The sequence below is a fragment of the Channa argus genome, chromosome 15, assembly GCF_033026475.1.
Source record: "Channa argus isolate prfri chromosome 15, Channa argus male v1.0, whole genome shotgun sequence".
Classification (NCBI taxonomy): domain Eukaryota; kingdom Metazoa; phylum Chordata; class Actinopteri; order Anabantiformes; family Channidae; genus Channa; species Channa argus.
In genome coordinates, this window is record NC_090211.1 from 11,015,420 (window position 1) to 11,140,682 (window position 125,263).

General features: G+C 39.2%; 8 protein-coding genes across 19 annotated transcripts; 5 read left to right on the forward strand and 3 right to left on the reverse strand.

Moving 5' to 3' along the window:
• Positions 1-15,643: 15,643 nt before the first annotated feature.
• s1pr2 (sphingosine-1-phosphate receptor 2) lies at positions 15,644-32,554 on the forward strand. 2 transcript variants are annotated; one of them, XM_067477326.1, is made up of 3 exons: positions 15,644-15,760; positions 15,905-16,190; positions 29,356-32,554. In XM_067477326.1, the coding sequence occupies exon 3, from the start codon at positions 29,487-29,489 to the stop codon at positions 30,600-30,602; it is 1,116 nt and encodes a 371-aa protein (XP_067333427.1). In that variant the 5' UTR covers positions 15,644-15,760; positions 15,905-16,190; positions 29,356-29,486; the 3' UTR covers positions 30,603-32,554. The 2 variants fall into 2 exon arrangements, with proteins under 2 accessions (XP_067333427.1, XP_067333426.1); XM_067477325.1 differs by lacking the exons at positions 15,644-15,760; positions 15,905-16,190 and adding an exon at positions 16,591-17,387.
• Positions 32,555-34,829: 2,275 nt separating this feature from the next.
• On the forward strand, positions 34,830-46,259 carry dnmt1 (DNA (cytosine-5-)-methyltransferase 1). Of its 2 annotated transcripts, XM_067477327.1 has the most exons (35): positions 34,830-35,031; positions 35,489-35,525; positions 36,059-36,166; positions 36,255-36,495; positions 36,587-36,659; positions 36,764-36,848; positions 36,940-36,980; positions 37,055-37,109; positions 37,211-37,294; positions 37,429-37,538; positions 37,638-37,756; positions 37,843-37,935; positions 38,019-38,170; positions 38,383-38,570; positions 39,388-39,402; positions 40,213-40,393; positions 40,499-40,596; positions 40,772-40,919; positions 41,013-41,128; positions 41,209-41,410; positions 41,796-41,929; positions 42,025-42,204; positions 42,298-42,522; positions 42,611-42,803; positions 42,936-43,026; positions 43,106-43,246; positions 43,360-43,642; positions 43,754-43,895; positions 44,123-44,289; positions 44,418-44,595; positions 44,677-44,872; positions 44,971-45,134; positions 45,292-45,408; positions 45,799-45,892; positions 45,983-46,259. In XM_067477327.1, exons 1-35 carry the CDS (start codon positions 34,985-34,987, stop codon positions 46,018-46,020), a joined length of 4,536 nt encoding a protein of 1,511 aa, XP_067333428.1. In that variant the 5' UTR covers positions 34,830-34,984; the 3' UTR covers positions 46,021-46,259. The 2 variants fall into 2 exon arrangements, with proteins under 2 accessions (XP_067333428.1, XP_067333429.1); XM_067477328.1 differs by lacking the exon at positions 39,388-39,402.
• Positions 46,260-47,354: 1,095 nt separating this feature from the next.
• eif3g (eukaryotic translation initiation factor 3, subunit G) lies at positions 47,355-51,882 on the reverse strand. Its single transcript, XM_067477331.1, has 10 exons — positions 51,770-51,882; positions 51,644-51,690; positions 49,275-49,363; positions 48,772-48,831; positions 48,561-48,665; positions 48,208-48,403; positions 47,970-48,080; positions 47,738-47,874; positions 47,540-47,646; positions 47,355-47,456 (listed from the first exon to the last, which is right to left on the reverse strand). Exons 1-10 carry the CDS (start codon positions 51,790-51,792, stop codon positions 47,441-47,443), a joined length of 891 nt encoding a protein of 296 aa, XP_067333432.1. The 5' UTR covers positions 51,793-51,882; the 3' UTR covers positions 47,355-47,440.
• Positions 51,883-55,762: 3,880 nt separating this feature from the next.
• p2ry11 (purinergic receptor P2Y11) lies at positions 55,763-57,727 on the reverse strand. Its single transcript, XM_067477330.1, has 2 exons — positions 57,099-57,727; positions 55,763-56,897 (listed from the first exon to the last, which is right to left on the reverse strand). The coding sequence occupies exon 2, from the start codon at positions 56,842-56,844 to the stop codon at positions 55,921-55,923; it is 924 nt and encodes a 307-aa protein (XP_067333431.1). The 5' UTR covers positions 56,845-56,897; positions 57,099-57,727; the 3' UTR covers positions 55,763-55,920.
• A 353-nt stretch (positions 57,728-58,080) lies between these two features.
• Positions 58,081-61,905, reverse strand: ppan (peter pan homolog). Its single transcript, XM_067477329.1, has 12 exons — positions 61,699-61,905; positions 61,228-61,398; positions 60,898-60,999; positions 60,764-60,814; positions 60,395-60,565; positions 60,102-60,178; positions 59,758-59,865; positions 59,505-59,628; positions 59,335-59,413; positions 59,039-59,168; positions 58,800-58,957; positions 58,081-58,716 (listed from the first exon to the last, which is right to left on the reverse strand). The coding sequence occupies exons 1-12, from the start codon at positions 61,711-61,713 to the stop codon at positions 58,310-58,312; spliced, it is 1,593 nt and encodes a 530-aa protein (XP_067333430.1). The 5' UTR covers positions 61,714-61,905; the 3' UTR covers positions 58,081-58,309.
• Positions 61,906-62,577: 672 nt separating this feature from the next.
• angptl6 (angiopoietin-like 6) lies at positions 62,578-66,417 on the forward strand. 3 transcript variants are annotated; one of them, XM_067477335.1, is made up of 8 exons: positions 62,579-62,891; positions 63,532-63,575; positions 63,717-64,016; positions 64,129-64,269; positions 64,349-64,559; positions 65,365-65,558; positions 65,868-66,138; positions 66,230-66,417. In XM_067477335.1, the coding sequence occupies exons 2-8, from the start codon at positions 63,558-63,560 to the stop codon at positions 66,415-66,417; spliced, it is 1,323 nt and encodes a 440-aa protein (XP_067333436.1). In that variant the 5' UTR covers positions 62,579-62,891; positions 63,532-63,557. The 3 variants fall into 3 exon arrangements, with proteins under 3 accessions (XP_067333435.1, XP_067333436.1, XP_067333437.1); XM_067477336.1 differs by having other exon boundaries at positions 62,580-62,891; positions 63,532-63,579; XM_067477334.1 differs by having other exon boundaries at positions 62,578-62,891; positions 63,532-64,016.
• Positions 66,418-66,494: 77 nt separating this feature from the next.
• On the forward strand, positions 66,495-72,846 carry icam5 (intercellular adhesion molecule 5). Its single transcript, XM_067477333.1, has 10 exons — positions 66,495-66,820; positions 68,301-68,582; positions 68,668-68,982; positions 69,085-69,378; positions 69,528-69,782; positions 70,546-70,881; positions 70,977-71,213; positions 71,390-71,620; positions 71,749-72,021; positions 72,168-72,846. The coding sequence occupies exons 1-10, from the start codon at positions 66,784-66,786 to the stop codon at positions 72,353-72,355; spliced, it is 2,448 nt and encodes an 815-aa protein (XP_067333434.1). The 5' UTR covers positions 66,495-66,783; the 3' UTR covers positions 72,356-72,846.
• A 163-nt stretch (positions 72,847-73,009) lies between these two features.
• Positions 73,010-88,854, forward strand: trip10a (thyroid hormone receptor interactor 10a). Of its 8 annotated transcripts, XM_067477337.1 has the most exons (17): positions 73,010-73,156; positions 73,261-73,367; positions 77,890-78,005; positions 78,577-78,633; positions 79,491-79,638; positions 80,377-80,439; positions 80,902-81,006; positions 81,116-81,244; positions 81,425-81,571; positions 82,191-82,379; positions 84,764-84,928; positions 85,213-85,236; positions 85,822-85,931; positions 86,170-86,302; positions 86,771-86,859; positions 86,946-87,079; positions 87,271-88,854. In XM_067477337.1, exons 2-17 carry the CDS (start codon positions 73,344-73,346, stop codon positions 87,420-87,422), a joined length of 1,785 nt encoding a protein of 594 aa, XP_067333438.1. In that variant the 5' UTR covers positions 73,010-73,156; positions 73,261-73,343; the 3' UTR covers positions 87,423-88,854. The 8 variants fall into 8 exon arrangements, with proteins under 8 accessions (XP_067333438.1, XP_067333439.1, XP_067333441.1 ...); XM_067477338.1 differs by lacking the exon at positions 85,213-85,236; XM_067477340.1 differs by lacking the exon at positions 84,764-84,928.
• The last annotated feature ends 36,409 nt before the right edge of the window (positions 88,855-125,263 follow it).

The following is a 125,263-nucleotide window of genomic DNA, read 5'->3' on the forward strand; positions in this document are numbered from 1 at the left end:
CACAAACACCAACTCCCTAAAACCCATTGCATTAAATCCTCCAAACCAAGCAGATACATATGCTCATGATGTTAAATGTATCCGAAGGGAGAGAGAGAATGTTTTTATTGTTGAATGTTTTTTCTATTCGCTCTTTGTTTAAGCTCTATCTCGGGGCTGACTTCAGTGTTTCAGCTGCAGTAGCTACCACATTGATCTCTGGCTCCCTCATTTGTTGTATTCAACAAAATAATCCCCACATGTATCACAGAATACCATTGTTCTTCTCCCTCTAAAATGCATATCTCAGGTTTAAGATAGGTATTACAAAATAATGCGTATAATCATTTCATGCAGTGATATGTTTCGTTTCTTTTACAATCTGATTGTTTAGATTGGAGGACTTGTTGCAAAAGGAGCAGCTGAATAACTTTGTCAACACCAGATGGCAGCATGGTGTCAAATGAGAAGCCACAACTCTAACTTATATTTACTTATAGTTACAAACTAGGCAAAATGGTTAGAGTATCATACAGATAGTTGTTGTTATAGTGTTTTCATAGCAATTAGAAGTTAGACAAACTCTCTAAAGTTAACACATACATAGCGGGCAGAGCTTAACCATCAGACAAATTAGGTCTCTTTTGGCTGTGCAGAGGTTTGAAAAGCCAGCAAAGCTCTTGGTAAAGGTTAAAGGGGGGGGCTGCTGCAAACAGTTGGATATCATATGTATTAAATAAAACCTCAGCAACCACATACACTTACTCTGAGGCCATAACAGAACTGTGAGGAAACCCCAATTAGCAAGCTCAAAGCCAACTGGGTAAGAAATATGGGATTCCTTTTAGTCAGACTTAATTTGTATTAATCATTATTATTAAAAGATTTCAACATCGTACTATTAGGCCACGCTGCTTTTGTTCTAAATATTTTTCTTTGTCATAAAAAACAAGTGAAATATGGGCCCTACTGTAAATTTTGTAAGCCAGGCGTCTACTTTGCATTTGGCCGGAAATGTTTTTCAGAGGCTGGTTTCAGGACACATCATGCTCATGAAGGGAGTCAATATTATAATACAGGTCCATCTAAAAGTCATTAAGATCTGAAATGTATTTGTTAAAGACACTCAAAGGTGAATATTCAGACAACCCAAAACTTTATTACTTTTGTAAGTCATAATTTGACCATTACATCTACTAAATTGTGGGAATGAATAATCAAAAAAGACAGATGAAATGCTTTAACATCAAAACTTGCTTGATGACACAACTGCAAGAATTTCACAACATTATCGTTTGAATACGTTTGCAGTACGTACCTTCATTATGTTTCAGCCAGCTGTGTCTCTGTTAGCTGTGAAGCTGTTACAGAGATTATTGGTTGTATTGTGGTAGGATAAAACCACAAAACTGTCAGTTTCTCAGACCTTTGAAATGGTAACACGGTAATCCTCTGTTTGTAAGAACACTAAACACACGGATTGGCTGTCTTTCTGTGGTTTAATTTTAACTTGTTTGTTTTGGGCTCTCTCCAACATGGGCTGCAGATGGACACTTTCTCACAGAGCTCCTCAGCCTGGAACATTTTCCTGCCTTCTCCCGCTCACTCTCACTTCTTTAGGCTTGAACCTGGGGTTCACGCATGGCCTCAACGGACCCACTGGCTAGCAAAAATGTTACTGTGTCATGTCCCTTTGCTGTAGAAATGCTGGTGTAATGTCAAATGATTTGTCCTTGCTGTGCTGGAAGTTGCCAAAATAACAGAAATGCCCCAAAACCATCTGTGGAAACAGCCCCGTGTCAGTGTATTTCATCACCTAACCACCACAGAATTCCACATTAAATGAATAAAAATAAATGAAGAACAGTTTCTACAGCAGTCTGATGCGCTCCAGCACTGTTTTTAAAGAGGGGATTAGGATTTTAAAAAACATGACCCAAGGGACAGTCTCTGTCTACTACCTTCCAGGGCATTTTGATGTCCATGCTGAGAAACAGATAGAGCCCTAGTGACTGGCCTTGAACAGATTAAAGGAGCAAAGCTTGGAACATTGTACAGAACATAAATCTGATGCTGTGATACAAGATCATAAGGGTCACTGGGAGGGAAAGGGGGGTTGGTAACACTAGCGAGCATTCATTGATTTGTTACGCCAGAAGCTCATAGAACAAGAGTGAGAAAGGAAAAGTAGAGAAAGACTGTTAGTACAGTACAGTATAATTTGATGAGGTGCAGCTGACATAAGATACCCCAAGGCCCAACCCAAAGATGCAGACAAATGGAACCTAATAGCATTTACCACCACTTTACCCATCTGGATAAAAAACAGGTGCGAGACTTTGTTATGCTGTTTGTGAACACACCTTCTTTTCTCAAATGTTACCAGGACGTCTTTTAGACCACACCATGTTCATTACACAGCTTTTTGTTTGAAACCCCACCGATCGGTGCAAAGAGAAAACAGATGATCCATTACCCCGTGAAAAGGAAAAGGATGCTGAGGAGCTTTTTGTATTCTTAGTAGGAGCTTGAAAGGTTTTGTGACCCCTCTACACCCCCCCCCCCACCCCCCACCCCACCCCCCAAGATGCCTCTTGGGCACCATTAACACCATGAGAGAGTGGCACTGACTTCCAACGTTTGTTAGGGCTGGAGACTGCAGCATCCCAACATCTGGAAGGCATTATCTGTTGCTGCCTGAGGGTGAAACACAGGGAGATGATGACGGGGTAGTGAGTGTGTATGTTTTTTCCGAGCTGTGTGTGTTTTTCAGAGAATTACTTAATTGCATTGTTGTGTGAGACTTAGTATATGTAATGGTGACCTCTTGAAAAAAACGTGTAGTTGAATGCGGATGGGCCAGAAATAAAAAATTCTAAGAAAAAATTTGAGAAGTGCACAGTAAATTACCGTGCACTTTTTCTGTTTGTGGTGGAGGGGGAGTGTATGGGTGCACATGCACACAGCCTGTGTAGCTCTTTGTTCGTGCAACTTGTTTGAAGACTAGGTCTTTGACTGGGGGGCAGGATGTAGAGCATTGGACCCTTGGCAACAGAGCAGCTACATCTGAGCCTGGCCTAAAACAAGATGGCTTTGTATGTGGGATCACCATCCTGCCCCTCCCTTCCTTCCTCTAATCTCTACTACAGTAAGGGGCTGCAGCTTCATACAGTACTGATCAGGTGCTACCATTAGACTCACAGGAGTCCAGGTTGTGCTGTTTATAGGGAGCAGAAGTGACGGAGCAACCTGCCTTTCACTGGCCCAAGAGACAGCCCACTCATTAAATCAAGAGTGCAATGATATCTGCTGGGGGATGCGGACAAGCAGGTCAGCTGACAGGAAGCCACATGTGATACCACAAGTTAAACATTAACCCACCAGTTAATATATATCAGTGCACTGCCTCGGATAGCAGTTTATAACTAACAGGCAGTATACATGAGTTCTTTTATTAATCACATACACACGGAAACAGTCTCAGCCATTTTGTGAGATTCTCCTGGTTGTATAGCTTTGGAGGAGCCCTCTCCATAACATGAACAATTGCTTTGGTCTGCCAAATACTACAGGCGCACAGAGACAAGATACTGGACAGTCATTTTTCTCCTCCTCCTCCAGCATCATATCAACCTGTCATCCACTCCCTATTCCCCAGCTACACGTCCCACTCCTCCTTTTTTGTCCCTTCTCCCTCTCCCAGTCTTGCCCTGCCGTCAGCCGGCTGTTATTGAGCAGGCATTTCACAGACACTCCCTCTGAGACCAGTGACCTCATCAGCAAGCAGGAAGTCGGAGGGTTCAAGTTCCTCCTGTGAGAGTAATCCCACACATCTCTGCATATTTGATTCAGGAGAGGGGAGAGTTGGAAGGGGCCACGGGGGTGTGGAGTCCCCACGCTCACCAGTTTCTCACTATCAGACCATGCCACATCATCATTGTTGTCACATGACCATAGATGTTGGCTTACGCTACCCTGGAAGCAGTACAATCTCAGTGGAAAAGGAGCTAGATCCAGGTGTCTCTACTTCCCCAGTTCCAAACTGCTGCAACGTGGCAGTGAAACAATGTGGAGGAAGAGATCACTTTAGAAAAGAAAGAAAGAAGAGGAAGGTGCTTTTTTTAAATAACAAAAGACAGTGTATATATTTAACTGTTAATGGACAAAGATGTAGTGTGTGTATAACCTCGAAAGACAAAGATATTCTGTTCCCTTGTCAGTAGTCCTACTTCAGAGAATAGTCATTAGTTTAAAACATCATGGAAATAAACTGATTGATGGCTTTTTTCCCAAAGTGTGTCAGAGACCTTGACTGTCAGTCCCTTCCTGCTAGAGTTTAGTTGATTTCAACACATCACATCAGTGGGAATATAAACTATTAACAGTTCAACTCATGGCTTTATGCACCTACCTGGTCTTATTGGGGATAGCATAAACTGTAACATGCTTACTTTGTGGTTATTTTGCAATATGTTAGTATGCTTTATTGAGATTGTAAAAGCAGAAAAAAATGCATAACACCCTTTTATTAAAGTGGAACAACACTTGAAGAAATATAATCTAATGGCATTAAAACACACTAAAGCAAAAGAAGTAATTTATTATATGGTGTCATGGTCTCATGTCTCTGGTAAACAGCTAGAAGTCTTAACTTATTTTGCTACATTATTGATGAATTTCATCCCTCAAAACCTGCGGCTAGTGCATGTTCACAGGGGATCAAAGAAGTACCAATTAAATAAATCCTGGAGCTGTATTGTGCAAGCAAATGCAAAAAGCACACTACAAATGCATTATATACATTGCAGTTTAATCCAAACATTCACTTTAACCAAACACTCAAAGTTACATACACACTTTTAGACTAATGTTTTTACATGCCTCCCACTCCTACCTTCCTTCAGGGAGCCAGAAGTGGCTAAGTTGCAACATGTTTCACTTTGTGCTGACTGTGCAGAAAACAGTTCAGTTCCAAAGAGTTGCGTCTGGGCTTGGCCACTCCTAGCTGGCACGACACAAAGATACATGCCCTGCCAGAAAGCCCATAGTGATTCCTTGGAGAAAGTAGACTACAGAAAACCCTGGAGGAAGTCACAAGACCAGGCAAAAATCAAATGGGTGTGTGTGCTGGGAAGGTGTTGGGCAGCAGCTCAGTTTAGCTCATCACTGATATTTGGCTGTGAGAACATTGATGGGTTTGTGCCCAGATGTGTGGGAAGGAGATAGAGTTGAACTGTCGCATCCAGTGTTTGTGAATTTCATTCAAGCTCTTTAGACTTGGTCCATTGTACTATATAAATCTGTTGAACTTTCAGGCACTTGGCATCATTGACCTGATCATGAATTTTAGCACAAACAAAACTTTCTTGGACTGAAAACCGTACATCCACACGTGGTACGTGCAGTGAAAAAAGAAAACTTTAAAATCTCAGACAGATTGTTCAGAAAAAAGAGTGCAGTGATAAAGTTATGTAATTTAAACAACACCACATGTCTGTGAGGCCCACTGTCACCGGGCCATATCACATTTAGACATGCCATCAATGTGGAGGCCCAATGTGTTTTAAGAGACTTTTCTCCCCTCCCCATGACTCCGAGCCAATATTCATACTTTAGTGAACAGAACATTCACACAGAGACGGCAGTGAGACTGGGAGGACATTCACTGATAAACTCTGGACCCTTACAATGAGAACATTCAGACTTTGTAGACAGGGATGAGCTGCTCTCACTCAGCACCCAGCAGGTCACCATGGTGCCTACAGTCCTCAACTACAGATTATCAAAGTTTTTGTCATATAGTGAAGATCTAATTATGCAGCTATGTGTACTGCAGCTATGTTGCTGTCATACAGAGCTGGGTTTCTGTCATATGATCATCATAAGAGTTTGTTGAAAGAATAAGACGTAGATTGGATTGAACAAGAAAAGGATGTCAGTGTGCTGTGAATCAATTGAAAGCTTTGTGAGCAAATACTGTGTGTGATGTATAGATAGAGGGAAACGGGAGAAAGTAGGCATGATAGAGAAAGCATGCAAAAGTCAGATAAAGTGTGTCTGAAGATAAGGGCAGGTCACAGGAGTCTGGCAGCCTGAGGGTCAAGAAGGTCACGGCTGATGTAGAAACATGCAACGTCACTGAGCCACTGCTGTGTGGGAAAAGTGTGGAAAGGAACAGGGAATATTTTCAGGTCTGTTTGGCATAATTGAAGTGAGTCCTTCAGCTGGAGTGTGTATCGGTGGAACACTCGTCATACATAGAGAGGGAGGGAGAAGAACAGAAAGAGGCCAATTGGTCCTTGAATAGGTCTGGTTCCCATTAGACCCGAAGCCCAGGGTTGGTTTGTTTATACATGCAGAACATCCCAGAGGAGAACAGAGGCAGCCTGATTTTTCTCCTCCCAGCTGGGCCACCATAGAGGGAATATCAGCTGCAGGGCTTCACTCCCTCACCCCTCTTGTCCCCATCCCATTTCTGCATACTCTTCTTTCCACCCGCCCTTCTGGAACAGTCCAAGCGGGTTCTCTAAACTGTTTACGGATGTTCTCTGTTTATGTGCTATTCATGAGAGCTGTGTGGAGAGTTCCTGTCAGAGCCCTTAGACCTACTGTCCCAGAAACTGAGCCATGTGATGGGCATGTCATTCACACATAAACCTAACCCTTTGTATTAAACAGCTTGCCTGTGTCCAATGGGCATGCAAAGACAGGTCTATCACTCACATGGGTTGGGTTACAACACTGCAGTCACACACAGGCCAATCAATAAAAAAAGTTTTCCACTATTGCTGCAAAGAATAATTGTGTAACATTTTTTCCTTTCTATTAGTCGGTGTCATGCCATGGAACATTTTATCAACATACGTTTTACACATTTGTCCTTAAAGGTCATTTGCATATTATTCAACAGGCACTTCCCCTATAGCAATGTGAGAGTTTTCTGTTCATGTTGCTCATTGTTTTCCACTGCATGAAAACACTATTAGGAGATAACAGCCAGTCACATTTGAATGCCATAATTGTTGTGGATTGTGGGCAATAAAGACCTAACAACAACATGAACACATGCAGAAAAACAGGAAAACAAATGTTGGAACCAGCCTGACTTTGATGCCACAATGGTTTGACAAGCACTAGTGTCAGTTTCATAAAAATCTGAGCACACAGGGGGTTAAAAAGTAAAACAGGTTGTGGTAAAATGGTGAGGAAGTTCGGATTTACCTTTTGTGACTAGTGGAGGATGGTGAGGCTGGAGGGGTTTAGGGAAAGGGAAGGGGATGATGTTTCTCCCTCTGTGCTCTGTAGGGAGTGGCAGGGGAGTGGAACTGTGATTTGTGGAAGCTAAAACTTTGGTGCAACTACACTTGGAATTTGGGTTTGTTCTGAGGGGCGGAAGGTTAGCTAAGAAAGGGTTTAGGGGGCAAGAGAGGTTCAGGGCAAGTGTTAGAGCCATATTTCACTAAGGCTGTTAAATCGATTTATCTGAAGAAGAAGCAGAGCCAGAAAGCAAACGAACACGTTGACTTAATGTGTGTCCAGGTCACCAAAGGTTACAAGGCTGCTCCTTTAAGGTGAAGATCTACAGTTTAGATATGTTTTTCGAACGGGTTAAGATCAGCGGTGCAAATCATCAGGGGACTTTCATTCATCAAAGCTGAGGAAGAAAGCTGTAAAGCTCCATCAGGAGCAGTGAGATACATTTTTGGGCTCAGTCAGTGAGAAATAGCGCGATCATCATTTTAAAAACGACACATTACATGTTTTAATACCATATCACAGCATGATTAAAATGTATTTTACTTACTGTAATTCTGATTTTGTTGTTGATTTTATAATCTTCAAGACTCTGCACTGGCTTTTGTAGCTTCCTACATCAGGTTCAAAGCTCTGACTCTTGCCTACAGAGTGGTCAATTTAGCAGTGCCTGCCTACCTGAACTCCCTCATTCAGGTCTACAGTCCCTACCGCCCACTGCACTCTGCCTATAAACAGCGTCCCCAGAAAAATTCTTCAGCTCAGTGGCCTCGCGATGGTGGAATGAGCTACCAAACTCTGCATGCTCAGCAGCTTCACTCCCAATTTTCAAAAAAATTGCTGAAAACAGAACTGTTTTTCCTATGCACAAATAAAAATCCAGTCTGTTCTTTCTTGTGCTTGCAATGGAAACAAGTCTTCTCATAGCACTTTGTTTGTGTGTGTGTGTGTGTGGGTGTGTGTGTGTGTGTGTGTGTGTGTGTGTGTGTGTGTGTGTGTGTGCGCGCAACATGAGAGAACAATCATGGGTCTGGGTTAGTAACACTTTTCAAATTGAGTAAAAACTGTGGTTGTCTTGCTGTTTTACCATCAGGACCGATGTGTAATTCAATCTGTTTTAGGTTAGGTCAGTTAGATTACTACCAGTCACAGAGGAAATGGCGTGAGCTGGTAATTAAAGCCACGTTTCTTTTTTATTATTCAGCAGCAATATTTGTCAGTTTTATGGAGAATTCCCTGTGTTGACTGCAGCATTGCAAAATTCTACATTTAAGAGTTGAATGCTTTGGAATGGACAGCCAGTCATACACACACACACATGCATAAACATACGCACACCTCTGACTTTGTATTTCCCGTCATTCACCACAACTCCCCGCAGGGCTTATTATTAAGATGTTTTTCACTGCAGATGCAACACCTATCAGACCACTAGTCAGATTGGCTAATGATTCACTTGACATGACTCACAAATATTAAAGCAGGAAAAAACCTGCCCAACTTGCAAGCAGCAGCATGAGCTAACAGTCATGATCATGTAAAAACCTCAATCACAGATGAGTGTACCTGGGTTGACATATTCCCTGTCAGACTCTTTATGTCTCCTGTGAGAAATCTAGAGGGTGATGTGTTCTGTTCATTATGCCTCGTTGTGAACTTCAGCAGGGAAAAAGTGATGACTGAATATCATTAGCATGTGTAGTGATTATTTAGTGATGGGATATTGTGTGTGGATTAGGTTGCCAGTTCTTGAGCAAGTCTGTGGAATATGGAGCTGTAATTAATTATATATTTTAAGTTTACCCACATATTATGAATTTTACAATTGCTGTAAACAAAGTGACATGCCAACGTGTGTAACAAAGTGACGCTAAAATAAACTGAAGTACTTTGCATACAGGTCTGTTATTTGTTCTGCAACAAATGACAGCCAATAACAAAATGAAAGGGCTCACAGTTTGAAAGTTTAGATGACTCAGACAAAGTGACAAGAGAAGAACACTTCCTTATCAATGATCATACGCAAGAAAGAAGTGATCAAAGTGGCTGATGAACCATTTTGTGCTGTTGTTACCGCTAAGAACCTGCTTGTTTTAATAGTCTGAGTTCTGCAGTTCTTGGTTTGTGTCATTCTTATTCCACATTTATTTGCACTAGTCTGTGCATAAACCATATTTAAGTCATGCATGCTTACAAGCTTAAATGTTGTCATTTTTTTTACTCATTATTAGATTTCAATTGTAGAAGTAAAAACCAGCTATGGTTAAGGATTAGGTTTTATCACTTTCGCAGCGATCAGAGATATCGTAAACACGAAGATTGCAGCACAACAACTGCACCCATGAGAACATTTTGAAATCAGCTGTCATATGCAACATATTCACAGTGATCACTACAGGGATGTGATATCACACCTGATTGGAACCTGTACAGAGACTTTCCTTCATACTGCTCAGCAGCATATGGTAGCTTGGGTTAAAATCAAACAGAGGTGGGGTGTTCCAGCTTTGTGGAGTGGGATTTTGTCAGCACGACCTTGTTGGGGTGAGGTTTGAGTGAGTGGAGTTGTTCCAGCTGCAGCCAATAATAAACACTGGGGAGGGAAGTGAGATGATGATGAGAAGAATGTGTGCAGTGTGCTGATCAAAGCATTACTTTCTAAGTGGCGTGTGGCTCCTCACCACAGAAAAATGGCGTGCAGTGAATAAACCTGAGAGCCGTTTGCTTTGGTTCAAAGGTGAGTAAGACTGAGACGAGACAGAAACTAAACACATAAAAAACAAACGTCATTTCCAGGAAAGATGGTACTTTTTCAAAATTTATTAAAATCTATGATTTGTTAATTTGCTTGAAGTTGAATTTGTCTGACAAATATACATTCATCAGATAAATAAAACCGTTCAGTGAATTTTATGAATGTAAGCAAATTTAGAGTTTGACACACACTTTCAAAAAAGGTTTGGACGAGGTTTGTTTTACACTGTGTTATATCCCCTCTGCTCTCTGTTTTGCCTAAATAAAAGTGGATTCATCTGATGAAAGAAAACATTTCCATCATCTTTCATTCCATCTGACGAGCTCAGGCCCAGAGAACTGTGCAGCATTTATGCACTGAATACATGTACATGTATGGCTGATCATCACAGTAGCATGATGGTTTCCCCTGAGGGTTTGAAGACCACACATACTTAACGGTGGTTTCTGTCTTTGGTATACAGTATTATACACTGTATATAGTAAAGGGCTTACCTTCCTACCTTGCCATTTTATGTTGAGATATATTATTCTTTTTGACCGGATTGATTCTCTTACAAGACTGAGCTTTTGGTGCATGATAATCCATTTACCTGCTCACAATCATCAGCGCAGGCATCAAACTCAAAATGTAATCAGATTTAAAAAACAACATTTTCTTAATGAATGAAAACACTTATAGAAAGTTTGAGTTCAAATAAATGTTCAAGCCAATTGACAAACCAAAGATTTTGGTTTTTACTGAAATTTAGAAAAAGTCCCAAATACTCCAGATTTTTTTAAAAAAAAGGTTTTTAAAATAAAAATTCTTAGAACTTGTGGAAATATTTTGTTATTCTTTATAACATTAGTTATGAATGTTCAGTAATTACTTTGAAAAGTTAAGTTGCTTTCTATGACCAGTGGAAATTTAACGGAAATTTAATTAACTTCCTCTTCACGTCCCTGTGTAACAGATCCCCTGGTAACAAATAAATAAAAGAATTTCCATGTCATTGTCTGGGTCACATCCAGACTGAGTCTGGGTCATGCTCAGTGTGTGTTTGTGTGTGTGTTCAACTTTAAAGACAGAAGTGCTTCAGGCTATATCAGGAGAGTGTGAGATTTAGATCCTTGCTGCCTTCCTACCATTTGCCCTAACAGTCTTTGTCCTTTTTTATTATACATTTTACCACTTAACCTGGTTCTGTGAATAGTTAAATTAAGGCATGGAGAGGAGTTCAGGTCATGAGAGAGGTTGAACAGCTGGATTGGAGTAATGGTCTGAACCTGATCTGCCTTATCTGATGACCTCCAACATGGACCCCAGCAGTCAAGTGCCAGCTTCCCTTTGGGAAACAAGTTCTTCTTTTGACACATGTGTTAGCACAGGAGCTCTTCTGTAAACAAACTTTACAAACAAATGCTGAGCATTCTGCCTGGAGCAAAAATACTCGAAAATCAGCTCACTGAGTCTTTCCCCCTGTCTTAGCTGTAAAACACTTGAGCCTCTACGAAACAAGATTCCAATAGGTGCATGCTTGACCTGATTATCAAAAGCTTACCCATTGTTGACCAACTTTACTTCATTTCCTTTCCATGTTTACACACATTTATCCCTTTTCTATTTCCTTTTTTGACTTGATCCACTGGCTCCTTCTTTCCCTTTTCATCGTAAAAGCCTTCAGAAAAGTTCGGCATGAGTAGACAAAAAAAACACACATCTGTTTTTCCCATTGTGAGTAGTTTCTGTGCAACATCTGTGCACTAATTCTCTTTCATACCTTAGCAAGCATGTAGCACTCTGAAACTCTGCATCTTCTGCACTGAGGTCAAAGAGCGAGAGCGAATATTATAGAGCTGTTACAGATGTGACACAATTGCAAACAGCATTTTCAGGTTAGTTTGATGCTCTGAGTAAACAGTATTATAAACTGAGAAAACATGACTGATTAGTATGTTTTGGCTCCTGGACATTCCCTGAACTACCACGAAACACACACACACACACACACAAGGAAATCTATGACTAACCTTTTGAACTTGTTTCGGTTAATGAATTAGCAAGTAATGTCAGGGTCGGGGTTTCTTTGCCAGTGTAAGAGGAGGCACTGATGGCTGCCAGATGGTTCAGGTCAAACCAGCAGATTTTTAGCATGCCCTTTGCAATGCTCTACAGATGAAATGATCTGTCTCTGCTGAATGCTGAACTGAAAACTTTGCATTTATGCACCTCAGGAAAGATGCATCTCCAACCACCAAATGACTGTTTGACCACAGAACTGACAGTAGTTTCATCACTTCTCTTTGTTGGCTTCTGGTGCATCTTTTGAGGTAAAACGTTAATGATAAAGACTCTAATAATGGTTGTGTGGATTGGAATGTGTTTTGCTAAGGATACTTCACCAAGTCTCTGTAAACACTGCCCTAATCTGCAGGAAGCCACAAAAGTCATGTCTCACCTCCAGCCATGTGGGTCCTCTCACTTTACTATCCACTAACATGCCTCCCTTCAGTGCACAAGTGAACAGTGAATACAACAAATACCCAGACATGGCAGTGCAGATTATTGTAAGGTTGTAGCTGTTATGGGAAGTCTAGGGATTTGTGCCAAAAACACTGGATCTCTCAAAATCAATGTATTGCTCTAACCATCTGTTTTTTTTTCCAAGCACATAATCCTCCAGGCTGTGTGCTACTCTCTCTCTCTCTCTCTCTCTTTCTCTCTCTCGCTCTCTGTCTCTCATACAGTCTGTCCTTTTTCCAGGCCGTAATGATGGAGAGGAGGCCGTTTGGTCCACGTCCTATCTGGTTCTATCCTATCTGACGGTACCTGGAAGTTGCTCATCACTCTCCCTGATTAAATTGTTTGTTTGTTGTTTTTTGTTGCCCTTCTTTTTTTCCCCTCTCTCCACTTACCTCAACTGGTCGAGGCAGATGGCCGCCTATACTGAGCCTGGTTGTTTTGAAGGTTTCTGCCAGTAAAGGGAGTTTTTCCTCTTAGCTATCACCTAGTACTTGTTCAAGGGGGGTCTGTTAGGTTCTTTCTATACTTTTGTATGGTCTTGGCCTTATAATTTAAAGTGCCTTGAAATGATTTTTGTTGTGATTTAGTGCTATGTAAATAACATTTAGTAGAATTGAACTGATCCTGAGCTGACTGTGGAGATGGGAACCATTTTTAAAATAAGGTAATTCTGTACTTCTGTAGGTTTGGGGTGTTGTTATAGAATGATAGAGATTTATTTTGAGGAACTGAATATTAAATTACAAATCATCTATTTTTTTTTTTATTCTGCAAGGATCACAAAAACATTGGCTTTCATCTGTGATATATGAGGCTTGTATGTCCTTTGTGTGTGAGTAGATACAATAACCTAAATGCAATCAGTGATTCAGACTCTATCCCTGTACGGTGAGCAGATCAAATATTAAAAGAATGTGAGTTCTACTGTGCAGGAAGACACTGCTGTATGGTCTACAGATAAGAAGCAAGATAACAATGCAGGTCTCAGGAGAGTTAATGCAGGGTGAACAGATTTCCTTTAAACCTGTGAACAGCAGAGACAAGTGGCATGGCCTGCACTTAAGCCCACTGTTTGGAGAGTAAAAAGAGATAAGCTGGGCTGGCTCCAGGCAGCACTCGTGCTGTTCAGTGTTGAGTGAGGAAACTAAACTTCTATCCCAACAAGCGCTGTGTGTCACTTAGCTCAACATCTGGCCAGAGCCTAAGGTTAAAAAGTATATTTGAAGGATTGTTAGTTGTCAGCTTTTTTTAAGCTATTTTTACAAGGGTTAGCTAACCCTAACCCTAACCCTACAAAAAAGATGATTCTTTATTCTCCTGTTATGCAACAAAAGTGCAGATTTAAGTGTGACTAAAGCAAAATCATTACACCTAGTGTAAAACAGTGTTTGTCAGTCATCTGTGCGCATTTGGCCACGTTGCAAAGAACCGTTTCTGCAAAATTAGCTAATTTCCTTCTCCTTTCACACAAGCTTCAATCCGCTGATAATCATGTCACAAGGATCATGTCGATCAGGAATGACTGAGACAATGTTGATGCACATAACCTGCAGAACAAAGGTGCACAAAAAAAAACACATCTAACTTTGCACAGAGCATCTATGTAAAAGGGAAGGTTTCAACAAACACTTGACTTTTTCTTTCCTTAAAGAGGAACTGAATGAGGATCATTTCCTTACAGCTAGCTTTCTATGTGCATATAAAAATGTCTGTTATCTTTGTCTGAAAAGATGAGAGTACACAAAATACACAGCACTGACTCATCGCATGAAAAAAGTGGCAGGCTGAGGCTGGTTGCCCAAATTTCATGTTACATTTTTACTGCCATATATGTGGTTCAACTTTCCGGGTTATATACATGTGAATAAACAACTGATAGAAAGTCCCTGCATTTCAGACAACATAGAGCTTGAGAACTTTGGAGTTTTCTGTTACTGAAATCTCTAGTGTAATCCTGTGTCTAAAAGTAGGAAAGTAAATGTATCTGGCTTTATGACTGCTTTGCCTTTTATGGGGCTTAAGTTCTACAGAGATGAGTAAACTCCTAGATGATGAATTAATTATTTCCTTTGTAGGTAAGATAAGAACGGTAGCCTACTTTCACTTGCGGCGCCCCTCACAGTGTCTGACTTGCTTACCGTCTCACTTCGGATAAGTTCAAGCCCAGGTCAGGGGACCACAAACTTTCTGAATTCTCCTGGCAAATCAGATAGTTTTGTCTGTCTGGTGTCAAGGTGTAAGAGAGTAAAAATGACAGTTGGTCATTTTACATATATGCTGTTTGTGGGCTGGCAGCAGTTTCTGAGCAACTTCCTGGAAAATCCATGAATACTGACTCTAACCAAGAAAGAGGTCAGCATGTGACATTCACATTTATATCATGTGGTTTTTTGTGTAAAATGAACTAGCAACATATAATGTGTTGATTAGCTTAGCTAGATAGGCAGATTTTGTTGGACAGGCCAAGACTAACTTTTTGTGCTCTTTGTGTTTCATAGGAAACCTGAATCAGTTAAACAACTGGTGTCACTAATCTTTGCTTTTTAAACAACATCAGTTCAGCTACTCTGGATACTTAAATGTTACGTTGACAAACTGACTCCATAATACTGCAAGATGAATTTGGTTGCTTACATAAGACAACATGTAAGCAATCTAAAACTGATGCATGGGACAGTATCTAATAAAGAGACCATAAATTATTACAATTTGAGTCATTTTATTTAGCTTTTTTTTTTTCAAAACTGTAACTGTAACTGTAGAGACAATTTTCTAATGGTCATTGTGAGGACTGTCCAGGCATGAAGATAAAATGCAAATCAGTGAATACAGTAATAAAGCTGAGCTCTCTGTCTGATTCATTCCATTCAAGTTGTGGCAACAGTGTACAGTGGCTCATAAAACAATGCCATCCCCCAGAGTTTACCTTGAGGTGCATTTATGGGGTTCACGGGCAAATGTATGTAATGTGTTGGTTGCGGGGTTGCTAATAACAGCTGCCAGATGTGCAGATTCCCTTGGGTCCATGCACATTCTCAGAGACAATGGAATGCTTGTGAGGAGCCCCAACAGGAAGTGAGGTCAGGGCTCTTGATCCCTCCCCTAGAAGCCCAGCAACACAGCCGTGGGGCAGCTTTAGTAGAGCAACTTCTCAAAGTGTCCCATCATAAACCCGCTGACAGTGGACAGATAGTCTATAAAGTCTCTCCGCTATACATTCATTTCACACCGCTCATTCAAACTGCCAGCAATTTAATGGGGAACACAGTAAGTGAAAAAAAAAAGCTTGGTGTATGTAGTGTGAAGTGGCTGAGTTATCATCATTTCTTGTAAATGCAAATTGAAACATCTTGGCAATTCCAACAAAACTATGCCAAGAGTTTTTCACTACATGTTCTTCTTTCTCTTTAGATTGACTACTATTCACACACAGCTGCTGCGGGGGTGGCAGAAATGAGTGCAGCAGGAGAAGATTGCACAATCAGGATCTTTTCTACACCAGTAAACTATCACCAGTTTGACATTGAGTCAAAGTTGTTGAAACTGTTGGGTAAAGACCAGAAGCACAAAGATTCATTTGGGAACTGCTGGTGCATTTCCACTGGGGAAATTTGACTCACCCTGACAGACAGACTCTATGATGAGCAGTGAGGTGCTCTCCCTGTAATGGGTAATTTCTCTGATGTCATTCAGCCAGGTAGGACTCAGAGTAAAAAGCCTTTGTATTAGTGTATTAGTCTGTAGTAAAACCTATTCATTTGATAAGGGAACCTACCTGAAATTTATACTATAAAAGCATTATTCAGCTCCTTCTTATCACAGACACATGACATCATAGTCACTTGGGATGTTTTTGGCTTTGAGTCAAATGACTGGGAAGAGATTAATACCTCCTTTAGTGTTGGACAGAAGCTCTTTCACTAGAGCCAGCACCTGCTCCACTGTATTGGCACAGCCCCGGTGACTAACAAGCCTGACCTTCCTTTACCTCACCCTTATTACACCTATGCCACGACTTGAGGTATTCATGTAAAAATCACTGCCCATCGGAAACAACACATAAAACAATTTTACTTTGGAAAGATTCAGGGAAACGAGACAACATCAGTGCTGCCGTTTGTCATTTGCCATACTTAAACCTTTAATCGAAAAAAAAGACTATTGATTTCCTGACATTACCTTAGCGCTATATGCATGTTGCAGCTTAACTGGGACAGAATGAGTTGAAAACGGCGGCTTCTGGTTAATGCTAAGAGAGAGGAAGTGAGGAGGAGGAACATCTGGACTTCATTTGTGTGCACCGTAGTGAGGAAAAGGTCCAGAAATAGTGTTTAAAAAATTTTTTCATAAGAAATGTTCTGCAGAATCCTTCGCCGCCGTCATATTTCGACATTAGAAGTCGCGAAACTTCGTGGGCAAATTACGTTTTCGTGCTCTCGTCTCTTGTGTTGCGTGTGAGCGTGGGTGTGTGTTAGTGGGTGACCGCGTATTGTGTGCGTGCCTCCCTGGCGCTCCACAGCCCCGTGGAGCTGTTGTTACCATAGAGCAGAAGGACAATCATACGGACTGTAGGATTAGAGAGACAAAAGAGAAAGTGCGAGCCCCACTTTTAAAAGTCCATTTTGACTTTCCCCCGATATTTTAGAGCAGTCGTGCTTTCAGACAATCTCATTGGTTTCCGCGGTGGCGCACAGAGATGGTATGGATTACTACTGACTAGACAAGACATGCCGCCTAGTTGTGCAGTCAAGTTTTGATTGTCAGCGTTGGTCCTCGACCACGGAGTAAAACAACGCGCGAAACTTTTGTGGAACCCAGTCGCCACATGTGAGGACATTTGGACACAAATATTTGTTGGGACGTCTTTTCGCTGCTCCTCACTGTATCTCATGGGGTAAGTAAGCTCCTCGAACTATTGCTAGTGTGACCGTCTGCATGTGCTGCAGCAACCTAACAAAAGCATCTCACAAAGCTCTGGACTATTAGCTTACTGCTGCCCGTCTGTAAAAGCCTACACACTTTTACATAAAGGTGGTTCATATGTCTGGTGTTAAAAAGAAAAGCTCTCGTTCGCTCAGGCCACGCGGTTACTCATTACACCAACCATCAGCCAAGCGTGTTGTAATGAACTGAAAGTCTCCATTTACGCTCATCCCAAAAGGAGTTGTTGGCTCAGAAACACTAATGACAGCAGGGTGGGCCGTGCAGCAAAAGCAATAAGCAACTTTTGCACTTTTAGCAATAAGCACTTGAGCTGCTGCAGCCAAAGTGAGATATTTGAATTTCGGGTGACAGCTGCCATGGTGTGTTTTAATGAGTAACATTGCGTGGTGGCGCTTGCGTGTGTTTGTGTGTGTGTGTGTGTGTGGTGGGGGGTTCCTCCTGCATCCGATGTAACCTGCATAGCTGTTGTTGGAGTATGAGATGAGCTGTGCAGCCCCCCCATACACACACGCACACTGCTGTGTGACCCCCGACCCTCCGATGTTGTTGAGGCTTGTTCATCCGTCACTCTAAAGAAGGCATTGTATTGAAAGGATGCATTAATAAGACAAAAGCTCCCATTATCCCCATGTACAGCAGTTAATCCCGTGGGGTTAGAGATGTGCTCCCCAGAGAAAGCTGAAAGAGATTTAACATGGAAGCTCTGGACAAAATACAGTATACTGCAGTCACATATTTTCTAAAAACATAATGCAAGTGTTTCACAGACAAATTAACTCCAATATTCAGAGTTATTTTAACCATTAGCAAGAGTTGTGTTTGGGCCGCCTATCATAGGCCTATAGCAGTGACATTCTTTATCACTTCTCAAAATACCTACTGCCCAAACAGCACATGCTGCTTCCCTGGATTACTCTAAAGAGTAAATCCTGCAAAGCAGGATACATAGGTGTCAGCAATGCAGTCATGAGGCATCCTGTTGTGGCAGAATCCTAAAATCACAGTAAGATAAGATGATAAGGTGGGGGCTAATGTTTATTGCACAGATAAAAGCTCCCGTCCATCATTCTCTATCCTGTGGTTGGTCTGATTCTGCCTGCATGGTGCTCATTAGCAAGGTGTGTGCAACTGCAAAGTGTTGTGGTAGCAGTGTCTCACACCCTAGCTAAGGGTACAAGGCAAATAACCAAATGCACATCTGTGCTGCAATGTGCAGCAATTTCAGTGACGCTGGGTTTAATGAGAGCAGCTTGGTTTCGCTGGGGTAGGTACAGCTGCTTATGGACTCAGGTGTTTCTCCCAGCATGCCGTAGAATAGCTAGAGACAGGGCATGAGACACCACAGATACTTGTCCTTGAAAGGCATCAGTTTATTGGCCAGATACTGTGCAGGCCCCAGGCCCATGAAGCCACAGGCCCATGAAGCCACAGGCCCATGCAGCCCTTCACAGACAGGGCAACAATATTTCTAGTCAATATAAAGAAACCTCTTCTTTAATGATGGACTGCAGGGAGACTGGCTCAGTCCAGCAGTCAATGATATTATGAGCTCAGGATTTGAGGTGGGTAGCAAAACCCAGCTTACTGTACTCAGCGGTCATATTTTCTTCTGTAATCTAACTCTTCTCAATGGGGACTGCCAGGGATAGCGTGAGAAATGAAGACAAAAAGATGAGTTCAATAAATAAATAGATGTATAAGAACATGGAAGGATAAATAAATTAATCGTAATTTAGTGGTGGGAACTGGATTCTTGGGACTTTTTATTTAATGTAAAAGGTCACTTGGGGGTTGAAGGGTGGCGGGTGGGTGGTGTCGATCCCAGAAGGTTATTCTCGTTTCAGTTCAAGCCTGGGAGCAGTCTGCGAATAGGAAGCACTGAGAACGCTTTCCCTTGGGGAGACTGGTTTTTCTTTTGTTGTCTACACTCACTGCTTTATTCAAATAGATTGGAGAAGTAACAACACTTTAAAGATCAAAGGAGTGACCTGCCAAAGGCACCCTGGGTTATACCTGGTTAAATAAAAGCAGTCAGGGATCAGTATATAACTTTGAATAAAGAATATGGACTCTGACCGATCACAGAAGACAATGCATGTGCTTTTGGATTTTTTTTCTTTGTGCTTCTTGCAGTGATATTACCAGTGTTCGATAAGGTGATAGCCATCTGGTTTCTACATGCTCAGAGTTATAGCTGGTGCTCTCCCTTTGCCTGGAAAACACTTTCTTTGGGTGTGGCAACTGGAGCTAAATAAACGCCTTCTGTTCGTAAGCTCAAGCGCAAGTCACAACACACGGCTGACAGCATGTTGCTTTCTGATTTGCGGCCAAGAGCTGGGAGTGTCTCAGATCAGAGAAATAAATATGGCGTCCTCTGGTAGAGAAATACACGTGCACACTTGGCCTATCTAGGTTTCCTTCTAAAAACAGCCATCCTGCATTGCAAGGTGCAGGAAGCCTGTCAGTGTTGTTATGATTATCATATAAACATTTACATAAGCTGATATTTATAGGGGGACATTTTAATTTGATTATTTTAGGATAGTGTTGTACCCAGTGAAGGAACTCGTTAGCTTTAAAGTCTCCTATTACATTCCTTTTCCACTTGAGGGACCTGGACAAACTATAAGACCCCCCCCCACCCCAATGACCAGGCGCTGATGCTTGTAGCAGCACGCCAGGATTTTCTGATGCTTTCTGAGGTGAGGAAAAGGTTGTTCTTCTGTCAAATTTAAAGCCTGGACCAGCCCCTTGTTCCAAAAATCCTGTCATTTGGAAGTAATGCAGAAAAGGCTGTAGAGCCCTTAAGTGGCATTTTTCATTGTGCGGTTTTGCTCCACACAGAGAGGAACATTATACATCTTTCAAAGACTATGACAAGTAGCTTGCATAAAAGGTTTCTGGTTATTGTTGTGGCTTTGAATGTGTTGTGTAGCACTGAAAACTCACTTTAGGTTATACAGTTGGATTTATGAACTGCTTGGGAACAACTTCATACTGTCTGTGCTTGTGGCAGGCCTAATTAGTGTGGTCATGTTGTGGTTTCCTGATCTCTGGTCATTCTCAGCACTCGCTCTGGAGCATTCTTGGGGCAGGTACACATGAAGATGCTGAGGTTTTGTAGACCTCCAGCTCTTCATTCTTCTTCTCTCTTGGACGCCTTTGTTATCCGGTTTGCTTTGTTTGTGCAGCTGGAAAACTCATCAGGATTACTTCAACACCCCACGACCCCAGATCCAGAAGTAAGCAGGAGAAAGTATTCTTGGATTTTGAACTGCCCCGTGCAGGCAGTGCAAGCCTTTAAAGCCATTCCTTTTGCTTGGAACTCAAAGTTGGTCTCTGATGAGCTCTTGAAGATTTTCTAATGACTAGAAGTCTTTTTAAAAATAACGCAAAATAACAAACTGGGAGGGAACGTTTTGTTAGAAAGTGCTAATAAGATAGCGTATTCTGCAAACGCTTCCTTTTTTTTTCTCCAGGCATCAACTCATAATGGAATTAACTTCCAGCTAAACACAAACAGGGTCATGATGGAGGTCAGACTGCTCCATTGCAACAGACAGACAGAGTAAAACTGGATGGTCTTTAACACAAAACTTTGAACTATTATCTTCACACGTCTGTTTTAGATGAGCCTCATCTTGGTCAAAGTCAAGTAGCTGTTGTCTCATACCATTTGAAAAGTTATAGCACAGCAGCACTCTCTTTTTTGTTTTTGCAAAATGATAATTCAAGTTAAGTTCAAGCCCCCTCTGCCCAAATCTTACATAAGGCTTGGTAGAGCTGCACAAAAAGCCAAGTTATTTACTGTGGGGCCTTTTCCTTTTAAAAAAATAAGTATTTGTGTAATGTTGCCAGGACATAAAACAGACATTGCATCCCTCCAAGACTCTTGAGTATCTTTCCATGCACACATTTACTGCAGCGTACTGTATTGACACTGCACACACACGCATTTATACATATATATACATTATATATATGTTTTCATTCTTGAAAGCAAGAAATTCTTAAATTGTATTAAATGAAGAGGAACTACTGTTGACTGCATGAACAAAACAGTTTTCTCTCTCCAGGCAACCATGTTTTTCTCCAACAACAGAGCTGTGTTTAATGGATCTGGGTTTGCCAGAGGAGGATAAAGTTGCTTTCCTATGCTAGACCCTAAGAGGGATTGAGGGCCTCCATCAGTACATGATGTTATCAGTGGCAGAAGAAAATAAGGGCCTGTGGTATCATTTTCTTTGTGAACTTGTCTGCATTGACGCCAGCACCTTCCCTACTTTTCTGTCCCTGTGCCTGTCTGTGGTGATGCTTAGTGCACCGAAAATAGCAAACACACATTTGCAGCAACTCTTCACACTACTAATACGCAAGGTATATATAGTATATGTCATGTTTACTGACAATGCAATGCAATAAGCTCTCTCACGGTAACTTCACAGTTTCCCAACAAGAACATAAAGAACATAAGAAGAGGTGGAGTTCAAGGTCTGGCAATTGAGTAGAATAGGAGCAGGGAGCCAGGACAAAAGGGGCGTAAAAGAGGGTTCAGAGCCTTTCATTAGGGGAGACTTCATTACAAAGATAAGAACATTGGGAGGTATACGATGGACAAAATAGGTGAAACTTGAATCAAGCACACATCACCTCAGTTGTCAAGACTTTGGTTTCTCATATAAACCTGGCCAAACCTGACTTAACATCTTTTACTGCATTGTATCAGGCCATGTATGCACATTGTACTGTTATTTGAGAAGTCAGTGTGGTTAATGTGCACTTACACTTTGTGCATGCAAACCTTACAAATTCACAGCCAATGATTTTTGTGTGGTTCACCACTGCTCAATGTAAAGTTTAAATTCAGAGAAGCAAAATCTCATTGCAGTGTGCAGGTATACATGCTTTTGAAACAAATATGTCTTCAAGGTTTAATGATAAAAATAATAATAACACTATTTTGTTAGGTATTTATCAACAAAGATACACAGAATTTGTTTTACACTGAATAAAAAAACAGTCCTGAGAAAGTAGTCCTTCAAACTAAAGCTGCATTTCCTGAACTAAGAGTGGATGCCACAAAATGTGCCGTAATTAGGACTTTAATAGGGGGCTATAAGAATATGTTTGCTCCAGATGTGTGCTAAAGAAATCTTTTTTGGCGTGCATTTAATCACCTCTTTCTGGTTTTGTCTTTTGATCTCTGTGGTGATTTTAAAAATATATAAGGAGGAGGGGGTGTAGGAGTGAAAACGATGTGCTTCTGCAAATCAGGGAACCGCATTAACGGGAAATATGTAAAATAGAGCCATGTTAAAACATGAATAAGTAGGAAACTGGTGAATAATCTGAGGGCGAAGGTATTACAGAAATTGCCTCACTACCATCAGATTCCCCACCCTTCATTGGGGCAGACTTGAGGGGGACTCCGTCTGTTATGGCTCTTGAGGGTGTTTGATGCCCTTTTTTTCACAGCCCTTTGTCTCCACCGCCACTAAGAGCCCCACGACCCATGAACAGTCTCTTTAAATGTAACATTGTAAAGTTCTAGTAAAAAACTGAAATGGAACAGAAAACAAAAGGAGTCACTGTGTAACAACTCTTTTTGTTCCTGACTAACCTCTGTTGACAGACTGGACCCCCCCCTCCCCCCCCAGAAGAGGCTGTACCCAAACTGTCAAATTGTCTGAGGAGGGTAATCCCTAATTACATGATGAAACCCCATGTATTGGGGACACCCACTCCCCTAATATAATGCACCATATACCCAGCTTTAGAGAGGAAGGTTTTCTCCTAAAGCTAAAGTGAAACCTTGGTTTCACAGATCAAAAACACAAGAAGGAACTGTTAAATCTGTAACTAAAAAGGAACTGTTTTGTCCTTCACCTCTTATCGGATGCCAGCATGCTGGTATCATAACAGTGACGCAAACTTGAAATTAATACTTCTGTATTTCATATTAACAAAAAAGGATGTCATTTATCTATGTCTGTGACATGGATGGGCAAGACACAGACATTTATTTTGCAATTTTGTTTTTCTCTATTAAAATGGTTGTTCCCGCAGTTGAGTTCCTCTAAACTAGGTAGTGTGAGATATTGCAGGCCATTATTCTCATGTCTCGCAGCCTGTTCTGCTTCTCGACTGCAAGTTACAACGCGACACTGAAACAGCCTCTCTTCTTTTTACTTTTTCTTAAAAAATAAAAATAAAAAAAAGCCTTCATCTGGTGACTTTGTGAGCCACTGGTCTTTCATAACAGTTTCAGCAGAATTATTTGTCAGTATTTTACTCCTACACGCTCAACCCACGGCTTTGTCCCTTGAGAAGGAGGTTACAGTGTGTGAAATCACTGCCAGGATGTCTTTCTATTTTTTTACTTCTTGACTTTCGTTATTTAGAAAATATGAGTAAACATCTGTATATATCCAGTTGGTAGATAAAAAAGAACAAGTATCTACATGTTTAGCACTATTAACTTTGGTGTTGACTGAAATCTCCAAGTAGTGGCATTTAGTGTTGTGAATGTGATATAGGATATATTAGTTGAGTCTTGAAGTGAAATAATCTCTTCTTGGGTAACACAAATGTGACTTTGTACTATAGCAAGAAAATGAGCTTGCTTGTGCTTTGTTTGACCTCAAGTGTGAACCTCGTGTTCATGCCTGTTTTGCTATCAGCTTTATCAGTGAGCTTGTTGTCAGTGTGGCACGTAAAAGAGATAAGATTAAAAGAAGCTCAGGCAGTCAAGACTACGAATATTACAACAATTCTGGGATTATTTTGTCTGTATACAAGAAACACAAATAAATAAGAGACTAAACTGTGCATGAATATTTAGTCTGTGCATGATCAAGGTCATTTGAAGAACCAGGACACAAATAGTCATGTGACAGTAGCAACACAAAGCCTGATCCTCGCAGTTACAGTGATATTGGAATCATGAATGCTTTGTCCTGGAAATGGACTGTGGACAATCAATAGCACTGCTCTGCTGATGTAAAAAGATTTAACACAGAGCCCTGGGGATCAATGATGGATAGAACAGCAGAAAGTCATTGTAGCCACCTGCCAGCAGGCAGGGTCTATACCTGTGGTTTCACAGCTTGATGCTGCTGTTTAATGCAAAATAGGGCTTACTTTAGTAGGTCCATGGTGGTGGCGTAAAACAGCATTAACCTGTGACTGTGAGGATGTTCATACACTATGTCATCACCAATAAAGTTCAAAAAGCAGAACTTGCATCTTGAACTTTAGTCATTTCCTTTAAATTGTAGCTCCTATAGTAACAGTGAAAACATTCTGGTGATAATAGTTCTGTCTTTCACCTGCTTGTCTGACATGTTATCACTTGACTAGGGGAAGTTTTTGAATGTGTTGCTGTACTTTACATATGGAATTGTCTCACCTGGAAACTCAACTCCTCCACTGTACAGCCACTGCATGCACTTATATTCACACCTTTTACTAAAGTCACTCTAAATGAGTCGTAATATTCAGATGATATCCTGTCTGTATGCAGTAGGAGCATAAATGTAGAGAAGTTTTCGCTTGAAATGTGATGTTTACCACCACTCGTGTGCCTAACACACACTATATATGTATATGTAATCACCACAACGCTTAAATATTTTTTGTCTTTCTCATTAAAATATTGATTATTATGGTCTCCAGGTTAGTTAGAAGATGATTATAACTGAGAGAAGGTGAGAAGAAAGATGTAGACTGATTCGACTCACAGTTACAGCACAGAGCTCTTAGATTTGAGTGATTAAATGATATGGCCATTAAGGGCCTGAAACTGAAAAAGGAAAAAACATATTGCAATAGCAGATGTTTGCTGTACATCTATGATGGATAACCTATTCTTAAAACTTAGGGGAGATTAATTCTGTTCCTGGTGTCTTCTAGATGGCGCAGGAAGTCATTAAATCTCTGTAAAATGGAAAATGTTCTTGATGAATGTTCTGATATTTTATCTAACAACAAAGTGTTAGTCTCATTACACTAACTTTTCACAGCAGACTTTGTAGAGAAACATTCGGCGGGGGTGTGAAAAAAAAAAAGGAAAAAACAGAATTGTGAGAAGATGTGTTACAGGATGTTTCAGACCACAAGGGACTGTACTGTGAAACATGCTTAGTGAGTCTTCTAGCCAAACAAATAGTAAACGTGTCATTGGAAACAAGATTATATAAAATGTAAACCATAAACAAAAGTAAATCTCTAATAAACCAAAATGTTTGTTGGAGATTGTGAGATTTTGAATAAACGTGTGTGTGTGTGTGTGTGTGTACATGAAAATGTGGGCATGCTGTGGGTATGCTGTGTCAAGGTTTCAGAATGCTGTTTGTGTTGAGTTTCCCCCCTTGAGAAAATAGAGCAAGGTTTAAGTGGAGTGTGACAGGTGTAATGTGGCACCAATTTCTCTGTTTTTGGTGGGCAGACGCTCTGCTAATTGGAGCTTATCAGGTGTTTCTGGGAAAATCACCTGAGGCTTTTGTGTAGCTGTCAGTCCAGTGATGGAGAGGGGAATTCTGTCTCTTGTTTGGATTAGGAGAAGAAAGAGTCCATTTTCAGCAGTAGCCATCACTGACTTTAGAGTCTTATTTTGGATATTAGAAAAACTGTGCTACCAATGGAGCTGTTTGCACCTGCAGTTACATTATTAATGGAAGCATGGTTCATCTGTAGACCTATGCATGCAAAAGCTTGAAAGTCCTACACTTTGGTAGCACGTATTGTACTGCATGCAAACATGTCCTATAAGCATCTCTAATTTTTCAAATGATAAAAAAACCGATGAGTAAAAGTATAACATAAACTATTTTAGGATGTCCTGTCTCTATTGCCTCTTGTTTGACTTCCTTTGTCTGATTTGCACTTTGTTTACCCTGCTACCCGCTAATGTTTCTTTTATCACCTTCAGTCCAACCATGTCTCAGCATTGCTGTCAAATCCGGAAAGGATATTGTTGTTTGTATTTCTGCAACCTCTGTACAGTTTCACCTACTTAACAGTGCTTTGTTTATATATCTTATGACAATTTTAAATTTCTATCACCTCTTTTTTTAAATAACAAAATACTACACAAAAATACTGCACATTTCCCGCAACTTAAATGTATTTACAACGTGTTTAATGGAAGGAAACTAAATAATGTATATAGAAATATATTAATAATGTCTAGGTCAATCGCAGACACAATTTTGATTAGGAGGTCGGAGGAAGGCGTTTCATATCAGGAAGTCTACAGTACTGTCGATCAATCTGTGTTAAAACATTTGAATGGCTCATGGCAGGTGGAGGACAGGGCAGAACTCTGAGAGCTGCAGGCAAACCAGCCTGTCAGGTTTCCCACACACACTGAAATCACTCGATGACAGAAGTTAAGGACTCCTTGGTGACAGGGGGAGCTCATGCTGTCTACAGATTGAAAGGAGAACTGGTCTGAGAAATGTAGCAGAGCTAAGAGTGAATCCGAGATAATAATTTTAAATAAATAAATAAATAGATGCACAACCAGCGTGGTTTTCTTTTAACAACCCAGAAGATGTGGAGATACAGAGCTGGTATATATCTGCTGACTTTTCCATTCATGAAATCATTATGGGCTGCAATAACATAACCTAATGTGATTAAGCTGGTGCAGCTGGCACATGTGCTTAGCCTCAAATCTCCTATTTGTGTCTATTAATGTAGCTATAAAGGAAGAGCCAGAGACAAGCAATTGTGATACAGTGGTTTTGATAAAGGAGTGCTCAGCTCTAAATACATCTGTAATGATATGATTGCAGCAGCCAAATGGAAGTGCACTGTCCCATTATTAAGGCTGAAGGACCACACTGAAGACTATTGTTCTCTGTTCCTGCTTGAGGAAAGGTGTGTGGGTTATTACTGGCAACCAATAGAAGATGTGCTGACCCTGCCTGTATGCTGGGAAATTCTTTGCTCCACTTTCACAATTACCTGTGTGTGTGTGTTAAGAGAGATTTCTACACATATACAGAGTAACATTCTCTGGTGAAACACATCACATTGATAAAGTTGTGTGTGTGTATTTCATCCTAACAGTGATGTCTAAGATTCTTGGCTTTGTGTCCAGATGCTGTTCCACATGGATGCTCTTTGCCTGGCTTTGTCATGTTCTCTATCCATCTTTAATAGTGTCAGGTTTTAAGTTGAAATGCAGCAGAACAGATGAGATTTTTCAGCCCTAGATTCCATTAAAAGTTTCCAGTAAGAGCCGGTTTAGTTGTCCAGGCTAGTCTGCAGAGATGAGCAGTATAAGCATCAGTGTTGGGTTACTTCTGGAGCTTGCCTGCAGAAGGATCTTGTTACTTTCGACAGGTTTAAAACACGGAGTCCAACTCTAATTAGATTTCCAGAGCCTCCAACCTTCCTTTGTTTTCACTCCTGTAGCCTTTTTGAAAAAGATTTTTTTGAAAACTGAAATATGATGATTCTTTAAACCTAATCAGGTCAAAGGTATTCCTTATTGTATCGTCTTTATCCACTGTCTAGATTAAGAGAGCCGTGTGTTTACAGGGCAACTCCCAGAGAACACACACTGCACACTGCATGTCGTCCTAATGTGTAAGGTGAAAACTGAAATATGATGATTCTTTAAACCTAATCAGGTCAAAGGTATTCCTTATTGTTTTCACACTAATAAGCTTGTTTAGTTACTTTATCATTGAGAACAGTAGCATCATATGCCTATAAAGCACCATCACCCCACAAGACATTTTGGATTCTCTGACTAGGTTGTCCATCACAATGTTGGCCCTAATCAAAGTCATTCAGTTACCCTACTTTTTGCTCGCAAGACATCAACTTTCTGCCTAATATATCCAAGCCCTTGACAGGCGATCACAAGATAATACATTTTATTCACTTTACCTGTTAGTACTCATAGTTAGTACTGTTGTGTCTGATCTGTGTACATTTTTAGTATATTGAAAATTTTTATTTGTAGTATGCTTGGTTTAAATTTCTTTCAGGGAACTACATCTATTAAATGCTTATTCTCATAAAGTCACTGAAGCTACAACCTTTTCCTCACCTATTTGATCTGCCTTTTGCTTTTGTGAACACATTAAAAGGGGAGGGTCACAATGAAGAGCTCTGAGTGAGACACATTCTATGCTGAAGTTTTAAGAGGTAGCTCACTAGAGTGGAATGGTCTGCTCCCCGTAACAATGCCATGTGTTGACAGCGGAGTGCTTAGACAGAGTTAGTGGAATTCAAACTGCCAGCACAGCACTTCGTCTAGGCATTAGCACTCACAGAGGCTCAGAGATTTATTCTTCTACCTGAAAATGACCTCTCCCTATGCATCCAGAAGGAGAAGAGGTTTGAGTGTTAATAATTAAAGTAAAAAGTTACCCCCATGGTTATTTGTTAGGATATTGGTCCACTCACATGAGCAACTGCATTTTGTACTACCATATTAAGCCACATTTATGCCACGTTAAGCTCGACTCCCTGACTTCAGCATGTGTCTATTCAATTGTGTCATGTAATTTTTGGTCTTTATTGTAAATGCAAACTTCATGGTAATGTGATTAAGAAGGCGATCAAAATTTTGAAGCTTTGCTCTTTGGCTGTTTCTTCTCTTTAACTCTGGGTCACATTGGTGAAGGTGAAGAGAATGCAAGGAAATTCTTCGCTGTACAGGTTGAGGTTGTACTAAAAATGCGTGTCCTGGCTCAGTTTATTTAATTTCCACAGAAACCGGTGCAATACCGTGCACAGTCTTAATGATGTGTCGTGTATTGTTGTCGATGTTACAGAGTTAACTGTTATGCAAGCCTATCTTTGTGCCTGCAAAAGTAATCAGTAAAATTGTTAGAATTTGAATTAACATTTTACTTGTAAGTAACCCTGGCATGATCTTTCTTTTTGTGTTTCTGCAGGTGACCCACACAGAAACCCTGAGAAGTGACTGTGGGACAGGCAGTCTCCCTCCCAGCCAGGGTCCTCTTCATGTCCATTCCTTAAAGGCAATGATTATTGGCATAGACACTCCGCACAATCCATTGTGTGAATGACTCTTTGCAGTAAAGCCGCTCTGCTCGGCCACCCAGTCACCATGAAGAGCAAGTATTCCCAGTACTACAATAGCAGCCTTATACGCTCCTACTATGCCTTTGCTAAGAACATGACCACCCAGGATTTGGACAAGCACATTGAGCGTAAAAAACACCTCACCACCCTTAACATTGTTTTCGTGGTACTGTGCACCATCATCATCCTAGAGAATCTGCTGGTCCTTATTGCTGTCTGCCGCAATAAGAAGTTCCACTCTGCCATGTTTTTCTTCATCGGCAACTTGGCATTCTCTGACCTTCTGGCAGGCTCAGCCTACATAGCCAACATTTTTCTATCAGGTTCAAGGACCTTTGAACTGGTCCCTGTGCAGTGGTTTATCCGGGAGGGCACAGCATTTATTGCGCTGGCAGCTTCAGTCTTCAGCTTGCTAGCAATAGCTATTGAGCGCTATATTGCTATCACCAAGGTAAAGGTGTACGGCTCTACCAAAACATGCCGCATGTTCCTACTGATAGGAGCTTGTTGGGTAACCTCTATCCTGCTTGGAGGACTTCCCATCATCGGCTGGAACTGCATCAACAACCTCCTCGAATGCTCAGCTGTATTGCCACTCTACTCAAAGAAATACATTCTTTTTGTTGTCACCATTTTCAGCCTAATACTACTTTCTATTGTCATCCTTTATGTGAGGATCTATTTGATTGTACGGTCCAGTCGCCAAGAAGCAACCAACTCACAGGCCTATTCCCTTTTGAAAACAGTCACTATAGTATTGGGTGTCTTCATCATGTGCTGGCTGCCCACGTTTACCATCCTCCTCCTTGATTCATCCTGCAGGATACAGTTCTGCAATATACTCTCCAAAGCAGACATCTTCTTTGGCTTTGCCACTCTGAACTCAGCGCTTAACCCAGTGATTTACACTCTGCGCAGCAAGGACATGAGAAGGGAGTTCCTGCGTGTGTTGTGCTGCTGGGGGATTTTGCAAAGCGGACGGCCTGCTGACCGTTGTCTGGTCCCTCTGAAGAGTTCCAGCTCTCTAGAGCACTGCACCAACAAACACGAACACCAGACCACACCCATCATGCAAGATTGTACCACCTGTGTCTGATATGATGAAAACACATTAGTGCTTGTGTGTATTCTATGTATGTTAATGTGAGTGAGAGAGAACAAGAGATTGCATGTGAGTATAAGGTCTGAGATCAAGTGGATAGGATGTGATGAGATGTAGAGGTGTTACAAAAGAAGCGAGGACACCCTGGACTGACATTTCTGGCAAGGCAGTTGTCTGTATGATACGTTGTCATTTGCAGATATTTTCCTGTTACAATCAAATTATGTGAATTTACAATCAACATTCACCCTATTAATTACACATGCAATGGGTGTTAAAAAAAAAATATGTTTTTATCGAGGGAACTAGTTTAGTCGATGAGAACTTGAACGGAAATGTGAAAGTAGCTTTTTCATTGGTACTCTCATTAATATGGAGTTGCAAACCATTTTAATGTATAGCTGTTATCCTTTCTGCTTTTCTCTCTGAACAAGTAAAACCATATTAGAAACAAAAAACAGAAAGAAAAACAGTTGTTTTGGGCTTTTTCCAGATCTGCATTAATACAAAGCTTGCAGATTTGCACTTTGTAGATTACTTTAGACATTGTTGTCTCTTATGAGGATTAACCAGATCACTCTCCTTCACTGATATGTCTACTTCCAGATATATGACTTCTCAAAGGACCTGGCTCAGTTTTCACAGGGCCATAGGCAGTAATCGGCTTCACTTAGCACTACACTTCACCAAAGCGGCAACTATCATGAGTGCTTATTCAACTAAACCAGGTCTATATATCCCCTATATAACCTAGCTTAAACCATTTGATAAACTACAACAAACTTGCATAATCTGCTTACATGTAATGCATGAAATTCAAATGTATTTGTAAGTGTATGTGTATTGTATATTCCAGCTCCAGCTTCTATCACTAACACCCCTCCTTCATTTGTCCTTATAATTTGTTTCTTGCTTTACTGTTGTCTTTTGTTTCTTAACAGTTTCCTTTGAGGAAGGCCCAATCAGAAAGCACATTTCCTGAAGTGAGTTGGCACCAATAAATTTTAGTCTCTGCCAGTAGCTCTGACTAATAGGATTGATAACCCGACAGTGTAGTAAGATAGCAGCACTGTGCTAAACTCTGTTTGTGCCTTTCTCTTGGAGTAGCTGAATGTATGTATGAAGTGTTTGGGGCTAGTGCCCTATTGTTGACAGTATTACTGAACATTATTTTGAATTACCAAGTCATTGAAAACCAGATAGTGGGATGAACAGGGTAGGTCACTCTCACTGTGAAGTTGCAAAAAGCACCATGAACAAAACATGTATACAGTATGATATATTCAAACATCCAGGTTGAATTTTCTAGCCCTATACTGTGTGCAACTTGAGACGTCGACAGGTTCAGATTTTTCCAAAGACTATTACTAAATAAGAGGTCTGGTTCCAGACGCACAGAGATCTGCCTCCCTGGGAGGTCACCTTCATCCTTGTTCTATGACATCTTTCAACACACAACTTCCTTCAGCAATAGGAAGTCCTGTCTTAATTGTCCTGTTGTTCAGGGTTACACTAACGTTCTTCATGTAGACACGATTGAAACTCATCTCTCACTCAGTGTTGTTTATTTTGAGCTTTACATTTAGCCAAGTAGAAATGGTGAAAAGCACTTTGGCAGCTTTTATGATGTTTGATATCCCCCCGTTTTTCCAAATGGAGAGGTGTTTTAATCTGTGTACAAGTCACTTCATTGTGTTACCCGATTTTGTGATTTTTTTTTTTAATGATAAATATATGAATAACTATGTATGTATGTAAGAATGTATGTATCTTTGTACAGTATGCATGATCTGTGTTGTATGAAATGTCTTGTGTGCAATAGCCTTGTGTGTCCAATAGCACGCTGCCTGTGTTAAATCGGTACAATCTGGAACACTAATTTAGGTACATAAACATTTTTGTTAATTGCATTCCCTTTTTATAAAATAAATCAAAAACTGAAAGAATCTATTGTGTTTCTGAGTCTAATTCTGAGCTGCAAACAGATTTAATTGCAGGTGTAGCTTATCTGCAGGTCCTGAGATGCCTCCCTATTGTGCCTACATCTGAGAAGTATTTAAAATGGAGCATTTAATCCAAACGTGCTGTGACAAGGTCAGGAAAACACCAGCTTCAACATGAAAAAACAAAATCGCTCATGCAAATGCTGCTTGGCCATTAATCACGGCTCTTACCTAATAAAATTGTTCAATGGCTTAAAGGCTAAAACAAGAGATGACTATAACCCCTTTCAGATATGCAGTGGAATTCTGACATTATCCTGACTTTTTGGGGGAGTGGGTGTATGTATGAACGAAAGTGTCCGCATAAAATGCTGGCGACATTATTCAGATTATATCCTACGAGCCCCCCAGTGCAGTGTCCGTATTACGCGCGTGAGCTCATGCGTGCAGCACGCTGCTCTGCGATCGACTGGGCGTGTTAATGCTGATCGTATCTCTCAACTGCCGCTGTAGTCGAGTGAATCTTTTTTTTTTTTGTTTTGTTTTGTTTTGTTTTGTTAGTTGCACGGCTTCGATGCGCTGTAAACAAAACACTGTTTGCCAAATGTAAAACGCTATAATTGTGCCGCTTCTCACTAGGGCATCTCTCTTCCGCTGTGAGGTGCATGTCTAGAAGGCCACTTCAGATAATGTCCGAGGCTGAATTCAGAAAACATTATCCGGAGTTCATGTCTGAAACAGGCTTAAGATGGGAAGTTTGGCAGAGAGCAAGGAGAATGAAAGTGGGGTGTAGTGAAGAAGAATGTTTATTTGTAAGATAGTGTGTCTGAGAGAAGCATTAAAAAAAAATACCCTGGGATATGTTTTTGGATGAGGGGAGAGGCTAACTTTTAGTGGGCTTGGGAGAGTTGGGTCTGTTTCCTGTCAGACGTCCAGGATTCCTGGGTGGGAACATTGGCTGAATCAGCCCCAGGAGGATGCACTGCTGGGAACTCAGCCAGGTCTTTCCATTGCCCTGCAGGATGTGACAGCAAGTTTAGAAACCTGTAGGTAGAACTGTATACAAATTTAGGTTAGTACAAATGACTGAGTTTATTCCTGCAAAATAACTCAACAGTCTGAAATATTAAACCAATTAAAATAAATAAACATGAATAATAAAGCACTAATTTCTGATTCATGTCTATTACATTATGTATAGTACACACACACACACACACACACACAGAACTGCTTAACTAATTTGAAAAAATACTGCTGATTTAATTGTCCACAAGATAAAATTGACATTACATGTAACATAAAATTTGAACAAATATCGAGATTTAAGATTTAAACCTATTATCTTTTACCCTGAAAAAGGGAGGTCCCTATTTTTAGGTTCTTTATGAGATAGCGTCACCTTGTGGCGAATAGCTGGAAAAATGTTCTTGCACATTTACCAAATAAAATCCTAGATGTCGCACAAGTTTACATAATATATATTCGGGCTGCAGCTGATTATTTTACTAATTAATTTCCAATTTTTTTTTACCAATTAATCTCTTATTTTCATATTTGGTTGATTAAGGTTGTTATCTTCCCGAAACCCTAAATACCAAGTAGAGCTGCTCAGTTGGGACAAGTCAGAATGACAGTTATTCGTTGATCCTAACATGGGAAAAGCCTGCATATTGTTGCATATATATGACAAATGACAAAAACCATTACATGGATTATCAGAATAGTCGCCGATTTTATTATTGTTGTTTTTGTTGTTCTTGCTATTAGTTTAACGGGTAATGATTGGAGCAATAACCTTAAAAAATAAAAGAGAGAGATTCCCATTTGTATAATTCACATTCACAGTGAGTGCAACTGAAAAACAAGCCATCTACAGCTGTTATTCTGCATTAACACAGCTGTACTACATATTAAGTGTAAGCACATTTTTAATACAAAAGAACTATAATATTACCGCCACAAAAGCCGAAATGACTACATTGTTCATCGGCACACAACACTTCCGCTTGGTCTGTTGTTTACACATCTGGCAAACAGCAGGGGTTACTCAAGTTGGTTTAAAAATTTAAAACAATAATATTTTAAGATATAACAACGCAATAATCACAAATGTGTTTTACACCTTTTACAGTATAAGAAAAAATGTTTCGCATTAGAAAACATGAATCACCGGAGACAAATCTTGTCCCAAATTTATACAGCAGTACCCATGGATCTCGGTAGTGGTACAGTCCACAACACCCGGGTTTCCGCGCGAAAACACGGCCCGCGCGCCCGAATCGCTTATAGCATCCATTGCAAGAAACGGCACGCGCCAGGTAGTCGTTGTGGAACCGTCCTGTGCTTGAGAAGGGAGGGTTGACGTATTTTAAACGGATTTTAAAGCAGTTTTTACCTATTTGGTCTCACGCGTTTAGCCAACTGTTTACCATGCCTACGAGGACGTCCCTGTCTTTACCAGATGATGTCAAGAAAAGGTAATGTTATCAACCTGAATGCTAATAACGCCCCCGTAAGAGCAGCATGTATGCCGCTTGTTGTTTTACTTCAAAGGCGACAACAACTGCATTAAAACCCGAATACCTCTGTGCTCCTAGCGTGTCCTGCTTGTCATGACTGGGGCCACCAATTAACATTTTCCTTGTATTAGCAGCTGCAGCTAGCGTTAGCTTGTTGCCACTTGACAATTAGGTGCCGCATAGCTTTCTGTTACCGTTAGCTAGTTAGCATCTTAGCCTGTCAATGTATGGAACAGTATGTGGTTTGGCGCCACTGAGGAAGTTTTCCTACCTGGCGTTATGTTTATGCTAGCTGGCCGTCACACCGATTCTATTGCTGCAGGCTCGATAGCGAATGTGATGTCAGAAGATCTCCACTGTGTTGCGTGTAAATGAACTTACCGTAGTGTTGTTTTGATATGCTCTTCCTTCACAGGCTGCAGGTTCTGGATAAGGATGGCTTTTCTGACGAGGTAGGTTCTGTATGCACTTGCCGAAAAGCCTGCATGTTTTCTCTGAGTGTTTCTGAATGTTTTCACTGATATGAATCACTTTGACCCTCTAAAGACCATTGAGCATACTGTAATGTAACATCAGGTTCACGGGATTGTGTCACTTTAAAAGGGGAGTGACGCTATCGTCCACCGGTTAGGAAGTTTTTTGTGTTAAGTATGCACTGACAGGCATTATTAAAGCTAACTTTGCAATAGCTAGTTGATTTTGAATTGTACCGTCAAGGAGCTGTTGACTAGTAATAGACTGCACTTTATTTCTCCCCTGCCCCCGTTAGCATCTCAGATTCACCTGAGTGAAACATTTAGGCCAGTGATGTATGACAAACACACAAATCATGATTGTGTTGTAAGTTGACTTTAAAGAACATTATGAGTTTGCTTGACCTTATATTAAACATGTGTCTTTAGTTGACAACACTTTAAAAAGATAATTTAACTTAAGTTTAAAAAAAATGTTGCTTTTCATATATCTACTTCTCTTCCCTTTCAAGGATCATGTAAAAGAGAAACTCAGGTTGGTGCAAGACTTCCTGCATGTGGATGCTCAGTACCAGCTGACAAGCCTGGAGGAGAAAATGAAAAGTTCAGAGATCTCAATGGTTAGTCTTTCCATAATCCAAATAATTACACATTGTGGAACTTGACTGCTTATGATTTCTAATGTGATATGACATCTACTTATCCCAGGAGGACTACATCTCTAAAGTAAAGGCCTTGCTAGGAGAAGAGCTTAATCTTAAAAATGGCTCACACATTGATAGTGTGGAGGAGAATGGAAAGGGAAATGGCTTCACAAATGGTTCCCACAAAGATGAAAACTGTGAAGATGTAGCCATGGATGTACAGGAGGAAGAGGAGGCTGTCAAGTCACCATCAGCTCCTAAAGGAAAGGGTGGACGTAGAAGCAAAGCAAATTCTGACACTAAAAGTAAGTTGGAGATCTAACAGCAGCATTCAAAGTTAGAGATAACCCACAAAATAAAATAATTAGAAAACATAATCTTGAATTTACTTTGTAGAATCTCCAGCCAGTAACATGGTTACAAGAAACGGTGGGAAACAGCCAACCATCTTGTCCATGTTTTCTAAAGTGTACGTATACATTTTATCTTCCCCCCAAGTAAAAACGTAATTTTTTATTTATTTTTTACGTGAATGTGTCTGCATTCTATTAAAATGGATCTGTCTTGTTATAGACAAAAGCGCAAGTCTGAAGACTTGAATGGAGAAGCCACTAATGGACAAAGTGACGTAAAGAATGAGGGAGACGACGCTGAGGAGGTAAAGCATTTTTATTTACCAATAATGTATAAACATCAAGAGTTGGTTGCAAATCTTCATGTCCAATAACACAAACTCTGACATGTTTTAGTCTAGGGAGGAGAAGCGTCTCAAAGTGGACTCTCTTCCAGAGTAAGTCTTTTACCCTCTGAACATAAACGATTGAGCTTACACAAGTGAATGTACTGACACTTTTCTTTATGCAGTGCTGCTCTAGAAGAATCAAAGAGTGAGATTGTTAAGCCAGTTTCTACTGCAAAGGTAATAAATTGGCTCTTGTTTTTTGCTGAATATGACAGCTGTAAACATTTTTGTAATTATGGCACAGGCTGTATAATGTGTGTGTGGTCTTGTTTTTGAAGCCACCACCACCTAAATGCCAAGACTGCAGACAGTATTTAGATGACTCAGATCTCAAGTTCTTTCAAGGGGACCCTGACAATGCGGTGAGATTGTTTTGTCATGCACGTAGTGGAAAGTGTGCGTTTTTATTTTTTTTATAAATCAATTTGGATTTTGTTAATTACTTATATTGATTAGATGCGTATAGAAACAATAATTAATCTCTTTGCGTTTTCAGTTAGACGAGCCAGAAATGTTAACAGATGAGCGCCTCTCCCTGTTTGATTCAAATGAAGATGGATTTGAGAGCTATGACGATCTTCCACAGCACAAGATAACAAACTTCAGGTAAGTAATTCTCAATCATGCTTTGGTGTTTTTAAACTTTATTATTATTATTATTATTAGTGTGGTTAGCGTGTCACAGTTAACAATTATGTCTTGCAGTGTATATGACAAGCGCGGCCACCTTTGTCCTTTTGACTCTGGCTTGATTGAGAAGAATGTGGAGCTCTACTTCAGCTGTGTTGTCAAACCCATCTATGATGACAACCCTTGCTTGGATGGTCTGAAAAGACACATTTCATGAAGTTAATTTTGTTTGTACATAATATAATTAAAATCAACCAAGTGTTTGTTCTGTTCTCTTAAGGTGGTGTTCCTGCAAAGAAGCTGGGTCCCATTAATGCATGGTGGATTACTGGGTTTGATGGAGGAGAAAAGGCTTTAATTGGTTTTACTACAGGTAGCAAAGTGTTACCTATTTGAACCTATTTTTTTCTTCTTCCGGATGACCAACTGATGGTTGTCACCAATGTCTTTTCCTAGCTTTTGCTGATTACATCCTGATGCAACCCAGTGAGGAGTATGCACCCATTTTTGCACTGATGCAGGAGAAAATTTATATGAGCAAGATAGTGGTTGAATTCCTCCAGAAGAATCCTGATGCGACTTATGAAGACCTGCTCAATAAGATTGAGGTGAAATTTGATTTGAACAAACCAATCTTTATTTCTCAACTAAAAATTATTCTTAAATATTTCTGGTATTATGTATTGGGTGCTTTATTACTCTTTGCTTTTTTATTTTTAAAGAAAAAATTAAGTCCGAGAAATCACATTGCAGGGCGAATTATCTTGTCTTTCAAATCAGTGGCAAGATGTTCACTAGGTTATGTTCCTTTTTTCCTCAGACAACCGTGCCTCCTGCAGGGCTAAACTTCAACTGCTTTACTGAAGACACATTGCTGCGCCATGCCCAGTTTGTTGTGGAACAGGTGGAGAGCTATGATGAGGCTGGGGACTCGGATGAGCAGCCTATTATCGTTACACCCTGCATGAGAGACCTGATAAAACTTGCAGGTGTCACTCTGGGGAAGAGGTAAGAGATGACTAAATAATAAATGTTTTGTTTTATGTGTGGATTTTAATTTTTTGTTTTCTTTCTTTGGAGTCATCTTGAGGTAGTCAAACATCCTAAAGCACTGGCTTTGATTACTTGACATAGTCGGTTTATGCAATATATAAGATGGAGCTGTACAATATATGGATTTAGCATTGTCATCACAATCTGCGGTTTTTGTTGCTAGTGAGTGACCTGCATAGACAGCAAAGCACCAATCATAAAATTCTTGCCCATTTTATCAAATGTCATTTAATGCTATATGTAATTACTTTTACCCAATCACTTTAGAACTATAGTCACACTGTTGACCTGCCTTTGTGTTTGCTGTGCTGAAATCAGTTACATAGCCAATGTTGTGCATTACATTCAGTTTTCTTTTCTTTCTTTCTTTTTTTTTTTTTTTTTTTTTTTTTTTTTTTTTGAACAATCAATTGAACATTTATTTTAAATTAAGGAGTGTCGTTACCCTAAACATTCTGAAGCGATCAATCATTTCCAAATTAAGATATTTAAATCAAATACTGACAATTCCCTTTTATGTATAGATCTATCATAGTCAAAGGAGAAATTAAACATGACTGGTATACATTCTACATATCTAATTCAAGTCAAAGTTCCTTGTTTTTATCTGCACCCATTTTCTAGAATAGTAGCAGTTCCTTTACAACACACACACTTTAGAATTTGAGAGTTATCCATTTTATTTCATTTTATTTTTGCTTATACTCCTGTCTTTCTGCTTCTTGTTCCTCCTCCCTGATGTTTAACATACCTCTGACATTTCCTAACGCAGCAAGCTGCTGTACTGGTAGGTGGGCCTTGTTGTGAATGCATCCTTAGCTTGTATGGTGGCGTTATTGTGAGAAGCTAGTGTCTATGGACAAAATGAGCATCATAGTTCATGCTTAATTTTATTTTTATTTTTGTATTTAATTGTTTGGCTTTACATTATGGTTTATTTTATATGGCACATTTGAATTATGACCACATAACCTCTAGTGTGCCTTAAGTCATTGTTGGTGAACCTCTTCTGAAGTGTGTACACATAATGTTATTAAAAACTAACCCCAACATAAAAAAATTTCATGACTCAGTCATGACTTTCTGCCTTTTCCAAAATGTCTTTCCTTTATGTTCTGCCTTTCAGAAAAGGATACTCTCTTCCAGATATGTATATCTATAGGGTTTCAAGTATTAAGTCCACTTGGCTACAGTAATCCGTAAGAGGAAGTAGCCAGTGAAGTAGTGTTTTTGTTTTGTGTTTTAATATATATTTTTTATTTATTTTTTCTTTATGTAGAATACAAGGCCTTTAAATAGCCAATTGGCACGTTTCAAGGTGGGTATCCTTTAGAGAGGGGAAAACGCACAACAAAGTTGAAAGGTCAGTCTTTAGGTCAGGTCAAGAACTGTATTGTCCAGGTGCATCTGTTGGGAATTCTGCCTTTTACATCTTTACTGTGTCTTGTTTTCTTTGCTTGTTTCCTCTGTTGCATGGCCTGATGCTGTGGTGTGTTGACAGCCAGGGGCTTCATAATGCCATTGCTCCACATTCTATCAGGTATTTGTGCTAAGCCAACTGGATCTCTCCTGAACACAAACTTTGTTCTACTGACAGGAGAGCTGCAAGAAGGCAGGCTATTCGTCACCCAACGAAAATAGAGAAGGATAGTAAAGGACCGACTAAAGCAACAACTACAAAGCTGGTCTACCAGATCTTTGACACTTTCTTCTCTGATCAGATAGAGCAAAATGATAAAGAGAGTGGAGTCAAAAGACAGCGCTGTGGCGTCTGTGAGGTGAGTGAATGAATTTGAAAGAATTGGTAAAACATTTTAACAGTGTGCATTTTATTTGTGTCTTACTACTTCCAATCTTTTTTTTTTTTCACCTTTTATCTTAAGGTTTGCCAGTCTCCTGATTGTGGCAAGTGCACAGCTTGCAAGGACATGATTAAATTTGGAGGAAGTGGCAAAAGCAAGCAAGCTTGTAAACATAGAAGGTGAGAGAATGCAATGCTCCCAACAATTCCGGACAGTGCAGCATGCTGCAGTCAGGAGAATATCATAATTCCAGTGCATGTGTGGAAGGGGGCTTTATAAGCCGGAAATAACTTGCATACATTGGTGTGTCAAGTTTAGATCTAGTTATTCTTTTCTTTTTGTCCCTTGGATAAGATGCCCAAACCTTGCAGTGAAAGAGGCTGAAGATGATGAAAATATTGAAGAGGTGGACGTTCCAGTGGAAAAGGCCAAAAAGGTTTCTCATGCAAAGAGAAAGAAACAGACCCACTGCAACCTCACATGGATTGGAGAGCCTGTTCAGGTATTTCTCTGCCTCTTGTTAGAATTTAGTTTACCTGTCAACCATAAGGATGCATTACTCTATGTATACACATCTGTCTCCTAACTCATTCAGACGGAGGGGAAGAAGCAGTACTACAGGAAGGTCTCTGTAAACGATGAAATTCTAGAGTTGGGAGACTGTGTCTCAGTTTCATCAGAGGATCCAACCATTCCTCTGTATTTAGCAAGGTGCAAAATTTGACACATTTTGTGATTAAAATTTTTATTAAAAATGGTTTGTATACAGCTAACGATGTACTGCTTTTCAGGATCACATCACTATGGGAGGACATCAATGGAAAGATGTTCCATGCCCACTGGTTCCTTCGTGGGATTCACACGGTGCTTGGAGAGTCTTCTGATCCTCTGGAGCTCGTCATTGTGGATGAATGTGAAGACATGCTGCTCAATTATGTCCAAGGGAAAGTGAACGTCATGTATAAGGCCCCATCTAACAACTGGTTTATGGAGGCAAGTTCATTTGACAGCATTGTTACTTGCATTTTGTTTAATTTGTTCACCTGGGTTTAGAAGGTGAAATGACTACCTGTTCTCCTAATCTTATCAGATGCTCCATTCAAAAACGAAGTGCTGGCAGCAAGTTTTCTCTCTTTTAGTGCAAAAAAAATGCTTTATTACATATGTATACAAAGTCAATATACATATACACTATTGTATTATTACCAATTTTCACTCAACAAAACAAATGTATCTGGGAGTGACTGTGTGGTTAACTTATTCTACGTTCCGGTTGTCATACAGAAAAATCATGATTTGTGGTCATAAATATTGGTTTAAAGACCATAAAATCCATTGTCCAAAATTTGAGCTGTGTTTCTTGATATATGTATTTTAGGGTGGCATAGATGTTGACCTCAAGGTGATTGAAGATGATGGGAAGAGTTTCTTTTATCAGTTCTGGTATGACACAGAGTTTGCTCGCTTTGTTACACCTCCCAAGACCACTCCACTGGAAGACTGCAAGTTCAAGTAAGCACAAAGATTTGTGTTGCCAATGTAATTTGTAAAACTGTACAAATCTATAAAACTCATCCATGTTGTGTATATGACCCTTCTGCTTTCAGGTTCTGTGGTAGCTGTGCTAGGACTAAAGAGCGAGAGGAACAGGAAATACCTCGTGCATTTGATCCCCTGGAGAATGAAGACAACAACTCCAAGGTTCTGTATGCTCTAGCTTGCTTTAAGGGGGAACAGTTTAAGGTGGGAGATGGCATCTACCTGCCTCCTGAGTCTTTTAATTTCAGGTGAGTGGTATGATTCAACATTTGAAGTATACTCAAACTTGTACATCAGAAATTATTAAAAAAAACACTATGTTGCTCTGTCCTGACTCTTAGTGTGAAGCCAGCTAGTCCATTGAAGCGCTCCCATAGGAAAGAGGATGTGGATGAGGATTTGTATCCAGAATATTACAGGAAGTCCTCAGACTACATCAAAGGTTCAAACCTGGATGCTCCAGAGCCCTTCCGCATTGGACGAATCAAGGAGATTTTCTGTCACAGGCGTAGCAATGGGAAACCTGACATGTCAGAGGTCAAACTGCGACTCTACAAGTTCTACAGGTAAGAGTGACTTCAGTTAATAAGTGTAATTCAGGGTTTAGTGAGCAACTAGTGAATGAAACTGGCTGATTTTTGTCTTTTCTCCCAGGCCTGAGAACACTCACAAAGGTGTCAAAGCCAGTTACCACACAGACATCAATCAGCTGTACTGGAGTGATGAAGAAGTGACTGTCAGCATGAATGAGGTGCTTGGGCGCTGCCAAGTAGAATATGGAGAAGACCTGAACGAATCTGTCCAGGAATATTCCAGTGGTGGACCTGACCGCTTCTATTTCCTGGAGGTACAGTCAAGGCAATGTATCTGCAGTCATTTCAGAATCATTATAGTTCACTTGCAAAGAAAAATTCAAAAAAAATAAAATACTTTGCTTATGCTTAAAATATCGATGTTTATCCAAATGTCTTCCTTCCAGGCCTATAATGCAAAATCAAAAAGTTTTGAAGACCCTCCAAATCATGCTCGTTCTGCTGTTCATAAAGGCAAAGGAAAGGGCAAAGGAAAAGGTACAATTATTGTTTTTATCTTAAATTTTAGGTTAGGAATAACTAACATGGTAACGCATGTTTTAAATTCTCAAACAAGGTAAAGGCAAAGGAAAAGCATCTGTTGCACAGGAACCACAGGAGTCTCAGAATGAACCAGTAACAACTAAAGTGCCTAAATATCGCACATTGGATGTTTTCTCTGGCTGCGGTGGACTCTCTGAAGGCTTTCACCAAGCTGGTAATACTAATGTCTTTGTTGGCTATATTCTTTCAGCAGTTGTTGATGTAGTTAGCTGCAGCTTGATTACGTTGTGCTTTGGAGAAAACAAGACTAATTGCTGGTTATTTTAGGTATCTCTGAGACTTTGTGGGCCATAGAGATGTGGGAACCTGCAGCACAAGCCTTTAGGCTTAACAACCCCGGCACCACAGTTTTTACTGAGGACTGTAACGTCTTGCTGAAGTTGGTCATGTCTGGAGAGAAGACAAACTCTCTTGGCCAGAAGCTGCCTCAAAAGGGGGATGTGGAGATGCTGTGTGGAGGACCTCCTTGCCAAGGGTTCAGTGGGATGAACCGCTTCAACTCACGGACTTATTCCAAATTCAAGAACTCACTGGTAGTCTCCTATCTTAGGTCAGTGTTTGTAAAAGCAGATTCTCGTCTTGATGCAGACGTAATTTTATTTATTTTAAATAGTCCACTCAGTTCGTGGAAACAATTCACAATTTTTGTTTGTTTTTGCAGTTACTGTGATTACTACAGGCCAAAATTCTTCCTTCTTGAGAATGTGAGGAACTTTGTCTCATTCAAGAACTCCATGGTTCTGAAACTGACTTTACGTTGCCTTGTACGCATGGGTTACCAGTGTACTTTTGGAGTCCTTCAGGTGGGTCTGACTAAGCTTTTGTATTTCTATTTAGGGCAGGAACACTACTAAATTGCACTTCTCCCTAATTATATTAGCGTGAGGTTGCTAACTGAAAATAAGTTTGACTTCTCATTACCTTGTTATGTACATATCTAGTAGGCCCAAAATGTTTTACAAATGATCTGTCCTTGTATTTTCCTATATAAGGGTTAAATTATTTAACTCAATGTTGCCTTCCTCATCAGGCTGGTCAATACGGAGTTGCCCAGACCCGTCGCAGGGCAATCATTCTTGCTGCTGCTCCTGGAGAGAAGCTGCCTTGTTATCCTGAGCCTCTGCATGTGTTTGCTCCCCGAGCTTGCTCACTGAGTGTGGTGGTGGATGAAAAGAAATACGTCAGTAATGTCACACGGTAATAGAAACATCCTCTATAGTGTCCTATTCATTGTAATTATCATGAAGTTGGAGAGCTCCATAAATGGATAACAACAATTCCTTCGTGTGAGTCTAAGTTCTACAGAATTTATTGTCTTCAAACAGAGGTAATGGAGGAATCTACAGAACCATCACTGTTCGAGACACCATGTCCGATCTGCCAGAAATTCGCAATGGTGCAGCTGCATTGGAGATTTCCTACAATGGAGAGCCTCAGTCTTGGTTCCAGAGGCAGATCAGAGGCACACAATATCAACCTATTCTCAGAGATCATATCTGCAAGGTGAACTAATTTCTTTAATCTTCTAATGGGTCCTAAAGACAAAATTAAGACAAAGACAACATCTATTTTTTTTTTTCCCAGGACATGAGTGCTCTGGTTGAGGGTCGAATGCGTCACATACCCCTGGCTCCTGGCTCTGATTGGCGGGATCTGCCCAACATTGAGGTTCGTCTTAAAGATGGCACCATGACCAAGAAACTGCGTTACACGCACTCAGACAAAAAGAATGGACGAAGCAGCACAGGTGCCCTCAGAGGTGTTTGCACGTGTGCAGGAGGTTTGTTGGTTTAAATTCTACTTGACTAATGGAAATAAACAATATTTGCATTTCTAGAAAAAGGGCATCCCTAATGATTACAATTATGCTTTGTTTAGGAAAGCCATGCGATCCTGCTGACAGGCAATTTAACACCCTGATTCCCTGGTGTCTGCCCCACACTGGTAACCGCCACAACCATTGGGCTGGACTCTATGGGAGATTGGAGTGGGATGGCTTCTTCAGCACAACTGTCACCAACCCTGAACCCATGGGCAAGCAGGTAAAGCCACCTTTGTATACATTAAGTTAAAAACATTTTCAGCTGTCCTTGAAATCTGAAGAATTAAATCTGCCGCCTGGCTTGATTAAAAGAATTAAACTAGTGGCTTAAAGACCTGTGAAACATTTTGTTTAATGGATCTTGTGTTTATTTCCAGGGCAGGGTTTTGCATCCTGAGCAGCACAGAGTGGTCAGTGTAAGGGAGTGTGCACGTTCTCAGGGCTTCCCAGACACCTACCGCTTTTTTGGGAACATCCTTGACAAACACAGACAGGTAAAATCTGAGATTGTTTAAAGCTCACTCAAAAGGGATGGAAGTTTTTTGGTTCTGTCACTTTCAGTTTGATTAGCTAGCTGCAGAATCACTAACCATAGTGTGTTACAGACGTTGAAACAGTATTGGTGTCCGTTCTCTTCTTAGCAAGGGTTACAATCAATATTTCTGCAATGATTATTGATGCTACCTAGCATCAATGGCCCATAGTTAATGACTAGCTGTAGAACATAGTTGAACATATATTAGCCAAAGCAAACATCAGTCTCCAGGATTAGGGACTGACTGGTTTATTGTTGTCTTAAGTAAATTTTTTTTGGGTAAGCCTGGTATGGTATTTGAGTGACTCTTAACGTTTAAACTCATTAAGTAACTCTGTTGCTGCTCCAGGTTGGAAATGCGGTGCCCCCTCCACTTTCCAAGGCCATAGGGGTGGAGATTAAGAAGCGTGTCATAGAGAGAATGAAGGAAGAGCAAGCCTCTGGTAATACATTTTTCTCAAACTTTTGTTATTACTGAGTGACATTTAACACTTGTTGAAATCACTGTACAAATTGTGCACTTCTCTTTACAGAGAATATCCAAAAAGAAAAGATGGAGGGCTCTAATTAGTCCTTCTCCCCAGCAAGAGTATGTTTCACAAATCCTGATCTATCAGGCAATTATTATTTTTTTTTTTTTTAAATAAGCTGGCCTTCAACTGTGTCCCTAAGTGGCTACCATGGACATTCTGTGCAGTGCTGTTCATGTTGTTTTAAGTGTTTTTAATCATGTTGGGAAATGTTCATCTGGGGTAAATTTTATGTAGTTTTTATATGTAATATTTCAAATAAAGCTCTTATCAAATTGTTTGTAAATATCAACTTTTGCACCTAACACCCAGACAGAACAATTTGTCAGAATACACAGTCCAGGGCAGTTTTCAAAAATGGATAATAGGGTTTAAAAAATATCCTTTATTTATTAACATTAGCAAGGACTTTGCTGTATTTATCTATATGGAATTTAAAGTTGACACTTATAGGGTTTTAAGATGTGCATGTTGGACATCTATTTATGGACTCAACCCCATCTCTGAAATTAAACTTCCTAAAAACCCATCAGTAATGAGCACAAGCAACATGTTCATATTATTAAAGAAAAGCTTCAACGAATCAACTGTGCATAATGATCATTTTAGATTTACAGTTCTTTGGCTCGGCTCCTACTTTAGCATCTCGAGTCTAGACTTTTCTTTACAGCAAACAAGTCAGCTGTTGAACACAAACTAAAACTACATTAAAACAAACCTGTGTTCATGTGTCCAGCTCCATCAAAGTGGGCACTGTTGTTTTCAGCATATTTCCTCTGGAAAGTCACTTAAATCCATTGTGGTTGTTTTTTTTTTTTAATTTACAGCTGTCTTATTTTTGCAGCACAATTTCAAGAAACTAACTGGAATAGCTTAAGTTACTTTTACTCTAAGAATGCAAAAGAAAACATAGATTTAGCCTTCAATACAGTTTTACTTGCAAATTTTTAATGAATAAAACATTTTTCAAAATTGTAAATGCTCTGCATTCTCTCACACCTTGCACAACACAAAATTGCAATACAAGTATAACGAAAAGTGAGAATATCACCATCTTAAATCAGACTGAGACCATTGTTTTAGTACATTGGTTAACTGTTGCAATTGAATAAGCTTATTATATTGTGAGAATATGGTTAACTAAAGTCAATCTTGTTGAACATCTAGAATATGATCAAATCAGCGGGAGATCAAACTGTTGTTGCTTACGGTGTAGGATGTGAAAACGTGCATGCCTGACTAAAGGTAGTTTGAAATGAAAAGGCTCTTCTTGCAACTGTGTGGAAACTGTTTTTTAATCGATCAGTCAGTAACAGATTTTTAACTAAATGTGAAATTGCCTGAAGTTCGTGAGGGAAAAGAAAAAAACAAAACAAACTGACAACTCTTTATTTTGATAACAGCCATTTTTTTACCACAGTAATATTTAGCCTCCTCCAGGAATATGTTGGGTAGGATTCCTCAGTTGTTTGAAGGTCTGCAAAACAGTTAAAATACAATTGGCAGCAAGAAGGAAAAAATACAAATACACTTAGCTGACAACTTTGAGAATTAACTTACTTGGCCCATTCAACGTTGAGAATAAGATGATCATATCCAAATCCAGACACTCCTGCAATTGCTCTGGCTGCATCCTCCCGACGATGGAAACTGATAAAGGCAAAGCCCTGCAGGAAAGTAGTAGAAGTAGGGATCTGTGAGACAACTGGACAGTGTGGCATAGACATTAAAAGTGCAGGGCATAAGATGAACACTGACCTTTGACTGTCCAGTGTTCTTGTCCTTGGCCAGATAGATCCTTGAGATGGAGCCAAATGGTCTGAAAAGCTCCTGCAAGTCAGTTTCACGAGTGTCCTCAGACAGGTTGGTCACACGAATGGTGGCATTGTCATCCGCTGTCAAGTTCAAACATATATTGGGCAATATTGTTTCTGCTGTGAAAGTACAAAATGTGAATATAGAGCCAGGAGGTACACCAACTGACACCCACCTCTTCGGTTAGGCTGCATAGACTCTCCTCTTCGTGTGCCCCCATCCCTCAAACTTGGGGGCACATACTTCCCAGTCTTACTCTGCGCAGGCTGTACAGGTTCTGGTTCCGCTGGTGAAAGAGAGGAAAGACACAAATAAGTCATAACATTTAAGTACAACCAAACAACCACAAAATCTAACAGCACACCATGAAAACAAATTGGAATTTAATGATGTGAAAGGTTAAATAATGGTACCAGAGCCAGCGGGTTTATCCTTGTCTCCAGTCGAAAGCCCAAGCTGTTCAGCCAGCTCCTTCTGCATGGGGCCAAGAGTGTCCTTGTATGGACAGCGGGTGGTCCAATGATCACCTTTACAAATACGACAAGACACGATCTTCTGTCCTTTCAGTTTGTTCATAGGATCCTCATCCTGGTCTTGGGCATTCAAATCCTGCAAGAATTAAGGTAAGGTACTAAATCACAAGCTAACCTGAGTACATTCCAAATATAAACCACGGCTTGGGCATATAGTGATCTCAAATACACCAGTAAGTCAGTGACTGGTCACAAAACAACAAACAGTCATAATGCTCACAGCAGATCCTCACCTCTTTGCTGGAAATAAAAGTCATGAAGACATCATCACTAACTGTGGTGGTAGCAACATTTGGACCTGGTGCATCAAACTCGGAATTACCAAATTTCTTCCAGTTCTGAAATGAGTGAATAATACAAAATGTGACACTTGAATTTAGCCAGTCTCAATAATTTTTTAAATGAATGCAGTTTTAACAAAGTTTTATATATATATATGCAAACCTTTCTTCTGGCAACAGCTTTTGATGCTTTTCTCGTCTCAACCTTAAAGGTTCGCACTATCTAAAGAACAAAGGGAACATAAGATTTTTTTGATTATTAGACACAAAATAATAAATCATGAAACTTATATGATACTTAATAACATTTACAAATGTCATAAGGGATGTAATCTAAAGCTTTACTTGATGTTGACCGCAACCTTAAGAGTTTTTATTGTTTACTGTGGTTTGCAATCCAAATAATATGGCATACAGGTCAATACAGCTATTGCTTTATGATTTTACAAGTTAAATAGCAGATATATGCAATTTAAGATCTGACGAATAACAAAGAAAAACAACTTAAGACATTTGAGATTTCTACCATAGCTTAGTAGATAACTAATAAATGCCTCTTTAAAACAAGATAATTTCTAGTTGCAGTCAATAAATGCAGCTGTAAACAAACCGTACAGTAAAAACATTTGACAGATGAAACATAAACCTTAATAAAAGTCACAATACCTTAAACTTCTTTCCATCATCGTCAATTTTGAATTCTGTGATAGTTTTTATATTTCCTTTGATGGTTTCCTTGGGGGAAGGTAGTGTGCCTGTAAAGAAATAGTCAAATTAGACATAGAATAAAAAAAGTGAATTGCGTTTCCTAGTTCACTTTTGATTTTTTTGGTTTGATAAAATATACTAATAGAATACATTATTTATTTTATTTAGATATATTATATTTATAAATTATAATATTATTAACAAGTGTTCCCTCGGACATGATGATGTGGGATATTTGTCACACACTGCGACAACTTTCAATGAGCCTTTTCAACTAGGCTGAGTTTCACAATTCTCAACTATTTTTTAAATAATACTTTAGAGTCTCCTTATCTAAAGTGAATCTGAAATGCCTAAGCATTGTCATACTGGATCTAACCATGTCTAAAGTGGTCTACAAATGAGAACAGCAACAGCAAAACCTAAATGTTTAGATTTTAATATTAAAGCACAATTTCTACAAATTGGAACATTTTGCAGACAGCATTGAGGTTGTTTCTAGAACATATAAACACATTGGTAAAATAACAGGTAGAAATTGTCACTTTGTAACATAACTTTCCCTAACTGCTGTGTCAGAAGCTTCAAATCAAATACCAACAGCAGCCTTCATCTACAAACAACATTGTTTGCCGTTAGAAACTACAAAATACTAACGTAAGACGGTTAAGGTTAAAATTAGTGCCCTGGTGACTTAATTGGGAGGCTCTGAGAAAAAAATCCCAGACTAATCTAGTTGTGTCTTTCATTTTTATTTGCATTGTCCAAGAAAAAATCCCTTGCTCACACAGCGGCACATCAAAGGCAGACTGAAGTTTGCTCATTCAAGATCTGAAACACGAGAATGAGCTTAGTGTTCTTTGGTCTTATAAGACCAAGCTTGAGCTGTTCAGACCCTGGGTGCTGCTTTTTTCAGTGGATGAAGGGAAAGGCCTTTAACTATGAAAATAGTTCCCATAGTTAAACATGGTGGTAGGAGCATATTGTTGTGGAGTTGTTTTGCTGCTGCCAGGCCCAGAAAACCTTGTTTGGCTGCACATGATCATGAAGAAAGATTATGTTGACATTTTGAAGACTAGAAATCTTCTGATAGCTGCTGGGTTCTGCACCAATGACCAGAAGCTTTGATCCCTCAAGAGATATGAGCCAACCTAGTTAGTAATTACCATTATGAGGTTGTTGTCAGTTATGAGAATGTTCACACAATTTACTATCAAATGTCAGAGGATTTCACGGAGCTCCATGGAAAAATAATGGGGTTGTTTAATTTCCTAAAGGGTGCTAATTCGGGGGGGCAGACACACTCTCTACTTTTAAGACTAGGCTTAAAACCTTCATTTTTGATAAAGCTTCTAGTTAAAACTGCTCACTCAACCTGAACTAGCTCCTACTTAAGATACTATAGGTTTAGAGGGTTGGGAGACTCCCGCAAGTGCAATTAGCTCCCCTCCTCTTTATACATTTAATTGTCAACACTGTATGCTATTAATTTTGTGTCCTACCAACCTGTATAATGTTTTGTTGTCGTTTTGTTGTTGCTTTGTGTTGTTGTTTTGTTGCTCTTTTCTTTTCTCCCTTCACTTTCCACTCACCCCAACCGGTCAAGGCAGATGGCCGCCCACCCTGAGCCTGGTTCTGCTGGAGGTTTCTTCCATTAAAGGGAGTTTTTCCCTCTCCACTGTTGCCTAGAGCTTTCTCAAGGGGGATTTGTTGGGTTGCTTCTACATACTTGTGGAGTCTGGACTTTATTCTGTAAAGTTCCTTGAGATAACTTTGTTGTAAATTGGCGCTATATAAATAAAGTTGAATTGAAAATTGAATTGAATAATCATTTCGATCTTAACCGTAAGCTCACTTGGCCGTCACCCTAAACTGTCATGCTGGTTAGACTGTCAGTGTATTAAACCCAATACATAACATCTCCCTTTTAAATATAGACTAAAACAGACCTTTCACCCAGTCAACGTGAAAATATAATATATCGATTGCCGTTTGCGCACTTACAACTGCCATACATTAAGTTGGCTTACTAGCTGTCTTGCTAATGCTAAAACTGTAGTGGCTGCTACCGAATGACAATGTCTACGTCACCATTAACATGCAGAAGTTTCGAGAACATTCATCTGTAAATCATCAAGAAATGTAAGTCACTCAAATGTATGACTCGCATCTTTTAAAAATGCATATATTTTAGCTCAATTATTTCATTCGACCACCACGTGGGAGTGGGAGCCGCCTGGCCTCGGCCTCCTCCTGCGAGCTCCATACTACAAGAGATATGCTAGCGTTAGCTAACTAAGCTAAGCCTTTCTCTTTTTTTTTTTTACCTTCATCACCTTCTTCCTCGACTTGGTCTGCCCAGCTGGGCTTGGAGCTACAGGGGAGAAAATTATATACAATATTAGATGAATAGATTACATCTACATTGTACAATAAATCTTAATTATACCCACTCGTCGTATTCAATAGACGGCATCCTCTCAGCTAGCTTAGCTTTAGCAATGCATAGCGCACAAGAGCGCGAGCTGGACGGAACCGCCACTAAACAGTCTTCCTGGCCTTTATTTTCGCAATAAAAGTACCACTGTCGTTGTCTTTCGCAATAAGAGTCCTACTTTCTATCACTTAACATTTTCAAATATTTCACTCGGGATCAGACAATAATTTGTGAATGTCTCACTTATGGTAAATGTGTCATCATATTATCATCTTAATAGTTTGTTGGACATATCACAGAGGCTGAATTGGTAAGTAGGCAAACATGCAATAGAGGCACCAGACAACAGGCCCAACAAGCTCCAGGTTTACTCCATATAAATTGGTTGTACATAATGTGATTATTTATACATTTGTAAAATATTTGTACAACTAACTAAAGTACAATATCTATGTCAGGTGCTCTATTCTCTATTTTGCAACCCCTGATCTTGTTGAAGGATCCTTTCTCCATTCAACTTCTGAGATGCTCATATTCTTATACCAGTTCATGCTTTTTGCTTAAGGATTGCTGAATATTTACTGCTTAAGTCAGTCATATAAATCAGAAAATCTGAGCTGCTTGTAGCCATAGATAATTTTTGGTTAGGAGTCCAAAAGTTCCACATATTTTCATTACAAATGCTGGACACTGCATCAAAGATAACTTGATTAAATAGTTTTTATTAAAGTGATTTTTGTAAAATTACCTAATTAAAAAAAATATAATAACGCAAAATGCATGTGATTACACATTAACAACAAGCAAAGACAAGGCTTTGTAGAGGGTAAAATGATAATAATATATTAAAAAACGTATCCTGATGTAATTGATTGTGCTTCTTTATCAAATTTGGTCAGTTCAAACAATCCCCATTTGACTATATATTCTTTCTTCCAATGAAGGAATTTACAAAACTCCCACTGTTTAAGACATCATGTCTGATCTCCTGGAGAGTCCTAATGGTGCAGCTACATTGAAGATTTGCTACAACGGAGTGCTTAAGTCTTGGTTACAAGACAAACCTATATTGCAAAAGTGCCTCGTAAGGTGCCCTTACAGTAGAACAAATGCAAAAAAGACTGTTGAGTAGCTGTGACTAACACAGGGACAGTTGGAAAAAAAGCAAGGCAAGGAACCTTCAGGACTAGAATTGAGAAACACTGCTCAAAGAAAGCCTTACAGTGATTGAATGTATCTTTTAAGCATTTTGAGGCCAAAGTTTGTGCTTTATTGTGTACTGTTGCCATGGTTACTGCTTATATAGTGCTTTAATCCAAAGTTCATTAAAATGTTGCATCTTATTCACACACACACAAACACACACATGATGATGGCTACAATGCAAGGTGCTCAGCTGAACTACCAGCAGGGTTCAGTGTTCAGCTGGAGGTAACATATTGTTCTCCCTGTCAGATGCATGTTTTTCTCTTAAGACAATGAACATTTTCCCCTCTCCCATTTGCAATTTGTGCATGACGTTGATCTTATTCATCCATCTTGGTTTGTTTTCTACCTGCAAGATGTGTGCACATCGGGAGTTTTTCCCTCTCCACTGTTGCCTAGGGCTTGCTCAAGGGGGATTTGTTGCGTTGCCTCTACATACTTGTGTAGTCTGGACTTTATTATGTAAAGTACCTTGAGATGACTTTGTTGTAAATTGGCGCTATATAAATAAAGGTGAATTGAATTGAATTGAATTGAATTGAATTTTCATTATACACACTCTAATAAAAACAATGGATGCAGCAGTACTGGTGCACTCAAAGCTTTTTTCACATATTCAGGAGGTTTGTCTGTTTAATATTCCTTTTGAAAAATCTAATTAAACAAAATTTGCATTTCTAGAAGGAAGGCATCAGTAATGGTTGCCATTATGATTATAGTTGCCCTGCTTACTGTACAGACAGTTTAACACAATGAATCCCGGATGTTTGCCCCACAATGGTAACCATCCAAACACTGGGCTGGAGTCTTTGGGAGATTGGAGTGAGAGGGGTTCTTCAACACAACTGTCATCAAACCTGAAACCATAGGCAAAGCATGTAAAACCACCTTTTTATACATTAGGTTAATATTTGTTTTAGCTGTAAGTCCGTTCTTTGTATAATACAGTGAAACATAATTGAAATCAAATTAATTAAATCTGTTGAATCCTGGCTTTAGATTTACATTTAGTCATTTGGCAAATGCTTTTATCCAAAGGAACTTACAAGTGAGGTACAAGGCAAGCAAAAATCTAATTCAAGAAGAAAACATTTAAGCGGATTGCTATCAGAAGAATAGTTTCAGTTTCATGTGATATGAGTGCAAAAAAGAAGAGATAGGAAGGTGCAGAAGAGATCTGCTTTCAGCAGATTCTAACATTCTTTGGAAACAAAGGTAAAATCTGAAATTAATTTAAAGCTCACTCAAAAAAAAGACAGAAGGAGTGTGTTCTTAGCCTTTGGTCCTGTCAGTTTTTGTTTCACTGGCCAACTACAACCATGCTACTAAAATTGTTGAGTTCTCTTTTTTTAGCAAGAGGGTTAAAATCAATAGTTGGATCAAGTAAATGCAATATGGAAGGAGACACTGGATTTCTTTGAAGTCATTAATTTGGTGTGGCAGATGCAACTTTACTGCTCTGCTAATATACCACAACTCTTGTAGTTGTTTTTATTTTCAGTTGATGCTGCCTGGCAAAAAATGGTCAAGACAGCAGACGAGTAGCAAAATTCCAGCCGTAAAAAGACAGAAAATTGTCAGGCTTTCCACCTCTTTATTTAAAACCTTTGTGTTTTCTCAGATTATTAGACATTTAAAGTTAGTTTTTTGAGTGAATACATGTGCACATTATTTTACATTACATCAAATATTATTTACAGTTACAGATTTGTGTATAGACATACAAGTCTGAGTACAGACATACAAATCTGAGTACGCGCACACAAGTACAGATGCACAAATCCCAACAAAGACACACAAGTCCAAACACGCATGCACGAATCCCTGTACACATACAACTAATTTTGCTACTATTCTACTTCCAGACAAGACAAAATGAATGACTAGCTGTTAAACACAATGGAGAATATAGCAACCTAAGAAAACAGAAGTCTCCAGGATTTAAAAAAGTGTATTAAAAGTGTATTACATTCAATTAGCCAGAAACAAAAAGAAACAACAAAAGTAGTTAATTGTCAGGGAAACAATGTTTGTTTACAGCTATTGGAGCTGCAAGGTACAGCTAGAAGCCTGCCTCTACACTTAGCTTCACAGTAAGAGTCCTACATCACCCTCAGTTTCCAGAATTTTATTTGGGGACTATAATGTGTTAATGTGTTGCTTTCACTCATGGTGCATCATATTATCTTCATAGTTTGTTGGACATAGAATAGAAGCTGGATCACTAACCAGACAAAGCAGGCAACAGCCTTGAGGCACCAGGTTCCTTCCATATACTCTTCGATTTTATCAATTGCAAATTTGTGAGATATCTGTCTGTTCAATTAAAGTGCAATGTGGGGTCATCTTTCCTCTATTTTGCAACCCCTGGTCTCGATGAAGGATCCTGTGCCAATTCCAGATTTGAGATCCAAGATTTTTTATACTTTTTGGTTGTTGATTGCCGAATATTTTTACTTTTTAAATCTCTCATATAAAACTAGAAAATCTAAACTCCTTGTATGCACAGATCATTTTTGATTAGGAGTCCAAATGTTTCATTACATATGCAGGAAACTGCTGCCTCAAAGATAACTGGCTTGAATAATTTTTATTAACATAATTTTTGTGACTTACTGTATCTGAAGTGCTATTGAAATCATGTAAATAATGAAACAATATCATGAAACAAAAATCATGTGATTACACATGGTTCTGGTATGGATTTTAGATCATATGAAAAACTTTCTCCATCTATAACTCTGCAGTATCTCATATTATCACATATTGAGCCAAACAAGAAGAATTTCAAGCTGAGGAGCAATGATGTTAAAAGTAAAGTCTTTATTACATGTTTCCATGTTAACAAAATAAAATCAAACAATACAGAAACAAACAACAACGTTGGACAAGATGAGTATTAAAATTTGAATAAAAATAAAAACAGGAAAAATACTTCAGAGAAAAGTGGCTACGCAGCAGCTACTTCCTCATCTCTATATTGCTGTTGTCCTCTGGGCTCTTCCCACAACAAGCTACTCTTATACTGTCAAATAGAGCCATGTAAAGGACCGGGTGGATACACATGTTCAGAATTGCCAATCCTTTGCCCACTTGGTACATGTAATAAACCCAACAGATAGCACGATTTTGGAGTTTCAGATAAAAGTGGTAGATCTGAAAGAAATGGTAAGGCAAAAAGGACAAAGCATACAGCACTACTACTGACATGACTAATAGGGCTATCTTACGTTTCTCCAGTGTGGTGATGCTGACATTTTTCCATGCCACACGAATCACCACAAAGTAAGAAGTGAAAGTAACCAGAAAGGGAATAAAGCACCCAAACACTGCAAGAAAGATTCTATAAGCAAAGTGGGCCCTTTCAGATTTGTTTCCCAAATCGGACACACATATAGTGTTGTTGTTTCTATCATTGTGAGTTGTGGCAAATTTCAGCACAGGGTAGGAAATGACTCCTACAGTGATCCATATAATGACACTGATGAGTTTGACATGGATAGGCTCTACACGGGATCGGGTAAAGAAGGGACAAGTGAGGGCCACACATCGGTTCACACTTATCGCCATAATGAAGAAGATGCTCACATACAGGTTGCAGTTGAAAAGAAATCTCTCAACTTTACATGCAGTGTCACCAAAAATCCAGTGTTTCCCCATTGAGTAGTAGACAATGAGCAATGGCAGGGTCAGGACATACAGCAGGTCACTGATGGCAAGGTTACAGGACAGGACAACACCAGTGTGCCAGTTTCTCCTCTCCCTGACAACCAGCAGCCGAAGGGCAAACAGGTTTCCTGCCAGGGCCACAATGAACTCTACCCCAAACATTGGGGGTAGAATGGCTATTTGAATCCCCTCACATTCGGAGATATTGGAAGCCATTTTACTGTTATTTATACAGTAAAGTTGCTTTTAAAATGTGTGTGGTTCGAAATCTGTAAATGGATATAGATTTGTAAATTAAATACCATCTTAAAAAAGAAACTTGCCTTAAAATGTATTTTTCTTAAAAAATGCTGGTTAATTTTAAGCACAAATTGTTTGATTTGTTTTCTTTTTAGTAGGCTGCTATAAATGTTAACTGTTAGAAGTGTTCAAATTTAAATTCAAATTAGAAAATGTAAAGTGCAACTTACCAGCGGCTGAAATGCAGATGACTGTTAGGCGAAGTGCTTAAAGTGTCAGAATTGATTTTCCTTTTGATAAGGAAAGCGTGACGAACAGCTCAAGCATCGTTATGATGGCAGACGTGTTATTGAGAAATGCAGAGTCTATTGCCTACAAACCGGAAAGACGCTTCCTCTTGCCCTCTGTTAAAAAAATGTTATTTAAAGACGCAATCTACATCGCATTTGCACAGGAAAAAAAACGGGGTGGGTAATAACCGCAGCATGACAAAACAAATAAGTTGTTGGTATATTTTGTAGAACACATCAGGATGAAGTCTTAGCAGCTGCTATTTCAGAGGCACATTAGTTTTACACACAACTGACCATCACACCGCTACTGCCACCGAAATAGCTGCTTCTGGGATTTTCTTCCAAGACCTCAAAACCTGCACTTACTGGTAATTAATAGAAAATGTAGATATAATATAACGCAACTTCAGTGCATACTTGACATTAGGAAAATGTGTTCCCTTTCCTTTTAGACAGGTGTATCAGTTTGTTTATAATGTTACTCGCATTTCTAGTTTTGCATTGTACACACCTTCTTGGCAGTTCCCCAAAACCGAATTTCTTTTCAACCACACACACTCACCACGTTAATACAACCTGGTTTCATTGTTTGATGTTTACATAAAAAAAATATTAAATAAATACTGAAGTTTCATTGTTTTAACCACTTGCAGAAACATAGTGGTTAAAAATCAGGCCAACTTTCACCAACAGTGATGCTTGACCCTTATTTGTTATTGTACGCTTCTCATAATGATGCAGTTTTGATTACTTTTACTTAAAAAAGTAAAACGTTTAATTTGTTTTTACACCAATAGTTGCACTTTGAGTATTTGTGTAGTCCTACCACCTAGTCTGCACACTTTATCACACTGTGCTTCAAATGGGGCTATAATATATTGTCTTACACACAACCAAAAAATAAAAAAATAATTACAAAAACTGTTGAGACCATTTATTAGTACAACTACATTTTAAATATTAAGCAATGCACTGTGAACAAAAAGCCACTTTAATGTGTTTAGTTCATCTGAAGATTATTCTGCATGACACAGTCTCAAATACAACCATTGCTCATAGCTGAGGCACTAACAGGTAAATGGATTCTTGTACCTGGTGCCAGAGCACATCTGTACATTCAGTGTCCTAACCCCAAAGGAAATGTGTGTTCAGCCCTTCCCCTTCCTCTTTTTGTAGTCTTGCTTTGCTCCTGCACCTCTCTTCTTAAAGGCTGGCTTGCCTTTCTGACCTTTCAAATTGAAGCATTTGTCCTTGTTTTTATTTCCAAACATTTTCTTTCCTCCTTTTTTCTTCCCAAATTTGTTTTCCATATCCCCAGCCTTTGTGGATCTGAAAGTCTTTCCTCCAAACTTCATTTTCTTTCCCGGTGATTTCTCTCCATCCCTTGACATGTTTGATCCTTTTCTGTGTTTGTCTCCGAGTTGTCCCCCTTGACCGATTCTCTTTGGTGATTTAGCAAATTTGTCTTTTTTCAACGAGTTACAAGAAGACAACTTCCTCTTCTTTGCTGACCCATAAGGTTTTTCTCTCCTCTTTGTGGCACTAGGAAACATGTCTGCACAAAAAGACTCATGATTAATACATTATTCAAGACAACATCTCAGAGAAAACAATTTATAGTACACTAGTTATATTCACCTTCATCTGGCTCCTCTCCTACAGCCTGTCTGTAGTACTCCACCTCATCATCAGATTCAACAGCAGACACTCGATCATCCTGCATCCCAGGATCCTCGACCTCACTGTCCTCTTCCACTTCAGCATATTTCCGCTTAATACCTTCTAGACTGTTTTTCCTGTTAGCAATAGGGAAAAGGTTTTATAAATGAACAAAGTAAAAAAAAGTTATAAAAGAGAGATGTACAAGACCAACTTACTTAAGCTCTTCTCGTTGCTCTTTTTTCTTAGCCACATTCTGTTCTTGCTTCTTGCGCCTATCTTCCTTCTCCTTTAGCTGGGCCTCCTTCCTCCTTAGTATGTCCTGTATCTCTTCCTCTGTCTTGGAGACTGTCAATGTAGCAAACAAAATTCTAAATGGAGGAACAGTTTGTGTTCTAGAACTTCTAGATGTATCAATGTGTTTACTTTCAGTAAGAAATCAAAAGGTCACACTAATTTTTTTGTCATGTACACCTGAGCACTAAGAACAAGGGTGAATGAAGAAGTGACTTACTAACTGCATGATAAACAACATTCCCCTCTCCCATGCCTTCTTGAATCTTCATCAGCTGCAGAGTCATGCGAGGACCAATCTGATGACATCACAAAGCAAATTTCAGCTTCATTATAGGCACCAATTAAAAGTGATTAAATAAAAAAAAGTTGCAAGCTCTGTATACTTACCTCAGTCAAACGGACAGCACTCTGTTGGGAGGCCATGTTACCCCTTCCAGAGTACACCTGTGGTAGTTCAGTTATGTTGTGCTCCCCGTCTTGTTCTGCTTCACTTTCTGAAAGGTTTGCGCCCCTGAGAGTAGTTAGAAGGCACAAAGCTGTTACAAACCTACACCACCAATAATGCTGCAGATGTTAGAGCAGTTGGAGGAGCTGTTTTTGACTCAGGACTACAAAAATTGTACCTTCACAAAAACCTTACTTCATCAGCAGTTCACTGATATCCTCAAACTTGTTCATGTTGGGGAACTTCTCCTGCATCAGCTTCTTGACTCCACGGCTCATGCCGACAGGGACAACCTTGAGGCTGCTGCAAGTTGTGAACAAGATAGTTTGAGTCAGTCTGACATGTAACCAAAAAAAACAAAACATAAGTATGGTTGTTATATAGAGTGCAATTAGAGTGTTCACTTTGATCGTACATCATCACTGAACAATTGTTTTACAATATGTCATCATCCGAGCTCAACCATACTTACAAGTTTTTGTTTTTTTTTTTGGCAAAACAAGGAATCTAAATACTAAAGATTTAATATTTTTACTTACTAATGCCGAAATTCTATTTCCTGTGACATTGGGTTGTAATTCAGCAGCACACACCTCTTGATGTTGTTGAGATTCACCTGGGAAAAAAACAAAAACATTCACATTTACTGCTACTTTGTAGAGTATATACTGAACTTTGACACCTGCAAACTGTTTAAGCTTTAAAGAGTCAGAAAGCGTTTACTTTTGAAAAATCTTCATGTGAATTCCGAAGACTATACCATCATCATGCCAACAAAGCTTTAAACCTCTCAATATGACAGTATCACAACGGTTAAACTGGCAAAACGTACCTTGTGCACATTAATGGAAGGAAACATGTTTTGGAACATTGTGGCCATGAGTTTGACATGCATGCCATCAGACCCAAAATTATTTAGGATGAGCAGGGGATGATGTGTGAACTGCTGCTCATGCATCCTGTGCTTCTTCAGGGATGAAACTACATCTTTGATGAGAGAATACTGTAAAAGAAATAAAGTTACGTGAAGATGGAAAAAAAATAAAAATCACTGTAAAACACAAGACGTTGTCTGTTTGAGCACATCAGTGCGTTTACTTTGAAAAAAATCACTGTCAGTCAAACATTAAACTGTCATCACCTGTGCCCATCTATCTATGTGTTTTAGTGTTTGATTTACAACTCCATAGAGAGCATTTACCTTGAGCACTCTGAAATTAAGTGTGGGACCTTTGGGAAGGCGAGCAAGTCTCTGAAAGAAAAACAAGTCATAAGATGGGTAAAGATACAAACATAAAGGGCCCAAGAACGATTTCTGATCTGATGTGATCTCACCATGTTAACACTACTGGGTGTCTTGCTAAAGATCATGAAGTGTGTCACTCCCAGTGGTCCTGCGATGGCCACAAAGTCTTTCAAGACATTGTTTTTCCTAACCTGTTAAGAAAAAAAAGTAGACAGTTCAAGTATACTGAGTGTTTAACATCATAGGCCAAATGTACTTTCAATATGAAACATAGACAGATTTTAATATACAGTCAAACCCTAAAGCCCATATTAAGCAGCTTTTACAGCCCTGGCAATAGAAGTTCACAAATCAAAATACAACATTAGAGCATCTTTCAGAAGTTATATGAACTCATGTGCGGGTTGTAATGGACAAACCTTTAGGGACTCTGCAGTGTATGGCTCCATGACTCTCCGCATGTCCAGGATGAGCTCACCCACGTTTTTTCCGACCTGGCCCCGATGAAATACGAAGGAGTGTGGAACACTTCCGTAGGTCTCATCGGCCACATGGTGAGCTAATGTGCGAGACTTCTTTTGGTTCTTGGTCTTAAAGCACAACAAACACATAATAATTATCAAGAAAAAACGCTAAAGCGTCAGCGAGGGAAATTAGTTTGGTTAAAATTGTTTTAACTTAAACGCTTCACGGGAACTTAAAAGTAAGATACTCCCCAAAGGTTAACCCAGTAAAAACTCTCTCACCACCAAACACAAGTATGTAATTGTTTTCCTATTTTGTACAAAGTAGACAGTAAACTATTAACAGTTGCTAAATAGCTCAGTAAGTTCAAACCAAGCTAACACTTTTCTGCTAAGGCTAGCCAACTAGCACAGCCCGTTACATACCTTTGATTTCCCCATTGTTCAGCAAAATGTAGAAGTTGTGAATTTAGGCAAAAAGTAACGTTAATATTAACTGCTTAACGTCCGTGGTTATGCTGCAATGACAAATGACATTCATTATATTGACAAAATACTACAGCCAACTGCGGAACACCCTAAAAAACACGACGTCTTCCACATGGTTCTGTCACTGTGCTACACGCTAATATGTCCGTGGAACAAGGAACAAGTATGGTGGTAGTTCCTGCCTTATCCAAATACATTACGTACAAGGGGTCGAACTCATAACAACAATTTTGGTGACATACGTTAGTCTTATTTTAAATCATATGTTTTGTTACAACATAACCCACGTAATTTAAAAATACGCGTATTTAAGTGTGGGTATCAAACTTTACATTATAATTCCACGTCATAATTCACCTCACTGTACTGAACAACAGTATTAGCATATTTCTGAGCATATGTTAGTGACAAGTTACTACAATCCATTCCTTTAATAAACAACTTAAACTTCATGGGTTTTGTTTTGTTAACCTCAGTTTACCAGTTATTGATCGATTTTAAAAGATATGAGTGCGCTCTAGTGACCACAATGAAGACCTGCAACACAGTGCGAAACTGTAACAACACTATGTTGTGGCATTGTTTACTGTGGCTGCATTTTTTTAGATATGTTTACATTTTAGTCAAATTCAGTAAAAGTTTCCTGTGTCTGCAGCAAATGAACACGGCAACATTCACACCATAAGACAAAAGCTATGAATCTAACTAAAGATAGTTGAGTTGTTAACTGGAAGGATAGTAGGTTTCAGGCAGAGGGAGGAGACATCCTAAGATTCCTCCAATGACCATCAAGCTAATAACCAAGTACTGGGTCTTTCAGATACTGTACTTTGTAATTAGTTGTCTCCTTCTTCTGGGCCTCGGAGACAGAATCCCTAGAGGTACAAGGAGTAGTTTACCTACAGAAGAAACTTTGTTCTTCAGCATTTTTCTTGAACTTAGCTTTTAATTTCACATCAGCTTGATATTTTCTGTGCACCACAGCCAACTTTTAAGAAGCAGCTCAATGATGTGATGACTTTAAAAGGTACAATTTTTGAAATGTGTTTTTCTTGATTCTTCACCTGTGAGTTCTGGGAGCTGCTGCACACATTGGAACAAAAACACCAAAACACTTTTCAGCTGCCACAGTAAGTTATGAATAGTCTTTTTCATAATATTCTATTTCTAGGTAGACAAAATACTTCCATCTATTGTTACCAAATGTTGCACATACCCATATTAGTCATTAGATAGTTAAATGGTATGATACTGTGTTTTTGCAAATAAAATAATGGAGAAATACTGCTCCAGAAATAAATATTTCTTTGAAAATTCTACTACATCTACTACTCTTACTGGTGACGTGCCTCGATGAGAAAGTCAGACTTGATGATTATTGTGTAAGATGTAAATAGTGATCAATTTGGATTCATGTGTTCATGATGTTGGCCGTGGTTATTGGGGTTGCATAAGGGGCTGACCCATCAATTTCCCATGGGACTGAAATATTTTATATCTGGCTGGCTTGTATTGACTGTTGTCCCTTCTCTGTTGACCAGCATATAAACTCCAACCAGAGGGAATTGTGTATACTGTAACTTTGCAAGGAAAACTGTGTTATGACCAAAAACCCTCAAAACCCTCAAAACCCACAACACAGTTTTCCTTGATTATAAAATGTGTCAGAAAAGCTCTGAGTGATAAATGACGAGTTGAACATTATCAGCTGTTGTTTATGTGTTGTTATCACTGTGGTAATTCTTATCGTGTTCTCTCCTTTACTACTAGGGTGTCATTAGAAGTCCAAGAGATTCATGGAGAAGACACTGACAGTAGGTCTGACTCTTTTCCTAATAGTCTATCTAGATGCACTGGGAGCTCGAGGACTGAATGCAGAAAACACTCAGAAACGTTCATTAACATCTTCAGAAACCAAAGCAGCTCGTTATTCTTACACCTTCATCGTTCCACAGCAAAAACTGACAGAGGCGCTATGTTTGAACACACACACTGCTACTACCAACCACTCTGAGGTGGCAGCACTGTGGATGGAGCTTAGGCAGCAGCAAGAACAGCTGGAGAAGCTCCGGGGCCAACTGGAGCAGGAGGGGGCCCTTGCTATGGAGATAAGAACCCTGCACAAAGACATTAACAGCATGAATTTTCGCATTGCCCAGCTCTATACCCAGCTAATACATGAAGTCATACAAAAGAAAGACCAAGCTTTGGAGCAGCGAAGGGTGGAGAACCTCCTTCTAAATGCTACAACACAGGTGAACAGAAATCTGCAGTCTTTGTTGGGGTTTGTCTCACATCAGAGCAAACCTGCATCTCATCTCAATCTTTGTTTCCTTACTTATTTATTTATCTGTATGTACATCTCAGATGCTGCAGGTGTCCAGTAATTACAAGGAGCTGGAGAAGAAATATGGTGCCCTCACCTCCTTGATGAACTCCCAGAACCAGCTTATTGCTCATCTGGAGAAGCAGTGCCAGAGCAGGGGCTCCACTCATCAGTCCTCTCTGGTAGGGAACACACTGTGTTCTGCATGTTGTAAATTTACAAAGAGTTTGTGCTCAGCAACTGAGAATGTTGTCTGGACAGGTGACGACTGGACCAACAAAAAGAGAGTCTAATGTGAATTCCAATAACAGCTCTGAAGCCAATGGAATGACTAATAATGTTCAAAGGGACCAAAGTGCTCCACCACCACAACAAGGAGAAACAGCGGAAGGTCATTCCCTTCCCACCATCGCCACAACCAACACTCCCACGGATCCTCCTTTCATTAGTTTCACTGTCACAAAGACTCCAGGTACACCCTTGTCAAACATGCCTTTTAAGAGAAGTACTTGATTAGATCCCAACTGGTGTATATAAGTGCGTCAGTCATGTGTCAGAATTGCTAAATTGCTCAGATAAGCAGCAGAAGCTGATGGAGTCAGTGACCTGCTGGTAGGAGCCCTATCTCTCTGAGAATATGTAAGCAATGCCAAAAGCAGCTGACAGGTCTTATCAGAACAGAGAAAGTTAATAATAATAAACCACACACACAGGCACCACAACATCTCTTGAAACCCTATATATGAAATGAGTAAGTGGAGAAAAAAATGTATTCTTCCAACAAGTCAACACAACCAACATAAAACTTGATGTGTGTCAATGACCACTTCCAAAAAGATCTGATGAAAGACACTGCTAGATCCTAATTGTCCACTAAGTCTGGTCTACAAATGCTTGTCAGGATGGACCATTAGCCACTATCACTTGGGGATTTATTTATACATTGTTTTCTATGCAGATTCCTATGTCTGTCTTATCAGTGTGAACACGAGAGACTGAACATGTATTAGGAAAAAACATGTAATAAATTAATAAACTGAAGCTGGGTATCTGTGAGTTCCGTGATGCTAAAACAAACAGAATTCCAAAGCCCTCAATAACCAGTACTGTTCTGTTTAAAAATTTTCTTTATTATGTTGTCCAAAAACACATAATAATATAACTACAATGTAGTAAAGACTTTCAAACTATTGCATGTATGAAATAAGACATATCTGCATTTTGCTTTGCTTATTATGTTTCACACACTCTCACATCCATGTTGTGTCCTGACTCAGGGCCATGGCGGGACTGCCAGCATGCGCTCGATTCAGGTGAAACCACCAGTGGAATCTACCTTCTACGCCCGGAGGGTACGGACCGGCTTCTGCAGGCATGGTGTGAGCAGAGTTACGCTCATGGAGGATGGACAGTCATCCAGAGGCGACAGGATGGGTCTGTTAACTTCTTCAGGACTTGGGAACAGTATAAGGTGACTTCATGAGTTTTTAAAATCTGCTGTCACCCTGGGTACATCATTATTTGTATGTCAGAATTAGAGGAGTCTAGAGTCAGGCTAATGGGTTTGTGAGTCTACATGGTGGCACAGTGATGCTTCGAGCTAAATCCAATAGTTGTTGAGCTGCTTTGGTGGGGACCAAAGTAGTGGACCGCCTGACCCTGGAGCCACACACAGCCTGGAGTTTATCTAAAAATAAGAAAGAAATTATAGGAAATTCTAATTCACAAAACCAGATAGCTAATATTTTTCAGAATAATCTGGTTGGTTGATGTGTTACAGCAAGGATTTGGGAACCTAGATGGGGAGTACTGGCTTGGTTTGGAGCATCTCTACTGGCTAACAAAACAGGCCCACTACAAGTTACGGGTGGCACTGGAGGATTGGCAAGGCCGGCAGGTGTTTGCTGAGTATGACAACTTCCAGCTGGAACCGGAAAGTGACTGGTACCGACTGCGGTTAGGACAGTACGAGGGGAATGCGGGGGACTCCCTCTCATGGCACAGCAACAAGGCCTTCACCACTCTGGATCGTGACAAGGACAGCTATATAGGTTCGCCCTCCCTCTGCTTGTGTGTTGGCTGCGTCTTAGCACGCTGACTTTTTTAGTTAACAACTGTTTCTTCTTTTTACTGTGTTCTCAGGTAACTGTGCTCATTACCAAAAGGGAGGCTGGTGGTACCACATGTGTGCTCACTCCAACCTGAATGGTGTGTGGTATCGGGGTGGACACTACCGTAGCCGATACCAGGATGGGGTCTATTGGGCAGAGTTCCATGGGGGGGCCTACTCTTTGAAACGGGTTTCCATGATGATGAAACCCTTAAAGTGACACAGCTGCATTATGGATATGTCGAAGGTCTATGATGTGATTTTCAAAGGTTTTCTAATTTCTAATGCACCTTAATAAAAATATTCCAGAATAGTTACTTTATGAGAGTTTTTCAAAAAATATATAAACAATTGCACAACAGGAAAGAGGTGTGTCATTGTGCTCATATTTCCGTTTTTAAGTTTCCGTTTCACTGTGGCACTGAATTTCCTCTTTTATACTTTTATACGTGACTGTCAGAAGCAGGTCATCATTATCAGGCCTCGGTCTCATCCAGGATTTATCCTCTCCATTTTCTAAGGCAGCATCCTGTAGAACATTCACCAAATTCCTCCTGCATACTGATTTAGCATTCAACATCTGAAAATGTTGGGCCTTCTCATCCACGTGTTTTTACTGTCTGGTGAGTGACAATGATACTCAACAACAGCTCTCTGTGTGTCTTATGTATTCTTTTTTAAATATATATATATAAATATATATATATATATATATATATATATATATATATCAGGTATGTTGTGGCTAGAGGTGAAACCTATTAAAATGCTATGGCTGTTCCTTTTTTACTTACTATTTCGGTAGCTCCAGTGATGGCAACTACCTCAAAATTATGCAAGATAATTAGAGTTTGTAAATTAATACTTTTTTTCACTAGTAATGGTGATGTTTTATCAGGGATAATCTTAAATAGTTAACTTGTTTAGCAGTCACATTTTAAAAGAAATACAGTAAAAGCAATGACTTCTTTGAATATAACTTTTAAAGTGGGAGAGGTTAGTGTTAGTTTGTGGTAAAATTTCCGCTAGAAGATCTGTGACAGTTGACTCATGTTAACCACATCAGCTGCATAGATAAATGCAGCGGATGGATATTTTGAAGTATAAAGGCATATTACACTAACGATTTTATATACTCTTGATATATTAGACACTATACTTTCAGTAAACTAAAATAAAAAAACTTTTCTGTCTGGAAAAAAGCCTCTGTCTTCCTTTGTCGGCCTACCTTTTTTGAGCATGTTTAGGTAAATTATGCCACTACATTAATTATATGTTTATAATAGTTGCAATAGCAAGAACCAGTAATAAGAACCTACACTTAGAGTGTGTCAGCACTAATCTTGAACAGTGGTGAAGCATCCTGACAAAGATGAAAGGGTTGCGGCAGAAACAGCATCTGACTTAAAAAAAACAAACAAAAACAAAAAAAACATGCGCCAAATCAAAGTGTGGAACATGTTCCGCTATGGCGACCTCTGAAGTGTTGACCTGAAAGCTGTTGACTTGATTAAATGTACTTAGTTCCCCCATAATTATAATATTATGCGGGAGATGAGCTAGATATTGAATGGTGTGTGATATCTGTGTAAGAGTAAGTGACAATCATCTATACTTATAAAAATAAGTCTGATGAGTTACTTGTGTTATTTGAGTTTCCTGGGAGCAGTGGAGGTTGCGGTGTTTGATGGCAGCAGAGGACCCACACTACTTCACACACCATGGGTGGGGCAGCCTGAACATGCCGTTTAGGGCCCTCAGGATTTCCTGTGATGGTTGGAAGATGGTTGTCAGTCTTGACCAACAGTTAATTTTGCTCTTATAAAACTGGAGGGTGTTTGTGGTAATACCACTGAGCAAGTTGTTTGATTATAGATCGATATTCATTCTTCTTTCCATCCGTGATGGACTCCACAATAGCTGAGTCTTCAGAAAATGTCTGTAGGTGACGGTGTGCCAAGTTGTAGGTAAAGTGTTAAACTGCACAGCAGATCTGTCTGTCTTGACCATGACAGTGTGCTGCGAGGTAGAATTCAGCCTTGCACAGACATGCATCAGTGAAAAGAGTACCAATACAAACACAAGTATTTTGTCTATCAACAGATGTTGTCAGTGCATGCCCCGAAGACCTCAACCCACTCAGCCTGGATCCACCTATGGTTGTAGAACAATTTGGACGGGAGTATATGGTAAACTGCACCAGCAAAACGAATGACCATGAGGGGATGTACTGGTATGATGAAACTGGGAACTCTGACCTAGAGAATGAGAGAAATTTTCTTGCCAAGTCAGTTTCATTATCAAACTGGAATGTGACAGCCACATGCAAAATAAAGCTGAAGAGTTCTCTCGAATGCAGCAGAGATGTTGAAATCACTGTTTACAGTAAGTTGAATTTCAAACTATTATTATGAAACAAAAAAGATCATTAACAACAAAATAACTTCACTACGTAATTTTGTTTTTATAGAGAATCCTGATGTGGTCACCTTGCATCCTATAAACCCTGAAAATACCATGGTGGAAGGAAAACAATACGAGCTTCTGTGTGATATCGCCAGTGTGGCTCCTGTGCGGAATCTCAGTGTGACCTGGTACAAAGACGAGCAAATCGTCAAGACAAGTTATTTTACCAACACAACTAAAATACCATTAAACGTGTCTTCTATTCTGCCAGTTACCATGAGCAGGGGAAAAAATGAAGTTAAGTTTAGATGTGAGGCTCAGCTGGACTTTAAAGATCAATCTCCTGTTTCTTCTGACATAATCAAAGTTTTTATGCACTGTGAGTAAACATTGAGTATTAAAAAAACAACTTAGATAAAAATTTTGGTTATCTGTCATGTAAAGACTTGAATGATTAAAAATATATAATTTGCCTCCTCAGATGCTCCTGAGTTCAACAACAAAACTAGTGATGTTCTTAATGTGCAAGAGGGTGCTAATGTCACCTTGAACTGTGAAGCTGATGGTAACCCAGCTCCTGTCTATTATTGGAACAGTGGTGAGGGCATGGCCACTTATAATCTCACTATTGCTAAAGTACACGCTGATGTAACCTACAATTGCACAGCTGCCAATTCTCTGGGAATAATAACTAAAGAAATACACGTTAATGTGATGAAAACCTTGACCACACCTACTGCGGTCATGACCACACCCGACGCATCAGCACCAAAAGGTATACTGTACATTTTTGTGCCCTTAACATTAGTTTCGTTTCAGAATATGTATCACTAATATCTTTGTTTGTCAACTAGCAGATACAGCTGGTGAACATTATTTAATGTGCACCAACATGAGAACTGATTGAATATGTTTACATTTCAGAGGACCTCTGCCCCATAACACTTACCCCAGATACACTTGTTGTGAGATTTGGAGATTCAGCCAGAGTTAACTGCAGCACTTTGACCCCAGAGTTTGGAATGGGCTGGGAAGCCGTAATTGGAGGCACCCCAATAACAGACTCATCCTTTGTCACCTGGGAAGTAGAAAAACTGGAAATCTGGAAGCCAGAACCTTTATGTTTCATCAATCTAAATCACACGCAGTGTACAGTGAAACCAGCTATCATTGTTTATAGTGAGTATAAATGTTATCTTCTGAATTCATATTAAATGGTGTGTGTGTGTGTGTGTGTGTGTGTGTGTGTGTGTGTGTGTGTGTGTGTGTGTATGGGTGAATGGGAAGCAACATTGTAAAGTGCTTTGGATAAAAGCGCTATATAAGCAACTATTTACCGTTTACTTCTGTCTACTGCTGTGGTGCTACTGCTTCTGCCAACTACTGCACAAACAATGGCTGATGCTACCACGGAGTCAGGAAACTGTTTGAGGAGTGTTCTACACACTCTGTATGATCTCAGTCTCCTCAGCAGACAGAGTCAACTCAGTTCCTTTGGTACAGGGCAGTGGTATTGTCTGTCTACTCCAATTTACTATTTTGGTATACACCTAGGTATTTATATGCCCACTCTGTGAATGTTCATTGGTTTCATGTGGGGATGGTCCTTTCTGCAAAAATTTACCAGTAGGTTCTTTTTTTTACTGTAGTAATATTATTTTTGTACTTTAAGTAAAATGTAGATTATCTTCCAAGAATTGTTCCTTAAGTAAAAGTTAATTGGTACTTTAAGCTAATACTTGCACTTTTACTTGAGTATTGAGTATGTGTACTTCTACCATTTTGCTGTGTTTGGGGCTGATATTTGTCCTCCGTGAAATTATTAAGACCAGTATTAATGTTGTGGCTGATCGGTTTAAAACAACAAGTCTATTAACACATGTTTTTTTTATGATTGTGAAATTGTATGGATTCAGTTTTTATTTCCTTTGTTTTAATACAGAGCTTCCAGATTCTGTGTCAGTCTCCGCGGTAGTTCCTGGGCCGATGGTGGAGGGCAATGAGTACCAACTCAGATGTGACATTTTCAATGTCGCTCCTCGACAGAATGTCACTGTGAAGTGGTACCAAGGCAGTGAAAATGTGGCAATACATACGTTCAATGACACTATGAACAATTCAAGTCCCCTAGGAAATGTAAGCCATACCTGGAAACTGATGGCTGGGAGAGATAACCATGGAAAACATTTCACATGCAAAGCTGAGCTGTACCTAGGACCACAAGGACCAAAGCCTATTCCTACCGTAACATCAGATTCTTACACTGCTGTTGTTTACTGTGAGTTTTCCACTCATCACTACTGTATCTTTCTTTGTCACACACATACCCCTCAGCTAATATCAATTTTGATTTGTACCGGTGTTTATTTAAAGATAAGCCAGTGAGGGGAGCTTGCCAAAGCCACTTTGCTGGTGTGGAGCGTAACTTCAGTGTGAACATGTTGTCCTGTCAAGTCGATGGGAACCCTGCACCCACAATTTATTGGTCCTATCAGGGAAAGCAGATCAATGCCTCTGAGCCTCTAACCAGGTCTCAGTCAGGAATTTACACAGCTGAAATGAAAAATCATCTGGGCTCGATCAACACCTCTGTTGATATCACAGTCGAATGTGAGTGCATTAGACCTTCTCAAATGTATACAGTATAGTATATAGTACACAGTATATCTTTCAATACAGCATAGAAACAGTAAACACAAATATGTCCATGATTACCACATGCACTCTACAAAAGTTTTCCTTTTTCTATGATGTCTCTGAACACTACTTTGCTACATTGTTCACAGATGGCCCTATATTTACCTGTAATGATTACTATGAAGTAGAAGAGAATGATGAGCCCCAACGTGTGATGTGTGAGGCACAGGGAATACCTACACCCAACATAACCTGGTTTAAAGGTGGACAAAAGATGGGTTCCCTGGTGCACTGGACAAAGGGTGATAGTGGAAAATACTTGCTTGAAGCATCCAACAAACACGGAACGGTCAATCACACGCTACATCTTAATGTTTCGTGTAAGTTTTAATATTTGGAAATAAAAATGCAATCTTTGTATGTTTTTGTAGATTTGGACTTTTGAGGTTATGAATGAAACATGGAGAATGTTATTTCTTTTTTTCAAACTGGACACTTTTCTCCACAGATGCTCCTACATTCAAGCAGCAAAATGAGAAGATGGGAATGAAGGAGATTAGTATGGGTGGCAATGTGACTTTTGAGTGCCATGCAGAGGGAAACCCTGCCCCTGAGATCCACTGGCACTTCACCCATGCAGACAATGTGTTTGTGACCACTTGGGGGAGCCATATGACAATAACTATCAGAGAGGCCACGTCTACTAATGCTGGTGATTACATCTGTGTTGCCACGAATAAAGTTGGGAATGCGACCAGATCTTTCACATTGAAGATACAAGGTAGTATTATTAACTTTGTTAACTGTAGTATTAATTGATAAGTTTTCAATTCATAGACAGACAGGGACAAACATTCATGGCATTAAGAAGTGGGGGGATTCACTTACAGTTGATGTCATTTATCTTTGTTTGTATCTTTCTTACAGGTGAAATCAGTGAATGGTGGAAATTTCCATTAATTGTCCTTATCATCATCAGCATCCTGATCATCATCATTGTTATTATCATCGTCCTCTATAAAAAAAGTAAAAAATATGGACAATACAGTTTTATCAATGCCAACAATGGTCAACTTATACCTCTAAATGGAATGTCCACAGGTAATAAAGTGTAGGATATGTACTTGGCTACTTGCTGAATGTATAAAATTAATTCAGCCAGGGGACTGAACATGCAATCACCTGTATCATTTGTCTTGGATGGATGTAATGGTCATTATTTTGGTAAAATTTAGTATCTCTATTTTAAAATTTTTAGATTTCTCTCTCTCTCTCTCTCTCTCTCTTTCTCTATATATGTATATATACTTATTTTCCATGTAGTTGATTACATATAAAACTATAATTTTATCATTAATAGTTATCCTATAGCTATTTTTTAACTCTTCCATTCTGAGCATCTGTACTGCTGACTGTATAACTGTATACACATAAAATAACTGTAAAATTACGTTTTAATGGCTTACCTTATTTGCTTCATCTGGGTATGATCTTCTGAACTTGATTTTGAATTATCTTGGAAGTTAAGGTATGAAATAACAGAACAGACTGACAATGGACTTGTATAGTTTTGTACACACATTTCAAATAAATCATTCAGATTTCAGTCCGTTTCCCATGGATTGAGTAAAGAATTAATTGTGAGTAATGTGTGAGCACTTCTGCATGTGTTCAACAGTGACATTTTAACTAAAAAGAAGGGTAAAGAATAAGACAATGTAAACTTAAATATGTTTTGATACAAAGTATCAGGATGTGGCACTTTCCTCCTACTTTGCCTATGGTGTGTGGTTCAGTACACTGCCCCTTTAAGACTTAGGATTTGGGAGTGACGCGGATATGAAAGCTAGTTTATCCCTATTTCCTTCCCTATGAAACATATTTGGACAAAGTAGACTAACAACGGCCAGCCAAAGGTAATCAACTAATTATGATGCTAGTCGACATTGTTTGTTGAGTGAACCGTAGTGCCGAGTGGTTTCGACTGATTTATCAAGCTGGATTATAACCTCCTTGCCAGGGCCGTCCTCCGAGCTGCTGGGATAACTTTGGAGAAGTTCTTTGTATTCGGGAAAGTTGGGCAGCTTGGCCAACAAGCTGAACATGGACTGGGGCACAGAGCTTTGGGTGAGTTTGTTATCCGCTTTGCTTCGACAATAATGTTGTCAGAGTGGCAGCAGTGCAGTTTCTTAGACAGTGTTCGCTGTGGAATAAATGTCTGAAAAAGCGGCTCAACTTTGGCTGTAGCTGGTCGCTTGAGTGTGTGCGTAACGGTGCGTTCACGAACAGGGTTCCATTTTCGGACGGCTTCCTTGATGCTTGTTAAAACACAGGGAGGCTTCGTAGAAGCCCATTTATTAACATGTTGCGCCTGAGAAAATTGAAATTCTGTAACAGTTATTGTTAGATCAACGTTTTTTTTTAACGGTGTTACTTTAGTCTTTACAGGTATCTTTATGTAGACTAGTGGCATATGTGTTCAACTTCAATACTATAAAATAACAGAATACATATAGGCTACCTATGATTATTGATTGTGAGGAAAAAAGGTATTTCCTCCCCTGCTCACTAAATTTTTGACATTAATCGCATAGCCTACTGTTACTACGTCAATAGATTTTTATTTATTTATTTATTTATTGGTCAGGTTACAAATTGTGGCAGTTTGTCGTTTATCATACACATGGGCTTTAAGCATGCTGAGGTGGGTTGTATCCAGTGGGATGTTTCGCTGTTTACACTCTGGCTCCCCTTGCTTCCATAGAGATGAAATCAGATGCTGTCATTTGCCTTGACAACAAGCCTCATGCTAAAGTGCCTTATGGGCCACTAGAGATGATAAGATTATTTATTAAACATGATTTTATGAGTTACTTTTCTTTTTAATAAGGTGTGATGTGGATCAGATGTCAGATTGGTTGCTTGTGTAAATAATGTTTGTACAAGTTTTTTTTTGTTTCATTGACCAGAAGCCTGTTGTAATTAAAATTTAGCTAGCAACCTTTAGAGATGAGTGCTGTTTTCTAGGCTGAAACAAATCAAGGGATTGAAGTCTTGTAAGTGCTGAGGCTAAAACTACTTCTTGAATGCAAGGATAACAGTAGTAACACTGACCAGAATCTGAGCAAATACTGTTAAAAATTCCCAGCATGCAACACACTACCTCAATGATTGCTACAGTTTGTGCCAGTGCACTATACAAAGTGATGCCGCCACACGTGCATATTTTGAGGGAACTTTAATTTGTAAAATGGGAGCACTGCAAAGAGGTTGTGAGCTCATTACAGTGTATCCCCCTAGGCCTCTTCCTCTGTCCCTTTTCCATCGTACATGCTGGTGCAACAGCCTAATTAGTTTTGCCCTACTTTGACTGAGTCAGAGAAACACCCATAGCCCAGCATTAATCAGAGGCTCAGTCTTCTTTCCTGTTTATCACACTAAAATGTTTAGTGTTTTACAGTAAATTATTTAGTATTATGCTTTCTATCAATTTAAAATACAAATGATTATTGTATAGTAGGTATTTGTTGACCATAGCTTTACCTGTCTTGTTGAACAAAAAACAGGCATAGTTGATTCTGTCAATGTTTGGCTAGAGAGTCATCCAAGTAAATGCAATGGCATTTGTTGCCCGATTGCTCTTAATCCAAAGGCTATTTTAAGGCACAAGTTTGCAGATTGAAAGATCACTGTCTAGCATTAGCTGTGGTAGTGGGTGCCACCAGGCTGCCCTTGAGTACTGTGGCAGGTTTGCCTGGGCCAGACCCCTAATTTTCTAGAAGACGGGGTGACTCAAAGCTGAAACATTCACCGAAGCCTTGTGGATCAGTGGCTTTCAGGGTGACTGCTGTAGAAATTATTTGGCATTTGCCTGGTATTACTGGAAAAAATGCAAGCTGAATTGTAAAAGAGTTCATTGCTTTTAGATGGGGCCTTTGAAATCTCAGTTTTGAAGCATCATGTAGACTGTCTTTTTATTGGGCCCCTTTGCCAAAAGCTGTGCAGTAAAATGTAAGATACAGCTTTAGTTGTTTAGAAGTTGTATCTTCTTGTTTAGAAGTTATTCTAAAATGTCCAGGATACAAGCCACAGTTTTAGCCAAAATGGGAAATTTACTGTTTAAACAAAAGCATGTCTATGTAGAAGTTGTCAAAAGCAGTTTCATATGCAACCTTATATGATTAATGAAAATCACTTCAGTAGAAACCCCCTTCTGTTGTGACCTATAAATATATTTGTGGCTTCGGCTGTGGATAGTGATAGATTGCAGCAATTTGACGACTAGTATTTGATTGTGACACTGACTGTTTTTTCAAGCTGTGGTGATGTATTTTAATTTTCAATGAGGTTGACATTTCCTAAATTTGGACACTATTGAAATAAAATTCTCAACCAACTCATAGAGATTATGTTGCACAAAACCTGAAAAACTGTCTACATACATGCAGTTTTTTTGTCAGAAATAAAAAAATATAAAATCCAGTGTCAATAGCCTTTTTTCTTTTTTTTTGCCAAAACATTTTTATTTGCTGCAGTCCTACAGTATGAGAAACTTCATGTTTAACAAACTCAAGCTAATTTTATTCGTTAATGAAGGGGTTTTATTGTTAATTGTCATAGAGATGGTGTAAGTTATTAGTTTGACGCCATCTTAATCCATTCAGTGTGCTATCAAACAAAATCTTTTTACAAGAAATAGTTAAGACACTCACTCAGGCAAAAGCTGTGGATGGCAAAGGTTGGCATGACACTGTTTCTTACAACTTTAGTCCTTGGGTAGAGAATATGTCTTGTTATTTAGTGTTATGCTATAATTATTATTATTGCTGATGCCAATTCTTATTATATTGTTGTTGTTTAAAATTACATCTTAATTTAATTATACCGTATTACCCTGCACATCATCCTGTTGTGCAGGGTAATTTATCTTGATGCAGAAAGGCTCTGCTTTGTAGCATATTGCACTTGAATCTGTCGAATATGTATGCACTGTTAAGCTGTATATAGGGTACTGTATATACTAGGCTTCAGTGGGTCTCAGTATAGACACAGGGAAACAAAGAGTGGGATCATTTCAAGTGAAACATAGAGTATTGGAGCTTGGAGATCCACTGCCTGTCCAATAAGAGGGCTTACTTACTTCCTTTTCAATCTTCACATTAGTTGACCTTTTTTGCACACTGCCACAGCCTAATCACCAGTTCAGAACTAAAATAGGCAAATAATAGACTTATCTACACAATCCTTCCCAACTTTCCATATCTGCCATGATAGGCTTTCCATAATATGATACACAGGCTTATCTTAACAATTGACAACCTACCATGCGTTCAGCTCTATCATTTGATCAGGTATCTATAACTGTGATGCGGCTTTCAAGTTTTATTGTTTAATCTTGTCAACTCTTAATGAGTCTAAACCTCTTTTTGTCGCATTTGACTCCCTTTAACATGTTTCGTGTTACAGACAATCCACATCTGAGAATAACAGCCTTTAATATTCTGTTATGTCCATGTCCTGAGATTGTACTGAAGCTTGAATTTAAATAATTTTTAGTCAAATAATTTGTCACTATAACTTTTAAGTGGGCAAGATTTAATCATAGTATTTTTTACTTTAGTACTATTTTTCTCAAATGTTTTACCTTGCGAGTCAATTTGAAGTCAATTGTTTTCCACATTTAAAAACAAAAAGTCTCTAGGAAATTGGCAAAAACGTTTGTTGTAAGTTGCATTTATTGACTGCTTTTCCACAATTAGTGACACAAAATCCAACTTCTGACACTGCCTGCTGGTTTGGTGTTATTGAGGTGATGGATTGCAGGCCATCACCTCAATAACAACTGCAGGCACGATGGTAATTAGGCCAAAACACTGTCTCATTCATTTGGGTTTAGTCTCCTTTGTTTTAACGGAAAGGCAGGAAGGGTACAGGAGAACATGGCCCAACCTGTCAGCAGTCCTTTCAAATTACCTCCGTCCTCAGATATTAGGTGAAGTTTTTTGTGTGAGTGTAGAGTGAGAGAAAACTGGATTTTATTCTTCTTAGCAGACTTGTCTGAGCTTGAATGTTTTATAATGTGCTCTACTAAATGAGCAAAAGAAGAACACAATATATTTCCCTTATAACATACAATATGAGTTGAAAACGTCAGCAATTTCTTCAGTACTGTGGGAGAGATCTGTAAATTTTAAACCCGGCATGAACTTGGTCAAAAATCGTTTGACATACCTCACTATAGGTCATATTTGCCTAAAGATTGGTCTAAAACATTTCCACAAAGTACAGCAGGATATATATCAGAAGAGCAACTCCTTTTTCCTTTCTGAGAGCGATGATCTTTTAGACAGAGGGTGTCCTCTCTCTCTCAAGCATGGGTGCCCCATGATTTAAAACAAGGCGGAAAGTTTGAGACCATTGCCAAGAGTTTGTGCAAGGAGTAAGTAGAGAGAGAGCATTTGTGGAATCCAACGTGCAGGAACAAACCTTGATTTGTTTATAGCCATCCATTCAAGATACTTCCAAATGACCTCAAACTCAAGCAGGGGAACATCCCAGTGATAACCCAGATGTCAACACGTCTTCCACATCCCACAGTGTGTTAGCTCAATACCTTTTCCTTATTTGTGTCTCGTGCTCCTTCCTCCAGGACCAATGTGACATCATTGAGAGACACACACAGTCTGGCCTGGAGCTGGTGGAGAAGTATGTGAAATTTGTGAAGGAGAGGACAGAGATTGAGCTAAACTATGCCAAACAACTGAGGTAGGCCTCAGGCTCCTGCCGTTAGTCTCCTTTGTTATATGCTGTAGACGTGTGTGTGTGTGTGTGTGTGTGTGACTTGTGTCATTATTTGTGTGTGTGTGTGTTTGCATTTGTGCATGTTAAAAACCAATTTCTGAAATGTTTATGGGGTCTTATGACCACTTTGGGACAGAATCTAGCTTGTCTCTGAAACACTGGCCTCATTCTCCAGCTGCAGTGTGCTCGTTCCCTTGCTCTTTCTCTTCTTTCTCTCTTCACGTTTGTCGCTCCCTCTCTCAGTTGTTTCCAACCTCGCAGGCCCACATCTGTAGTGCTGAGCTTTGCTGGAGAGGAGAGGAAGTGGGAGCAGACTGGCACATGATAGACAGGATGTGGTCAAAGGGAGAGTAAAAGAAGGAAGAACAGCTATTCTATTAAGTTTATAGTGGACTGTTGCTTTTAACACTATGCTATAAAATAGCCAGTGATTACACAATACAAGTGAACATTATCTTAAAATGCACCATTTCACCCTTTTCCCAGAGAAAATATGTCAAAATTTTGTCTGCAAAATGATTTACTTTGTCCACAGAAACCTTTCAAAGAAATACAACCTAAAACGAATCAGCAAAGATGAACCAGAGTGCAGGTGAGCCGTTGTTGTTATTTTTTTTTATTTGTTTTCAATTTACATGATTGAAACCTGTTTAATGTTAAGTATTAATTTTTTTTTTACTTTGCAGCTTTAAGCAGTAATTTTAGGATAATAAAATCATATGATAGTGTAAAAATAATTAAACTACACTGAGTAACTCATTGGACGTGGTGAACCTACAAAATAATATCACCTGAATTTCGTTTTTTAGCTGTGCAATGATGCAGTAAAGTTTTGTTTTTTCCTCCCTGCTCTCATACTACTTCCCTGCGAGTTGGTAGAGGTCATATAATGGTGAGCTAAAAGAGAGTGAATATCGGTCTTGAAATTATCAGATGAACCCAGACACAACTCCAAATGAAGGATATTGTTGCTCAGTTGCCAGTAAGTTCATTATAGTAAACTTGAAAAATTCAGGATATGTCAATGCTGAATTCACAAGCAGTTTTTGCTGCCCTTACTTGACCAATTTAAAAAAAAAAAAAAAAGGATATATATTGAGCTGCAAAGCAGTGTCAGCCAAAATTATGCTTACTTAATCAATTTGGATTACCACTGGCACCTAGTAGCTTGTTAAGCACTTACTAAGGGAAATAACATGAAAATAAATAAATAATAAAACATTTTAGAGTGTTAGAAACCATTTGTGCAATTGGTGTTTTTTTTTTATGCTGCAGTGTGCAGCTGCTGCTGGACCTATTAAATGCCCCTAAAAGGAAACAAGAATATGAAAGTCACAAGCTCTTATTATAACACTGCTGACTACTCTTTGAGCCTGGGTATTTATTATCTTATCACTGTCCATATGTCTTTGGCTTTTTTCTTCACCCTTTCCTTGTTGTAATCGGTAGGTTGTCCAGCTACCAGTCATTTTTGGAGATCATGAATGAGATGAACGACTACGCCGGACAGAGAGAGCTCATTGCAGAGAACATGATGATGAACATTTGCATCGATCTTACCAAGTACCTGCAAGAGCTCAAGCAGGAGAGAAAGATGGTGAGCTTGATGTAGATAGGAGTTTGATTGTTCATCTCTGCAGCAATTAGTATATTTCAATATATTTTGCTTATATTAGGAGGTAAGGCTCCTTAAAGAAACCTGTCAGACATTCTCCACAACTATGTTGTTAAGCCTGTACTTGCCAGCTATGTTATGGTATAAACTTGGACCATTTTCCTCTAGTTTTATGCAGTTTTACGTGTTTAGTGCCTGGGTAAAATAAGAAAAACATGTAGGTTTGCATATACTTTAGTATACTGGTTTGTGACTGCAACACATATATACAGTGCACTCTGTTGAGGATTGTAAAAAGTGGGAGGAGAGAGGGGGGAGATTCATAGGAGAAGTGAAGACATGGAGATCCTACATTTGTGGCAGGAAGGAAGCCTTTAGTGTCTCCTATGGGAGGCATGGTCTTTTCGTGGTGTGCCATTTCTCTATGAGGAATGCTTGCAATCCTATGGGTATGCTCCCACTGGAGTGCATAACACTGCAGCTGTGTACAGGCTCGCACTGCAGACATGATGTCCCAAACAGACATGCTGGTATGTGTTTTCTTTTCAGTTGTGATGTGTGGTTTTAGGAGGATATTGTTTTTTTTTATATACATCTATGAAATATATGAGCCCCTACTCAGCTCTCACGCTTGCCGTCTCTCTCACTCTCTCTCTCTCTCTCTCTCTCTCGCTGTCATCTGACCTTCCTCTCACTGTCTATTTTTATGAATGCTTGCAGTATCTGATGGATGCCAAGAAGGCCCAGCAGAGTTTAGAGTGCACCTACAAGCTGCTTGACAGTGTAAGTCCAGCCTTTCTTATTAAGAATTAGGAAAAGATGTTCTCAAACACATTTCTCCTGAATAGGCCTGAATACCAAACATTTATTTTATGTCAAGCAATAAATGAATGAATGATAAAGAAAACACACACACACACATGTAATATACATAAATGTTCTTTTTTTTCTTATTGAATTCATTTGGAAAGACTGATTGAGGGAAAGGAAATGTTCTTTGTGTAACAATGGTTGCACATTCAGTCTTCATTTGTCTATAGTAAAAGCAGTTGGGCAGAATGGAAAGCAGCTTCTTATTTTACATGTATCCTCAATCCCTGTCATACTTGGTCACAATTAGAGATATTAGCCTCACAAAGCTCCAAGCACCCCTATATGTCTTTCTTAGAAACTGCCTCAAATAATGAAGTCTCTAGTTAGGTGACCTCATATTTTCATTTACTTGCTTTGCTTTCTGTACACCAGAGTAAAAAACGCTTTGAAAGGGAATGGAGAGAAGCAGAGCGTGCCGCACAGTACGCAGAGAAGACTGACCAAGACATCAATGCCACGAAAGCGGATGTGGAAAAGGTAAACTAGGGGAAATTAATCTACTTTTCAAGTGCTTTGATTACCCCAAATCAAAGTACAGTAGAATCACATATAACTGGTTAACTGTTTGATGTATGTGTGCTTGCAGGCCAAACAACAGGCACACACGAAAGCACGCGTAGCGGAGGAGTGTAAGAATGACTACGCGGCTCAGCTGCAAAAGTACAACAAGGAGCAGAATCAGTTCTATTTTAATGATATGCCACTCATTTTCAATGTAAGTCAAATGCATGACAATATTTGTGCTCTGTGTTGATTCGAGTTGGTAACAGATGGTATATTAGTAAGTGCCATTAATTTGTGAGAATATTGTAAAAGTGTAAAAATTTTGTCATAGCACTAACAAACACATTATATGACCATAAATAATCAACCTTGACTATTGTGTGTTTACTAGAAATTGCAGGACCTGGATGAGAGGCGAATACAAAAGTTGGCGCAAGGCTACATCTTGTTCTCAGACACAGAGAAACATGTGATGCCTATCATTGGCAAGTGCCTGGAAGGCATTACTAAAGCCGGCACTAATGTTAATGAGAGGAATGTGAGTTAGTCTCAAAACTGCTAAGTTGATTTTAATATGTTGCACAGCTTCATACAGTTATACAACTTTATTATTTATAACTATTTATTTATTTTTTTACAGTATTTCTGTTATAACCAGAAAGGTTTTGAGGATAGAAAAATCATCTTATTCTACCCTCTATTTGTACAATTTATTGTTTCACGGTATCATTTTTGTTCAGCTCTATGTTGAAGCTTTGCAGATCACAAAATGAGGCAACATATTTGGTATATTTGGAGACATTGCTATTTCCACTCTAATTGAAAACAAAGGTCTAGAGAAAGGTTAGCAAATTAATTTGGTGAGGTTTTTTCTTTATTCATATATCGTAATGCATCAAGTTAACTTTTTTTAAATGTACCCAGTAAATAAAAACACACATACCTTTTTTGTTTATCGGCTACTTATTTGCATTTTATTAAGGATATTTCATTCGATTAACCATTTATAATGTTTTATAATGTTTTTGCATTTCAGAAAAGAATGTTTCACACATGGGATATTTTATATTTCCAAATACTTGTTCTATAAGTATATACTATACTTAATTTCCTCATTCATATCTTTATCACTGTTCCTATTTGCCTTTTATATGCAGGACTCAATAGTTGTAATAGAGCAGAACAAGTCAGGCTTTGAGCGTCCTGGAGATCTGGAGTTTGAAGACTACAGTCAGGGCATCAACCGAGCGTCATCTGACAGTAGCCTGGGTACACCTAAAAGCCACGTGGATGTTCTAGGAAAGAACAGGAGCAAAAACTTTTGGCTTTTCAGCAAAAGGAGTAAGGTAGGACATTTTGCATAAGCAGAACTGGTTAATTTACTGTAATGTCATATACTCATATTGACAAAGAACTATTTTGTTTGCATTGTGGAGATATAAAGGGAATCTGTTAGTTACCCTCTCCACCTCTACCATGAGTTATGGCAGTTTTCAAAATTTGCACTTAGGCAGTCAAATTAGTGGGTGACTCTTTGCACGGCAATCTGAGAAGAGTATTTGAGAGCACTCATTATTGCCCGGGTAGTTCTGGCTACACATACACGCAGCACAAAAAAGCACAGAGATAACCTTCTGATCTCTTAAACCTCAGTATCATAATGCATGTTCTGTCACCATATTGTACATGTTTGTACACACACACACACACACACACACACACACACACACACACACACACACACACACACACCCTTCTAGAAAAGGTCCTTTGCATGACTTTGTCCTGGTTGTGAGTGAATAAACCTTGCCCCCATCAAACCCTCCCCATCTCTGCAGTGTGGTTTCCAGTAGGTCAACTGGCAGTCAGCATTCTGCTGTGCTTGTGCTTTCATCAGCATGGGGCCCAGACAACACTGAATTTTCCTCTGCAGGCATCCGCAACCACACTGCTTCTATTATACTGCCCAGAACCTAGCATTATGTCTTGCATCACAATAATGTCTTTCTACCAACATTTGGATGACACCAGGTTTCCCAGGTCAGAAAAAGTGAATCATCCAGGCTATAAATGTTAATGTTGACACTTAAGTGATTGCTCTTGGGTATCTATTTAGGTCAATAGAGCTTGATCACATTGTAAATCAAGCATCTTATCTCAAAGGAGCATATTTGGAGAGGTCCAAAATTAAAACGGTGATATGAGAGGCTGAACACTGACCAGCTAATGGTCACCCTCTTCCAGTCCCTGCGCTAAGTGATCCCTTCTTTCTCCCCTGCAGTGTTTGCTTGGTCCACGCTTCCCTCTGCATGTCTTACTGGCTCTGCTCTGCTGTGCACTCCTTCTCTCCTTTGTATGTGTGTGGCACACTGCTCTTTATCATCGGTCATGCTCTCACAATTATTCCTGTAGCAGTATGAATAGGAGATTCTATTGCCTTTAGTGAGGTTTTTGGTTTTTATCTGCCCCCTTAAACATTCCCATTCTTAACTGCTCTCCTACATTCAGTTTCCCATAACTCTCAAGAAAAGTATCACATACCCAGTAGATGTTCACATAATAACAGTGCTGTGTTTCCAGCTCTCTGTTTTACACAAGCGATCTTGTTGTAGGACTGTTGTTGGCATTCACTATTCACATTTACTAAGTCTGCAAGGTATCTTCCTGCTGTGTAATATAGCTTATAGACCTGACCCCTACCTTCCCACATACTGTAGATGTACAGATTTTAATATAGTTCATTCAAGACGTAATCGATCTTTTTAGTTCAGATAACAAAACGTTGATTCTTCACACTGATCCATATTAATTAGGTGGCACATGTGGCTTAGTGAAAGTTCTTTTCCAAAAAACATGGAAACACAATAAACACTTTACTGACAATTTTCACTGTAAATGCACAGCAGACATTAAAGACAATTAGACTATTTCTATAACATTTTTTATAATAAAAAAGCAATTTTTACCCATTTCCCAGGACCACAGATGACTGTATCCAAACATGATTATTATGTGCATTATAATCATCAATTTGCATACCGTTGTGCGTGCATTCTGACCTTAGAGTAGGTCTGCAAAGCAAAAAGTAATCCTTAAATGTGATTTTTATATTACAGTTCACAGTATACAGTTTGGGTAAAGTAAGTAGTAATGTCCTTTCAAACTAGTTATAACGTTTCCTCAGTTTTACCATAAATCTGCAATGAGGCTGGGTCAAATGTCATCATCGATGTGGGGTAAACCTAGAAAATAGGTGCCAGGCTGAAAAAAATTTGTATATATTTTTTTTTTTAACCAATTCAAAAAATTCATATCTGTTTTGGTTTAGTTGTTTTGCCCCAGTTCCTCAATGCAGCTCACTCTACACTTCAGCCTGGTGTGAGTTTGACTGTAGGTGTATCTTTGTCCCACTGGTGTGGGAGCTGTGGTTTGTTGCTTGCTTTGTTAATTTGTGTTCTTTGTGTGTGTGTTGAACACAGAGAAAGGGGTGTGTGTTTGTGTGTTGTACTTTCATGCTCTCTGGGCACAAGTGCGGGGTTTGCTCCAGTGTCTTCCTGGCTTTGTGGTGTGCTTTAAGGTGTTGACGGTGTCTTTTTCTTTCCCCTGTCACCTTGTTTGTTTTTTCCCTGTTTTCTTTCTTTTTATACCCCTCTCTCCCCCATCCTGTACACCACCCTACGCCTGCCTATATATGCTCGGGTGCTGGTACTGTGGTCTCATCACATGCCAGCTCTCTCCCTCCACCCTCCCACCGTACTCAACACCCCCCGCCCCCTCGCCCGCTAATGGACCCCCTTCCCCCAAGTTTGGCCGGGACCCCCTGTCGTATTGTTTGAAGGAGATCAATAAGACAGTCAAACCAAGAATTTCTTCCTTCAGGACACTCAGGAGATCGGTGAGTCACCAGGGAAGGTCTCAGTTCAGGAGCCAGTGCTCTACTCATGAGGGCTTTCACATCATCCTGTGTTCCTACATATGCGAGAGTGACTGAATTCTTCAGAAGAATAATACTCATATTTTCAAGACTTAACCATGTCTCACACCTCACACTGCTCATAATAGCCCTTCCTCTAATCATATTTATCTGTTGCAAACCTGTAATAAATACCTGTTTTAGCGTTGGAACCAATTTGGGGAACGTATGACATTTTGTATAGATGCTTTTCTTTTTTTCCTCAGAAGTTTACCCCCGAGAGGATCATGGTAATATGAACTACAAACCGGGTGTGGGGTCTTCAGTTATGTGACACAGAAAAATGGCCACCTTTCCATTACAATGCCTCATTCCAAGATCCCTTCACAAAACTCTGTTGGAGACTGTGTTTAGATGACTAAACATGCAGCATCCAACATCCTGTTTTGTGGCCAATGGTTTGTCTTCTTGAGTTTGTATTGAAGAGGTGGCCACCTGGTGGTGGAGCGAGGGAGAAATGCTTGGTTGCTCAAGAGGAAATGAAGAAATTCTCAAGTTTATTTTAAAATAGCCCTCATTTTTTCCATCCTTCTTCTTACATCCATGCCTTTTTTTTTATTGAACTTGTAAAATTAACATAATGTGTCGTATTTGTTGGTCCTTGAGTGGTGTCTTTGGGTTCAGGTCACTGTCTACCAAATGTGTAACTAACAGACTTTTTTTTTTATTTTTTAGTTAAATTGTTCTTTGAGTTCAGTTCAAGGGACTCATGGGCTTGGTGTTCCACCTGAGATGTTTTTTGTGTCTTTGTAATGTAATTATGGATCTAATGCTTAAATTTAATGTTAACCCACCCTTTCTGTGATCTCTTACAGCCAACAGTGACCGAGGACTTTGCCCATCTTCCTCCAGAGCAGCGTAGGAAGAGATTACAACAGAAATTAGAAGAAATTAGCAAAGAGTTGCAAAAGGAAGTAGATCAGAGGTGTGTGTTGGGGGGGTTTCTTTGCATTAATAACTATCTCTGTTAGAACCTCACTGGTGGTCGTGTGGATTGAATACTCATGTCGTGCATGTCAGTGTGTATAATTCTGTGGTGTCTGTTTGACTGATTTAATTGTTTGTCAAGCCCTGAGCTCTGCAAGGAACCAATTTCTACTGAAAGTCACTTTCTTGCTTCCTTCTTTTGTTCATTTCTCCCTGACTCTCTCTCCTCTCGTCAGTGAGGCCCTGGGGAAAATGAAAGATGTCTATGAAAAAAACCCTCAAATGGGAGACCCTGCTAGTCTGGCATCTCAAATCAGCCAGACATCCCAGAATATAGAGCGGCTTAGAGGAGAGCTCAACAAGTATGAGGTAATCATCACCTCTGTTGTTTATTCATATAACGAGATCATTGATTACAATTATTACACCATTGTTTATTGTATGATATTTTGAAAGGCTTTAGGCTCCCTACATTTTATTCTATACTGTATAAGGTTATTATGTACGAGCTCATGTAAGATATTGTGGGATAACCAGATGCTTGCTTTTTAGTAAACAAAATGATGTTATAAGGGCATGTGTTTAACATTATGAGCTAGTCAGAGCCAATGCTATTGATAAAAACTAATGGTTAAGAAGTCAGAAGTCCTCGTCCAAGATATATTTTTCTACTTGCGAGATTTGCTTTCTGAGTAAGTAAGTGTCAAACCTGTGATGTATGCAGTACAAATCACTGTAACTTGGTATATCTCTCTGTAAAGTCCTTATCAAATAGTAAACGGTATTTTTAACAGTTTAGCGTACTTTTAAACGTTCTGTCTCTTTTCACTTGTCTAGACTTGGCTGGCTGAAGCAGGAGGTCGAGGGCATGCAGTGCGCCATAAAACTCAGACATTCAACAATAATGGAGCTAATGATGTGCAGAGGTAACATTAAAATCTATTAATAGACATGTTTGATACCAGAGAGGTGTTAAACTGTGCAGACTGATCTGTTTGATTCCCCCAATTAGCCCTGATGGTGCGCACTCTGATGAAAGCACTCCTGATCCCTCCCAAGCCATCTATGCTGAGTTTGATGATGATTTTGAGGATGAGGAACTATCTGCGCCTATCGGAGAATGCACAGCCATGTACAGCTTCCCTGGTATGTCACAGGCCGGTTTAGCTTACTGCCCTACTCTCTATTTCTACAGAGTTTGTATGATGAGCATAGTGAGTGAAAATACTCTGGGTTTTCTGTTTATGGGAGTGTCCCCCCAGTGGTAGTGTACATAACACTACTACTTACAGACACAAAATTATGAGTTACTATTGAGTCTGTCCTTTCCTGTTCAGGTGCCAGTGAAGGGACAATCTCTATGCAGGAGGGGGAGGTGCTGGCCGTTGTAGAAGAGGATAAGGGGGATGGTTGGACCCGAGTCCGTAGGACCAATGGGGATGAAGGCTACATACCTACTTCTTATGTTACCATCACTCTGAACAAATGACAGACTCACAAGGAACCAGAGAAAAAGAAATGAACACTTTCAAAACTGTTTGCATTTATTCCCACAGGACCAATCACAAAGAAGCCACAGCAATCTAGGCCAGACCACTGGCATATCCAGTAGAGGATCTCTATAAGATGCTTTGATTTCTTGAGAGGTGCCTCTTATAGGCAGAGGAATGATGATAACAGTGTATTCCTTATGGGTCACATTATATGATTTTATTAGCAGTTACTTATGCCACCAATTTTTTTTTTTTTTTATGTGACAGGCATATTTTGGTTAAGTGTTGCGTGAATCTTAGGCACCAACATGCTACACATGCTAACCTCATTCGATGGCCTTCACCTTTGTGATTTGAGGAAGGATAGGAGGATGAAGATGAGTACTGCTTCCATCTTTACACTGAGTGTTAATACCAGTAATACCCACAAGGAAGTTACCTCACCTGTTTACTTCTTGCAGTTAAAAACTCACCTGCTTTGACCCATGGCAATCCACTCTGCTGCTGACCCTAGAATAAGACCTGTTGAAGTTCTTGTCTCAAGCGTGCCACTTTCTAGCTTTAATAGCACTTGCAAAGATATATGGCACTGTCACTTTGCTCATGGTTGGACTTGAGATTGAGATCTTGAGTGCCCCCAGGGGATCAATGAGATTCGTGGGAGGATGCATCACTTATGGTTTTCCGCAGTTTGCAAGACCAAAGGTGTTGGCAGCTCTCCTGTTAAGGTAAATCGCATGCACACTTTAAATAACTCAACTATTCAGACAATCACAGCCATATCACCATTGAAGTTCAGTTTCAATTTAAAGCAATAACAAGGTTATACAGCAATTGTTGTTTTGAAAGCGACATGAAAAAAATTCTAAAATAATTTATTTAAAATGTGTATGTTCTATGAATAATATTTTCAAGTGACAGAAGTTGTACTAGAAGTTTTATTAAGGATGTTCTCACATTTTCCCCTAGCACACAGTGGACTGTTTCTAGCCACAAAAGGGAGTAAATAATGCTTGTCTGAAATGTGCTAAGACTGTTGTATTTAATAAATAATATATATTTTAGCTATCACAACACCACTATTGTCTTATTAGCTTTTTAACCATTCAAATAAAGATAGTTACATTGTGAGAGAATACAGTGGTATGTCTGTAATTATCTTGCTTATTATATTTAGTTTTTGATTTAGTTTACACCTTTTTTAAGTTTATTTACATCATGTTTTTTATTTGTTATAGAGTTGGCAAGAAAAAGTAACTGTTTATTTGTTTTTGGTGCCTCCAGGTAAAAACATTGTATATAAAGCATTTTCAGTTTCATAAAAGATATTTCTTTTCTTTTTTTCACAACACAATTTTTAGCACATTCTAAAGTTAGAAGTGGTTACGTCATTTCTGGACCCATGAATAAATATATATTTGAAAGATAGTGTCTTTTGAATTCTTTGAGTTTGTGAATTTGCAGACTGACATAAATCAATACAGCTAGCCAATAAATGGTAAAGACACCTTTATTAATTTATGTTTTATTGCTCATCCCATTACAGAGGTAAACCCTATCTGTATTTCACCATACAAGATTTTAAGCGCAAGCTCTATTCTAAATGTCAATCCATATCCTTAAAGCATTCACAGCGCAATTTTGAAATATCAGTGACCCTTTTGGACACCACAACAAAAGCACTGCAGATGCTTCACAAAATGTAACAAAAAAAGTGGAACCGAGTGGACTTCTTTCATGAGCTCCTCACTACATTGCTAAGCATTGACATCAACTGATCAGTGTATATGCAGCTTATTCTCAATAGGTGGCACTGTTGCATAACTTTCTAAAGTGTTGGACTAGATGCGTCTTTTACTCCCCCCTCTGCATAATTATGTTTTCAATATAGGCCATGCATTTGCATACCTGATTTAATTGCCATGGCTTCAAAACCATACAGTTTATAATAACTAATTAAATAACCCCAAATTGGCATGCGCCCCAGTTTCATATTTATGTTATACACAACAGCAGACAACTGAAGCAAGGGACGATGAACGTGTTCTTGGTCAGAAAAAATGTTTGAAGTTATTTATTCTTTCACTTTTTAGGAAATTTAAAATAATTTTGGAGAAATGGTTGATCTCTGTTCAGATAAGGGAGCATCCTGCAGTGGCATGTTGTGGATTTGACTGACTGGTCGGATAACTGAGGAGTTTGATCATCATTTGTATGCAAAGCCTTAGTCTCAAGATGCGTTAAAGGTCAGCTTTCAATAAGCTGCTGGAAGCAGCCAACATCCTGCTCCTGCCTATAGCTGAGAGACAAGTTTGCATTCTGGCTCTTCAGCCCAGCCTGTTGTGAACAGAAGCCAATGCTGATCAACATGAAGCGCAGCTGTGGTGCTACTCTGTGGGTTCATGAACATGTTGTAACTCTGGCCACACCCCAGTGAGCTGCGACACCTATTGCTGTACCCTCTGGGAATCATTTAAGATTAACCTTTTTTAAACTAGACAACAAACAGACAACAAAATTTCCCCTCAGCTGTCAGAGTGTACCATACCTGCTAACAACACCCACCTTTTCTTGACTAATAACAGGGATTAGACTGGTGCTGCTCCAGTGATTTGGAACTGTATAAGACAGCGTTTAGAGATTAAATCACATCTCCTAGTGTATCTATAGTAAGAGTGCCTGAAGTTTAATGTTTATACCTTTGCTTCCTTATTAATCTTATTATGAGAATAGTTGGGTCAACTCGAGTAATGAATGTGGACATGTGGACACATACGTACAGCCATCACAATCAAATATTTCCATAATACAATAATGTGGCTGCTAAATGTCTTGGACATGTGCAGACCTGGACAGATTCAGGCCTTATCATATTCTATTTTCAAATTACTGTGAATGTGAATCTTTACTGAGACATATGTATGGCCAAATGAAAATCAGTAAAGCGTAGGCAGGGTTGACTTTATGTTTGTCTGCATGTGCTACCCGGAGGAGTAGCTAAAGTTTGGAGAATATTCCAATTTAAGGTGTAGCAGTAAACTAAACGTAGCAGCTGCACAACAACTTTTGCTTTATTGTCACTGGAACATGAGTTGGGAGACACACTGAATGCTATTGAAATCATCTCCATTTTCAATTCCATTGCACTCCTCCTGGGCCTGGGGATAGAACCTGGCAGCATCTTTCCTACTGACTCTCCAAGGTAAAAGAAAATGCTACTTTTTTGTGCTGCTGTGGCTGTTGAATTACACTAAATAGTGTGTTTATTATTAATAAAAAATATGGTCACTGGCATTTAAATTTTGAAACTAAGATAAACCTTGGAGCTTAAAAGTTGTGTGTGCTTCAGGACATATATGTTTTTATTTAACAGAATAAAAAAGTAGTGGTGCAAATCCCACTCACTTGTTGTCACCATAGTGATTATAAGCAAACACCTGATGATCATTACCTACTCTTATAGCAGCAGACAATGGTGATTTTGACATAAAAACTGCAGTGTTAAGGATTTTCCTTTAACAAGAATTCAGTATCTGTATTCTTTGTCTGTCCACATCGGAGTGTAAGTGATATATCATACCCCTTTTTATTATAGTGGGTGCTGTTGCAAAATAAGTGATTACTTCTCTGCCTGATGCACTACAGGTGATTAAAGATTTAAGCTTGATCTTCCAGCAGTTGCTAAAAAAGAAAAAAAAAAAAAAAGAAAGAGATGGAGGGAAACATTAAAGCTTTTCAGCTGCTTCATGTACTCTAATAGTTAAGCTTTATTTAATCAGAATTTCGGTGAGATCCAGAGTTTTTCTTTGCAAGAGGTGCTTGAGAAACAATTACAAATATACAGTATACATATATACAAATTAAGAAAAAACCAATGCAATTCATTTACGTATATTAATATGCCACAGTGGGTTTTACAACCTCAAAATTGATAAAGACTCTTCAAATAAAGTGTTTGCAGGAAACAAAAAAGATTAGTTAAGATTAGTTAATATTTCATGTTCATATCTGCTCAAATGCTTTGTGATTAAAAATCATAAAGTTTTGCAAATTTATTATAGATTTATAAATAAAAGTGCCTCAGATTCATTACTGCCACATGCTCATTCCTGTGGCACAGCTTGACGACAATACATTGTCTGTTTACTACTTCTGTCTTCTCACTGCTATGTAGCTGAAGCTTTTTCCTGACACACTAATGGTATTTTGCATATGTAAACCCAACCAGACTGTGAGAAGCTCCACCTGTCAAAAGTATTTGACTGCTACCAACAAGCCTGTGTTCAGCTGCAGTGCAAATAAGAGTAAGGCAACACTCATCCCTTTACATTTACAGTAGTACTCATTTGGAATAAACTTTTATCCAAGGCGACTTGTACATGAAGAACAAAACAAGCAAAATAGCAAAGTCACTTGTCAGCTTTAATATAACTTCCATCTCCAAACTGCTATTCAATAAAGGAAATAAGGCCAAACATTTGGGGTAGGCTCTTTGAGACAGCTGTCGTCCTCTGAGAGCACTAATAGACATCTTTCTTTTGGCAGTATTTTTGCTGATTGAAGTTTTGTGTTATCTATTTAGCAAATTCTGTATCTGATGAAAACGCTTTTTGATCCTTTTGACAACAAAGCTCAAAGTATTGAGCCTCTGATGGTGTGGTCACTTTAAGTCTGCTGATCATGCCATGGATAAAACTAATCTAATTTCAGCAAAGCCTAGTAGTGTTTTAAAAGCTGTTTTATCCAACTTTGCATTAAGGTGTTATGCACAACCCTCTTAGAAACCTTCACTTCAGCCATGAATATCAATTTGACTTCTGACATATTCACTTTCTTCTGATGACATGTTTGCCACCAACATGATGCTACATGGTTTTGTGTTTAAAATCCTAGATATTTATTCTTATATTTTACATGTTTTAGTTGTTGTAATTCCTCATACCTTCAAATTATTTCCATCTTTACATGAAAACATTGCAGGTTTTTGTTGTTTTTAGATACATTTTAATCATCTTTTGATGAATTCAGAACTAATGACTATGGCACCTGAAGAGAATTTGCTGTAAAAATCCATACAGCAACTTTGAACGTTTCATTATCTCTCTAGATCTTTAGTTGAAAGTTACATAGGATTTTTTTTGCTTTTAGTAATATTTCATAAATAGACAGATCACAAACAAATGCTGAAAATATGAAACCTTTCATATTGAAACAGTTCATTCACGTGAAATTCTTAATTCAGCCGTTCGGTGAAACACAAATCCTTCCCCATGCTTGTGCTGTATAAGAATAGAGCTGTGTAAAAGATAAATTCTAAACCAGAGCTATATCATATTTTTTCCTGAAGTCTTATGGCCAATATTTTTCAGCAGTTAGAAACCAATTGGCTGTAATCAATGCTATCATTACCAGATTACAAGTCTTATGCCACACATTCAGTTTCCTTCTTAACAGGGCCACATGCTGACAATGTAGGTTCAAAAATGAAAAGCTTTAGCTTTTTTTTCCAAACATGGTGACAGAGTTGCTTTTGTTACCGTTCTGATATGAAGAATACAACTTTTCCAGAAGCTTTGCTAATCAAATGAGCACAACTCCTAACAGGCAATATAAAAAGTTCTCTCCTCAAGCAGTTCTTACTGTGGTACTTGACATGGGAAAGTGAAAAGCCTTTAGTCATTGCTGTTATAATATATTATAAAAACGTTATAATTTCTGAAAAATGGAGCGGTATCTCTTCATATTCAACAAACTTTCAAGATTTAAACCCCAACCTGTCTCATTACTTACTGTTTTTATTAAATCACAAGACAGTAAAAGGGGTAATCTGAATTAACATTTTTGCGATGGAGGCGACTCCTTAGTCAAATTGCTTAATGGATAAGGATGTGCTGAATTCAGATTTTACATGCAAATAGCAGTGATTAACTAAGAGAAGAAATTTGGATGCCAAGACATTTGAATAAATACTTAGCATTTGTACAAATTTTTCATCTGAACGGACCAACTTTAGAAACACACAATTGACACGATCGAAAGCACAATTTAGGTCAAAATTTGGAGCTTGGATGAATAATATAAACAAATGTTTTCTCTGAATAGAGCCAAATATAAACTCATATTACCGTTTTTTACATTTTTTTAAAGATAGAAAGCTGCAAAGCCTTTATGTTCAACACTGACTGACTAGCAAAATGTAGTTGTTCCGCTGATTAAGTTGTCGCACAACTGAAAATCACTCCACACAAGGAACCTAAAACACAAGCAATAAAGGCAAAAAACTATGAATGGGAACATAAACCTAAATACAGGAGTGTAAAACCGTGGCAGAAAAACAGTGACCAATAAATAACGAAACCCTAAACCAAAATGCCAGAAACAGAGTCCAAAAGCAGGGAACAGGCAGAAAGGAGAAACAGAAGTCAAGGGAAAAGATCTAGAGGCATGCAACATAACAACTGAGATGAACTGGCAGGGAACTGTGGGGAAAGCCGAGCTACGTAGACAGGGGCACAGGTAAATAACAATCAGGACCGACGACAGGATTTCACATTTACTTGTGTAATAAAACATGCATTTTTGGCCGAGTTCCAAACAAATGAAAGGTAAATAAATATTGCAACAAAAATGTGCACCTATGTCAGCCAGGTCTTATTTTTTTATGTTATACTTATGTTATAATAGTGACAGCTGCTTCCCAGAGCTGTGGAAAGAAAGCAGCGGTGCCAAAGGGCAGCTTAGAGAAAAGGTAAATCAGAGCAAAGATGCGCAGTTTGTCTTTCGCTCGTCTGCGTGCTTCCCGCCATTGGGGATGAATGGGCTCCTTTAAATAGCTCTGATTAATTAGAGGTTTTAATTGGACGGGTGTTGGTGGCAGCCTCTCTCTTTCTTTGCTTAACCAGTCATTTTGGGGAGTGGTGCCTATGTCAAAAGAACACCTGGCAGTAGCTGACTCAACACCAGCAGCAACTATGCTCACACTCTGCTATCAACATGACAAAAGCTTTACCCACCACTATATCCCATTTGTGTGGGTGTCGGAGACAAGCAGCACTGGTTGCTACAGATGCCTGTGCCCCTTCCTTCATCACACTCTTTGCTTTCTTACTCTTTTCTTTTTACTCTTTCTAGTCGGTTGCATCACTACTTGTTTTCTCTGTAGTCTGAGTGATTAACACCCCCCACTACTCTCAGCTCGCTTGGGTCTGTCTTATTGTTCCTTGCATTGTTTTGCATCACTGTGAGCTCCGCGTACAGTACCTCATTCACACAATTTATCAATGGTTTCTTATTTCCCTCTTAATACAAGAAGCAATGGATGATGTGCAATTCACAGACTACTTGTACATCTGAATGACTTTCTGGTGAACTGTAAGAGATGCCAGTGTGCCTCTGTGGAAACTGTCCTCCTGTGAAATATGATCTAGTGAGCGAAAAACGATTTAGAGATACATCTCACTGCTTGGCAAGATCTAGTGGCTGTAGTCAACGTGACACCATAATGTACTACTGTATTTAGAGCCTTCAGAGTTTGTCAGGAGGAAGACTGGATTGGTGGATGGTTCACAAAAAAATAAGAATTCCTTAACATAACGTTATGTGTCATGACGTGATATCAAAGAAGTACGGATTTACATTTTTATTTAGTGCCTAACCCTACACTAAACTGTCCCTGATGTGTTTGTCCCACTTATTTGAGTGTTAAGAACCAAAAAAAGAGTTTAGCTCTATTGTAACGAACAGTATCTGCCATTTTAATGTCCAAACGGATACACTTTCAACATACAGTATATGCCAGTCTCACTATGTTATGGCCCTGTTTTGACAAACGGTTCATTGATCCATATCAGGGGGTAGGTACAGTACAAACGAGGATTTGTTTCTTTGTGAGAGTGCAGCTCTTGTTTCAGCTTTGTATCTTACCTGAGTCAACATACACCCTCTACCACAACCCTCTTCTGTGTTAAATCATGATTGGCGTCTTGCTAATTCTGTTAATTACTGACACAGATGCCGAAGACTAATAATAAACATTTTTCTGTTGACAATATTTGCTTACTGAGCATCCAACACACACTATAAAATCTGAGTTTTTCCTTTACTTAAGATTTTTTAAGCCAGGCACATGGGTGTGCTGATGCTACAGGTCATTTTCAAATAATTAGGCTTAATAAAGAAGCTAGAATAAATAATAGTACATAATTTTGTATTAATTTTATTTCAATTTTAGAAAATATATTCTAATTGATTTAAATAAAGGTTTAAATTGTTTCTTCATCAGTAAAAGTAACTTCTAAATGACTTCCTGCTTCTAGCCAGTGGATACTATTCTTGATAATTCATTATTGGTACAAGATATTTGCTGCCAGATAATAAATACACCTCTATTACTATGCTCTAGTGCTTCAAGACAAGCCTCCAAGTTGTGTAGCATTGTTTATTATGTTTAATGCTTTCAATTGTGTCTTGACAACTGTTGCATGACGACAGATGTGAGCGAAAGGTTCATAACTTTAAATGAAGTCATTCATTATTTTATAATTATTGTAACTTGGTCTTTGTTTAATCCTTTATTATTTTTTGTAGCAAAAATAAGTTACGTCAGAGATACCATATTTTAATAAATTCTTAATTATTGACAATTATTGACAGAATGAATACCAATTCTTATAAACATCCCCCTCTCTATTTGAATATACCCACTTGGCCTAATGAGTGACTTTGCGCGGCCTTTCCCACCTTCTGCAGCTGCTTGGGTATGCACAGTAGCCCTTGGTGATTGATGAGTGGGCGAAGAGAGAGGAAATCTATGCCCAGGTTACAGTGCAGCTCTGGTGATGGATGGCTCCTCAGAGGTCTTTGCAAAGCTGATGGTCATGGGCCACATAGAGCCCAGAGCTGGGACTAAGAAAACAGCTCAGGGAAGAAAGCAGGAGCAGGATGCAGAGACAGAAGTGGCAATGTGGGCACAGCATTGGCAATTTTAAATACACCAACATAAATTAGTTTTCCTCCTCTGCGATATAAGGTGCAGTAAACTTTAGGTTTATGTTTATGGTTTGCTGCAAATACTGTACACTCACTGGCTACTTCATTAGGTACACCCGTACAATCAAATGCAATCCAATTCAGAAGCTCTTCCATGAATTCTTCTTTTACAAAGTTATACTTTCTCAGTTTTTAAATTGAAAGTGCCACAAAGCTGATAATTCTATTATGTACTAGCAGTAAATTTATACTGAAGTGCATTATATTAATAGGTGGCTCTATCATTTTCTGCCCAGCAACCCCTAAAGTAGGGTGGCCACAACATAAGAAGCCCCTTTTATATAACCTTGACTGGTGCTAATCAGTGGTTGCAGTATACACATTGAAGAGAATGAATTCCTGCGAGGCTCAACTCAGGGCACAAATAGTACTAAAAGTATGCTACATTAAAAGATTATAGCAAAGTAAGAATTCAAATTAAGTTGCACATCAGCATGTGATGCGGCATACTGTATCGATTACTGCTCAAAGGATGGTGGATAGGTCGGCCTCCACTCTCGTTCCTCCTCATTGTTTGTGTTCTCTCCAGGTATCTTATCATCGAAAATAAGATCAGTGTGCTCTTTCAGTGCATGTCAACACAGCCTCAAACATAGTTTCGTATGTGAGACAAGACTTATTTTCTTGTAATCTGTTGGTGTACTACCTTTCTGGGACACATATTTGATTATCCTCCTACAGTGAAATTAAGTGAAAATCAATCAAGATGATTCACAAGGAGAGTGGAAAACCTGACAGATAATAATATAATCTGTGTTTTTGTTATCAGAGGCTATGCTCCTGAGGACTGGTGATGATTTTAGGAAAACATCAGGTCTGACAGGTTTAGCCCTCTGTACACAGACAGCTCATATTAGGCTTAGTTTCTTGATGTGGACCACTTTCGTAAACAAGTAATGAATACTTCTACACTGGCCTTATGCACTTAGAGCAAAAGTGATCATTAACTATTCTCCCAGTGCAGCAAATATGGTAATGAATCTCTTAAGAACCTTTGTAATGTGCTTTTCCTCCCTAGGTTATTGAAGAGATTCATTACTATATCTCTGCACAACAGCAAACTTGGCCAGCTTCCATGCCGCCATAAAATGTGTGAACAATGATTTCCTTTATGACCATCCTATGGTGGCCCTGAGAGCTCAGTGCACTGCAGCTGTTGACAACACATGTAAAAATGTGAGCAAATTACGAAATACTCATCACCTATTTGACAGGACAGGTCTAGAATTAACAAAATGCTCTGAAGTGAGAAAACCAAACCAAACACTGTAAAATAAGCTACAGAAAAACTGCCAGGTTAACAGCAGGTTTAGTTGTGTTTTCATTGTTATCAAATCTTTGAAAATTTTTTACAATTTGCTTGTGGTCTTGTGTATTGTATGTAACTTTTCTCGTGGAAATACTGTATGTTCCAAAACGTATTGTGGAGAGGTGCTGTCGACACCTCCTGTGATCTCAGACTCACACAACAACACTAGCAGCTGTGCTGTGATGTTTGCTTATAAATGTTATTGGACGAGACTCATCTAGTAACCAGAAAATTTAGAGATTTATGTTTATATATGAATTGAAATTATGAAATTATTTACTGAGCCTTGAGAATGATGTGGTAGAGCATAGCGGTATGTAGAGGAGCATTGTGGAGCAGGGAGAGGGAAGATTTTGAGTCTTATGCTAGCAGAGCACAGAGCTTTCTGGGCCACTGTACCCTCCTCCTCCTATTTTTATACTCATATAAACAAGGCCCTCTCCCCTACAATGCAGTACATGCAACCCTCTTCATGCACAAACACACACGCATTAAAATGAAAGCATAAACATCTGATATAAAAAAGAGAAACACCTGTCATTTGTTCTGTCTGCATCAATGGTCTACTCCAGCAACATGCCACCCGGTGGTATCCACTAGGGTGGGCTGCAAAGATAATAAATTGGCATGGATTAAATGTCAGCTCTAGTCCAGATTCATCCTCACTGGAGCTACAGTGTCATCTCTTCAAATGAGAACAGGTCAGACAAGTTAATGCAGGCTCCACCCTCTGCCCATAATCATTATGTGAGTAGTTCATGTAACAAATGGAATGAATGACAAAGACACAAGTCGCTCTGTCAGTTAAGACCAGCTCTGCTGTTGAGGTTAGAAACCATCTCAAGCCATTTTAGTACAGTGCATTGGGCAAAATATGACTGCATAATGAGAGCAGATTAAAATAGATGCATCATTATCTTTAAATGGTACTAAAGTTGCTGTTCCAGTTGGAAATGTTCCTATTTCTGCACAAAGAGGCGTGACGTTCCAAAGACTATAACAGCAGCCTGTATTCAAGCACAACAGTGTGATAAATATACTGTAGGCCACTGCTGTCAGCCCCCTTTTTTAACTTAATCTAAGCCTTTTCTTAAACTTGTGTGTACATTTGCTACATGTATTTTTTTGATTAAAATTACCCCAATCATGTCCTCACACTAGGATCTACACTGAAGTAGTGGCATTCAGGAAAAAGAGACAATTACATCAAACACTGTTTGGATTACAGGAATCTATTTCCTCTCAGGCTGTGTTTCAACCAAATCACAAAGCTCAGTGAGAGCTGGATAGTTCACCAGTATGAATGTGTCTTCGGAATATTGGGAGCACTGTTCCTGCTCATTCACCCATGGCTGAGTGAATTCCCATGTGAATGCCAATTAAACAAAAGTCTCTGGGTAGGAATCAGATCAAAACCCTTAATATGAGACCCTGACTCGTGCAATGTTTTTATGTTGTCTATCGACAGAGATTTGGCCCTTCCCTTCTCATCTTCTGTTTGATTGCCCATCGTAGCTATGATGTGATTTATAAGCACTTTATCCCCCTTTTGCCAAGTTCACATTTGTATTTTAATTTACCACAGACCTCTGCACTGTGCCGGTTCAACAAGCAACTGCTGAAAGAGCTAATTGGCTCCCTTATTGTATACACTATGTTCCCCCACCTCTGGTCAGACCCCCAGACATGCCGCTGTTCCATTATCATACTCATGCATGGGCATGCGGGATGCAGGAAACATACAGAAAGCACAAGATGTGTACTTGCCCTGCGGCCCAAAGAAACATTATGGTCCTCTTGAAAAGACATCGCAACCAACTAAACATAAATGTGTAAGCAGTGAGCCATCAATCATTTACCTCACTGCACAGTTCCAACTGCCTCATACAGTACAGATTTTTAATATCACCCTTTCTTTTTTGCTCGGTCTGGACTCGAGCTTATGGCAGTGACAAAGTTGCATAATGCAGATATAGCTTCTAGTGATGAAATGGAGTACTGGGTGCACCGACCTGACTTTCTTGATAGCTGAAAGGAGGGAAAGACCAACATGTGTCATGGGACTGTGGGTTTGCCAGCAGGAAGAAGCTGGGGGTTTGGTATGTAGCAAGCTGGACAAAATTCCTGTACTTGTGCTCCGTCTCTCTGTGCTTGAACTCTGATGGACATCTGCCCAGAACTAAATGGTTTGTGGGAGTGTGGGGTTTGAAATAAGAGCACCACACTTATTCAAATTAACGAGGTGGCGCTGATTTTATTTTCTCCATAATGAGCAGGGAGCAGTCATAAAACACAAGCTGCTTGGCAATCTAGGTGCTGAAAATTCCTCCAAACCTAATCATCACTTTTTGACAACAGAATGTGAAATCACTGAACTGTACACACTCTAGTGTGTAGACCTTTATGAGCATTCTCTCTCACTACTTGAGATGCCACCAGCACTTGTCAAGAGCTACTTAGTTCCTCTAGATGGGCAGATGATTTATAATACACCTGCCTTCTCAGTATTGCCTGCTTGACTTCTGTGGTATAAAGTATGCTCAGCACCCATTTAGAAGTAAACCAGAAAAGGTACTGCAGTAGCTGAAATGTTCCATTGAGGTGCCTGGTAATTGATGTATGGCTTCAGCCATGTTAGATCTGTGTAGTGGGGAAGAGGGAAGCAATTTGTGGCTTGGCTAGGGGCCCTTTTGGAGGATTCGGTAAGCAGACCAATTTCCCTTTTATTCTGCCTAGTATTTTTGTCTGAGGATAAACGACAAGCTGCGAATTTCCACTGATCACACGGGTTCTGTGTTATTCATACACACTCATGGATGGATTGGGCTTTCTGGCCTCTTCAAAAGAATGTTTTCAAGGCAGGGTGAATATGAATGGATTCCTTACTCGTCATGCATGAGCAGGACGCACGGCGTACACACAGCAAAAGGAGGAAACTAGTGTGTTAGGGTTTTTAGCAAGAATAGATAGATAGGAGCTGTTTGGGCTGACAGAAGAAGGGAGGAGAATGGAGTTGGTTGCATTTTTGGCTTTCAGCTGCGTAGTGAAGTGCTCCCAAGTGTGCCGCTGTATAAATATTCATCTTCCTCAGTGTTCTGCATCAACAGCTGAAACACTTTCATCTATCTACATTTGCTGTTTCAAAAAAAGTTGATCACTCCTGGGTTGTGAGCTGCATAACAGTGTTAGCAAAAGGATTAACTTTGTTAGGACAAACTCTGAAGTAGTTATTATTCATAAAGTAGTTAGGAGCATGCAACTACAATTGAAAGAAAATCCAGGGATGTGTGCAAACTGGATAACGAGTTAAACTTTGATATAATCGGTGCTGCTTCTGCTCTGTGACAATATAATCTTTATATTTATTATTCTTCAGTAACATTAAACTTGATATGCTCTATGGAAGGTCACAGGTTACATATGTAAGGTGAAGAAGGAATTTAGTTCTTCTTCTTCTTCTTCTTCTTTTCCTTTCGGCTGCTCCCTTTCAGGGGTCGCCACAGCGAATCATGTGCCTCCATCTAACTCTATCCTCTGCATCCTCTTCACTCACACCAACTAACTTCATGTCCTCCCTCACTACATCCATAAATCTCCTCTTTGGTCTTCCTCTAGACCTCCTGCCTGGCAGCTCCAACCTCAGCATCCTTCTACCGATATATTCACAGTTTCTCCTCTGAACATGTCCAAACCACCTCAATCTGGCCTCTCTGACTTTATCTCCAAAACATCTAACATGAGCTGTCCCTCTGATGTACTCATTCCTGATCCTGTCCATCCTCGTCACTCCCAAAGAGAACCTCAACATCTTAAGCTCTGCTACCTCCAGCTCTGCCTCCTGTCTTTTCTTCAGTGCCACTGTCTCTAAGCCGAACAACATCGCTGGTCTCACCACCGTCTTGAACACCTTTCCTTTCATTCTCGCTGATACTCTTTTATCACACAACACACCTGACACTTTTCTCCACCCGTTCCAACCTGCCTGCACTCGCCTCTTCACCTCTTTTCCACACTCACCGTTGCTCTGAACCGTTGACCCTAAGTACTTAAAGTCCTGCACCTTCTTCGCCTCTGCTCCCTGTAACCTCACCATTCCACCTGGGTCCCTCTCATTGACACACATGTATTCTGTCTTGCTGCAGCTAAGCTTCATTCCTCTGTTTTCCAGAGCAGACCTCCACCTCTCTAGATTTTCCTCCACCTGCTCCCTGCTCTCACTACAAATAACAATGTCATCTGCAAACATCATAGTCCAGGGAGATTCTTGTCTAACCTCATCTGTCAGTCTGTCCATCACCAGAGCAAACAAGAAGGGGCTCAAAGCCGATCCTTGATGCAGACCCACCTCCACCTTAAACTCCTCTGTCACACCTACAGCACACCTCACCACTGTCTTACAGCTCTCATACATGTCCTGCACCACTCTAACATACTTCTCTGCCACTCCAGACGTCCTCATACAATACCACAGCTCCTCTCTCGGCACCCTGTCATACGCTTTTTCTAAATCTACGAAGACACAATGCAACTCCCTATGACCCTCTCTGTACTTCTCCATCAGCGTCCTCAAAGCAAATACTGCATCTGTTGTACTCTTTCTAGGCATGAAACCATATTGCTGCTCACAAATGTTCACCTCTGCCCTTAGCCGAGCTTCCACTACTCTTTCCCACAACTTCATTGTGTGACTCATCAGCTTTATTCCTCTGTAGTTGCCACAGCTCTGCACATCTCCCTTGTTCTTAAAAATTGGTACCAGTACACTTTTCCTCCAGTCCTCTGGCATCCTCTCACTCTCCAAGATCTTGTTAAACAAACTAGTCAAAAACTCTACTGCCACCTCTCCTAAACACTTCCATACCTCCACAGGTATGTCATCAGGACCAACTGCTTTTCCGCTCTTCATCCTCTTCAATGTCCTCCTCACTTCACTCTTACTAATATTTGCTACTTCCTGCTCCACACCAGTCACCTCTTCTACTCTTCGTTCCCTTTCATTTTCCTCGTTCATCAACTCTTCAAAGTACTCCTTCCATCTTCCCATCACACTCCTGGCACCTGTCAATACATTTCCATCCTTATCTTTAATCACCCTAACCTGCTGCACATCCTTTCTATCTCTATCTCTTTGTCTTGCCAACCTGTACAAATCCACCTCTCCCTCTTTAGTGCCCAACCTAACATACAAGTCCTCATATGCTCTTTGTTTGGCCTTTGCCACCTCTATCTTCACCTTACGCTGTATCTCCCTGTACTCCTGTCTACTCTCTTCAGTCCTCTCAGTGTCCCACTTCTTCTTAGCTAACCTCTTTCTCTGTATACACTCCTGAACTTCCTCGTTCCACCACCAAGTCTCCTTGTCCGCTTTCCTCTTTCCAGATGACACACCGAGTACCCTCCTACCTGTCTCCCTGATCAAATTAGCTGTAGTAGTCCAGTCATCTGGAAGCACCTCCAAACCACCCAGAGTCTGTCTCAGCTCCTCCCTGAAAACTAAACGACATTCTTCCTTTTTCAACTTCCACCACTTCGTCCTCTGCTCTGCCTTAGTCCTCCTTATCTTCCTCACCACCAGCATCATTTTACACACCACCATCCTGTGTTGTCTGGCTACACTCTCCCCTACCAATGCTTTACAGTCACTGATCTCTTTCAGATTACAACGTCTACACAAGATGTAGTCTACCTGAGTGCTTCTCCCTCCGCTCTTGTACGTCACCCTATGTTCCTGCCTCTTCTGAAAGAAAGTGTTTACTACAGCCATTTCCATCCTCTTTGCAAAGTCAACCACCATCTGACCTTCTGCGTTCCTGTCCTGAACACCAAACCTGCCCATAACAGTCTCATCACCTCTGTTCCCTTCACCTACATGCCCATTGAAATCTGCACCAATGACAACTCTTTCACCTCTGGGGATGCTCTGCATCACTTCATCTAACTCACTCCAGAATTTCTCCTTCTCTTCTAACTCACATCCTACCTGTGGGGCATAACCACTCACAACATTGAACATCACCCCTTCAACTTCCAGCTTCAGACTCATCAACCTGTCTGATACTCTTTTCACCTCTAGAACATTCCTCACAAAATCCTCTTTCAATATAACTCCTACTCCATTTCTCTTCCTATCTGACCCATGGTAAAACAACTTAAACCCTGCTCCTAAGCTTCTAGCCTTGCTACCTTTCCACCTGGTCTCCTGGACACACAGTATGTCCACCTTCCTTCTCTGCATCATGTCGATCAACTCCCTAGCCTTCCCTGTCATAGTACCAACATTCAAAGTCCCTACTGTCAGTCCTAGATTCTTAGCTTTCCTCTTCTCTCTCTGCCTACGAACACACCTTCCTCCTCTTCTTCTTCGTCTTCGACCAACAGTAGTCCAATTTCCACCGGTACCCTGTAGGTCAACAGCACCGGTGGCGGTCGTTGTTAACCCGGGCCCCGACCGATCCGGTATGGAAGTCTTTGTCACGATTCGCATGTTTGATTTGGCATGTGTTTTACGTCGGATGCCCTTCCTGCCACAACCCTCTGCATTTATCCAGACTTGGGACTGGCACAAGAAGACACTGGCTTGTGCCCCCTTGCGGTTGCATTGAAGAAGGAATTTAGTTCAATATACTTTATATATGCATTATATATAATGTAGCATTGACATCTGAATTATTTGCTTCAGTATATTTTCATGTTTAAAAAAAATGAAACCAATTTCTTCTTATGCATTTAGCTGTTTATTTTGCAGCCAGGGACTCTGTTGGGGGTTCGCGCCACAAAACCTGTTTGCCCTGAGGTGACAGACTATTACAGTATAATGGATGTGGTGGGGTTGGTGGAGGAATGCTTTAAACTGCAGGGGCTCGGAGTGGCTTTTCCACATATTGGTGAACATATTGAAAAATGCTCAGTGGAAAGAAATGAAGAGAAAAATCATTATGCCAATAATGAACACACCATGACAAAATTGTAAAATTAAATAAATTATTTTATACATTTAATCATTATGTAATTGCATCATGACAATAATTAACGATTAAATATTGTTTACAGTGTTTATCTACTGCTTTCAATTTTCACTTATTGATGAACAAAGTTCATTTGTTCATTTTTACTTCTCTTATACAAATTAAGATAACATTCCACAGTCTGACTTGTTATGTTTTTATACATATTATGTTTTTTATTTTATATATTTTTTCATTGCCATATAATTGCAACTCAAAATAAAGCCTAAAACTTTCTGCAATTTCTTATATGTTTCTGTGATGCTGCTCTTGCCTGTGCTCACTCAAATGATTACAAGCTAAAGTTGAGCTTAATGAAGGTGTGGACGAGGGGTTGGGGGGTGTCGGGTGTAGTCCTGAAGCACTGGGGACTGGGACTGCTGTCTAAATGGTACAACTGAAATTCCATGAAATAATGTAGCACAACTGATAAACCTCTTGATATTAATTACACAAGCCTATGCTGAAAGTAACTAATTATTCCATAAATTAATCCGTAAACCCGTATGAATCTCTTTATGCTTCCAGTTTACTGTTACTGTTTTTGCAGAGGCTTTAGAGAGTCAGTCGCTTCCCTCACCATAATGTATAATACATGAGCCAGATCATATCAGTTGATCAGAATTGATAGTTTTTTACTCTGTTCCTTTAAGGTCCATACTATACCATATCTGACACAGAAATGTTATGATAATGTATGTTCAGGCAAATAATTGTGACAGGCATAGATTATTTTCTTATATATGATAGTTTCTGAAGTTTATTGAACGCCATCACCTATCACCATTTTCTTGTTTTAATCCAGTCAAATATACTGTACTTTGGGCAACGATAAAATGTACATTGCATGATATTATATGGAGACTTCAAATCAGTGTGTGCCTTTAAATGAATTGTCATGCAATAATAATTTATGTTTGGATGAACTAAATGAAGGTGGTACAAGAGGGTGGTTAAAATGAATTAGCTATCTCAAGCAACTTTCCTGTCCCTGGATTGGATTTTGACTTCATTCAGTAGTTAAATGAATACAGAGCACTGGCTTAATGGAAAGATAATAAACCACATGGAAGAATTAAAGAATGACCACCAGTTAAGTACAGGATATTTAGATCCAAATGCATGTAAAAAATGTAATATTTTCCTTTATTATTTATGATGTGTCTCATTTAACAGTTTTTACCCAGTCTATTTTTAGTCACAGACACTGCTTTTAACTGTAAGAGCTAATTTGAATCTTCTTTTTGTGTTGGTTTTCCCAAAGCTCTCACTGTGTCTGGAGTTCACGAGCAACTAAGTCGAGTGGAGGTGTTGATGTCAGATTTGCCAACCCACAGTCTCACTGCTCTTCCCTCTCCTTTATTATGGGTCTTATGGATATGCAGGAGCTGTTAAGCAGACTTGTACCTCTTGTGACCACATAGCCCAAGAATTGCTCAGGGAGTCATAAAGGACCAAACAGGAGGAGATGCTGAATAGCAATGGATGAGCAAGCGCAGCAAAAGGACTTCTAGCTAGTGAATGCTTGTGTACGTGTAAGTGTGTGTGTGTGTGTGTGTGTGTGTGTAGATTACTGTGATGTGAATAATAACTCTTTTCATTCACCAGTGGCCCTGAGTGTCTGAGAAGTCACTGCAAATCCCCATTTTTGCAGACAAATCACAATGCCAAGAGGGAAGAAATGAGTTTTATTTTAAAGCTTTGTCTCATTCAACAGATTACATTACTCTCCATCTTAGGTGACTGCACACAGCTTGGTTATCAAGCCACACTCACAGTATGTGGAGACTATCTCCCAGTTTTACAGCCTTACAATGCAGCATTGTTACAGTGGCAATTTACTGCAACTCAAGTTTGTACTCCTGGTTATTGTGTACCTATTGACTTGACCAAAGTGGCTGCATATTATATCCATATTTTTACCCAGTCAACCCCAAAATTTGAAATACTGATGCTGTGTCTCAATTTATTATTATTAAAACCCTTAATTCAAGAATTTTCTGTTCATGTCCTCTTCCAAGAGCCAATTATGTGTTACTTTGAGTTCAATTTCAAATAGGTCAGACTTTTATATATGTATAGTTCCCCCTGTAGTTATAGTACCTATTTGGAACAAAACTTGCATGCATCCCCTCCAGGGGCTGCCATTTGAATTTCATCTGTAGGGAATATTTCAGCCCTTCCTTTCTTACAAAAAAATGAATTCTTTCAGGTTTTATTATTGGTCTCTAAATTAATAGCTCTGTAAGAGGCAAGGAGGTCTTGCTGTATTTTCTGCAGCTGGTAAATGAAGGAAAAATTGTGCAAAAAAGGCAAGGGTGCAAACCCAAAAATGCACTCAAAGAAAATATAATGATATATTGGGTCAGTATGAAAAGAGGGCCTGGAGGTAGAGATTTGGGTTGGGATGCAGAAAGTAGCTCGAATCCCATCCCCACCAGGCATAGCCCCACCTAGCTACCAAGGTTCCAGTCCAGAACCCAAATAAAAAAAGCGAGGGTTGTGGCAGGAAGGGCATCGGGCGTAAAAACACATGCGAAATCTAAGTGCGGAACATGTCCGCTGTGGTGACCCCTGCAGGGACAAGTCAAAAGCTGGTAATCTTTGAATGGGTCAGTATGAAGAACAGCTTTCTTATTTGAAAAGTCTAATGAAAAAGTGAGGACATTAAAATCCTCAAAATAACAAATTGCAGTGAAAAGCCTAAACAGAAGCTCAATCACAAAGGGGTTGCCAAGCATTGCTGGGGTGTGGGTGCCGTACATGAGTCAGCAATTTAGCTGGCTCTCACCGTTAACAATTTACACCAGTCCTTCTCTGCTCATTTTCTCGCTCTCCTATCACATCTCTCTCTCCATCCCAGGGCTTATGCTGTATATGAACATCATAGCTGCTGCTGTCCAATGCACACACACACACACACACACACACACACACACTCCTATCTGGTTTTATGTCATTTGCTTACACAAACTCACCCACTGTAGCACACACTTACGACAGCTATTAGAAACTGCACTCGTTTATTGTTCTGTCACTAGCCTCACAATGGCATGACTCACTTCTGTAGAGAAATAAATAAAACCTTCCTTTTCTCCTCATCCCCTAGGACAAACCTTGTAGCAGCAGAGCTTTGCCAGCTCCAGGGAGCCTAAATCCTTTGTGATGCTTTTTCATCCTTTGTTTACCTGCCATTTGTTCCCATTATGTTCACTACAGATTGAAAGGACAGAAGCTGATTTTTCAGGCTTTGAATGACTTTGACGGCTTCTGGGTAAACCCTGAATCGGCCTGGTTGGTGTCTTTTTGACATGACCACTTGTCACACACTGTCATTTAAATGTGATGGAGTCACTGATGCAATCTTGGCTCGTTCAACAGAGTTGAACTGTTTGGGGCTTTGATAAGTCAACAGCAGAATATCTTTCGTGTTGTCTTACATTTGATTAAACCAGCTGGGTTTTAGACTAAAATTAGCCATTGAAGCAGAGATGAAACCATTTGTATTATAAAGATTAGTATAGTTCTATTTTTGCAGAGGCTTTAAGAAGAACATTTAATCCATTGTCCTCATCTATTTTCTTGATGTGGTGTAAAGAGAAATGAATCGATACTTGCTTTGCATCAAAGCAAACAGTTTAGGAATAATTGAATGAGTGCCCCTCCGACTGAAACAAATGACTCTCATTTATGAGTGATTGGACTTGTTGCTGCCTTGCCCATATGCTACCTTAGATTTCTGTCTCTCTCCTTCTTTCTTATTGCCTTCCTGCACTCCAAATTGAAATTCAAATGAGCCTCAGTGGCTCCACAACAAGCAGTGTTTATTTGCCAAATCATCTTGTAGATGCTTCTGAAACCAACATTATGAAAATTAAGATGAAGATAAAATGAAAGTTTGACTTCAGATATCCATATTAGTTGCCGGAGGTTTTTGTTTGAACATTCAGGTGTATTTCTACTTCATTTAAGTGCTATTCCCTGTTGACATCACAGCCGATCACGGCACAAATTGCTTCAGTGCAAGTCTGGCCGTCTAGCATTGTAGAACAGAGCGAGAAATGGATACAGCCCAATTATAAATATAGATATCTGCGTATATTTTTAACCAATATACCTTAAAAACTGGTTAACTGGTTCTTGCTCTGTACCTTTGCCAATGTTCCTATCTAGTCCTTATTTTGCAGTTGTAGAGACAGGCTACCATTATTTCTATTTTATTCCCGTATGACTTGGCTTTATAGCTAATGAAAGGATCACTGATATACAATGAGCATGTTCTGCATTGTCAGGTGTGAAGAGTGTTCTTTCTCAATTCTCTATCATATGGGTTCATTTTTGTTGCATTAAGTATCACACAAATGCAGAAATTCAGAAGTTCCATTCTTATGGTATTCATGAACCCATTACATTAAAATTCACCTGAGTGTTTTTGTGATGGTGTGACCTTGTACCTGCTGTCTTTTTTTCTTATTCTTTTTCATCTGTTGTACTTTCTTCTTCTTCTTCTTCCTCTTCTTCTTCTTCCCTTTCAGATCAAACACAAAGAAAAATTATTATGAAAAACTGTTTTAAAATAATTAGGGATATTACGGTGCAGTGTTTAAACTAATCTGATATGTACGAGGGAAATAGGACAGCTGTGAGGGTAGTTAAGATTTTGAAGCACAGATGCACAGATCACATTTACTCTGGACTATACTTCATTTGGATGTTTGTGTTCCTGCATATTTACATAAGTAATACTATGTATGCAGAGAAAGTAGGACAAAACCTTTTCAAAGAAGCCATGTTACTCAAAAGTGCAGTTTATAATTAGAGAATTGTGTTTTTACTGTTGCAGTCAAGTAGATTCTGTTGGATGGTATGGGGAATTGTTAAGCGAGAGGTATAGTGCAGCTTTTACCCCTTCGCAGGGAACATACATTAAACAAATTACCTCAAAAATGAAACGAAAATGTATTTACTTCAGCCATTTTGCTGTTCTTCTAGCACAAATGTGTTTCTAGCTGTGACTGAAACTTGGACCACCATAGAGGTGATATTATAATGATATTGAGAGGTCAAAATGTTTTTGTTTAACTCATTGCACCTAATAGGGCTACTCAAGAAATTCTTTGTTTTCCATTCTGTTTATGTCACTAATTTCACATAATAAAAAATACTTTATTTGTAGAAGATACAGTTATTGTATGGATAGCTTGAACTCATGAAGTGAAGCCCCTAGAAAGACTTTCACCTGTAACAGAGATAAGGATGCAGGATGACCTCAATCTGTCACTCACCATGACAGCTTTTTACATTTCACTTACCACATCACTCACATACAGCATGTTATGCATTCTGCAGCGCATACACAAAGGGCATATATAACAGTTTGATAGTCGTCATGCCTCATACGATTTTCATAACATGCTCACATACACACAAGCAGTCACAAGACACTTGTTTTTGTGAAACATTATAGTTTTAAATTCTATCAAACAAACTTTAATTTCCACATTTGATCTTAAAGACAACATCAGTTTTATTATACATTGCATTTGCAGACTGTTCTTGTCAGCAGCTGGAAACCCTGTTTCATGCATGGCTGTGCAGATGCGAGACATATGCATAGAAAACATGTGCTGTGCTCCTCTGCACTGCCTCCTGCTGTAGAACCTGTCAGTTGCTGTCAGGTAGAGCGTTGTAGCGCGATGGAACGTTGTAAATGCGTGGGGAACCCGCTGTGGTTGTATATGAGTATTATCCTACTGGCTGTCTTTCTATTCCCTTTGTGAAAAGCTCAGAATGGCAGGTCTTCTGTGAGACTCATGATTTCTCTCCCCCCTCCTCTGCCCCATGTTCTTTCTGTCTCTCTATCCTTCACTCCTGCTGGGCATGAATGAACCCTATTTCTTTCTCTACTTCCCGTTTAGACTCTCTTTCGCCTTCTGTCAGGCAGTGAAATACAAGTTCAGCTTCCAAGCAGTGACCCACAGAAAGGTTGCTATATTCTGGACAACATTAGAGAGCAAATAAGCCACTCAGTCAGAAGACTGGCCAAGAAATGCTGAAATAGGGTGTTTGGAGTGACATATACGGGAGAGCTAAAGATGACAAGGAAAACAAGGAGCGTGACAAAAATCTGTACAGCATGTTTGCTTCTGCATGGTTGAGTTGCTGCTGTTGAAGTCTGATAATAAAGCTCCAGAGATTCTCCTCAGTGACACTGTTAGTTTGTTGGCTGTCTCACATCTTCATCGCCTTTCTCTCTGTTCTTTTCCACTTGCAGCAACTAACTCATGCATAATCATAATCATTTGGTGTCCTACATACTTCAGAGTAGTGTTACTAGTGATGGGAGAAATTGTAGGCTAACATAAAAAAATACAAAAGCAAACCTCTGACCCATACACATGTCTATCTCTGTCTCTACCTAAAGTAGTTACCAGGTTTGTGCTTCCCACCGGTTTCTCTCTGACAGTGGCATTAGATGTTGCATAAACATATGACAAGAAAAATGTATGTTTTAAATACAGAAGCCGAATCCACACTGTAAAATCAGATGTGACACAGGTAGGTCAGATTAGTTTCCTCACAAGTTTTTACCACTAGAGGCCAAGTTTTCAGATTGGTTTAAAAAAGCAGGCCTGCTGTATCATAATGATTGCATTTGGCTCCATGGCCTGTCATTATGAGCCCATATCTTGTCGTTCTCTTCTTCTTAACGCTTTAATCATTTCATCAGCCTCTTTTCTTTTGCTCAGCTGCTCATCAAAACCTCTTCATCCCCTCTCAAATGTGGCTCTGCATTTTCAGGGCTGATGAATTTACTGCTGTAACAAAGGACTTGTTTACACGTATCTCAGCATCTGGTTTCTTTATTGCTACTTTTATTTCAGCCACCCACTTGTGTGAACTTCTTGCCTGTGCTGCCTGAGAAAGACCTACGAGCTATTGATTTGCCAACCACAGAATTAGCCCTCGCTGCCTGATTTATGAAATGGCAAATGACCAGGGGACAATCCCTTCAGGGGCTTTCATTTTCAGGGATTTGTTTGCATTATGAACAGTAACAGTTGGTGTGCTATTTACCAAGTAGATAGATTATCAAAATGGGCATGATCATTTATATGTATATATGTATTTATACATATATATAATATACATGTGGGTATGTATATGTATATATATATATATTTATATATATATATATAGGATATCTCTGTCTCTGTCTCTCTCTCTTTCTACATATATATAGAGAGAGAGAGCGAGAGAGAGAGAGAGATATTTCCAATTTATATAGCCAAAGACATAAGCAAGCAAGCTAAAATACGGCCGGCCTACTTTATGTACATAAAGGCACATTATAAAATGAATGCTGACAGTGAAAAGAAACATCCTGACAGTGAAAAGAAATCTTCACACCTTTCTCATTTTCCCTGACTAAATAATGACAATATACCTGTCTAGCAAATTCCAGCTCTGTCACATCATTTTTGTGTCATTCGTGAGAGACATTTAAATTTCAATTAACCTTTTGGTGTGTGTGTGTGTCTATGTGTGTGGGTTGGGTGGGGCTCAGCCTGTATACAACTTCTGGCTCCACCCCTGCTTTTAAATGCTAAAAAAAACCAATATGAGATCTTTATCAAACAACTATAACAGTAACTCCAGTGGTTAAACACTCAGGTCTCCTTGCAGTAAAAATCAATCAACTTGCACGAACGCAGACCAGCTTTTTACAAATAATGGTTATGAATAAATAAATCACTTGATAGTTTCTCCTTTTTGTAGCACAGGTTAAGCATTGCTCAAGCACTGTTTAACCTGCTTAGATGGATAAGCCCCACAGGCTTGAACTTTAAAGTAAAGCAAAAAGACAGATACTGTAAGTTAAGACTGATAAGCTTTTGTTCTAGATAGTATTTATTTTGCTGGGCAAGTACAGTCAAGTTGTAGTTACAATATTTTTGACTTTATCAAAGGTCTCTATATGATTGCCCCTATTTATTTCTCATAGGTACAGGGCTAATATTTACACTTTAGGAAAAATGTTTGGCATATTTATAAAAGGACTGTTTTCAGGAAAGGTGTGTCATGAGTGGCAATGTAATATAAGCAACTTCAAATGCAGCACTCAAAATTAAAAGGTTATGACAAGAGAAGTTGTGAGGGAGAGAGGGAGAGTGACAGAAAATGTTAAATTCAGGGTAGGTGAGAAGTGTGGTAGATCAGAGGCCTTATCTATTGAATGTGGACATCCACTCAGAAGATCAAAAGTGATGGGGGGGGGGGTCCCTGAAGAGAGAGCTCTTTCCTCATCTTCTGTCCTCCCTCTATTCTGTGACAAATGAAAAAGTTTTCAAACGAAAAAAAAGTGCTTTGTCAGACAACACCAGTGGCAACGGGAGTGGCAAAAGAAGCAAACCCATTTAGAAAGGCAGAAGTGCTATGTGACTAAAACACCTAGATCAAAGGGCCAATTCTCCAAGGACACCTTCAAATTACAGTCTAGCCCTGGTGGGGTGGACTTCACAGGTTTGGTACTGTGGATATTTAGTGTCACATTAAAACTGACTTACACTGTGTTACACCATTTCAAATACTTTGTGTTTTCCTTTATAGAACATACATACCAAGTATTACATCCAGAGGGAGACTACAGCTGCACTACAGTGGCAACTGTGCACACATATTCGTTAGGTACTATTCATTAGGAGACAACACCTGTCACTGAACTATCAACGGAACCTGCTGTGGCTAATTCACACCTGCCTTACCAGACAATTACAGATGACTTCACCTCAGATCAGCCTATCGAAGCAAAGAGGAAAGAAACACAATGATGCACATCTGGCATATGACAACACTATGTGCCACAGAAAATACATAAAAATTCAGTGTAGACTGCACAATATGCATCACAGTACTTTCGGACTTCAAACTCTTCAAACTCTCCTTTCAACTTAAAGCAGGAACATATTAATCAGGCAGCATGGTCACCTTGACAAAACATTTAAGACAACAAATCCAACCAACGCTTTTTGACAGAATTACTTCACATCCTAAAATTACAGTGACCATGAGAACTCACCAAATTACAACTTAATAACAGACATGCAAATAGACAAAACAAGCGCAAAATGTGTGACAATATCTTCCCCAACCTGACAACACAGGCTAGCAAATACTGACAGCACAATCAAATACAGAAAAACCACAAGCACAGACTAAGGCCAAAATGTTTCCAGGGGGCACCAAGAAGCGATGGACACAGCTGGGCACAGCAAAGCTGGTACACGCTTGTGGCCATGTTGACATGTTTTCCGACTGTTGAGCTTACTAATGGCATGATTCATACTGTATGTGCATTTGGTTGTTTTACTGCATTTATTATACAGTACACGTTATGTTTTATACAATGTTTCTTCAATGAAGGTATTCCTAATTACATTTCTTTCAAATGTATTCACTACTGCTGAATATCTTACATTTGCTGTTCCTGAAGTATGCATCTGCTTGTTTGCAACATCAGTGGTGCTATGTTCGAAAAAGAGATGTGGGATATAGTTAAATCAGTTGCTTTTTTTGAAATGTAATCATCAGTGTGGTCGAAGATTTACTTTCAATACAATATATGGTAAATTCATTGTAAATTCTTGGAAAATCTCAGACTTGAATTTCAATTGCCTTTATGGAGGCTTAGGTATCTTTTGAGACTTCTTCAAACATTGCAACCCTACCTCATTGTTTTTGTCTTTCTGTCTCACTTTGTGTGTGATGAATTTTGCTCTAGGCTGAAACATGTAAGTTAAAATTTCTCCTATAATGCTGCTGTATAATTCATGCCTATAGAATATATATATTTTATATTGTTGTAAACAACACATAAATCATTATCATGCCCACACATTTATAAAATTATGTCACAGTGCCTCCTACATGTATAAAAACATATTGAGGCTGGACATCTAATAAGAGTTTGAGTTTTCATTTATGTGGGAAAGCACAATCACCTCAAAGTAAAAGCACTTAAGAAACAAACCCAGAGGGGTTGATTTGTATTAGTGTGTGTGTGTGTGTGTTTTTCCACCTTGCATTAGAATAAAAAAATTGACAAATTCCACCACTACTCTTATGAGTTAGTGGGGACACCAAAATACTTTTTTAATATACAAAGCATTAGAATTTCCCCAAGGGAAATGCTGCCTTTTCTTGCCTCCACTGCAACGCGACAGTGGCCCACCAGTCCATAAATATTGCAGGCTACATGCACTATGCTACATTAATATGCAAATTGGAGCTAGGACTGTGATCACTGCGGTTTACTGATCCAGTTATTAAATTAATTTCCCCAAAACAAGCAGCAGGAGCTGCTGAGGTAGTCAAAGGGTTTCCCCTTTATCTGCACATATTAAAGAGCCTTTATCAATTTTACATTCATCGTAGTAGGGAAATGTAAGGAATGGTGTAGACAAGCACTGCCACCCTTGTGGCAGGCCACCTGGCTCCGCAGTCACAGGCCTTTGCAGTGTCGTCCATCAGCAGAATAACCCGAGGACACGGCGGAACCAGGATCTTGATCTTGCTGGCCTCTCTCACAAGCCCACCCTCATCTGTCAGGTGCTGCATAAACACCATACACTGGGATGGCATGATCAAGTTGTTGCAGTGACAGCAACAGGTGATGTCACACACTAGCCAAAATATTGCAGTCTCTAAGGAGCAACACTGTCAAGCTGCTGAACTCGCTGGCAAGAGTAGCAGACTGCACTTCAGGATAAATTACACACAAATCCACAATCACATAAGGAGAGTACGTTATCATCAACACAGTGGATGGACACACAAAGAAGTCCCACTGGTAGGGCTGTGGCACTTTGTTGTCACAGCCCTACCACATACCACTGTTATACTTTGTTGTTTTTTCTGGCAAAAATTGTGAATGACTAATTGTGAAGTCCGCACTCCTCAATATGAATGCAACTAACTTGCAATGGTCGAATCAACCAAGAGGAGAGGAGAGGGGGCAACATTTTCCTCAAGGGTGCTTTACAGTATGTAGAAATCAGTGGACTGTTTGTTTTACTTGCCTACTTTTATTTCTATCTGACTTGACCTTGAGCAAAGACTAGAGTAGGGGGACATTAGCAAACCAGCAAGCATCATAACAGCAATTACTTGGAAATCATAGGGCCACAGGGAGCAATTACGTGCTACGTGTTTACAATTGTGCATAGGAGAGCGATGTGAGAAAAGATGAAGAAAAGCAGACATTAAAGTGAGCTATAGGCAAGTAGGAAAAAGTGGAGTGAGAGTGCAGAATAGAAGAGACAAAGAAAGAGCAGGCTGGAATATCAGCAGAGGTTGCAGATGAGGGGGGTCAGGAGTCAGGTTTGTGAGAGGATAAGAGGAGGGCAGGAAAGAAGAGGAGTCTCAGTGGCAGAGAAGTGGACTCCTAAGTGTAATTGAGTGAACACTAGGGAGGAAAAAGTGTAGGAACAAAATAGCCAATAGCACTTCTAGAGTCTCTAGAGCGTACATTTTCTGCAGTGGTGATAACTTGTATTTCTAATACAGCATCTTAGTCCTCTGAGGCAAACATTTCAAATAGCTCTGTGCCCAAACTGTACCAGCCCACATTGACAGATGTGAGCATTGACAAGCCGGCCTGCCAACACGGCCGCCCTGAGTCTGGGGCTCAGCTGATAAGTGTGAGCTGGAAGAGGTCACTGAGCTCACTGTATTGAGACATAACTGCTGGTCAATTCAATTTCCTTAAGGACACAAGAGTCCAAACTGCAATCAGAACATTTCATATCAGAGCCAGACTCCTCTTGCCCTTTCCCCCAATCTCATCAGGAGAAAGGTAGCGAAACAAATGAGTGACAGAAAGGGAGAGAACATCATGCAACAGTTTTTGGCAGCAGTAGAAACTTAGTATGTTACTGACCAGAAAATGTTCATTTCCTGACAGGGGTAGGAGCTTAATCAAAAACCAGTGATTAAGCTCCAACTGATCTCAAGAGGGAATGAGGGGAGAAACATCAGAGAAGACATTCACAAACAGATTCAGCAAAGCTTTAGCACTCAGACAAACAGGCTAACACTGTGGGGATGTTGGGATCAGTAAAAGAGAAGAATCGGCCTCTCCCAAGCGCTTTAATTATTCAAATCAGTGTGTTCTTGACTTTCAGAAAAGAGTAGGAGCAGTACACATCCAGGGCACGCAGTGGATCAAACACACGCTGACTGCAACAGAGGATCCAGTGACAAAAATACCAAACCACCTACTGCTGCAGTCAAGGAAATAGTGGAGGATGAGTAGGAAAAGCCGAGAGAATGATGAGGAAAATTCAGCCGTCTAAAATTGACTGGAGACTGTAGGATGCCTGAGGACACCCACAGATCGGGATCAAAATAAACCATTTTAAGTTTGAATCCTCTGCATAGCTAGGTCAAAACAGTCAAGAGGATTTGGCAGCTACTAATTTTAGACCAACCCCCTTGAAATTTGGTCACACAAAGTTCAAACATTTCCCTTTGATTTGATCCCTCTAATGGGCTTTTAGTTGAGATATGGCACTCAGGTCTGCCATTTTGACTCAATTATTCCATAGCATCAGCAGCAGTGTTGCAAAGTAAGAGAATCATGATTAAATTGATGAAAACTGCAGCTGATTAGCCCTTGACCAAACTGTGCAGGTCCAGATCTTGTCAAATGGATGACTTTTTGCTTTGTTGAGATCAGCAAATTTCCACAACGTAAGTTGAATGGTCAGAGAGTGGCCTGTAATAGAAGTAGGTTCCTTTTTAATTTACTTCAGACAGTTGGTGGTTTTATATTTCAATGTGCCTACATAATGTGTATTAATTTACAAATGTTGATACATAATTCTACAGTTGTGTACAACTGAGTTGGTTTTGGGACAGAGAGCCCCTTGAAGCAAAATGGTGATTTTGGGCTGTGTAATAAAACCTGATTTTACTGAAAAGGACTTGGGCTGCATATTTACATAAATTAGCTCTGGTCTCATACACGTGTATAAAAAGACTGACAATGATTCACTATCTTGCTAATACATAACTCATAATAATATATAAAATGTTCATGTTTCATTACCTGGCATAATGTTAGATAGCTTAACTCAGTTTCAGGACAGTGACATTTTCTTAGCTCATATTAAGTTTAACTTATTGTAATATTTGAGACATCTCATATTCATAACAATAAAATATTATAAAATAACTTCATACCTATGAAATATTGTTCCTCGTTGCTTGATATGACGTTTCATTCATTAGAACATTATAAACCAGCTCAAAAGATTTTTTACTGTCGTAACAGAACAAAATTACGGAGCTCCCACAGCGACATCTGTGTTGGTAACATCACCTATTGGTGAAAATGAGCCGTAGCCCACATCCACTCTGCACATACACATCACACTCCACCAGAGCTCAACTCTGTGTCCTCATTCATATGCCACTGTCTTGAACATCACGGATTTCAGCTCGACCAAATTAATATAGGCTGCTTATTTTTTTAAATTAGTTTATTGAAAACTGTGACTGAGCTACGGTGATTTTGAGGACATCTTAAAAACCTGATTATTCTAAGGCAGGGTCTGAAATATTCTCATATTTATGAGACCCCTATTTGGTAATTACAAGATCCATTTTTCTGTTTACGACATTACGTCAGTTACATCATTACAACATATGTTCTCTAATTTATTTTTCTTTGGTGAATGCAATGCAGCAAAACCTACTGAGTTAAAGGATGATATTAATAAGCAATCTACAATGGTAACATAATTTTTTCATGTTAAGTCAATTATCGTGGTGAAATGTTACTTTTGCTGCATAAAAAAAGAGTGAGTGAGCGCAGGAAAGAGGAAGAGACATACTTTTAAGGCTTTATAATTGGAGTTAAAAATACTGGGGCATACTGGATAAGCAACTTCTGTACTGACTACGCTCTGAAGGCTTGTTGAATTTTGCTAATCTAAGTTCAAATCCATTAACAACAAACAACACAGGAAGGCAGCCCATTAGCTATGATGAAAAATTATCATTATTGACAGAAGATAGGCTATCCAACTTCAGCTTCAACGCAGCAAATCTACGAGCATCCCGTCTTAATTAGAACACAAATTATCTTGTACTTGTGCCTTATTAAGTCATGGCCAAGAGATATTTTTTCTCCTAGATGTCACTGTGAGGGTTCTGTAAGATGGTGATATTTCCACTGTAATACACTACTGAAACAAAATCCCAATAAATAATAATGAACACAGCCCAATCAATCTTAAGACCAGGGGAAAAGTACGAGTGTTCACATTTCGCACTCGTGGATCGTAACCAGTTTGTAAGTAGTGGTTCAAAATGCCAAAAGATGAAACAGGAACTAGAGAAATAAAATAGAGAGTAGGCAATTTATTGGAAACTGCATTTAAACTGAAGCAGGTTATTCATCAGCTGATCAAAAGGTTAAGATAGAATCTGTACAGAAACCTGGCTGTCTTGTCATTTTCCTTCAGACATTCACCCTGTTATGACCTCCTGATGGCAAAAAAGCTTTCTGTCTTTGAACATGGAAGGATTGTTGAACTGCACAAGCAAGGCTTCTTGCAATGCTCCATCACTGCTGAGGCTGGACGCAGTAAGACATTTATTTTAAATTTCTTAATAGATCCTGAGGGTTATAGGATAAAAAAATCAAGTGGTAGACCCCAAAAAGTTTTACCTGCACTGAGCTGGAGGATCCGATGGCCTTTCCGTGAGAACACAGGCCGATCCTCGACCCAAATTATAGACCTTACCGATGCTTCGTGCAGCCTGGTAACCATAAGACAGCTTCTGCAAGAGAACGGCTTAAAGAACAAAAAACATCTTCAAAGACCATCCTGCATGTTCCCCTCATCTAAATCCCATCGAGAACATTAGGGGATGAATAGCAAGGGAAGTTTATAAAACAGACGCCAGTTCCACACTGTAGATGCCCTTCATGAAGCCATCTTCACCACAAGGAGCAACGTTCGGACCAGCCTTCTAGAAACAGTTGAAATTAAGTGATCCACAAGAACGGTGGGGCTACTCATTAATCCTGTACTTTTTGTCACTTTTTGGTCTGTTTTGGGTTTTGATTTGATTATCTGCTGAACAGCCTGTTTTAGTTTGAATGCGGTTTACTTTGTATTTTTTTTCTCCTGTTCCTGTTTCTTCTTTTGGCATTTTGAAGCACTACTTAGAAATTGGTTACGATCCACCAGAACAGAAACCGAATAAATGTATATTCCCCCCCTTAAAATTTTTTTACTGTAAAACTGTTGCTCAACGGCTTTAACAGTCTGTTCAGAAAGACTGAGACATGATACACAGTTTAAGAGATCTGGAGAAAGATTTGAGGCTTTTGAGAAAACAATCCCAGAAGCCCCCCACTCTGCTGATGGTAACATATTCACACAACCCACGTCAACCATCACTCCTCAGTCTCTGTTATGCTGAGTCAAAGCCTAGATGATGAAGATCAACACTGTACACATTGCATTCTCTTAATACTAATCTGATCCATAGAAGTGGCCTGATTACCATGTTTAGGGTATTTATGATATAAAATAATGTTTTGTTTTTCAACAATATAGCTTTTTTTACTTTAAAACAGTTCTATGTGTTTATGTCATCCTGCTTCTGATTGGTAAACTATTTTATTAATAAATTTATTTCTAGGGGACCTAGTTGCCCAGTCACATTAGAAGTTGACAGGTTTTGATGATATATAACTTACTATTAGTTGTACAGTTTCAAAGGACTTCTGTAAGTCAACAAAAGCTCTTCTGTTGGCTGGGATTATATTGAATCCATCTAATTTAAACTTGACAAAACCATGTCACACACATCTACTGCTGCAAAATACTCACAATAACTTTTTGCAATGATTTTATTCAGGTAGTTTGAGCAAGGGAAATATTGCTTTCATAAGCACAGCTAAGCTGAGTGGAGTCTTTGAAGTTAAGTGTAATGCCTCACAAAGTTTGCCGTCATCATCATATCTGACTTGTACCATCAATTGAACAGCAATTTAATCATCACATAAAGCCAAATGCAGTCTATTTCACACGTGTTTTCTTATATTTGAATCTTTGGAGAAATGGAAAGATGGCCGTTGTCACACAAAGTAATTTATAATAGAGCTCATACATTTCAAATTATCCATCACAGATGATTGATCTAATTTTTTTGAACCAACAGCAACTTATCACTTCTCTCAGGTGAGTTAGTTTTCTCTCACATGTACAAAAAGCATTTGTGATCATGTAGGGGGTTAAATTTAATTTTCTATAAAGTTGTCATTTACCTGAAATTCAGTAAGACAAAGGCCAAAGGACAAATCATTAAACAGCAGGGATGGAAGAAATGTGACCGAGGCCAATTTAAACCTCGCTCTTCAAATTAATGCATGTGGTTTCAAAAAGGTGTGCATCATTAGAGCAGGAAGGGCTGATATGAGTCTGAAATCTGTCATCTGATATCATTTTTTGCATGGTCAAAGAAGAGTTTATTGGTGCACATTCTTACTTCTCTTAGGTATTGTGTTACTATCATTACTATCCATAGTACCAGAATTGTGGTAGTGGTTCTGATTGTATTGTAATTATTCACTTTTAATTTAGTTTATCTCCCTGAAATACTACTACTCATTCTCATAATACATAATAAAAACAAAGTTGTCGGATTTTATTTGATGTTTTTTTTTTTGTTCCTATTTATTTTAAGCTCATCTGCATATGTACATGCACACGGTCTACACATTGTCCATGCTTGTATGAGTCATAGCTAAAAGGTAAAGGCAGAAACCCTAAATAAACAGCCACTTAAATTACCTAACCACACCAATCAAACCCACTTTCAATTTCCATCCCATATCTTTATTTAATTTAATAATTACAATCCACTATAAATTGCGTCAGTGGAAATTTTAGTGACTGTAAGTTTAAACCACAGAAGTGCGAGTGTACATTTTAATAACTTGATTTTACCACGACATGAATCTGATATATTGGTAAACAAAATATGCATGATTTCTCAAGCTCGTTTGAAACTGGCCACGTAATGCAGCAGTACTTTCCCCAGATGCTGTTACATTCATTTTTTTTTCTACAATAAAACTCCTTTCTAAAATTTCAAGGCCCTATTTACATCAGACTCAGATGACCACACTAACTGTACACAGTGCTTAGGTATGCTGCAAGTGTCTTAACTTCTAGGTCATTCCAGAACTAATGAATTTAGCTTTTGGCTGTACTAAACCGGAAAAAAATATTTAAATGGTTTAGTTTATTACATCATAAATAATAATGATTCATAATAAATCCGTTTTTCATTGAAGTTTATATTCTGTGTTATTTTTGGCAAATTGCTGCGCATTATTGCAGCATTGTTTTTGGTGAAAAGTTTTTTATTCTCAATATTTGCTTAGTTATATTGACATATTGCAATTATTGGACTTACATCTTCTCAAGCCTGCCTGTGGCTATATTGTGATGTTAGTAGTTTTTCACCTTGATCCCTTCAGCACACCAGAGCTAAACCGTCTTTTCTCCAGCAGCATGTTACTGTAATTAAAGAAAAAGAACAGGGGTCCAACAGACACTGCAGTTTAGTTTTTCGTGGTAAATCTTTACTGCCTCAGCAAGGTGCACAATGTCATGACACTGAGGTTATAAAACAGAATTATCCGTGATTGTAGCTAGAATTATTCTACTTTACTGTCCTTAACAAAACAGAACCTAATGAGATTAGGGATGCAAGTGCCGAATCAATGAAACCTCAAAACACAATCAAAAAGCCAATTAATGAGCAAGGTTCTCTGAGGAGTTAAGTAGAGTAAAATTACCTCCTAACCCATTATACCGTCTTCACACCCTGGCACCTTTGCATATTTTCAAACATGAAAACGAAAAGTGGGGGGAAATAAGTAAAACTGAGTCCAACCCATGTCTAATCACTGGAGAAAAGAGCCTTGTTTATACTGCTTCTTTTTCACTTCCAGGGGCAGAGAGTTGAAGAAATGATTGTTTATTGTGAATCCTAGGGAGAGGGTGTGTTGTTCTGAGTGTGGCGGATGGGTGAGCTGATGAGGAATGATACAGTGAAACTGAAACTGTGAATTAGCAGGCATTTGAATTAAGGACGAGAGAGGCTCACTGTCAGGGGCTAAAAGCAAATAATATATGAATGGAAGGGACAGAAAGCAGATGTGCTCTGCATATGATTCTCCCTGATTAAATGTAATTCAATGAAATCCATGTAGCTCGGGACCAGCTGCACACTCAGAGATGATTTTGTTTCTACCAAAATATACCCTTCTACCCAAGAATGACTGCATGATTGAAGTGGAAACTGGGTTTGCTAGTTAATTATTGAGTTGCTATCTCACAGTATGTCTGGTCCTGCCTTTGAAACTCACCCCTGCGCACTCTATCAATCCTGTTCTTACGCTGCCATATACCTGCACTCTATCAGTTCAAGTGCATGTGGGAATGCATGCTTATAGGCACTTTAGGTTAATCAAACTGCTTGTGCCACTATGTGTTGTTAATTTTGGATTTCTGCTCTGCATTAATGCAGGTTGTTCATGCACAGTGATTTCTCTAGGTTAATACATCCTCCAAACACAAACTTTCAATTGGTTACTTATTATTCAGGACAACTTGAATTTTAAAGTTTTTCCTTTTTCCCTCTAGGGACTTGTGCCTTTCTACATTAAGGAAATTTTTCTCCAAAGTCAATGCTGACCCCTGCACCAATGACAAATTTAATAAAAACAAATAGCTGAGGGTCTTTCAAGGTAAACTAATTTTCCATGTTTGAACACACACAACAAACTGCTTAGCTCTAAACTATCAAACAGTATATCCTCCAGGAATAGATATGTTTTACTATTAACCACTACTATTATTAGCAACCATTTTCTGCAGTTGTGAAAGTTAAAAATATTTCTGGTGTCTTGGCAACAAGAGCTTGGATATGCATTGTAATTGCAGACAGAGTTACAGTATCTGCTTTACAGAATTTGGTGGTTTATTGTGTCAACTTTGCAAATCAGCTACATTTCTTGAGTAAATGTTCATTCACTTAGTGCAGCATACACATTATCATGAAAAATTTAAGCAACGTTTCTGCAGTTTTGTGTTGTCCTTGTGGAACTGAACATAAATCAGGTGCTAGGTGTCTATTCGACTAACATTACTTATTCACACTTAGGCAATCCTTTGTTTAACAGCTTAAAAAAATTACATTTAACTTCTGCATTAGCTCTGTTGAAGACAGTTTAATCTAATAAATTAAATAAAAATATAATTAACCTGTTATGTTTGAGAGTGGGCAGCACAGGTGCTTTGGCTTGACCTGTCCAGGGTGTACTCTTCCTCTCATATGATACCAGCAAGTATGGGTTCCAGCCCATCCTTAACAGGATATTTGATTAATGGATGGATGGATGGATGTTTAAGGGAACACACCTTGTACATATTGTTACATTTAGCTAGATCTGTGCTGGTTCCACGTTATTTTGACCATTCCTGCAAATAATAAAATAGGCTAATTTTGGCCTTCTGAGATTCGCACACTTTGTGAACCAGCTTATCTCGAGGTTTATCTTACCTATCTTGTTAATCACTTTTTCCTCTTACCTTTATGATGATCTTGAGCAAAGACGACAGGTAAGTGCAGATACTGGAGATGATCCATCATGACACAGTTACAATGATAAAGTCCTCAAATAAAGCCACCCTTTACAATTCACAATAGTGCACTACTTAGTAATGGTATTTGACAACTCTAATTTTTCTCAACTGCATATATATTTGATAGAAAAATCAATTAAAGGTGAAGACACAATGTTAAGAAATGTCACTGAGTGGGAGGAGGGCGTTTCATATATAACTTATTGTATATGTTTCTTTTTTGTAACTGACCTGTTGAGTTTTTACTCTGACAAGTTCAAAAATGAAAAATGAAATTTGTTGTTTTGCCTGTTTAGTTGCATGTCTTCAGTTAGTTGAATATCATGGATGGATAGATTTGTCAGATGACTGCATCTTTCCAGTCTGCTGACTTGATGTTTTAGTTTGTTTGTTTGTAGGCATTGCATTATGTGTGCAGTCATTATTTCCTTTCCTGTTTGCCGTTAAGAGGAAAACTTAGTTTGGAAAGTTTAGGCCTATTTTAAACAGCCATGCCTCACATTAAATACCTTTGTGTGTTAGGAAAGCTGTCAGCTCCACACTTTAATAAAAGATGATCCGTGAAACACTTTTTACAATGAGAAACCCTTTGCCCTGTTTTATAATTGTCTGCACAATCCAGAACGGGCAGTGGTGTTCTTTTTTTTTACCAGCTGAACATGCAGTCCAGTCATTTAGACATTGAGTCCAGAGACAGTGCTGTGGGGGGATCTGCTCTTGGGACAGCAAGAGGGCAGTCA

Excerpts from the sequence above, each read along its gene's own strand:
- p2ry11 (XM_067477330.1), bottom strand. The coding sequence starts at position 56,844 with ATGGCTTCCAATATCTCCGAATGTGAGGGGATTCAAATAGCCATTCTA.
- trip10a (XM_067477337.1), top strand. The coding sequence starts at position 73,344 with ATGGACTGGGGCACAGAGCTTTGG. Across the intron at positions 78,006-78,576 it reads AACTATGCCAAACAACTGAG|AAACCTTTCAAAGAAATACA; the intron begins GTAGGCCTCAGG and ends CTTTGTCCACAG. Across the intron at positions 81,007-81,115 it reads CGAAAGCGGATGTGGAAAAG|GCCAAACAACAGGCACACAC; the intron begins GTAAACTAGGGG and ends GTGTGCTTGCAG.
- dnmt1 (XM_067477327.1), top strand. The coding sequence starts at position 34,985 with ATGCCTACGAGGACGTCCCTGTCTTTACCAGATGATGTCAAGAAAAG. Across the intron at positions 43,896-44,122 it reads GTACTTTTGGAGTCCTTCAG|GCTGGTCAATACGGAGTTGC; the intron begins GTGGGTCTGACT and ends CTTCCTCATCAG. Across the intron at positions 45,135-45,291 it reads CTGAACCCATGGGCAAGCAG|GGCAGGGTTTTGCATCCTGA; the intron begins GTAAAGCCACCT and ends GTTTATTTCCAG.
- eif3g (XM_067477331.1), bottom strand. The coding sequence starts at position 51,792 with ATGCCGTCTATTGAATACGACGA. Across the intron at positions 49,364-51,643 it reads CGAGGAAGAAGGTGATGAAG|GCACACTACCTTCCCCCAAG; the intron begins GTAAAAAAAAAA and ends ATTTCTTTACAG. Across the intron at positions 47,647-47,737 it reads AGAACACTGGACAGTCAAAG|GGCTTTGCCTTTATCAGTTT; the intron begins GTCAGTGTTCAT and ends ACTTTCCTGCAG.
- icam5 (XM_067477333.1), top strand. The coding sequence starts at position 66,784 with ATGTTGGGCCTTCTCATCCACGTGTTTTTACTGTCTG. Across the intron at positions 70,882-70,976 it reads TTACACTGCTGTTGTTTACT|ATAAGCCAGTGAGGGGAGCT; the intron begins GTGAGTTTTCCA and ends GTTTATTTAAAG. Across the intron at positions 72,022-72,167 it reads TTTCACATTGAAGATACAAG|GTGAAATCAGTGAATGGTGG; the intron begins GTAGTATTATTA and ends TCTTTCTTACAG.
- s1pr2 (XM_067477326.1), top strand. The coding sequence starts at position 29,487 with ATGACTCTTTGCAGTAAAGCCGCTCTGCTCGGCCACCCAGTCACCATG.
- angptl6 (XM_067477334.1), top strand. The coding sequence starts at position 63,558 with ATGGAGAAGACACTGACAGTAGGTCTGACTCTTTTCCTAATAGTCTAT. Across the intron at positions 64,560-65,364 it reads CACTGTCACAAAGACTCCAG|GGCCATGGCGGGACTGCCAG; the intron begins GTACACCCTTGT and ends GTCCTGACTCAG. Across the intron at positions 66,139-66,229 it reads TGACAAGGACAGCTATATAG|GTAACTGTGCTCATTACCAA; the intron begins GTTCGCCCTCCC and ends CTGTGTTCTCAG.
- ppan (XM_067477329.1), bottom strand. Across the intron at positions 60,179-60,394 it reads CTTCCATTAATGTGCACAAG|GTGAATCTCAACAACATCAA; the intron begins GTACGTTTTGCC and ends TTTTTTTCCCAG. Across the intron at positions 58,717-58,799 it reads AGGAGAGGAGCCAGATGAAG|ACATGTTTCCTAGTGCCACA; the intron begins GTGAATATAACT and ends CTTTTTGTGCAG.